Source organism: Ptychodera flava, chromosome 5, assembly GCF_041260155.1.
Source record: "Ptychodera flava strain L36383 chromosome 5, AS_Pfla_20210202, whole genome shotgun sequence".
Lineage (NCBI taxonomy): Eukaryota > Metazoa > Hemichordata > Enteropneusta > Ptychoderidae > Ptychodera > Ptychodera flava.
Genome location: NC_091932.1, coordinates 45,289,278 through 45,400,348, shown reverse-complemented (window position 1 = coordinate 45,400,348; position 111,071 = coordinate 45,289,278). Strand labels below are relative to the sequence as shown.

Sequence of the window (111,071 nt, the reverse complement as noted above, 5' to 3'; positions counted from 1 at the left end):
CTGAACAACAGTGATTACTCTATAAGACCAATCAAAATACTTGCTTTTTCTGAAGGATCTGAAATCTGTCTCAACCCTATGTAATTCAAACCTTACAACATTTATTCATTTAGGAAATAGTCTTTCCTTTCAGCGGTCAATTTTATTCCTATTTGCCAAACTTGTTATTTTTTTGTAGGGCAAGATGCACAACATTTCAATGTAATCGTAGTGATATGTAAAAAATCTTGGATTGTGAAAATGTTGTTTATGTAAATGATCTAAAAAAATGCCTTGTAAAATCATAGATTATCTGTTGTGATATAGTTGTTGTCATTTGTAAATGCAAGTTGCTTGCCCCAATTGAAACAGGAAATTAATTGATTCTATTATTTTACAGCAGGTTCAGAAATTATAATGGATTCTCACACAAAGTTTTCAATTCATTCATTGATACCAATGACCTTTGACAATTGTTAGTAAATTGCTGTGACCTCTTGGTTCTTTTTGAGTATACTTTACTCTTACAAACAATTAAGGGACATTACCTTTGGTATGATTTAGATGATTTAGAAAAAAGAGCGTGATTTAAATGAATACAGCAGGAAGGTAGCAACTTTAATCAAAATGATACAACGTTAAACTGGTCCAATAATCATTTCCATTCAAGGTAACACAGTACCAGGTTTATGGGACATTTGTGATTTACAAATTTAAGTAGGACCATCAAAGTTCATAATTCAACCATATCTACCTACTGGTATATATAGAAATTAAATCATACCGCATTAATTACAGCATATTGCAATTGTGGGCTTACATAGTTTAACTGAAAGATTTAACCAGGAAGGGTGGTTGAAAATATTCACTAACTTCCAACAACAATATTTCCATAGGAACAATCTCTGTTATTATAGTGACAGCGTTTATCTGTCCTGTGTATTTTCTTTAGAAGGTGCGTCATGTTTTGTCAGATAATGCCCAGGTACAGCATCTAGTCAGATACTGCCCAGATGCAGCATCTAGTCAGATACTGCCAAGATGCAGTATCTACAGATACTGCCCAGATGTAACATCTACAGATACTGCCCAGATGCAGCATCTAGTCAGATACTGCCCAGATGCAGCATCTAGTCAGATACTACCCAGATGCAGTATCTACAGATACTGCCCAGATACAGCATCTGGTCAGATACTGCCCAGATGCAGCATCTAGTCAGATACTGCCATGATGCAGCATCTAGTCAGATACTGCCTAGATGCAGTATCTACAGATACTGCCCAGATGTAACATCTAGTCAGATACTGCCCAGATACGGTACAGCATCTAGTCAGATACTGCCCAGATGCAGCATCTAGTCAGATACTGCCCAGATGCAGCATCTAGTCAGATACTGCCCAGATGTAACATCTAGTCAGATACTGCCCAGATGCAGCATCTAGTCAGATACTACCCAGATGCAGCATCTAGTCAGATACTACCCAGATGCAGTATCTACAGATACTGCCCAGATACAGCATCTACAGATACTGCCCAGATGCAGCATCTAGTCAGATACTACCCAGATGCAGTATCTACAGATACTGCCCAGATACAGCATCTACAGATACTGCCCAGATGCAGCATCTAGTCAGATACTGCCCAGATACGGTACAGCATCTAGTCAGATACTGCCCAGATGCAGCATCTAGTCAGATACTTCTCAGATGCAGCATCTATGAATAATTCTCAACTACTTTATCAATTGATTTCATGATTCACTTCAGAATTCATTTCATAGTTTTTTAAATGCTGAACAATACTAACATTAATAATGAATAAATTAATACTGACATCAATGCATATGATTCAGTACTTGCTCAATGTAATATGTCAGTCTAGGACCTTGTGCATTTCTGACTAGATTTGGCAGTAGGTGAAAGTAGATGAAATAAACTGGGCGGTATATTTTTAATTTTGTAGCTTTGCACTGTGAAACCCTCACAAAGATGCATATTCTTTGCATTTAACCTGTATTGAGACCAGTGTTTAATGATATTGTACAACCAAAACCAGCTCTTATGTCCGTGCCAGCCGTTGTGAAATGTTTCTTTGGAAAGGCTTGGATGTACATAAATCAATATGGCTTTTGGTGTTCCACTATGTTATTCCACCACTATGTCAAAGAGTAAAATTAGAGTTGGTCAGATTACAACAAACAGCTCTGCTTTGCTATATGACAGCATCAAATGGTACAGGCACTGCCTTCTTATCAACTGTCAGAACTTAGTATTATCCTTGAGATGTAACAAATTAAAGCATAAAGAGATTTGACACTCTTGCGTAAAATGCAAGTTGTTAAAGATCTTTGATGATTGAGTGATGAGATAACACACACTGCATACAATGCTGAGATAGTATCACAAAAACACCCACAATTCCATTGGGCACACTGATTGCACAGCTGATATAGAAGTACCAGGGAAGGAAATCATGCATAAAAGATTGAGTATTTCAAATGGCTGACTGCTGAGCTCGTAAATAATTACCTGGATTTTCTGCACCAGTGGTTTAATGGCCTAGAAGCCTTGTCAGTTTTAATGAAATTTTAGTTCCAGTGTCTTGCAACATGACTGGAGTACTCTACAAGAAGAACACTGCTAGAACAAACTATTTAAAGAAAAACCTGTAAATGTGTGGGAATACTATATACAGGAATGTACATTTAACTTTTTTCTGTGCAGTGATATGTAATAGCTCAGACACATGTACATGAAATGAGTCAGAGGCAATTAATTTGAATAAAAACACTTTTTGTTGAAAATGAACATCAACAGAAAAACTGAAAAAATATATATTTGTTGGTACGTTTTCATAATATCAACAATGGCTCATATGGTAGTTTGTTGACAAGCCATACAGATGTTGCACTGTAGATTTGCTTTGTGTTAAAGGTTTGAGAGAATGTGATCATGCTCATTGTATTTTTTTCTTTCCACACTGGAAAGTATCTGCTGACTGTAATGTGATGGGTGGCCATTTGTCTAAAGTAAAACTAGGTGCCAAAAGACCATGACATACTGAAACCTTAATGGCATCACTTTTAGTCTGTACCAGAAATTGCATCATAAAACATATGTTGTGACAACTTCACAAGCAGATGGCATCCACAAGACATGGCTGATAAAGATTCCAACTTCAGTGGGCAGAATAGAGAAAACCAGAACTTAATGTCTAATGTCAGAAGGAGTGAGCATTGTCTCTTTCACATGGTTCATGTTGATTCACTTTTAAATTTCCCATTATATCACACATCACTATTTATTTTATTATTTCATTTGTTAACCAATACAGCTTCACACGGAAATGCGGTTGATTCTTAAAAATTGTGTTTCTTTTCAGTCTACAATTTGGCACTGCCAAACTGGGGACATTCTACCAAACCAGCTTATATCAATATTGTCATATAAGTGAATGCCCTTCTCATTGTAATTTAAGAGAAAATGTTGCTATTTCTGTTCAAACTGTACAAATACACTACATGTCTGTCCTTCAATTCAAATTAAGTCGACAAGACATTGACTAGAATGGTATTCAAGATGATTCCATGGCAATTTTCAGATTCCCCAGTGGATGGGTGTGATGATTGCTACAGTTGTGCCATTTGTAATGTTCTTTAAAGTAGAACGTAATGTAAGGAGACTATTTCCAAATTTTAATCATATATGATGTGATATATCTTAGTCCCCACGGACACCGTCAGGGGGCACTTATAGGTTTGGTCATGTCCATGCGTCCATGTGTCCGTCCGTCCGTTCACGCAGATATCTCAGAAATGCCTGGAGTGATTTCATTCAAATTGGTACAAGGATTACTTCATATGTCATACATATGCACGTCGATTTGTTTTGTGATACGATCCAATATGGCCGCCGTGCGGCCATTTTGTTACGATTTTTTCATGTACAGAGCTATAACTCAGGCACATCTCAACCTATTTTATTCAAAGTTTGTACAAGGACATAGACCTATATCATACATATGCATGTCAATTTGTTTCACGATATGATCCAATATGGCTGCATGGCGGCCATTTTGTTACAATTTTTTCATGTCCTGAGCCATAACTCAGTCATGTCTCAACCAATATATTTCAAAGTAGGTACAAGGACATTGACCTATGTCATACATATGCACATTGATTTTTTTTTGGTGATATGATCCAATATGGCCGCATGGCGGCCATTTTGTTACGATTTTTTCGTGTATGGAGCCATAACTCAGGCATATGTCAACTGATTTTATTCAAAGTCGGTACAAGGACATTGACTTATGTCATACATATGCACGTCAATTTGTTTCATGATATGATCCAATATGGCCGCATGGCGGCCATTTTGTTACAATTTTTTCATGTCCTTAGCCATAACTCAGGCATGTCTCAACCGATTTTATTCAAAGTTGGTACAAGGACATTGACCTATGTCATGCATATGCACGTCAATTTGTTTCACGATATGATCCAATATGGCCGCATGGCAGCCATTTTGTTACAATTTTCATGTCCTTAGCCATAACTCAGGCACGTCTCAATGGATTTATTCAAAGTTGGTACAAGGATGTTGACCTATGTCATGCATATGCACATTGATTTTTTAGCTACTATAGACTATAGTCTATAGAAGCTATTGGGATGGGTATCCGTCCGGCGTCCGTCGTCAGTCTGTATGTATGTATGTATGTATGTCCGTTTGTGAGGCGTCCGTCCACTCAAATATCTTGAGAACCGCAGTACTTACTGATTTGATATTTGTTGTGTAGATGAAAAATATGATTTTGAGAAACTGGTTTTTTTTTATTTTTTGATATTGTTGAAAATAGGCAAATTAATGCCAAAAAAGGCGTTTTTGGTAAAAAATCTTCTTCTCCATAACCGCTGGTCAGACAGCTTTGTTATTTGGTATACAGGTCCCTAGGGACAACCAAACTTAGATTTGTTCAAATTGTGATGAAATATGCAAATCTGTATTTTTAAGGAATTTTTTGTCATTTTTGATCAAAATTTGACTTACATTGTGTGTAATTCTTGTACTGTATAAACCTATCAATTCACCCAGAAAAAAATAATTAATATGATTTTAAATAATTGAATTAATTAGGAAATCATCAAAGCCAAACTAATTTTAGTGTAGAATTATCAGAAAATTCAACTTTTTTTGACAGTTCATAGTGAAATGCTTACCATCTTGGAGGATTAAAACATGTAAAGGCAACTTTCCTGAATCCCAACTTTGACATATTCTGAACCGTCATTTATTGTGCCCTGTATGTTATCTAAAAGAAATTGCTCAAAATAGTTTGTCATGATAGGGTGGTCAAATAAATAGAGAAAGAGAAAGTTCTAATTTCAGATTTGCATATTTCATCACAATTTGAACAAATCTAAGTTGGTGGTCTAATATACACGTTAGAGGGCGCCATAAAAACTGCTGATCTCGACGACTGGAAGAAAAATGCTGTCATTCACCCAGTTTCCGTTTTCAGTTTAGACTGAAACTTTGCAAACAGCTTTATGAAGATCCCTAGGTGCCGCTCAGGTGATTTTTGCTCATCTTTTTCATACGTTGGCAGAAAACCCAATCAATTTCAGTTTATGTTGAAGAGCTCTGCCTACGAACTTTTCATGGCCTTTGTTTGCTTCACTCACTACCATCGCATTCAATTGTGAAGTCCAGCTTCCATCACATACTTCTCAGTAATATATTCAGTGTTAACCATGCCTGGTAAATGTAGTGAGTGTGGATCCAATAAAAATGTGACCTCCACACCTGACGAATCGCCATTATGCAGGAAAATGCAGAGCAACGCGAAAGGAGGTCTCATCACCAGTTGATGATTCGAGTGTAGAGGAGCAGCTCCAGAAAATCGCCTCGCAAGTCAAATGTTTACCAAAGCTCTCAGAAACCATGCATGAAGTCAAGGCATCTCAAGATAACGTCACCAAGTCGCTGGAATACTTCAATTCCATGTTTGAAGAAATGCGTACCCGTATAGATGTTATCGAACGTGAGAACAAAGAACTGAAAGCAGAAAACAGCATGCTGCTGAAGAGACTAACCCAGGTAGAAAGAGAGCAGGAAGAACAGAACCAGTATAGTCGACGAGAAAATATTGAGATACATGGTATTCCGGAGATGGCAAACGAAAAGACGGACGAAATAGCAGTAAAAGTGATAAAGATAGTCAATGCGGACATAAAAGCTGACGACATTGAAGTGACACACAGAATAGGGAATCCTTCGAAGACAAACAGACCAATTATCGTCAAATTTAGCGGCAGAAAGAAACGTGACACGGTCTATCGGGACAGAAAGAAGATCCACTCAACTAAAACAGACGCGCTCGGATACAAGAACAGTAACTTTATTTATATCAATGAGAATTTAACGCCGTTCAAACGCAACCTGATGGGGAAAGCTAACGAAAAACGAAAGTCACTGAAGTACAGATTCCTGTGGACATTTAACGGACGAATATATGTGCGGAAGCAAGAAGGATCGTCTCCTGTTGTCATCAATAATGAAGACGACTTGCAGAAAATTGTGTAGTGAACATTATTTATGAATTGCCTTCTTTTTCCTTCTGTACCCCTGTATCTGCCACATTCGAAACCAGTCCAGTTCATAACAGTAAGCTTTTCTATTTTTAATGATCTTTGACCGTGACGAAAATGATGCAGATGATATATTCGCAATTAATAATTATGCTTTAGAACCCTCCGCCTTAAATGATAAATTCAGCTCTACATTCGGCCGCTCCTTTTCTGTATCGCATGTAAATGCTCGATCTCTTGGTAATAGCATAGATGATGTACGTCTGTTGTATAATCACTGTATTTCTGGTACGTTCGATGTTATTGGTGTGTCAGAAACTTGGAGAATTGATAACCAAGTTTATTCATATGCCAAATTATTCTCTTGAGCTTAAGTGTAGAAACACAGGTCGGGGCGGTGGAGTAGGTGCGTATGTGCACTCCTCCCTCGATTATAAATTGTTGAATTACAATGTAATGCATTCGGAATCAGTATGGCTTGAAATCTGTGGTACTAAAAATCGTATCATTGTTGGTGTACTGTATCGCAAACCAGGTACTAATATTGAGGAATTTGAAAACAGCCTTTCTGATGTTCTTTGTACTGTTAAATTAGACAAAAAGTATTGTATCCTTATGGGCGATTTTAATCTCGATGTTACAAAATCAGACCACAATGTTAGAAGCTTCATATCTAGAATGCAATGTTTTCACCTTGAGCAGTTAATTTCACTACCTACTCGGCTTACAAGTACATCTAGGTCAACAATTGACCACATCTATACAAATATTAGCTCTTGTCAGATAAATGCTGGTACAATTATTGCAGATATCTCAGACCATCTCCCAGTATTCTGTATTTTTGATAATTTTCACATTCATTCACCAATTGTAAAGTCATTTTATAAGAGAGATTTCAGGCGTTATAATCGTGACAGTTTTGTTTCTGACCTACGTAATGTTGACTGGGATAGCGTTTTTAACACCAGTGATAGCAGTGTCGACATTTCTTTTGATTTGTTTAACAATCTTTTTACTCAGGTATGCGATCGCCATGCTCCTTGAAAGTCAGAACTGTTAAAACAAAAAAGAAAAATAATCCTTGGATCACTAAGGCTATAAAGAAATCTATTAACACCAAGCGTAAATTGTACGCCCAAGTTATCTCCAGTCACCATGATCCCAGGGCAGTTTCTCGTTTTAAATCGTACAGAAATATTCTCACAAGCGTTCTAAGGAATGCAAAAAAGAATTACTATGCTAATTTATTCAGCGTAAATAATGGTAACAATATGTGGAGTGTTGTTAATGAATTGCTTGGTAAGAAAACCAGCCCTGATAAAATACCAGACCGCCTACAGGTTGAGGCAAATGGTGTTGAACACATTTTGACTGACCCAGCTGATATTGTACGGGGTTTTAACCACTTTTTTGTAAATGTTGGTGAAAATTTGGCAAAAAATATTCCACATTCTGCAAACGATTTTAGGAATTACCTAAGTAAGCCAATGACACACTCTTTTTTTCTCAAACCAGTAACACAGTATGAGGTTCACCAACTTTTAGTAAATTTAGATGGCAAAAAGCGAGTGGATGGGACAATTTGCCCCGAGACTTCTCATTGATGCAGCCATTGTCATTTCAAAACCTCTGGCCCATATTATAAATGATTCCTTTTCAACAGGTGTGTTCCCCACCGCTTTGAAAATTGCCAAAGTTACGCCCATCTTTAAAAAGGGAGAACGAGAACTTGTTGGGAATTACAGACCAGTGTCTATTCTATCATTGTTCAGTAAAGTCATCGAAAAAGTAGTTAACAAGCAGCTTACCTCATACCTTAATAAGTTAACATACTGTACAAACATCAGTATGGTTTTAGAAAGAAGCACAGCACAAAGTTATCTTTGATTAACTTAGTAAATTATTTGTTGCATGAAATTGACGAAGGAAATTCTACTTTAGGGGTATTTATCGACTTTAGTAAAGCTTTCGACACCATAAACCATGACATTTTGTTGTCAAAACTTGAGCATTATGGGTTTAGGGGCCCCTGCCTACACTGGATACAAAGTTATTTATCAAACCGTTCTCAATTTGTTCAATTAAATGACAATGTGTCAGAGAAATTTAGCATTCATCATGGTGTACCCAAGGATCAGTGTTGGGTCCGACTTTATTTTTAATATATATAAATGATCTTCCAAATGCTTGTCCTTTTTTTGATTTCCGTTTATTTGCTGATGACTCCAATCTTTTCCATACTTACTCTGGTTCAGATTTTATAGATCTTACTGCTGTATCATCTTACTTAAACGATATACAATTGTGGTGTGATTCCAACAAACTGACAATAAATAGGAGTAAGACAAATTTTATTATATTTAGAGGCCGACGTAAGAAACTGAATGTCTCGGGTTCTGTTTACATCCGTGACGAGCAAATCAGAGAGGTTGATGTTGCCCCTTTTGTGGGTATTTTGTTGGATAAGCATCTCTCTTGGTCTGAACATATTGATAAGATAAATAAGATTATTCGGAAGAAATGTGGAATTTTGTACAGACTCAGATCCATTTTACCTTTACACATTTTGTTACTTTTGTACAATGCATTTATACTTCCCCACATCAGCTACGGCCTAGAAGTCTGGGGAAGTACGTACTCTACACGCTTAAACTGTATCTTAGCAGCCCAGAAAATGATTGTTCGCACGATGATGTTCAAATCAACCACAGACCACTCAGCTCCTTGTTTCACTCAACTTAATATTCTTGATGTTTTTAAACTCCATAAATTCCTTCTAGGTACCTTCGTGTACAGCTTGATTCACAAGCATTCACCACATATATTATCAGATTACTTCAGTGTCAGTTGCCATGACTATAATACTAGAAATTGTCAACTTCAAAACCTACGTCCATATCATGCAATGACAAATTCAGGCCAGTTTGCTGTTTCTTTTTCTGGAGCAAGAGTTTGGAATGACATACCTTTCCATATAAAGTCCACAAACTCTCTCCATAACTTCAAACACACTTTTAGACAATATTTGATCAATCAGTAACAGATTTCACCTTTGCCATGTAGTAATTTAGTGATCTTCTACGATATTGTAATTATTTCAGCACTTTTTTTTTATTTACTTAAAGAACTATTTGTTATTGTTATCATGAGCCCCTTTGCTAACTGTTTTTTTCAGACAAGCTACCATGACGGGTTTGGGCTAGACTAGCTGTAAGCTATTTCCCGACTCCCCATTTACCCTCTACATTGTTATTTTCTCCCTCTCGAGTTCATGTGTCATGTAATTGACTTTTCAAATCGGGTAAATAAACCAATTATTATAATTTCCATTTATGGTTGACTTGGTAAGGATAAAATTACTTTTTTTGGGAAAAAATAGAGTGGTCAATTAAAGAGTGGTCAAAGTGATAGGGTTTTTATGGTAAAGCTTGGCTGTAAGATTCCTATTTATAGCAATTATGCAATCTGTGTAAACAGTGCAATGAAAGTGTTACATGATGCTTCTGATGACCTTGAGCTTCTTAAGTTAAGTTAAGTTAAGTTCTTAAGTTTCAAACATTTGTCTCTTCAATGTGCTTTGTCTGAGTACGTACAGTCTCAACTTATTCAACAGAACTTACTTACAATGTTAATTTGAAAGTTAAAATGTGCTTGGTTAATAGGATGAAAATACTGATAAAAGGATAACCAGCTTAAGATTCTTTATAACCTGATAGATATGCTGTTTTTTATGACAAAAATCTTGATTTAAGCAAGTCTTGTTTACTTAAATTAGAATGTAATTAACTCTCGTTTATCAGCTACTATAGACTAATATAGTATAGAAGCTATTGGAATGGGTGTCTGTCCGGCGTGCTCTGTCAGTATGTATGTATGTATGTATGTATGTATGTATGTATGTATGTCCATTTGTGAGGCGTCTGTCCACTCAAATATCTTGAGAACTGCAGTACTTACTGATTTGATATTTGTTGTGTGGATAAAATATATGATTTTGAGAAACTGTTTTTATTAATTTTTGATATTGTTAAAAATATGCAAATTAGCACCAAAAAGGCGTTTTTGGTAAAAAATCTTCTTCTTCATAACCACTGGTCAGACAGCTTTGTTATTTGGTATACAGGTCCCTAGGGATAACCCAACTTAGATTTTTAAATTGTGATGAAATATGCAAATCTGTATTTTACGGAATTTTTTTTGTATTTTTGGTCAGGCCATCCTGAAATGAGCTATCAAAGATATCCACCTTCCTCATCAAAACATGTGTCACAAAGGTTATTCTCTACATAACACAGCAGAGCTCTGTCAACTGTTGAGTCGCTTGTCTTTTCAAAACCGCTGGTCAACAGCTTTAATATTTGGTTTACATGTCCCTAGGATGACCTTAGTGAGATAATTTCATACAGTCAGGAAATACTTAGTTTTGTATCCATGTCTGTAGTAGCTTCAGGGACTTTGGCCCTATGTTTTTACGATAGGATTGAATATGGCTGCATTGCGACCATTTTGTTACGATTTTTTCATGTCTGGAACCATAATTCAGACATGTATCAAGCGATTTTATTCAAAGTTGGTACAAGGACTTTCACGACATGATCCAATATGGCCACATGCCAGGTGGCCATTTTGTTATGGATTTTTTCATGTCGAGAGCCATAACTCTGGCAAGTGTCAACCGATTTCATTCAAAGTTGGTACATGGACATTGACTTATGTCTACATATGCATGTTGGTTTTTTAGACAGTAAGATCAAATATGGCTGCGTGGTGGCCATTTTGTCACGATTTTTTCATGTACAGAGCCATAAATCAGACATATTTCCACCAGTATCATTCAAAGTTGGTACAAGGACATTGACCTGTGTCATACATATGCACATCAATTTGTTTCATGGCATGTAGCAATATCATGTCAATTACTGAATTTTCGTAATAAGGCTGATATGTCAAGAAATACAGCATCAAATTTCATGAAACTTGGTACAGATGTTAAGCTCACATTGCTTTAGCAGTGTAAAAGACAATTATCAGAGTCATGTTAATTATATTGAAATTTCATATGTAATGAACTTTCCTATTTAGAGTGATATATCCGCAAATACTGCATCAAATTTGATGAAACTTGGTACAGATGTTGATCTCATAATGTTGTAAATACAATTCAATGACACTTAGCGGTATCATTTAAATTAATTGCTAGTTTGCATTTACATAATGAATTTTTGTTTTTAGGGTGAATGTCCAGAAGCACTGCATCAAACTTTATGAAATATGGTACCAGTGACAATCTGTCAGTGTTAGGATAGGATGCAAATATGTTTGGCAATTTCCTGTGGATTAATTACTAATTGACTCATTTAATGACCTTTTGTAATTAGGATGGCGCCCTGCATTGGTTTTATGTTTTCACCATCATGGAATATGACATAAAACTGGTCCAATAATCATTTTCATTCAAGGTAATTCATTACCAGGTCAACTCATTCTTGGCTATAGAGCCCTATCTGTATTGCAGTATTTTTATCACAGACCTAATTAATGAAGAGGACTCCAGCCTCTCTGAGGACTTGTAATTAAAGTACCCATTAACAAGTGGGGACTGTGTCATCAACGATGACTTTTCTGTAATGCATTATGAGTGAAAGGCACAAATACTGTTACAGTAAAAATTAGTATAATAATTTCCTAATGCCATGGAATAAATGCAATTACCAACCAGGAAATTATAGAAGGCAACCCTGGAAACAATCATGAAATGTAAAGAGCAGGTGGTTACTGATATGTACGGCTCAAGTGTTTTGAACTTTGACCTGTGTAATACTATGAAAATGTACTATTCATGTACTGCTTAGCATTTATTCTACAAGTAGTAAATGTCTTTTTGTAACATTTAAATGAAAGTCTGATAAGTTCATTGAAAGAAAAACTTTGCTTTTTCTATTGTTATGTAAATTAGTGGCATTTTAACTGCTTGGTTTATAAGGTGCGGTTGTTCCCAAAGTGTGTTTTCAAGTCAACTGTACAACAAGATAAGGTGTTCATAACAAGTGTTTTCAAATCAAATAAAAGCAAGGATCAGCTTAAAAGGGATAATCATTAACAATGGGCAAAGCACACAAAGAAAAGTGGCAATTATGGCAGTATAAGCATTCAAAGATTAAAAAAGTACCAGTATTGCGTAAACTGAAGCTTACATCTGACTTTGAACAGGTATATCAATTTTATAATACAACACCAAGTTGTACCAAACTGCTACTAAAACTTGGCATTTAGAAAAAATATGAAAAACATTAAAATGACACATTTGACTACTCCATAAAATGCATGTTGCTTACAATACTACATTCTCATTTCTAGCTGCAATCACATCAAAACAATGACAGATAAGTATTTATGTATTTATGTCTACTTTAGTTAGTCTTTATAACCAAGGTAACACAGGAGGCACATTTCAGTTGTTAAATGAGAGTCCCACATCTTATCTCATAAACCATTAACCATACAAATAGAAAAAGCTACTCTGTACAGTATGCCTACAATCTATAGTGTTAACTGTACATGGTTCATGTCTGGTTCAGACAAACCTGGAATGTATATATACCGTTTAATTTCCAAAAAGCTGTTTGCATGTTTTTCTCAAGTCTTTTTCTGCTCCTCCTGTTGGGTTCAATCCATTTTAATTTGATGTTGTCATTTGCCATGATTTAAAATGCCAATGCAAGCACTCTTTGCCGGAGATGTAAAAACCTTCAGAGTGCATTATCACCAAGATTGAAATATATCCTCCTCTATAGAAAAATATGAATCAATGTTAATGTCCAAATAGTATTTTACCCAGGTTGGTTTGATTTTGCTCCTGTGTGACTAACATTTGTAATTTGCTCATGAGAGTTTTGTTCACTATTTTGGCACACTTTGAAAAGTCAACAATGCTTAAGTCTAAGAAGCTACTTTGACCTTATTAATAAAAGTGAAAAATGAAAATATCTGGTTTTCAAAAAAATAATTTTGTAATATTTCAATGAAGGTATTGCATTTAGGCACTTTACAGTACTATGATATGTAGATAAGTTTATCAGTTTAGTTAAACATATCCATATTAAAGATTTCTTATAAACAGAATTAGTAAGTTTTGAAGGCATATCATGCAATGTGCTCATGGTAGATCTGCTTTCCACAAGTTCCTGGTCTCTTTGCTATAAAGTTACTTGTAAACTATAAACTGTTGAAGTTTCATGATTCAGTTTATTAATTCCTTGTGATTGGTCAAGGATAACTCATGATACAAAGTTTCATGTGATCTTTGTTATTGTTTTGGTGATGAATGCTTCAGGAATAAAGTTGGTGTGACATGTACATGTATCAAAATGGTTTGAAACAAATTGGAGCAGAAAGTTAGCTTTCATCCTTCAAACATGCACAGCTTGGAAATTAACCATTTCATTTACACTAATCCCAGCTACTCTATCTACATTGTTTACAGAACCATGACATTTTATGAGGAGTACATCTATCAGCTAGCCAACAAATGGCCAAACTCAAAACAAAGTGCAGACATTGACTAAAGATTTCTCTTTGTGTTGATGTTTGCTGCATATCATCAGCATTTTCCTGGAAGCAATAATCGATACATGTAAGCCAAAGAAGAAAATGACATCAGACCTTTTGAAAAAATAACAGGTCTAGTGTAATGGTCTTCAAGGTTGTGAATCACACGGTTGCGGTCAAAAAGTATGTTGTAAAGTACAAAGAAATAAAAGTGAAAGAAATCTTTTCCTTTGCAAATAGGCTTTCTGATGTGCCACAGTAGTCACATAAATAATTCACTGTATTTGTATGTGAATAAAGAACTTTTTTGTGTAAATTTCAATCTGGGTGTATCCAAAAGCTTACAGAAAGTAGCCCTAGGCTGTAACATTTGAAAAACATTAAATTATAAAGCAGCTATATTAAGTCATTCGAATGGTAACATCACAGAGCAAGGATGACTTTTAGAGTTCTAGGGACCTTTTCACTCTACTGCAAGGGGGATTATAAAATGCTTCCCTCAGATTGGGTTATTTTCCTAAGTTCAGTCTTCTACAACAAGTAATCACGAAACATGAAATGAACATTAATGATTTCAAATATTAATCATATCTGAAAGAAGCCAGACAGAAAGGCTTTAACAATCAAAAACTCTGTACATCTTAATGATATGTGATGGTCTTAAAAATTGTTTTCCAAATATATTATTGCACCAGAGTTATTTAGCCACGGATATGGTGGGATTCCTTCCACTGGTGTAAAAGAAAATATAAAATGATATTTTATCTTTAAATAACTAAATTCTGTGTAACCTAGCTATTATGTGTATGCTGTAAAAGTTGGTCTTTCTCAAAACATCTTTGTGACCTACATTTGAAGAAGTGGTTTGCGTGATAATAAAATAAGTCTTTGTTCTAAAGTCTTTGGCTATGATCTTTAGAAGGAATTTATTGAGTCATTAGACCCTAGTTTGTATACATCACTTGGGAAGAGCGTATACCATCCCACGGTGTGCTTGCAAAGTTCTAGCTCATCCAAGGTGATCTGTACCTCCCCAAGGCAGTGATTATGTTGAAGTGTCCCCAGTCTTTCCCAAACCATGATTTGCAAATTTCTGCCGTACACATCACAGGCTGAATACCTTATCATCTGACGGTAGGCAGGATCCAGAGATTGCTTCACAACCCGTGTCTTCTTCTTCTGTATCCTTCGATTGCCTTCAACTAAATAAGTCTTTACATAGGTATCTGCAATGGATGATGGTATTGCTAGTCAATGAAAAGTACATTGTCCTATAAAGACAAACAAATTCACAGAATTACTGTGTTAATTTGAGGAAAACCAAATAAAGAGTGTTCAAACTTCTCAGAGCTTCCATGAAAAGTAGTGAAACTAGCATCAATGATGCTGTCATTGTATTTGACTTTGACCGCAGTAAATTTGAGACAAGAACCTTCTTTGATAAAAATATTTAGACCAAAGAGGAGAAATTTGACTGCTGATGTGCAGTGTGCTCAGAGGGTTATAGCTGATTGGTCACTTGTTACTATTCTCAGCAACTTAGGGAGTCTGTTTATATTATTGAATTATAACGGTGAGATTCAGCCAACCAATTGGATAACAGCTTCCGAGATACTGTACATTAGCCCAAAGTTGAACCAGAAAGTGTACAAATGTAAATTTCACAATTATCTCAATCACCTAAGGCACACAGAAACAAGTTACTTTTGGAGAAAGTTTTTTCCAAATAACTAGAATTTTAGCCTCAAAATCCATGTGCAAATTTTATTATTGTTTGCACAACTTTTAAATGAGGTCATCTGTAGGGATCTACTAACTATACGTAAAATATATAGAACAAGTTTGTTTGGACCAAAACAAAATATGTTTCCATTATTAACATATGCAAATTACATCACAATTTGAGCAACCTGTTGAACTTAAAAATAAAATTTCAAAGCTGTCAGACATGCTGTTAGTTTAGGCAAATGACAAAAATATTTTCAAATATTTATATCTGCAAATTTTATGCTATGTTGAGCAAACCTGAGTGTGGACATCCTCAAGGATCTGTTTGTGAAACACGAATAGTATCTTGTGAGTTGTTCTGAAAAAATAATCTTATAGTTTTCACATTTTACAGCTATTTTGCATCTTTTTTAAAGCTCAAAAGCTCAAACACCAAATACAACTTTGAAATAGTAGTACCTGTTCTGCTTTAAATAATGAATATTAAAGTGACTGCAGGAAGAGTGCTCAGTGTTATTAAAAGGATATGTAGACAGCATTCAAGAGGTTGAATCCATCACTACTAAATGTTCTTCAGATGAATGGTGTATTTACTTAGGCTTACCAAGAATGCTGTATTGTGTTGTAAACATTTGACACTCTCAAACATTAAGTATACCAGTGCATATACAGTGAAAAAATAGAATACAGCCATTTTGTCACAGCTGTCCAATTCAAATTATGATGTTTGATATGATACAGAAGGGTGGCAATGATCAAATCATGCATGTTTTGATGTAATCCTGAAAAGTAAATGCTCTGTAAATTAGCATTTGGGCATTCAAATAATAATAGCAGTCAAAAAGTTGATCATTTCGGTTGCTACCAAAGTGACGTCATTTTGAAAAGCATTCTTCGTTGAAAAAGATTAAAGCTCTTACTGAAGAGCAACACTTCAAAATCCATTCCCTGTTGATTAATATGAAACTACTTTCATTTATATTTTATCTGAAATTTAAGTTAATAAAAGCCGCATTTGTAAGTCTTTTGATTGGAATATCTTTTTGTGATTTTATAATATTTGTATTAGTGAAAATGTTTTTGTTTGGTAAAAAACATTGCAATCCTTTTATATGCCTGTTTCTATGTACTTTAGAATTGCTTGAACCTACTGAAATTTAATTGTGCCAATCCATTGGCACTTGGTGAAGAGTCAGTTGTTTCAGTGTTCATCTAGTCCATTGAATACGTTAGTAAGTTTACTCACCTGGTAGTTGGTCATTATCTTGTTTTGGGAGACCTTTGGCTGAGATAACTTCCACCTCCAAGTGACCTTTAGTCATAACAACCCCTATCTTCATTGTACCAACAGGTTTCACTGAGTTGTCTAACCAGAAGAAGTGGGAAAAATCAGATTATCAGATCTAGGTATTAACCGTCTTTGAGTTATTAAAGCATCAATGTAGATTTTTCTAAGTAACTCTTATAGTTAAAATTGGTGCTTGTTATGGATTTCTGTATCACCGACTTAAGAAATAATTTAAGAGCTTAACTATCACATATGAATGCATTCCCAAGATAGTATCACTTCTAGGACACTAAATTCTCTCTAACTCTTTTAAGTCTGCAAGTTTCTTTTAGTCCCTTGAAAGGACTATCTGCTTTATGCATGAAGAGAGCGTGCCATAAATTTCAATAATCTCTCTCAAATCAAGTAGGGCTAAGTTAAATAAATCAGTGTCGTAGTCATCATTTAAGTTTGACATCTATTTGACAAGTTGCACAGGCTTTTAAGCCTAATATCAAGATTAAAATGTAATTTGTAACCATTACGCACATTCCATCTTTCATTTTCCTTCCACTCATTGTCTACAATCTATCTACTATCACATACGACTATTTTGTGCACATTTTATGAAATTGCAAATAAAAGATGTCTTGTAATTCTTATTCAGGAAGGATGCATGATATGACGAACAGTGTGAATAAATGAGTTTCTGTACAGATATAGTCACATGTGAAAGTTCAGAGATGCGTAGCATGTCTTGCATATTAATGCTAAGCCATTATAACAAGATGAGTGATCACATCCATCCAATTTCCCAAAGTTTGGATGAATATTTCCTGCTCAAGTAAACACAAACAAATTTGACAAAAATCAGATCAGTCACAGGACAAGGCGATAGCATGAAACAACTTCAATTGAGTAATCAACAAAAGTGTTAAGATCTAACAATGGAAAAGTGTGTCCAAACTTTGCCTTGACAGTCAAATCCAAAATGACACAGGAAATGATGCTTGTCTTAGGAAAAGAATCCCATTCTTGCAAGCCTTTGGTGTTTCTAAATCGAAGAGCAAACACTACACAATTTATGACGCAAGGAGCCCTCACTTGGCGTATCAAGGTTGCAATGGTTGAGAACGGCTGGAGTTTTCATTCAAACTTATTAAGGTAGGTATCAGACTTAGTATGTTTGTGAAAAGGTAAAATGGCAAAAATGTTTCGCTTTTAGAATATGGCTGCTGCCTATTACAACATACACACTTCAGTGTGGGGAAGAATATGTGCTCACACCAAATATCAGATACAAGTTTCAGATTTTCCTTAAGATGTGTACATGGATCTCTCATATTTATATGATTCTGCCTCGTCTGCAAAAGATACTGATTAACATGCCTCCTGACTGTTTTCCAAAAAAGACATTTTTAGAAGCAGAATGGACAAAAAATTTACTGGCGACAACATCCAAACCTCTTAAAGGTTGTACATATGTTTCCAAGGTGGTAGAGTGCTGTTGTAGATTCACTAAATTTTAAATTGTTTATCCATCTCTGAAGTCTGTTGCAAACTTTTGTTGCGTTTTGTCAAGTGTGGTCACTCATAAACTCACAGTCCTTGTCATTGCTTCCACAAGGATTATTGTGAAATTAAGAAAACGATGCCAGGAATGTTGGAAGGAGTAGGAACCTTGACCTTTATGTGGACATTACAATAATACATGTGTATGACTCTACAACATGTTGTAACATTCTAAAGGCAGAGCCTTTTACAGACTTTTCCCCTACGTACTTGTATCGTATTATAATCTACAACACGCTTATTTATTAGAAATGCTTTCTGCATGCTATGGCATGGCATGTAATGTTCATGATATTAAATCAAACACTCCTACTCCAATCATCCAAGCCATCACGTCTATTATCTCATAGCTATGATAATATATTGGGGGCGGGTCTTCAAAATGCCAGGCTCAGATGAAAATACTAGATTCCATTTTCTTAAATTTCAACAAATATAGAAAAGAGATACTAATTCATCGAGTTTTCTCAGATACCCCCGAAGTAAATGTCATAACTTTCTGACATTTTTTCGAAAATGTTGATTTGTTATTCGATAATGAGATGAGTATATTAATATCAAATGATGGGTAATTGCAGCTTTTAATTGATTTTCATATCAGTAGCATTTGCCAGTGATGAGACCCGTGTAACTCTGGGAAGTAACAGAAATAGGATACATGAATATCTTCAAAGAAATGCAGCTTATAATTTAAAGGAAGGATTTGGAATCATAATTGGAAGGCTTTTAAGGAAATACTTGCTCTTATTGTTATCTGTGTCATATCCAAATGTTCAGCATAAGACAGGGAATAAGAGGGCAAACTTAGTCGAGATATTTTCCATGATACATAATTGTTATGTTTTCTTCTGTTGTACAAATACAAATGAAGGTTTGGCCGATAATTACAATGTGGAAACTGTTAGTATCTCTAACCTATTGAATTCTGACTAATGAACTGTTTGGCAAGACTCAAACCGTGTTGAAATTCATGTTGAGTAATTACCCAGTTATCCACTTTAACAGATCTACAGAGGCAAGTCCTTCAAAGGTTTCGATGCTAAATTGGAAAAAGCAGTTTGGAAACGCTGAACTTACTATTCTTCCTGTCATTGAGGATCGGTTTGATCAGGGGAAGCAAACAAAAATAGCCCCAAGCTACATACATTTGAGAGAAATCGGTTCAGACGTGGATGAATTATAGTGGTTGACATTTCACAAAGTAGCCTTCTCCATTTCATGCATAGTGGACATTGTGATGAATTGAATCGAAGTGCTCACATGCACAGTGTTTTGTTGTATCGCAGTGGAAATTTTAGTGATGGTATACATTGTGCTCGCAAATTAAAGCGAGCGAAAATGAAACCACTTCGTCTATGGGAATGAAAAGACTTTTTGAAAATTGACAAACCGCACGACTTTCTCGATAGTACTTTGAGTATACAAAGCTTAACTGAACTCATTAGGCTTTGTGGTCACAGCGATAAGTAATCTAGCATTGCCACTGTAGATATTTGTCTTACCAAAACTAATATTCATTTGCATTACATTTGGTAATAGGGAAAAGTTGAGTCATACTTTTATGTACAAACGTCTGTGGCGCTGACTCTGTCAAATGTTTTCATCCGGAGAGCCGGTATATGAAGATACCTTTCGAGACATTTCACCAAAAATCAGCTTTTGCAAAATGTAAAATCTCTGTCGCACACGGTCGCATTGCACTCACATTTCGCCTGTGCTCAGCCTATAACAGACACCTTTCAGTAGCACAAGTGACGGGTTCAGTTACACAACCATAAAAACTCAACCATACAGCGAGTCAGACTTTCTCTTTACTGCAAGAGTAGAGAAGCTTTCAAAGCTTTCATCAATTACATTGTATATCTTACTAAACGCCTAAAAGGGTTGCAAGCAAACATGATGCAAAAGACTGAAATGCGAGTCTTTTATAGCGTATTATATATCATATCATACAAATGTCCTGATGGTGTAAATGCAGCGATCAGTTAGGTCGAGACGTGAAAATACCCATGCCATATTGGAGATACAGCACGGTTGGAACACACGTGAACTATTAGCTGGAAAAATCCTTTTCATACGTTTCGACATTACTGTACATCATTTTCCTGTTTTTTACTGAATGGAACAACTAAAGAATTTGCGATAAGAAATTTAAACGGTAATTCCAATGCTAACTATTGCATAAAATCATCGTAGTAACCTTATGTATTTCTTCCGTTTTGCAAACAAACATATCAAATTGAAGCCAACGCAGCATGTACTTGTACATAGTTGTTTTCTTTTCATTTTGAATTCAGTTTTGATTTTTTTCGCATCCAATTATACAAAGCAGTATTCCTTACCTATCAACGACACAACATCGTACTGCCCTGGACCAAGCGAGCCGACTTCATTTGCAGATCTCACAGATGCAACGTCATCCCCCTCGGGTGCCGGCCTTTTCACAGAAAAGGAATAAATTCAGTGAGTCAAAGGAGATCACACGATTTTTCCCTCATAATCTTGATTCCTGCAGGCTGAACTTTGTTTAGAATTGCAGCTGAAGTAAAACATGTCAGGAAGATCATTAAAACTTCCCTTTAGGCACAAATAATGTTTTTTTACTACCATACCGCTCTTCAAAACAGCCTCTGAATCCTGCCAGGGTCGACACTCAAATCCATCATAACAAATTGCGAAAGGCTCAAAATGAGAAAATTGTATTTCATATCTTCTATCATATTGTCTCCTTAAACTCGTACACGATTAAACATCACACGAGCAGCAATCATATCGTTACATGGAATATATTTTATTTCCTTAGATTCAACATAGTCTCCGGAATAAAACACAGTCGTTTTTTCATGATTTAAAGAGCATGGCCTTCACAGCTCTTCACAGCCGTATACAAAATGTTTCAATCCAAACCATAGTAACTTCAACAATGAGAATACAGTTGTTCTTCGTGCGTTATCTTTCAGTAATAAGGTCAGTTTTGGCATTTGAATAAAGTGTAATTGCATATGGCGGTGTAAACATCGGATATATGATCAGTTTCAGTGTCCATACCTGAAAGAATCTGGCTCAGTGCTAGCAATGCTGTTTGTGTCGCTAGTGTCATCAAGGCTACATGAACTGAGTAGTCGACCACGGCAAGCAGCACGATCTTCTGGACTCACTGTAAGGCAAGCACGTCGAATTACTCACTCCAGTGGTATATGTACATTGTAAAACTCAAATATCGTTTATTTTGTGATAGAAAAGGTTGTATTAATACAAGTGTTAGCATGTTCCTATAGCCCTATGTATAAGCTTAGATAGCAATCTTAAATAATGTATACTGATGTTTTATGTGCTTATCATACAGAGCAGGCAGGTACACTCTACTGCAGGGTACTCCAGCTTAGAGCCGTGACTTTGTGACATATCCTATTCTTCGATACCTCTATGATGCTTTAGTCGCACAGGTACGCGACGAATATTGTACAGGTGGGCAGTACAGTATATAAACTGATGTTCATTGACTGAATTGGCCCAAGTATGGCGTTTTCAATCCATTAAAGTCAGCTCGTCATGTCCATTAACATATAAATGTGAACAGCGCACAAATAAACAAACAGGCTATACTTTGAGCTGGAGTAACCTGCATGTGTATGTGAGCTTTACGCAATAAAACAACGATAGAGGTGAACTACAAGTGGCGGTTATAAAGCGTGCAAATACAATTAAAAGTGACCGCTTAACATTTCTACAACCAGACGGGACCCAGTTGCTTTCTTTCCTACTGTGCAGTTTACATATCGCAAAAGATATGATTAAATTACCCTTAATTTACACAAAGCCTTTTACCTTTAAATTGGTACAGTTTAGGGGGAAATTTCTGTACGAGGTATGACGGACAGGGAGGGATGTGAAACAAACACAGATAGTTGAACCATTTTTAACTTACTCCAAGAATATCTACGCGTATGGAGTGCGAGCCAGTTGTCACTGATAGCTTTTGGAAGATTGCTGCCTAGTTCATTCTGGCTCATACTTCGTTGGGTCTTAAGTTTAATTTGTTTCTCATTTAGCTTAAAGTAGCTATCTGTGTGGAATGAGAGAAACAAAAATCTTCATCTCATTATGACTTTGAAAGTGGTAATAAAATGTTGATAGAGGGAAATGAAGAATGCCAAAAACAGTATGTCAGAAGGATTGGATGACAAAGAAGTGGATGCACCTCTGTAACTTTGAATGTATCATTGAGCGAAAAACTCTCTTCTAAAGAGAAATGATTGATGTGATAGCTCAGTTAAATTAATCGAGAAATTGGTCCAGTACGGTTACTAGGAAAATGAGATTATAAGGCTCTTAATGTATTCCTTAAAAACCGTGCTGGTATATTCCATCATTTCGTCAGGAAAACAAAAGTAGGAATCGCGTCTTATCCAAAATAGAAAGGTTACTGTGAAAATCGGGAAAGAGAAGTACACCTCAACCACCGGTAAGCATAATAGCTGTTAAATTGCTGCAATTGAGATGCAGGGCAGCTGAAACCCTTGGTGTGTTAAAAGTCAACAGCTCATTAGGTGCAAATTGTATCCGTTAATCTCGTAGTAATGGTCCTTAAGATCGATTCCCGAGCAGAGGTGCACCTGTGACTGGATCTATGTGGCCGCTATTACTGGCTGTGTAATAGTTTCTAGGAATCGGTTTTAGTTCGTAGTAACAATGTTTACTATGTGATGTCCTTCCTCATCAAATCCGGGGTCAAAGCGTAAAGCGTATTTTCTTTACTTATTGTAAGAGGTGTCTAAATAATCGCTTTACACTTTGCCTTTTGTGTGAAGAGAAACCTCTCGTGGATTGATTGACAAAGTCACCGGATTAACCTTGATCAGTTTGTAAGTGCCATGGCATGGCATTATGGTCTGAACTTGCAACATGGGACCAAATTAGATCAAAGTCATTGCATTAATAAAACATCAGATGGAAACAACTTCAATAACCAATCAATAGCCGAGAATGACAGAATAGCAGTAACATTCATTATTACTTCATGTTAGTACAGACATATTCTGAATGTCAATATGTACCTCTGAACGGTGTCTTTTTAAATATAGTATGCACCTGAAAAGTGAAAGAGTTAGCTTTTGCTCAAACTTTCCTTGAGGAATCTTGCATCCATTCTCTTTCAAGATCATGAATTAAAATCGGGGTCACTGTGCAAATTTTGGTGCTAGAGAAAGAAACAACCCAAGATTTACCGATATTTAAAATTCAAAATGGCCGCCATCCCTGTGTCAACTCTTGGGCAAAAATTACATTTTCGAATTCGAAAAGCTAAGCCGGTGAAAAGTTTTCTTACGCCAAGAGCTTTAAAATGAACCCCCACAAGCGATACATCATAAAAAGAATTGTAAAGTTTTAGAGTCCGAATATCTGTCCCCGAGGTGCGTTCTGCCTTAAATAACGTCGGCCTGTATTATATTTTGATGATTATAGATATCGAGATCATTTAGTATCATTGCCGTCATGATTTTCAATGCTTAGGTACTATGCACGATGAGAGTGAAAGCAATAGCTATATCATCGTAAGTCCTAAACTCATGATAGACGTACATCGTCAAGCAACATGCAAGCAACATATTCCGCCGATTTGCAAACAAAACAGCTCACCTACAACATTAACTAAAGATACATGAACCGCTAAATTAAATCTGAAGAAATGAAAGGTGATGATGAGTCATTGAGATAAATTTCTTTCACACTTCAACACAACATAAAGAGTCCTAGGAAAAACGTTTCACATTGTATGGTTTGTTTGATCTTTACAAAGTTAGGAGAGGTGGTCAATAAATTATGAATCTGGAGACAACTTTGCTCTAAATTAAATCTTCACTCACAACTGTGAACCTATGTTACGATATTTGGGGAAAAATCGTAAATGTGTATGTCTGACATCAGCCTGTCAGTGTGTGTGTGTGTGTGTGTGTATGTATGTATGTATGTATGTATGTATGTATGTATGTATGTATGTATGTATGTATGTATGTATGTATGTATGTGTGTATGCGATCGTTGCGATCACTGCGATCATTGACGCTGATGATGAAGGAAATTGCCCTCAGCATTCTCAACATTTCAAAAATCAGATTGAAGTCTAACAATGGCGTCATTTCTTGTTAATTGATTTTGCATACTTAATATGAATACTTACCCAGATTGTGACTGCTTACAGATCTCTTCTTGACATCACCCTTCACCGATAACTTCCTTTTCAGCCGCTCCCTTAAACTCCCTCTTAAACCTAGTGGTAAAAGATTGCATGCAGGCTGAAATTGTGATCAGGTATACTTTTGTAATACAGAAACTGTGATAATGAAGCATATAATCATACAAAAATCAAAATATTCAATACCATCATGCACAGGTTTGCATACATGCACTGAAACGAAAATCCTATAAGCGCCATATTATTCCTATTATTTCTGATACATGCTGAAACAAATGCAAATGACTGCATTACGAAACGTCACCATTACGGATGTAAATTGCAGCTAGGCTTAACGAACTACGCTCGTCACCACAAAGTCTGCATACAAACCGTCGGTCTGCGAAAATCCATATATGTTTTATTCAATGATAATAAAGTAAGTAAAATCAGCTGACGTTTATGTGTATGTTCGTTATAATCTTCTCAATGACCCGTCAGTCCAATGTCATTAGTAGTGTTCACAAAAGAATAACATGTTCAAGTGACATAACACCACACGAGACATTGACCGATGCAAAATGTCATGAAGCAGGCATGGCCAGCGTATACCTAAACGCTATCTCACATTAAACAAGCCAGAACTAAAAGTGACCAATGGAAATGTAGGAGGAAATAGACACAAAGCACGGAACACCGCCTATTCACTACTGTGTATAGGGTCTTGCGGACAATCCACATGTAGTGATGTAAGATTAACAGGAAGCAGTGAGCACATCCACTCAGCTTTCAAATTGAGCGCACTGGACATGACAAAAACACTATAGAATTTAAGCATGCTTTAGTATTTTCCATGCAACAAGAGATATGTACAATGAAGGCTTGACTTGAGTGACATGACTATGACATAGAAAATTACCTCTGTCTTTCCGAGTATCACTTGGTGATGCTGGGGGAGTAAGATTAGGGCTATTTGTGTCTATAAATAAGAAAAATTGCGTGCCCATTAATTTCAAACGTTAACTGTGACCGTTGTATAGCAACAACATGATGAGCTACATATGCTTAGCAGCATCTTTGTGGACTCTTGCATGATGGGTAAAAAATGTCTTGTCCAGTAGGCAAGTATCATAGCTGCCAATTGTCACATATTAATACAGAAAATGACTTTGCAAAAGTGAGTTTACATCTTTAAAGCGTGAAGTAGAAAAAGTTGTAGTGATAAAGTGATACTTAATTTATGACAAGTGGGAGCCTTTATTTTGTGACATCGCATCGAACAGCGACGATAGATTTGATCATAACAAGTAACAGGAACGTTAAGGCTATTGGACTTTGGCATGTTTTGATACCTCTCAATACTTTAATAGCTGGTTCCTTAACCCGAAAGGTCGATTGGTGCTGTGGTATTTCCGACCCGTATACGCCCTATACAACTGACATACTTAGCATTGATTCTACGAACTAGTAAACATATATGTTTAAAATATATCGGCGTCAGTCAAATACACTGTATGCGATTCTACTAAGTCAAACTACTGTAAGTACTGTGTCTTTTAGCTCGGCTACATAAGATAAGTAGTGTTTTTTTGGGAAATAACATGTCATTAGTAATTAAGCACTTGCAATAAACGGCAGACCTAGTTCTTCTTTTTTGCCATGAAAGGCACTTTTTAACAGTGACTTTAATCTTAGCGAAAAACGTTTGTGATGTGTAATAACAACAAACTTGAACAGACGGCAACTGGAAGTCTCATTATGGTGGAAAGACGGGCAATTGTGTGTGGATATTGTACTGAGGAAACAAAATTACGGAAGGTCTTTATGTTACAACTTGTCCGCGGGAGATCAAAAGGAATGCTGCAGTGACGTGGGAAGTCCCTCCCTTGATAACAATGCCCCAGGTCGCATTGCGATGGCTATTATCAATGCTTTGGGGTGGTCTATCCACGACCACAATGTTATAATCTCCACGTGTCAGTGAATAACGCTCGATATCAAGACTGTAATCAAGGTTGTCGCCTTGGAAACAACGCATTAAATCTTAGAAAATGTTATCATATCAATGGTATCTTTCTTGACTACGAGAATCGGAAAGTAAACGACTTAATGAATCCAGGGGTTGAAAGCATGAATAATGTTAAGCTGGTCAAGACTATTCCCAAGGCTATTGAAGAATCCAAGAAAGAGAGAGAGATAGAGATATCACTTCACTGCATTTTTTGCAAAAGAATCGAACAACATGCAAAAAGCTCTGCCGATCGTTACTCTGCTAAACCTGGCACGTACAAACCCTAGATGCAAAGTTTACGTGTTCTAAGAAATCAATCGCTGTGCTAGTCGAATAAAAGTTTTGCTCACAGCAGATGCGATAAAGCTATTGTTAAAGTAATACCCTATCAAAAACGTAAAACGTGAGGGTTTGCACGAAGAGAAGAGAAACAAGCACAAACGGTTTACGAATTCTCTGAAGGGATTGTATACTGCTATAGGATTATGCGCTGACATACATTCTGTTTTACATTACTCCACATTATGTTTCTACTGCTGTAAGGTGTACTTTTGCCCACACTGCTCCTCACATTTAAAGTACGCAGTGGAACAGTTATATAATCGTGACAAAACTGACGTGTAGTACAGAGTCACTTGCCAAATACAATGTTCATGAAATCTTAGGTCCTTTTCATCGTACCGTGTTTTTCGCTGAAGAACACACTGCGAGTCTGTGTTAGTATGACATCAGAACCAGTCCAATAATTATAGCCATTCAAAGTAAAACATTACCAGGTCCGTGAGACGTTTTGTTCACAGCATTGAATCTATCCTGGACTGATAGTAAGTGATGGAACTCCGTATGGAATGGAACTCCGAGAATATTCCCTTTAAAGCTCCATAAGCTGTATCTTTTGGCTATTTCTTCAGTACTTTTGTTTTGTGGTTTCCCGATACTTCTGCATTGAATCCCTAAAAACTGCAATTTAATGCCAAGTATTTAGCATATCAATAAAACCTATATGAGTATAATCTCCATCGTTAACGTTGAAAATTGTATTCAAGTCAGGACTAGAATTCCTTTGTAAACAATAAACAATGATCACTACACACATACAAGCTGTGTTGACAAAAAGAATACTCGAAATTTCAGCATGACAAACGGATTAGGGTCAGACACGGTAGTTGATATACAGAAGCAGAATACTGAAACACTTGCCACAAGTTACAGCTTATGTCCCTTTACGGTGAGCTTTTATGCTAAGAACTAGGGTTCTATGTCGTTCAATCAAGAATATTCTTCTAAACATGAATCTTCTTCTAACATGAGGTGTTTTACAGTCATTGCACGAAGACTCCCTCCACAGTCCCTTACTACTGTAGGGAAGAAGTGTGAGATTGCGAAGTTGCAGAGCAGTTTACAATTTGATAGGCCTTGATTACTTTTTAATGTCGACATTGTTATGTAGGTCATTTCCCCCACACTCATCATGACCTGAGTTCAATTAGTCTAGAACATTCTCAAGGTCACTGCCCTTAATGACCTCACAACCTTGAATTCAATTAGTCATGTTTGGAATGTTCTGGAAAGTTGATTAGTTGTGTAAGAGAGATAATTTTAGAACAGTAATTAGCATGTCAATAAAAGTTCTAGATTGTTCTTATATGCCTTTATAAAAGGGACGTGCACAGCTTCTAGTCAGACTTTTGGGATCGTGTCTCTTGTGTGTTACTAAACTCCAGCAGTAGTCATTCTCAAGACTTTTCAAGACCTTCACTGCCAACGCTGGATTTATACTGTGGACTTTGTGCAAATTCAAGCCTGCAAGCCAAAGGACTGTTCATTCATCCGACTGACTGTTACAACTCTGAGACTGGAGCTTTGCCGTCCCAGCTGAGATAAGTAGTCTGTACACTTTTAAAGCTTGTACTCTGTCCCTGACTTAGCAATTAGTTTTGTTTTCGTAATAAATTTTGTTTAAACGTAAACTGCTGAGTTCACCCTTTTGTTCGTTTTCTCTGCACGTAACAAATTGGGGGCTCGTCCGGGAGACGAATATTTTGAGCCGTTTGACAACATTTTGCCTACCTTTTCAAAACTACTGTATACTGTGAACTCAGCGAAATTCAATCATGGCGGAATTCAAGCCAGACGAATTTATGGATGACCTTGATCAGGACACATTTAATTCCCTCAGAAAAGACAACCTCATAGCACTGGCCAATTTCCTTAAAGTAGATGTCAAAAGATCTATGCGCAAGCGAGAAATACAGTTCAAGATTGCAAAACATTTAGTTAATTCTGGCCATTTTGGGGAGTCTGCCTTAAAAGATTATGAGCCTGAGTCTTCCTTCGAACTCAAAAAATTAGAATTGGAAATACAGGCAGATTTCGAGCTAAAAAAATTGGCATTAGAAAAAGAAAAAGAATTACAAATGAAAGAAAAAGAATTACAAATGGAAAAGGAGAGACAGGCATTAGAAAAAGAAAAAATACAAATGCAGTTAGAAATGGAAGAAAGACAGAAAGAGAGGGAATTGGAAATGAAAGAAAAAGAATTGCAAATGGAAGAAAGACAAAGGGATAAAGAAAGAGAGGAAAAAGAAAAGGAAAGAGAATTAGCAGAACACCGACTGCAGTTAGAAATGAGACGTTTAGAGCTTGGAAAGTCAGGAAAATTCTTCCCTTCAGACGGTTTTGACATCACTAAGCATTTCAGGTTAGTTCCCCCTTTCCAAGAAAAGGATGTTGACAAATATTTTCTCCATTTTGAGAAACTTGCTCAGAGTCTGAATTGGCCTAAGGAGTCCTGGTCTATGCTTTTGCAGAGTGCTTTGGTGGGTAAAGCCAGAGAAATTTACATTCAGTTGTCAGTAGAGCAGGCTTCAAATTATGATTCTGTGAAGGAATTAATTCTCAAGGGTTATGAGTTGGTGCCTGAAGCTTACCGTCAGAAATTTAGGGATTGTGAGAAGGTGAAGGATCAAACTTATGTTGAATTTGCTCGAACAAAAGAACAACTGTTTGACCGTTGGTGCTCTTCTGAAAAGGTCAGTCAGAATTATGACAAATTACGACAGCTTGTTTTGATTGAGGAATTTAAAAGGTGCATCCGGAGTGACATCAAGACGTTTATCAATGAACAAAAGGCAGATACATTAGAGGTTGCTGCACGTTTGGCCGATGATTATTCATTGACCCACAAATCTTCATTTCTCAGCAAACCATCCCAGTCTTTTTCATACAGAAACAATGCAGGTAAATTTAACTCCTCCTTTTCATCCAAGAATTTCTCAAAGGAGAGTAGGAAATCAAATGACAGCAGTTCACACAGTTCAAGTAGCACTCCCACATCATCAGATCCCAAGTCTCAATCTCCTTCTGACAAACAGTTTGGTACACTTTCTTGTAATTATTGTAAGAAAGACGGCCATTTAATGTCAGAGTGTTTCAAATTGAAAAGAAAACGTGAAGGTCAAAGTGGTCAAAGTGGATCTAAGCCCACCGGCTTTATTTCTTCATCAACTCAATTAGAGTCTAATAATGTGTGCAACACATTTTCTGAGGTTAAACCCCTCTCATCCCCAATTAATGAGGTCAAGGTCAATTCTTCTCAAGATAGCATTATGGGTATTTTCGAACCATTTATTCATGATGGTTTTATATCACTTTCTAGTGATTTTTCTTCCGCTACCCCTGTCAAAATTTTAAGAGATACCGGGGCTTCCCAGTCTCTTTTGTTGGCAGATACCCTGCCATTTTCTGAAAAGTCATTTTCAGGTTCTAAAGTTCTTATTAAGGGGGTAGATTGCAATGACTACATTCCTGTTCCTCTCCATAATGTCTATTTGTCTTCGGACTTTGTTTCTGGACCTGTGACTTTAGGTATTAGGCCTTTTTTGCCTTTTGAAGGGATTCACCTTCTTCTTGGAAACGACCTTGCTGGGGACAAGGTCATTACTAATCCACTTGTGACTGATAATCCTAGTTTAGATCAGGATCCAGAGCCAATTGAACAAGAGATACCCGATTTATTTCCTTCATGTGCCATTACTCGAGCCATGTCAAAGAAAACTTCCGAGAATCAAAATACTCTCAAAATAATGTCACAGATGTTGACTTAAATGACACCTTTCTCAGTCAGGTGTTTGACACGGATCATTCCGTTATCCCTCGTGGATTTGAAACTTCCAGTAAAACTTCTGCTGACCAAAGTCAGACATTTTCTAGATCAAATCTCATTGCAGAACAACACAAAGACCCAGATATTTTGTCTTTGTTTGACAGGGTAGATGATGAAGGTAAAACTTCAGATAGCTCTGTTTCCTATTATACAAGTCTGGTATTCTCATGCGTAAATGGAGACCTCCAGATGTTTTGGTTGATGACGATTGGGCTATAAAACATCAAATTGTGGTTCCAAAGCCCTACCGTGCTGAAATATTGCGCCTGGCCCATGAAACTCCCTGGGCTGGTCACTTAGGAGTCAGGAAAACGTATCATAAATTCTCAGTCACTTTTATTGGCCTAATCTCAGGCAGGATGTAGCACATTTCTGTAAAACTTGTCACACATGTCAAATGGTAGGAAAGCCAAATCAGACCATTCCAAAGGCCCCTTTACAGCCAATTCCTGCATTTCAAGAACCATTTAGTAGGATACTAATAGACTGTGTTGGGCCCCTACCAAAAACAAGATCAGGAAATGAGTACATGTTGACAATTATGTGTACATCAACTCGGTTCCCCGAAGCCATACCACTGAGAAATATAAAGACAAAGACTATAGTGAAAGCTTTAGTCAAATTTTCACTTTATTTGGCCTCCCTAAATGTGTCCAGTCCGATCAAGGCTCCAACTTTATGTCTGGTATTTTCAACAAGTAATGGATCAGCTAGGCATTAAACAGTATAGGTCGTCAGCCTATCATCCAGAAAGTCAGGGTGCTCTTGAGCGATTTCATCAAACTTTGAAAAACATGATTAGGACCTACTGTTTTGACACAGAGAAACAGTGGGATGAAGGAATTCATTTTCTGCTCTTTGCTGTTAGAGAGTCAATTCAAGAGTCTCTTGGTTTTAGCCCATTTGAGCTTGTATTTGGACATACAGTCCGTGGCCCACTTAAGCTCGTTAAAGAGAAATTCCTGTCTGACGACGATGATTGTCTGAATATTTTGCAATATGTGTCAGATTTTCGTACAAAACTCTCTAAAGCATGTGAATTAGCCAGAGAAAATCTTGAGTCATCTCAGCAGTCAATGAAAACCAGATATGATAAAAACACCTCAAAACGGAAGTTTGAACCAGGTCAAAAAGTTCTTGTTCTACTTCCGGTTCCTGGCAAACCACTCCATGCTCGTTACTTTGGACCATACCTAATTGATAAGAAATTGAGTGATTTAAATTACATCATAATAACACCTGACAGGCGAAAACAAAAACAGCTATGTCACATAAATATGCTTAAGCCATATTTGGATAGGGATAATCCTACTATAACTCAGCCTGTCAGTGCAGTCAGTTCAAACCATTATGAAGATAGTGATACTGAAACTGACTTGAGTGAAAATACTCTAAACTCAAAGCTGGGCTCGGTCAAGCTTCAGAACTCAGAAATCCTGGAGAAGCTGGAGTCTACAAAGTTGGCACACCTCCAGCCAGAACAACAACAACAGCTGAAAGAACCAATCCATGAACATTTGTTCCAAGATGTTCCAACGAGGACAAACATCATCTACCACAACGAAGATGTCTGCGACAGTAATCCAGTGGAACAACATCCAGACGGACTGAATCCTGCGAAAGCGGAATATCTCCAGGAGGAAGCCAAGTATTTGCCGAACAATGACTTTATCGAACTCAGTAAAAATAACCGGACTTTGCCGTGCATACTTTATGCCAAATTCAGTGCCATTTCAAGTTTTCCAACAACAAATTGCAAGAAGATAGTCATGGGACATCCTGTTTGCTACTTTTCACGCAAATTTAACAAATCCCAGAGAAACTACTCTACAATTGAAAAAGAGTGTTTATCTTTGATATTAGCTTTACAGCATTTGAAGTTTATGTACTTCTTCAAATCAGCCAATAGTGGTTTATATTGATCACAACCCTCTTGTTTTTCTGCAGAAATTTAAAGGCAAAAATCAGAGATTGCTAAGATGGAGTTTAATGTTACAGGAGTTTAATCTTGACATTAGACATATCCAAGGCAGAGACAATTTAATTGCAGACTGTCTCTCTCGTATTTAGAGTTTATTTTTGAGTTTATTGTTGTTCACTTTCAAGAAATTTTACTTTAGAGTAAAAAAAAAATTTTGAGTACTTAAATCCTTTTCAAGATTACATTTGTAAAAGAAAGATTTTTCTTTGAAAAATTTTCTTTTTGAAGAGGGGGTGTGTTATGTAGGTCATTTCCCCCACACTCATCATGACCTGAGTTCAATTAGTCTAGAACATTCTCAAGGTCACTGCCCTTAATGACCTCACAACCTTGAATTCAATTAGTCATGTTTGGAATGTTCTGGAAAGTTGATTAGTTGTGTAAGAGAGATAATTTTAGAACAGTAATTAGCATGTCAATAAAAGTTCTAGATTGTTCTTATATGCCTTTATAAAAGGGACGTGCACAGCTTCTAGTCAGACTTTTGGGATCGTGTCTCTTGTGTGTTACTAAACTCCAGCAGTAGTCATTCTCAAGACTTTTCAAGACCTTCACTGCCAACGCTGGATTTATACTGTGGACTTTGTGCAAATTCAAGCCTGCAAGCCAAAGGACTGTTCATTCATCCGACTGACTGTTACAACTCTGAGACTGGAGCTTTGCCGTCCCAGCTGAGATAAGTAGTCTGTACACTTTTAAAGCTTGTACTCTGTCCCTGACTTAGCAATTAGTTTGTTTTCGTAATAAATTTTGTTTAAACGTAAACTGCTGAGTTCACCCTTTTGTTCGTTTTCTCTGCACGTAACAACATGTCGTCCGCGTAATCCACAAATGAGTTATGAACTACAGATACTTGACTTCAAATTGCAATCCTCTGTTTAGGTATAAGATATCGGAGGGTCGTAGGCAGTTAAGGTATCAATCGCCGATACCATTAATGACGAAGATAATAGAATTTCTGTGTAGAACACTGATATATTTTCATCTAGCATGAGACTACCCGCACTTAATCAACCTGATAACATCGCTGTACATTACAAAGTAATATCAGAGTGTCACACACATAGCTTATGTGCATAAAGGCTTTCGGCCAATTTATAACAGTCTTAGGGGGCATCGTGTTGCAAATGTTCAAAAGTGTTGAGTTACAAAATTCAAACACGATCTTCCAAGTCCTTATTGGCCGAGTCACACATTAGCTATTTAAACAGCTTATATGTACGTCTCGCTCTTACAATCGTTATCGTACAGTATTTCAGACGATGATCAGTATGTCGATCTCCTTGCATAAAGAACATCATGTTTAGTGTAAATAATCCGTATTTTGCATGAATCGTTTAAACTTCGAGAATAACTTTACTTTCGGCAGGCTCTATTCCCTCTTTTTTCCCTTTACAAGGACATTGCTCTGTCCACGATGACTCTGAGCTGGGACAAATATACAATGCAAGATCCGAGGTACATGAATATTCCACATTGATTAAGGGTAATTGGCATAGAATTTAAATACCGAAACAATGCTCATTAATGTAATCTGCATATTTGAATATCATTATACCTCGCATCTTGCACTAATAGCTGGGACAAAAGCATAAAATACAGCAATAATGATAATATAAGTTTTACTCTAGGTGTACAGCCAGCATCTCTCGTGTACTCTTATATATTATTGCCTGAATACATGGGTTTATGTGCCCGAGAGCAGGTGACAATTTGCCCGACGCCAGGAGGGCAAATTGTCTCCTGCTGCGAGGGCCACAAAAACCCAAGTATTCAGGCAATTATATTTTATTACATGCCTCGTGGTCTACAACATGAATCCTTTCGCAAGTACAAAGATTCTAAACGTGAATTTAGGAGAGAATTAAGAAAACAACAACGCCAAGCTGAAAGGGAAAAGTATGACTTTATTGAAAACTGTTTAGAACTTGATCAGTCTCTCTTTTGGCGTAGCATCAACCTTCGCAGAAAAAAATCTGACGCTTTCCCAGTTCTGAAAGTTAATGGCGTGAAAATTTCTGATCCCGACTGTGTTGTAAATGCATTCGCACACCACTTCAAGCAACTTTACGAACCGTCAGAAGATGAAGTGTTCTCAGCTCGTTTTAAATACCAGATCGATAACGAAATTCGTAAATTGGTTAAAGACAGTCAACGTAATACTGACACCATTCTTTGTAAACCTTTGTCAGCTGATGAAATCACGCGTGCTATAGGGAAACTAAAACGTAATAAAGCAGGTGGCCCTGATAATTTAACGTATGAGCATATTATCTTCGGAGGGCCTTCACTCGTGAATTCTTTGTTACACCTGTTCAATTCAATCATCACCGTTGAATATGTTCCCTTCTCGTTCAAAACTGCTTTCCTTGTTCCAATTTTCAAGGGTGGTGACAAAAATCGTTTCGATGCTTCAAATTATAGAGGCATTTCCTTGCTTTCTTCACTGCAGAAACTTTTTGAACTTTGCATTTCACAGCGTTTACAGCCCTGGCTTGCAGAAAAACAAATTCCGCATCCCTTACAAGCCGGTTATCAACCGGGTCAAAGCAATATCACGACAGCTTTCTGCATACTAGAAACAATTTATTACCATGTAGAAAGACGCAGCAAAATTTTTTCTTTGTAGTTTAGATGTTCATAAAGCATTCGATTCAGTATGGTGGAACGGACTTTTTCATAAATTGTATTCTGATGGCCTTAACTCAAAAGTTTGGAGGATTCTGCGAACCATGTTCTATGGCCAAGAATGTCAAATTGCCTTGGGAATGTATGTTTCACATAAATACCCTATTTTCCAAGGTGTGCGTCAGGGAAGTGTTCTCTCCACTTCTTTATTCCTACTTTATGTAAATGACCTTTCAAAGAACTGGAAAACAGTAATGTGGGTTGTTATATTGGCTCCTCGTTTGTAGGCTCGCCCTCCTTAGCGGATGATATTTCAATTTTAGCGCCAACTCGCTCTACTTGCCAGAAATTACTTGATATAGTTTGTGCTTATTGTTCAAATTGGAGACTGCAACTTTCTCCATCAAAGAGTAAACTTTTAGTTTTCGGAGAAACAAAGCGAGAACGCCACCACCAACGCAATCTTTCGTTACATAATTCTCCTGTCACAGAAGTCGACTCTATCACTATTGTTGGCATGCAAATTACCAATACACTATCTTCGATAGATCGCACATTATCTGCCTGTAAAAAAGCCAGGAGATTGATAAACTCGCTTCGCAGTGTGGGTATTGGACCGCATGGTCTAAATCCAATTCTTAGCTGTGAAGTCTGGAAACGTGTGTGCCTTCCAGCTGCTTTTCATGGATGTGAGCTTTGGTCTCTCACAAAAACTGAGCTGATTATGCTTGAGAAAAGTCAGCGTTATGCTGCTAAAATCATACAGGGTTTCCCCATCAGAACTGCCACTGACTTCGCTTTAAGTGCTTTAGGTCTAATTTCAATTGAAGCCTATATTGACAAATGTAAACTGTTATTTTTTGGAAATCTTTGCAACTGTAATATTCTTTCAACAAGAAAATGTATTTTTTTACATCGTCTTTTTGAATTCAAACTGTCTTCTACAGAGAAATCTTTAGGATTTATTGCTGATACTGTTAAGATAATTTCAAAATACGATCTGACATGCTTTTTGATGAATTTTGCGCCACTGGCTATTTCCCGCCAAAACCTATTTGGAAAACAATTGTGAATGATGCCATCCATGAGAATGAAAATAATTGCTGGAGACAAAGATTGGAAAGTAGAGATGATATGCTGGTTTACTCTCGATTGCACACTAAGTTGGCTCCATTTCACTTGTACACATATTTACGCAATTTTCCTGAGCGCCGTGAAACTGTTTACAGTATTATGAAACTTCTCACTTTTCCTAGAAATGAAGTCTGTTTTAAGTGTCAAAATACAGTTGATGATGTTTTGACTCATTTGTTAACTTCCTGTTGTCATACAACAATAGCAAGAGACTCTTTTTGGAACCGTCTTTTCGACAAAATGAGCATTACTGTTTCTGCAACACTTTACAACTTAAATGACCTTGACTTTATTAGTAATATTTTAGGAGATTGTATTTACATGATTAACTACCAGCAGTCAGATGAACAAGCAACTCTTCAAGAAATTGTGCTGGACTTTGTGCAAATGTGCCTTGAGAACTGAACTCAGTACCGTGTATTGCTTTCTGTCAGAAGCTTACTTGTATAATTTAGTGGGGGTTTTTTGGTTTTTTTTGAGTAACTTTTTCCCTTAATACCTCTGTAATTTAATGTGTTGATGTAACTCTTCTCATGTTTTGAGGAGGAATAAAGAAACAACAACAACAACAACAGATTTGCACTCACGCCGAGGCATGTAATAAACGCGCACATCTTCACACTCGAATGGGTCCGTTTTAGTGTGTAATATTGGCTACTGGCCGAGTAGATTCTTAATATGTTTTTGCTAAGCGGTAACAAGACATCAATCTCCCATGTGCCATCACCGACACTTCAATTCCCGTTTTCAATTTCAATATGGCGGTACGATTTTGCGCTGGCGCAATCGGGAAGCTGTTTTGCAGCGCGTGAGCTATGACAGTTCTATCACAGAAACTTCACTGAAATATCCTCAACAAATACTTTACAGTAAAAATATATATTGATGAATTCTTCCACTGCGACAAGGAATGAGCCAAATATTGTTTCACCAAAACACACAACACTTTGTAAGTTTCTGGTTTTGATACCGAAACCACCTTTCCTGGCACACTACTTTCACCATTGCTGATTTTGTCAATTATACTATTTAAATGACTGTGTTTATTGTTTTCACCTCTTAATTGGTGTGTTTGCATCTAAAGATTTGAAACGCCATAAGGCAAGAGCATCAAATTAGATGCTGATTGCGAGGCGGGTCATACTACCTCTTGCAAGTCTCAAAAGAATATGCACCCCGGCAAATTGTACAGCTTGCATCCCATTTGCCCACCGACGTGTACACTAATGGTGCGCTGACAATTCTGAAACGCCGCTGCAAGAAACATCAATTTTCAGGCCGTCAAATATTTTGGGGATAACATCCCAAATCACATTTGATTCTTCTTCGCTACCTTAGTTTATTGAGCAATAGCAATAATTGGGGTGTTACAACGACTAATCCGCTATATATTCTTAAATGTACAGTTGGATTTCTGTGACGTGTTCAGAAATATCTTGTTCAGGGTCGGGTTTAGTTGTCAAGAGAATATGATAGGTATTAATGTCTGGTACATTAGGGCAATGCTTCGTGATATTTGCCTGTGTCAGTGGTTAGCAAAATAACATTCTGCTTAACAAGCTATTGCTATTCTCGCTGGCTCTAGGGATTCACTGAAACTGAAAATGATCTGCGATACACCATTAATGAGAGGTAACCATGGAAACAAACCTATGATGGCATCTTCAGGGGCGGTGGAAGCTCGGTTTCTACCGGTCTGTACGCTGCTTCCAGTACTTGATGACACGGATCGCTCACCTATTTGGAGAAAGCACATATTGGTGACACATTTGAGTCTGTGTTTACAGATTGGTGCAGATTTAAGGGAGTTAACAACATCAATGAGATTCTGAATGACAAGAAGCGTGTTGACAAGCAGGCATTTTGATTACATTATAAACTGATTCTTCTTCCATTATTACATGCCTCGTATATCGAATGTCGCGCGCTCCATAGGATACGATGGTAACTAACTTGTTGATGGCATCGCAGGCTTCATAGCCATCATTAGACTGACAGTGAACCGGTTCTATTGTCAACTTGAACACTTCGGGATTTAAAAAATTATGAAAATACATGGTTTACATAGGAAATACTGTTTTTTACAGAATTATGCGCAAAAAATTCAATAAACCAGATAACAGTGATTCAAATATATCAATGCGCCGTTCGATGATGAAAATCGTTCTACTTCTTCAACAGATTTTCGACTGACATGGAAATAAAACATTTGATTGTCATTTGTGTGTAAACCAAAATATTTGGAGTGAAACTAAAGAGAGGCATGTAGTAAAAACATAGATCAAACAAGAGACTATGTACCCTCGGGGCAGGAGACCATTTGCCCGACGTAAGGAGGGCAAATGGTCTCCTGCCCCGAGGGTACATAGTCCCTTGTTTGGGCTATAATATATATTATTCATGCAATTTGCACAATCAGCAGATTTTTATTGTAACCAAGCATGGAACTGAAACTGTTTAAACAATACTGAGTATTAGAGTATACATATAAAATCGTAGCCAGTATTAGGGTTAGTCCTTTCTTGTCTGTGAAAACGAAAGTACGCAAATTATACTTTATTGTGGTGATGTAAAAACTTGAAGTAAAGCAATTACACTTGTGAGCCTTAGTGATACATTGCGTCGAAATTTATTTTGCTTAATGTCGAGTAGTTCCCGGGGAAAATGAAAGGATGAGTGATCACCATCAAGTATGCTAATCGAAAAACTAACGTTTGATCACTCACGACTATTCCTCAATGTATCTCAGCGCAGACAAGAACAAAATACTTCGGACTTTGTCTGTGTCTCTGGCAGCGTAGAATAATCGATTGAAACGTGTTTTAAAAAGTTTCAAGGTCAATGCACAAAGTTTAGATGTGCTGTATATCTAATATGGTACTTTGTTGAATAGTTGTTCTTTGTTATGGCATGGAAATATAAGCCCATTCCATTTTACTATTCCTAATACAATCATCTCTTGTTCAAGTGGAATTAACGCATGTCTCTCATCAAATAGGCGTATACATTATGAAACATATAATATATTATATATACATATAATTCAGCGATATTGTCTTCACAGTTGCTTTTCCACCCGTTAAATAATTTTAGTGATATTTTAATTCATTATGTTAAAGGTCGTTGACTTGCTCGTCATCAATTACGAATCTAACTTGCCATGGACAGTCGTCATCTTCTTCAGCAGCCAGCAGTTTTTGTATCAATGCCAAACAAAAATCTCCTCACCTTACTGAAAACGGATGACCGAGCTTTAGATCATCCATGGCAACATAAAGCTGAATACGTACAAAAATAAACTCTCTCTTCGTCTGTGTTAAAACTACCCTAGAACTTTCATTTTCTACTTCTTCAGAAGGAATCAAAAGATGGACATTGTTACTCTGTAAAAAGTACACCATTGCCATGTGTACTTAATACGACTTTGTACCATTTGGAAGTCACCGTGCGAAATTTCCTTACGTTTAAGGTCACGGTAAGAACCATTTTGCAAGCGATTAAAACTCAAATGAAAAGCTCGCAAAGAAGGATTTAACGAAACCATATGTAGACCGATATACATACTAAGTTTAAGATGCGCGTCTTTAAAATTGACCAATAACTCAAGGAATAAAGTGTCTGCAGTGACGTAAAGATTGTTGTTGTTTGACCTTTTGTTTTTCTTGACAAGCTTCATTAAAGAAGAATGCGTCTCGGGGACTGAGATATCCAGAGTCAAGCATTTACGATGCATTTTTGGGTCTACCACTTGTCGGGGTCATTTCGAAGTTCACAGAGTAAATAAAGTTTTCACCGGCTTATTTTTGTGAAAATTTTTGAAAATCCAAATTTTTAATTATCCCCAAAGTTAACAGAGAGTTAACAACAGGGATGACGGTCATTTTGAATTTCAAATAATCGGAAATATTGGGTAATTTTTTTTTCTGAAATACCAAATTTTGAACGGCGACCCTTAATTTTTATAATCTATTTCGAAAGGGAATGGTTTAAACTTATCTTACATAAAGTTTGTGCAAAAGTTTAAGTCATTCAATTTCGATAGGCGAACTGTCTACTTTAATATAACTCAGACTGAGACATGACTCTGAAACTTAATATTTACGTACCCACGTGACCTGACAATAGCTTCTGTTGAGAATAATTAAAAATTGAGACAATTTGACACGCCGAAAGGAAACTGTTGGACAAATGACAGATCTCAGCATTTCACTCATTAGTATAACGTATAACATTTCAACATACTTAGGTTGTCAGTTTCTTTGATTGAACTTTTGGACGATCTTCTTAAAGATGCGTCACTGTCGTCAACATTTAGCTCGTCCAGCTTCTTAAGTAGCGGTTTGATATTCTTGGCACCCGGAAACTCTTCCTCGTCACTGTTCTCCTCTGGTAGAGTGAGAGAAGAAAGTCTGTAATTACTCAAAACAATTGTGATTTGGCGAGGTAATGTTATCATAATTTTTACAGCTATATACCTTACTTGTCAAAAAATAAACCTTAAATCAATCCACTCATAAAATTCAGGATAGTTCAGTAAATTCTCAACATAACGCACGATACCTAGTCACTTAGCGAAGATATCACAGTCATATATGCGAATATGCTAAAAGGGTGTACAGAGGAGCCAAATCACGAAGTTATCCTTAAAAACTTCACATCTCAGTTCAAACTGTCAGTTTTCCAACGCGACAAAGTCACCTATATTGGTTTGAGCCTTGCCTTCATCTGCTATGGCATATGCATGAGAAAAGAATACAGCGGTGAATCTCCCACATGAAATCACTTAGAGACTATTGTGCGCTTGTTCGTAAGCAGCAATGACGGTTACTACGGCAACAACACGCAGTTACCAAGTCCAGTAACCAAGCGGTGTCTTCTCCACCCAGAGTAGAGCTTTATCACGTCATCGAGACATCTAACACTTTACAGAGTTCTCTATTTTCATAACGTCTCCATGTCTAAACTTTGACAGGTAAGCTTGGCATTTCTGTCACCAACTGTAGTGCGCTTAAGAACTTCTCCAGTTACATCGCACGATTTTGGTAGCAGCCTAGAGATTTGTTTCGATGAATCGCCAAGACTTAATGGATGACGGAGTTCATAACGTGTATATGTGTCGTATTCAAAACTCTAAAATGAGAAATATTTTGTTTCAAACACTTTGAGATGTACCTGTATGATTGTCACTGTCTACGCCATCACAGCACATGAATACATCAATTGTATTCATTTGACAAAAATATTCTATGTCGAATATACTACAGTCATACGACACCGAGATAGATTACAGATAGATCTGCTCATATAACCAACAGGATAAAGATTGTACCTCCCCTGGTCTCCTGTCATCATCCAATACACACATATATCGTTGTTTACCGTGGAACAGAGGTACTATAGGTACTCGCATTTGGCACTGGAGTTCTATAAAATGGAGGCACAAGGTTCTCGCATTTAACACTTAAGTTAACTAAAATGATTTGACAGACTGCCAGATCAAATATTTGCCAGCACACTCGTAGAAAACGAGTTTATCGCATTCTTAATAATGTCAATAACCTTTATCGCGGAGATAAAACCTATGAACCTGGAACAAACTGCAACTTTAGTAGGCCGCTATATCACACAGTTTCTCTCAGAACACGATTCGTCGGACATTATGAGGGAAACTTTAGCGTGACATTTTCTCCTTGTTCAAAGTCGAAAAGTGAAAATCTTTGAGATCTTGCCAAAGAGATCAGCCCGTGTAAATGATTCTAGTCTCGTCCGATCAATAGTGCGAGGTGTAGTCATTGCTTGTGCGACACAATTACTCTTAATTCCAAAAGTGGAGAATGCTGGCCAAGAGGTTACCTTTCCTGTACATTTGATTTATGACTTTAACTCGACAATTTTAATTAATGTAAGAAAGCATGAGATATCTAAGCTACGGTTTCGTTGCCATCGTGACTCCATTAGGAGACATCCACACAATATCAGCCAACTCGTCACAATCATTCACAAGGAAACTTCAAAGTTGTTGTAATTTTTAACAAATCACAAAAAATGGACCCCATCGATGTACAAACCGATGTAGATAGATGATTGGGAAGTATATCCAATGAAATACTGCACACTTCGTTCCCAAATGGTCTTGATATCGAAGACACACCATTGGTGAAAGTACTCTTTATCAACACACTAAACCTTTTCAACCTCAAAATATCGTGGCAGTGCGCTGTTTTACAACTCTTCAATTATCCAATATGAACACGATTGGAACAAATTTGGGAGGATTTGATCTTCATATTTTTCAAATTTATCAAAATTACTAGGTGCCCTATAGCTGAATGTTGCAATATTACAAATTACTCATAAAAACAAGTGTATTTCTTAAAAGGAAAAGCAGATGAGCTTACATTTGCAGATTAAACCGACATTACTTCACTATCGAATTATCTCAAATTTGTTCCAATCGTGTTTATGCCATACGCAAATTCACCTAACTGCTCATTATTCAAACCTTTTTACCCGTATTCCGTGTATCTCATCTACGGTGGTTTGTGATCGAGACGAATGCTTGTAATCAGTCACCGTTAGAAAATGAAAATTGTGTTTTGTTGAGATTATCCAGACCCTTGTTCTAACAATCAACTCTGTTACTGTTATTAACTTGAATACCGCGGTGGCAGTGTTTTAAGAAATTTAAATGTATCCTCCAGACCACACCCTTTGAATTGTTGGTATTTTAACGAAAATAATCACGGCTTTCTATTTTTATGTACAATGTGAGAAGTATATGCAGGGATTTGCAAGCAGTTAATAATGCTTGTCTTCGATATACGATATGTTTAGTGTAAAAGCGCGCCACGTAACAATTCTATTGGCAACGTATTACCAAACAAATCTGCCCCATACTGTTTTTGCGATTCTCATTTAGGCTGTGGACAAGAAAGCGTCGATAATAAAAGTAAATGGATGCATTAGTCTTTGATTCACAGCCCCCTTCCCAAACATAAAACACCCAAGAAAGTGTAAAACACGCAAAGAAATTATGAATTGAACGTTTCCAATTAAGCTGGTGTACATCAGTACACAAAAGAGGCGCATTCACTAAATACAGACTAAAGGTAAGCGAACTAGAATATAGGGAAACATTGCGTACAATAAATTTATGGTTAAATCAGTTAAATAGCTAAAAATAGCCGTTTATCTATTACACATTTGCAGGCACCATAATTAATTTTAAAAATGTGATTTTCGCAATGTATTCAAATTCGTGCTGAACCCTTTTCGCATTAAACGAAGCTATAATATTTGTCTTACACACACGGAGCCTGGAGACTAACAGCGACTGCTTACCTGGTGGAGCTTCACTGATAGACATTGACCTCTGCAATCGTTCACGCATCTTTGCATGGTACATTACGGCCTGCATCGTCTGTTCCGGTTTAAGGCATGGCGATACCTTTCTGACAGACTTCGGGGACGGTTTAGGTAAAGGAGGGCTGTTCTCGTCATGCTCGGCTAAGTCGTACCATCTAGGCTCACTGGCAGAGTCCCGCAGGTCGATAAGAACCTGAATAGGATGCGATAATAGAAAAAAACGAGCTGAGATCAAAAATGCCGATTTGTCAAACTGACGTAGAGATCGACTTGAAAATAAGAAGTACCTGCTTGCTTGTTGTTGTTGAGAATCACATTTTACCGACGTAAATTATTGTGCACATGGAGTGTCAACAAAATACCTCTACTCCTTTACGGTTTGAATCCGCAAGGCGTTCACCAAGTGCGTTATTGGAGTATACATTTGACAATAAGAAATAGCAGCTTGTCGGTATTATTACCTTGAACATAAAAAAAAAACCCGTTTGCAGCAATACTGCTCTGTGTAGTATATACAGAAGTGGAAGACGGTTATTGGCGATTGAATAATATTATATTGTATCTTTGTCAATACCAGTGAATTTCGTGACGTCATACCCGGCATACCGTCAGATTATTACTGATAATGTATTCGATTATCCAGCATTGTTACCCAAGATGTTTTCTACGTACTGGCATTGCCAAGACTATAAAATAATGGCAATAATGTATCCTCTCACAGTCTATAATGGACTCAAGCAAACTTTGCACTCCATAATGTACTCAGCTTCGCCTCGTACATGATGTCAGGCAAATTTTGCTTTCGTCTATTATGGGCTGAGGGGGGTACGTTATTGCTTAAATATTACTACTAATTGGTTCATCAGAAATGCACTAATGAAAATTACATGAATTATTATTATCATTATTGTTGTTGGTGGTGGTGTTATTTTTATTGTTCTTATTATTATCATCATCATAATTGATACTATGATTTTCGTTGGTTGTTGTTTTATTGTTGTTGTTGTTGTTGTTGTTGTTGTTGTGAGAACTCACCTCGCCCATGAATTCACTCAATGCATTCGGTACGTCATCCCAGACTGTTAGTTCTAGGGAATGATTTTCAAGCTGTAATGAGACATTTGCATTTGTTATAACTTGTAACTTCATTTGCCACTGTAAGTAGGCAGGGCGCTTGCACAATACTGCGTACCATTGAGACTCAGTTTTAGAGTGTTTGAACGCACAAACCCGGTAAGTCTTGATAAAATCGTGCCAAGCCAACGAATGTCCTTGCAGGCTATTAAGGGAAGACCTTGTTCATTATTCCATTGACTATATGTGTCTTTTATACTCTAATACAATTTATATGCGGTACGTGAGTTTTAAATCTCGCTTCCTTTCCTCGTAGACTGCCTTTTTTCACAATGGCCTGCAGCAATAGACATTTTAAATTGTCAGCTGTCGTTTACAAGAAGAGGTGTTTTCTTTCCATCGCTATTGTCTTGTAAACGTCAGTTAGGATAACCCTTCCAAAGTTTCGTCCTGTCAATTTTACAGTCTCACATGCAAGTCACTATAAGTATGGAGTCTCACACACCTGAGCGTTCTTGTGTTACTTCTCACGTTCATCCGTCATTTGAGTGAAAATAAATCATAGCTATTCCATACTGTCACACTGATTGCGTAAGCATAATCAGACAAACAGAGCAAAGAAAAAGCAAAGCCGACAATTTAATAATCCGGGCTATGATGATGAATAAAGAGTTCCATCACACTTATTAAACGTTACATACCTCCAATTTTGATATGTTCGGATAGACGAAAGTTTTATTCCATACAGGATTACTGGAAGAATTTGACGTGTCCGTACGAAAACGCAGCAACTCTCTGTAATGGATCGGAATGGGCAGATAATCAGCTTATACTGTCGGAAATGTTCACTTCGATAACAACAAATCTGTCAGTACAAGCGACGCCGTCATTACGAATAGCTGTGGATGCATTAACAAATTTACGAATCCAAGCACTAGTGAAATACTAATGTAATTACGGTGTTTTGAAAACCTAGAAACTAACCAAGGCAATATCGCAAATTTTCTTCGTAAAAGCTCAATGAAACTATTCCACATGATTAGAAATGCTCAATACTTTGAATGGTCTTTTGAGATCATCAGAATAGTTATTATTTAGAATACTCTATGAATGTTTAAATATACGAAAACGTTGACAAATAATTTCAGAATGTCTGTCTGTCTGTCTGTCTGTATCTCTCTCTATCTATCTATCTATCTATCTATCTATCTATCTATCTATCTATCTATCTACCTATGTATCTGTGTATGTACGGGCAAATATGTGGGTTTATTCATCATCATCATCATTGTTGTCGTCATCGTCCACATTATTATTCTTAATATAAGCATCGTCATCATATTGACTTGCAATTCGACAAACTCATGAACGTAAGTGCTTTGCAGTTGCTAAAACCCCTTTCAATAAATCTATAAACACATAATTATGCAATCACTTCATCATAAACAGAACATAGTAAGAATATAAGATAAAATCCCTTTAAAACTGTTAGGTACAATATCACAACTGAAAACATCTCACAACACCAAAATTCATCTATACTATGGCAGTTTTGAACTTTTTTATTCAAAATGGGTAATAACAGATGTCCAATATTTGAAAACTGTAAAGGTTTCTATGACGGAAGGTGTTCGAAAACGAGCTGCGGAGAGTTATATCATTGATGACTTCGTTAGATTTAAGAACTAGGCGAGCGGCGTAAAGAGAAAGATCGATATAACTTCCAGCAGCTATTCTAGAAGCTACTTTAACTATTCTTAGAAGACTGATTCAGTCTTTCTGAATAGCCTTGCCGTACCATACCATGAAGTAATTGAAAATGTAAAGATAATCTCGATCGTTGCTCTGTAAAAGCTAATGATAATATGTTGGCCTATATCCACAACCTGAATTGTACATGTGTGCATTCATGTATGTGCACATGTATCTCTGTATGTATCGCTATCATCTATACATGTATTTATGCATTTTATGTATTCTGCGTTTGTTGTGCACAAGGATATATAAGAAGTAGATGTGCATCGGATAGGTACGTACTTTTTCACTTGAAGGGAGTCATATACATTTCTGGACTGATCTGTTTAACCATATGTACAATTAATTCAACAAGTCTAGAGTAACTCACCTTCTATGCGGAAGGAGATAGATTTTCACGTAGGGATTAGAGAGGTGATCCCCTGTCGTCCTTCTCACTGGTAGATTTTCTGCCTGGAAAACTGTGATAATTAACTCTTCGTCATCTTCATTGTGTAAGATTGAAATGTTGAGACGTCCGGAGACCTTGGTCTGCTCCGCTTTGATATCCACCTGAGAAAATCATGCGGGGATAATTAGTAACCTACAATCACGTTTCACGACACGAGTGCCTATCACCAACCTTTTGAAATATCTTTGTATTCATTCTAGCATTGAATTTATCACGTATTAGAATGCGCCTCGGGGACAGATATTCGGACTCTCAAATTTTAACAATTCTTTTCTGGCCTACCACTTATTGGGGCTAATTCAAAAGCTCGTGGAGTTAGAAATATTTAACGAATTACGGTCTTAATTTCCGAAAATCGAAAATTTTATATTTCCTCATAGAGTTAACACAGGGATGGCGGCCATTTTAAATTTCTAATATCGGTAAATGTTATTTGGTCTGTTTATCTAGTGCAACACTTTGCACTGTGACCTCTGCTTTTTATTCTATATTTGGTGAGAGAATGTTTGAAAATTTCATCGGGGAAAGTTTGAGCAAAAGTCTTTCACTTTCGAGGCGAATACTACCTTATGCTCAGTGTTTGTATTATTACTCCATTTTTCAATTTTCATTAATTAAGTTTCAAACAAATATTCTCTATGTTTAATATTCTGCTAGACAAAAGTAGTCGTATATGTTTGTTATTTCTCTATGTTTAATATTCTGCTAGACAAAAGTAGTCGTATATGTTTGTTATTTCAATTGCAATTGATACATATGGACCAAAGTGAAGCAGCTACAAAAATTGTAGCCTGTGATTATTTGCAGCAATATGAGGAGTCTTTAACTAGGGCTATTGTGCACCTTTGAGGCTGTTTCGAAATGATTGAATAATAACATATTGAGCAAGCCAATGGGCTATTAACTTCCGAGACGCTACAAATTGTCAGGCAACATTACAGTGAATTTGATTGGACAGAAAGTATCAGGTAAATATAGCAATGAATTTGATTGGACAGAACGTATTAGGTAAATATAGCAATGAATTTGATTGGACAGAACGTATCAGGTAAATATAGCAATGAGTTGATTGGACAGAAAGTATCAGGTAAATATAGCAATGAGTTTGATTTGACAGAAAGTATCAGGTAAATATAGCAATGAATTTGATTGGACAGAACGTATTAGGTAAATATAGCAATGAATTTGATTGGACAGAAAGTATCAGGTAAATATAGCCAGATATGATTGGACAGAACGTATCAGGTAAATATAGCAATGAATTTGATTGGACAGAACGTATCAGGTAAATATAGCAATGAATTTGATTGGACAGAAAGTATCAGGTAAATATAGCAATGAATTTGATTGGACAGAAAGTATCAGGTAAATATAGCAATGAATTTGATTGGACAGAACGTATCAGGTAATATAGCAATGAATTTGATTGGACAGAAAGTATCAGGTAAATATAGAAATGAATTTGATTGGACAGAAGTATCAGGTAAATTTACAGTGAATTTGATTGGACAGAAAGTATCAGGTAAATATAGCAATGAATTTGATTGGACAGAACGTATTAGGTAAATATAGCAATGAATTTGATTGGACAGAAAGTATCAGGTAAATATAGCAATGAATTTGATTGGACAGAACGTATTAGGTAAATATAGCAATGAATTTGATTGGACAGAAAGTATCAGGTAAATATAGCCAGATATGAAAACACCGAACGTTGTTTGTATGCAGTGCGCAGACAATACAAATGAGATACAGCAAAGAGATCTTCTCTATCAAATGACAATTACGATGAAAAGTTCAGTTTTAAAAGCTTTTAACAGTGCAGAAGCATAATATTTTCGAAAACAACTTTCCCAATCATAATAAAATTTGACACCGGCCCGAAACATGTTGTATATACTGATACGTTACTTTGGGATTTCAAATAGACTCCGAAAAAGGCTCTTTTGTTTAAAATAAAAGGTGGTGCTGTATTTAGAGAGTGGAGGACGTCTTGAGAAAATTAAACAGCAAGAAAGCTGCAGCTACCAGGCAGTTAACGCGGGATCTTTCAGGAAATAGAAACAAATTAATATCCAAAATGTTTAATTTACTGTAGCGTACTATCTGTATTCAAAAGTGTTCAAAAGGGAGTACTGACAATCATGACAATATGTTACGTTTTCATGACAACTTTAAATGACGTCATTCCATACTAATCTGACGAAGTGCAACCTGATGTGCGCGTAAAAGTATTCGCTGCTGCTTTACCGCAACCGACGATTGCCGATCAAGATCATGACAGTCCACGAATACGGTCGATGCGCTTCTGCGTTTAAAACGTCCGAGTGTACGGTTGACTCGGAGTCGTACAGGAACAAAAATAATATAATTGATAGCGTTTTGCTTCTATAAAAAATCGGATTTCAATGTCTTGACGGTAATTTGCCATGGGGACAGTTTCCACTTCCTCTTAGCATCCTGCCGCCCACCCACGCATGAATTCAAAATATACCACCATTACGCAAAAACGACGTTTTCAAAGACAACAGATAATCTTTCCAATGTCGTCGCTTCTCCCCTCGGCATTTTACAGTATAATACTGCCTTTCACTGGAGGCGGTCAATTATTCAGGGACGTACTTGAAATGTTCTTATTTTCCGCTAGATACTTACTGGCGATTTAGGAAGCTTTCTCCTTGGCGTGCTTGGCGTGTTTAAGAGTTCTTTGTATTGATCTTCGCTCACCTGACTGGCTAACCCTGTGAATGACAAGGCAATTGTACATTCAGCCAATTACGTTCATACAAGTGCCAACTATAGATCTCTTACACACTAAAGGTTTGTCGCTTGTGCTACTTCTTCATTTTAGAAATTATTTTAATGTCGTGATTTTTCAAGGAAATTGTAGCCATATTTAGCTTGCTAAGGAACAATACCAATTACCTGTTCCTTGCACTCCTTGAATTTATTCAAGAAAGGAAAAATTGTCATAAGAATAACAAGTGACCTTGCAAAATATTTATGATTATGTGTCATCCGTGTTCTTATATTTTTGGCAATACTATATCTATTCCAGTGAACAATAGAGCTATATTTTGAGAAGTTGTATCCTAAATGGAGTGCCAATACATGGCCTTCGTTTTTATTCTTCAATTTAGCGATGTTCAAAACCCCCTTCTAATGTCTAACTTACTAGTACGTGTTAAGTCGATTGCTTTCTGCATGGTTTGATTCGAACTTTCACAGTTGTCACTCAGTCGTCGGCCAAGCTTAGTGTGACTCACTCTGTGGTAAAGATAAAGCGGGATGACCAGGATTACAAATCAACTGTCAACATATTAAAGCACTGTGACTGCACATCCAGTAGAAATAATAGCAGGCTCAACCGGCAAAGATTTCACGAAAAATAGTGTGTAATTATCCATATGATCAATCTTGAAGTGACAGAAAGGAAGGTCGTTCTGTTTGACACTGTTACTGCGTAATGAATACTTGCTTGCTGACTTGTCTGCATGTACAAGTGATTTTTTATCTATCCCAAACTCATTTCAGCGTCATATGACAGAGTACCTTCAATTGGATTTCTCACCTTCGTTTATGGGCCACTAGGATATTAACCTCCTCCCTTGATTGATCCAGGATGTCCTTCACTTCTTCAAATGTCTTGTTTATAAGTGAAAAGTAATTCCATTCCAGAATTTGATCTCCTATGTGGCGAAAAGATATCGAAATAGCGTCGGAAAAAAAAACGGAGTAGAGATGCAGAAGAGAAAACCGCCTTTATTATCGTGGAAATCTTATAGCCATAAAAAGGGAACGTTCAAAGCTCTTAGCTCATGTCTTGCGTATCTTTATTACCCATGGTTGTGGCGTATTTTGCCACGGCGAATTTCGTTTCTTGTTTGCAATCTCTTTCTAATATCCTGTGATCTGAATGTGAGCGATAATAGGGATGTAAAATTAGAGGAGGAATCTCTCGGTATTGATTCAAAACACCCATCTCCCAGTAATATGCTTCAGAGCTAATAAAATGTCGAAACACAGGCGCCAGTAGAGACTTTGTAATGCTTAAGTAAAGGTACCGAGGTATAAGTCTTAAGAAGAGACCGTGGCCTGGTAAAGGGATTGCCGTAGCAACATATATTGGAGGAGTATATTAATGGCCACATACAGGAATCGATGGGAATTAAAATGAAACCTGCGGCAGGCGACACTCAACACAAGGATTACCTTCTTTGATGTCGCCCTCAACCATAGCAGGGCCACCCTCCGTTACCATGGTGACGAAAGCTCCGAGAGTGCTGTTCGCGCCGACTTTACCACCGACTACGTGCATCCCGAATCCATTGGCTAAAGAAAGCAAACGTCAAAGTTACTTCAAAGTAAAAACAACTTTCGTTTACGTCACATCGCAATAACTAGAAAAACTGCATAACATCATCAAAATATATATGACTAATTACAGATAATTATGCAAAACTGGAGTTTAGGGAGTATGGTGTTTTAGAAATTAGTTGCCTGGATACATAGTTTGACAGTGTCAAGATTTACTAATGCTCACATTTTAGTTAAAACTTTAACACACTTCTATATTTAACTCTTCTATCTGAGGATTGCATGATGCATGAAACTTAAGTAATAGATTTCATTACTTTGTACTTGAAATAATCTGTTTATTTATAACGCTCTGCTTAAGCATTGAGCACTGTAATTTCCCACGAGGACATCTGGACATCTGTATACTTCGATATATATATATATATATATATATATATATATATATATATATATATATATATATATATATATATATATATATATATATATATATATATATACGCCTCTCTGTGAGCGATGTCGTATGTAGGGTGGCAATACCTTCGATTTTTGCGATGACTGGCTTACAGTTTAACACAGCCGCTTTCATGAAAAGTGTAAGCATAATCTTTACAGCAAATTAGACGACCGTAATTTAATTCGGTGCATGGTAAGGTTAAGTGGGACAAAAATAGAAATGACAGTGCGCCAACATAGTTTGACTGACGAACTTGAAGAGAACACTGGATCCTTAACCACTGTAAAGTAGCAATGATTGTCAAACAATACGCACGTCTCCGTATTCAGTGACACATGTTTTTTCGGAGAGAGGTGACAATAGGTTCAGATATTTTATCCAGTTTTGTTGTAACATCGTGTCTTAAATTCTGCAAAAAGTCGAATGGGAGTCTTCGTTCAATCAAGGATTTCACGACTCATGCCTGTGCAAGGTGCACACGCAGATAATGCACCGTTACATCCATTAAAGATCCACCCACAGTGCGATAAAGCTACAACGAACACGAATATTTCTGTTGTATTTGACGTCCCACGGCCCATCGCATTGGATTGCTCTTATCATGTTTTTGCTAGCCCAGGCTTACTTTATCTTGAAATACACAGTCTATGCTATAGATAACACGACTCAGGACTGCTACGCTCTACCTGAAAGGCGGATTCAACTATTGCTGTTATCGACGAGATGTACTTTGTTCTCTTCCTTTACATGGGAAAGGCATTGAATTCAGTCATTGAACCTTTAGCAAGAAAATATGTACCTTTGTAATCAAGGCTATGAGGAGTATGAATACAAAAATAAACGAAACCAATTTTCTCAATTGCGTAGAGTTTTTCTACAAATACCACAAAGATGAATTGTGCAATTTTCCGTTAATGGTATATAACTCAAGGCTGTTCATGCCAAGGCTTTGCCCCAGGCTTATCGCCCCTTCTAACGAACTCAACAAATCAAACAGAATATACAACAACAACCGGACGTTCAATTTCAGGTCCACATTTTCATATTCAGCGTGGTGAACGGATTTGTATTACAATTACTTGAAGGAAGGACCGATTAAGAATATGAAATACCGCGGCACAGATAATTGTTGCTTTCTTGTTAAAAAACACAAACCTGTATTCTTGACAATGTTCGAAAATGAAGAATCTTAAAACCGACCATTTTGCTTGAAGGTCAGCAATACTAGAGTGAAAATGGTCAATGTGTGTATTTTATTCAGAAGTAAGCAACGCAAGAAAATTATTTCATCCAATTTCAACTCACTGAGAAGACTGAACATGTCCAATAACAATGATGTGCTGAAAAAACTACGAAACCGTAGTCTATTGCACAACCGATGAAGATAGTAGGACGTTGAGTAACATAGTTTCAGGTCATGGATCGATGAGCGTAAAATATGAGACATTCAGAGGAAGTTTGTTCACACTTGTTACAGCAACAGCCCCTCCCCTCTATAGTTTTCAATCCGACGAGAGAAAACACTGCACTCAGTTTGTGTTGGACTGAATGAGCACAATGGTTTTTTTTTCATTCTCAGCAGAGTTTCCAAACTAAATGTTTGACCTAGTGGTTTACCAAGAATATGCTACTTAAGTATTGCTCAAATTTAATGTATTTGTTTAATTTTTGTGTTGAAATTAATACATGCTGTGTAGTCGTGTTTCATCAGTACAATGCTGTTTAAATGGCTCATTTACGGTCCTCTCGAGTCTAGTCTTCTCACAAGAAACAAAATATTAATGATCATCCTAGTAATAACAACTTATCATGATCCAATAAGTCAAAACATGTACTAGAAGGTGGAATCTATTATAGCGAAAATCTGGTATCATAATCTTCAATAGCTAGTCCCTGAAAATGTAGTACCGTTGAAGGTCATATCGCTGGTGAAAGAAATTTCTTTATGACTAGACCCATCTCTTCATTCAAAGCAACTTTTCCAGATATCACGTGATTGTACATATTAAAGACAGTGTTTTTGCTATACAGATGATACATTACAGTGTAATACCATTTGTCTTGAAAATGAGATCTCCTAAAGTGCTAACACACATACATATGGCAACTGGCAAATGCATGCCAGGATGTGCTCATTCTTTTCGAAACCTGAAAACACTTCCTGGTTCTAATTCCGTATATCCTTCTTTTTCGATTTGTCTCTTTTTTTAATTTCGGAATGTGTAAATACGTGGCCGTGACAAAGATTGTAGGGCTTCAAATCTCTGTAAGTTATTTTCCTTCCATAACGTAGAGTTCTAGGTTCTGGTAAAGTTTTAGTCTCTTAAACAACAATAGGAGAAGAACGAGAACATGAACGTGACCAAATGCCGTGTGCTATAAAGAAATTGAAAATGACGATTCTAACATCTGTGCTGTGAAATGGCTGCGGACTAGTTTATATATTTCCTCTGGTTTAGCATTGGTGCGTTAATGGAAACAGTGGGGTAAAGAAAAAACGTGCTATTTCGGAAAGCATTTTTAACCTTACAACCAACATTTTGCCAGTTCGCTTGTAAGCTACGTCTTGTAAAATGCAGGAATTTACAAATTTTGCAGATATCTTACATACATCCCAAACTAAGCTCCTTCTATAGTGCCATATTATCGGCAGTATGTCTATTTGGTCGACATGACAGGGTAAAAGCTTGTACGAAGACTGCATATACTACAGAGACTTTCCCGTAACCATTAAAACATTCAAGGGTTTATTATAACAGTGACAATAATACAAAACAGTTTCAACTGTCGAGCTGTTGGGCTCTCTAACTACGTTGAAATGTTCATGAAATAAAAGAGATTATGGTAATACTCACTCCGTGATGACGTATCGCCGAATTCCCGATGTAACGTAATCCGGCGGATTGGCTTATCCGGTGCACTTCTTGCTCTCTGTAAGAAGGTTTGTAATCAGATTAGACAGAAAGAAAGACTGTCTGAAATTCAACTTGACAGGCGTGCTATCTCTTCTTATCTGATGTTGCCGTAGGACGACTCTGACGAAAAGAAAAGTTAACCTGCTTGCCAAAGCCGACGTAGATAATACTGCGTTTTGCTCGATTAATTGTGCATGTGTAATGACTCTTCGTTTCGCTTAGAAATCTCTTCATCGAATGCTGAGGGGCAACCTTTCATTAACCTTCGATTACCAACTTCAATTGAATTTGGAACTTCTGATTGAAAACGGATAGCAAAATTGATTTGACATTTGGCTGGCACTGTATTGATAACAGAAGTACTATGACTCAGTCAACAAGTAACACTTTATTCGAGTATTTTAGATTAGTACGCACTTCCTCCATTTCTACGACACTTGTTTAAAGTTTCCATTTCAGTCATCGAACTGTTTTACGGCGTTTTACCTACATTTGCACACCAGTTTGGCCAGTCTTATATTTATTGTGTGTTGAAACATAGCGGAATTTCTATTTCAGCATCATGTGGTATTTTTGATTCACTACAGTCGGGCTTGTTTGTTTTCACTCTAATTGCAGTTGACCGTAAACTTTGAGTAAATATGTTTTACAGTATGACAGAGAAGTGTTTTATCAAATGCCTACAACAACTTATATTTCGTTTCAATTGTACTCTTGGCATCTCTGAATTGGATAATTGCTCTGATCGACTTTTCGTCTTATCAAACAGTCTCTACTATTCAAGAAACAAATTTAACCCTTTTCAAGAAATGTTTATTTAACCTTTCCAAATACAGCAATTCAAAATCAGCATTGCACAAGATCGCGATCACACAGACACAAACACTGCCCTGACACATCTGCCACTGTCAGTCAAGTTACAAAAAATCCTTATCTTTATTTAAAGATTATTTCACCGGTATGTATTAGCAAGTGAAGTTAATGAAAATCATCTTTACATCCTTAGAAGTCTTTAGATGGTCAACTTTGTTAGGATCCTCACTTGGAGCGCGTTAGACTTTATTGGCGTATTAACGAACTTCATCTGATATCAACAGAGGAACATAAATGGACAAAATATGAAAGCAGTTTGACTGTATTTTACAATTCACATCTTTTCATCATCCGAAAATGATGTGATGAGAGCATCTTTTCGCATTAATGAAGATGCATGACTTCATTATGAATATCAAAATACCCTTAGAACTGTTTCCACAAGTTGTTCCGACACACACCCCGACTGCAAAATACGAAATCTGCGAATCGTATTTATCTTCATGGAAGCCGCAAAACAAACCAAAGCTTGAGATTCCAAATCGATATGACGAGATTTGTATTACTTCGTCATTCTCGGGTGAACACACCTAAGTCTTTGATGTGACACTATCTGCATGTGAAATCGTTATCCATTAAACGACAGCGTATGATCACGATGTAGTTTGCAAAAGGCATGAGTAGATGTCTGTGTCTGACGTGTGTCGGATTGTGTTTGCATAATTGATGCCATGTGCAAAATAAGCTGGGAAAAGTCCGTATGTTTACAACTACTAAAAGTATGGGATTGCTTCAACCGCATGGTGCATACTGCTTGAGACTAAAATTCTTTGATTTAGTGCAGTACCCGAGAAAGTTTTTTTCTATAAAACATTCTCAGTTATCATTGCTTTAGTATATGTGAAATGTACTCGTACAATATTTCCCAGACGGTTGAGTAAAATGTAAGCACAAATGATCCTATAAACATATCACAAATATTATCAAATCGTCTGTAAATAGGTTATAACAACATAGCTGATAAATTTACATGTATGTAAAATACCTGAAAGGGTCTGTATTATTATTCACTATTCACACTTTTCAAGTTAAAAAGGGGAAGCTAAAATATGTAGACCCTTTAAAAGGAATTAGTGTACATGATGCGTCCTGACATTTTAAGCTGACTTTTTATATAGGCGGCACTTCATTACACGCATCAAAAAGAGTGCTTATAACTGTATCATGTCGAATTTCCCATGAATATGCAAATGATTAACAGTAAAAGCATATGCAATTTCAACAAAGTTTTGGGTTAGGCCCTTGCAACTTTTTGCTCTTCCAATACACATGATCTACTCGACCAAACTTGCTGACGCTTTCACGACTGAAAGTGGTGTATTACGGAGGCTCTTAAAAATGCCATTTTGAAATAGCATTACTTCTGCTAACGTCCGATATATGTTATCAATTATCTATATCAAGTGTTATCATGCGATATAAGATGATGGCCAGTTATCTATATTAGCACTTTTTAAGCATGCGACATATGATGACAAACACCTGTATCATTACTTCTGCTACCATGCAATGATGTATCTATATCTGATTCAGCACCTATTTACTGAATTTTCTATCCGAAGTTGATAGTTTGCTGGTGGACAGAATTGTTTTTGAGTCGACCTGAATCCCAGTTTAGCGAAGTATTCATTGCTTTGATTCACTTTGTGTCCGATACATGATATTGAGTATGCGTATGCGAATGTTTCATGCATTTTCACAGCGTGTGAAAGTGTCGCGGGCAGAAAATTGTAACAACATTAGCTTGGTCATTAAACCACTCGTTTTAAGGGTTGGGCTTTAGCAGAGTGGTTTTAACTGTGATTTCTTCGCTAGTTGACTATAGGCGCCGTACAGAGTTCGAATCCGATCGAGACTTTACTGAGCTACAATGCGATATACAAATGACCAAATATCTTTATCAGTACTTCCTTCTGCTACATGCGATATGTAACCAAATATCTAGATCGATGGAGTGTAAAGCTTGACCGTTTAGCAAGATGTGTGTCTATAATCGTCACATCCAGCCTTTGCTCCCTGCCACTCATACTCTTGTGCTATACGTGGTTTGAAGTGTTTCAGCATTCATAATTGTCAAGTTAGTATGATAACATTAACTTAAGAGTTTAAGTCTGTCATAACACGACAATTTGAGGGTTAAGTCAAACCATAGCCGATAAATAGAGTCCGACGTGATGTGTTTTAAGTGACATCCAATTACAAATCAGACGCATTGTTCGGAGATATTTATCTTCATGCTCACATTATTTTGCGTATCGTATGACAGAGAGGAACAAAAATGGGAAAACAAACATGGTTTGTGCACAAATGAGGAATGATTTTCGCAAGTTTTAGTGAAGAAAGAAGGCAAAGCGTGAAACTAAAGGAAGAAGCAAACCGTACAGCTTTTAGATATATTTTCATCTTTAACGTCGTCTGGTGTTGATGGTTATTTCACAACTATTCACATTCAAACACTGCTTTTGTCTCATTTTCAAGGAACCGCATTTTCTTTACAGGCGCAATTACCGTTGCCACCTGTAATGCATTATTTATTGTTCGTGACGCATCAATGGAGAGACATGAGTGAAAAATTTTGTAGAAGATCATGGTTTGCAACGACGCATCAAATTTGGGAATATTGTAAAAAAATTATCATCAGTTCAAAGAACAGCTATGACCCTTAACCTAAAATGCGACGACCAGAAAAGTAATCCGAGACTTCTTCCAAGGGTTACTGAGATACAAAAGAGGAAATGTCAGATACTTTGTATGAAAATGCATGATTAGACTGGCGAAATGTAAAAAAGGTTTACTCAGCCGACTTTTCCAACAGACAGACATAATAGAAAGTCCCATTAGGTGCAGAGTCACGGCTCAGTTCCAACCTTAAAACGATCAACTCCTCAAAGGATGTTTCGCATATCACGACGCATTTTACTACTTGTCTTAAAATAGATTGCTTGCAGGATTGTAAATAAGGGCATCATTTTACAAGTGGTATAGCCACAAACCGGTGACGTCAAATCGCCGTATACAAAACACAGACGCCTTGTAATTATGAACCCTGTGCAAAATGACATGAATATACTTGAAATGGCATGGAAGCTGTATCCCCTCAAGAATATTAGAATCACCTACAAGGAACTTTTAAAACACCCCCTAACGCACTACCCAGTAATAAAGCTCAAGATAAGCATGGTATCACTGCTGAGCACTTAAAGCCATAATGAACCAGAACTAATAGCTGCTTATCTTCTACCAATTATTATGGTCCTGAAACCCGTGAACATTTCATCAGTAAATGCAGTTACTTCGAAACCACAAGAAGCAAGTTCATGAACAAAATATCTACCCTAGACCTTCATACTATTGATTTTACTGATCCGGAAATTATTACCAAGATTGCACTTGATTGTACTATCCCTGAGATCGCCAACCAGCTATCAACACAATCTCTTCATAATCTTGAATGGATATGCAAACAATATTGTTATAAACTACAAGTGAAGAGGAACAGTCTACAAGACGATGACACTGCATTCAACCCTGCTACTGTGGACAGATTCGTCCCTGATTTTAATTTTGTTTGTTTGTTTGTTTGTTTGTTTGTTTGTTTGTTTGTGTTGTCTATAATTTATTTTCTATACAGCCGACATAAGCTTATAACGGCTTGACCTACCTTCTGAACTGAACTGAACGACGGCACTATTGTGTACAGCGATTTGACGTCACCTGTTTGTGGCTATACCACTTGTAAAATGATGCCCATGTAAGTGTGTATAGTGTATGTGTATGTGAGATATATATATATATATATATATATATATATATATATATATATATATATATATATATATATATATATATATATATGAGTGTACAGATGTATACTTTGATGCTTTGAGTATAGTATCCATATCATATATATATATATATATATATATATATATATATATATATATATATATATATATATATACATACATATTTTGTGTACATGTATTTTTTCATGTATGTATGTATGTATGTATGTATGTATATGTATGTATGTATGTATGTATGTAATTCCTTTTTAGAATGGCTATTGGCTATTTCAATAATTTGAATTGCACATAACAAACCTCTCACCATGACAATGATATATTCATATAAGCAAATCAACTTACCTCGACTGACTGCATTGCTGCTGTAGCTCTTTCGTCACCCTCAGACAAATCAATTTGACCCATCCGCCTAATCCTTGGTAAAGAACGTTCCTTTCTTGCCGATGATTTATCACAAAATTCACTTCCTGAGGAGTACGGCGATAGATAATTACTGTCCTTGCACCTGCCCATTTCGTCAGAAAAGCTTGTGTTGAAATAGTTCGTCGAGTCTTCCCGCATAACTATTTCTGGATTATTAAAATAAGGATGTGTCCGTCTGTTTTCCCTTGTGCTTTCTAACCCGTAGGCACTGTGGGACATACGGATTCTCTCATGAACTTCCTCGTATTGGCTAGCACCGTGGCCGTTCATGAATTCTGCCTCACTGTCCGATGTGCTCTCTTTTTTCGTCAGAGAGCGCCAGTGTTGCTGTGGCAACCGTCTCCGTTCCCTGCGAGACATCCTTCTCCGTCTTTCACTTGAAGCCGTTTCTCTCTGAGTTGTCACACTGTTGTCGTGTTTGTGTTTCACGCTGTGGGATCTAGTTTTAGGTCTGTCATGTGCCACGAAATGATCGCGCGTCCCAGAAGTGTAGTAGAATTCCTGATGGGAAGTCCTCCGTCTTGGAGGCCTCGAACACATACCTGTAGTCTGTTTATCAAATATGTGAAGAAAAGAACCGCAATTACGGAGTAAAAATCACAATGGGCCTTATGATTAAACCCCCTTCCTCAATCTAACAATTTTAGTGTAGATTACGCAGATAGTCTCAAATGCACTTTGCTATCCATTCTCATACATACATACATACATACATACATACATACATACATACATACATACATACATACATACATACATACATACATACATACATACATACATACATACATACATACATACATACGTGTCAAAACTGCGTTGACACAAATCCATATCTTGCAAGTTATTTCTTTTGATTTAATCTCACGGTCATTGCATTGACTTTTCCTTCATCCATTTCGTCTCAGCATTCTAGATATCTGCTTTTATACACCAAAGGGCGGGAATGAAGTAGACAAAACACTTGATTTGGCTTTGTCCTGTTTCCATGGTGAAGCTTCATCGTTGAATGGAGCCGGTAATTATGGCCTTGGGCGGTACTTGTGAAATGTTTGATGCCTCAAACATAATTTCTGACCTGTGCGAATTACGTATGTCCTACGTCACCTTGGGCAATTTTTCGGCACAACGTGTCACGTGGGACGCTACATTGTTCCTGATAATGACCTCAAAATATGTGTAATAAACAAATTTATAGATGGGCGCTGTCGCTTTTGATACAAAACATTAATCACAATACTTTGGCTCTTAAATATACCCGAGTTTGTTTCACCTGGAAAAGCATCAAAGACATGAATGTAAGGAGTAGCTTCAAGATCAAACTTTCGTCAGCCATTCGCGCTGATTACGTTTACAGAGTGGATCCATGCTACACAGCCAGGAAGCAAACACTGCACACAGCTCATATCATAGACATGAAAAGTAATCCACCTTTACATCTCAGCGTAAGCTTCACACCTAAGAAATTAGTTTTTCCGTCCTAAAGAATATTCCGCCTATCAAACGTGATCGCAGAAGCACGAATTCGCGGCTTATCAGTCGCTCTGACGAATCTGGAGCTCAGAATGGGGTTCCATTTTCGGGTCCTAATCACTCTGCGCCGACGGAAGGCGAATTAGATGCAACCCTTTCAGGTGCCGTTTACCGCCCTCGGGGCAAATCTTCCAAAGTTCCGAAATAAGGCTTCTCTCGCCCGGTTTTAATATGTCATGTTATCTTCCTGAAAAGAGTAGCGAATGGACGGGGAACATCAAAGGCCAATGAGAGACTAATTTCTCCGAGGATTAAAAAAGACACGGGTGCGTACATGTTACTGTTAGCAAGATGGTTTTTCCATTGAATTTAGTGATACGTAGACAAACAGGTATCACACTCTCACGTGAAGTGAAGTCAAACAAAGCAAATGCAGTGCAAAATTTTCATCTGTCGTCAAGCCCCCCCCCTCTCTCTCTCTCTCTCTCTCTCTCTCTCTCTCTCTCTCTCTCTCTCTCTCTCTCATGTCGTTTAATCATATCGTATCGAATCTTTTTGCCTCATTTCTTACATATGATATAATATCACATATCAAGACATCACGTGATACCGCTGTAAATGAAATGTTATTCCCTCTTCATAGATAATAAACGGCTCGTAGTAACATGGTCTACTTTGCTTCTGCGCATTTCGTTAGTTTGATATTGTAAGGTTCATAACTTTTAAGTTGACATTTTGCAGATTTCATTCTTGATATTCGATGCTTTGACATGGCTGAAGAGCTGCAAAATACTACACATACACTGATTTGAGAAATTTATGTCGTTTTCGAATCAAATATACCGTGAGTGTCGCCGACACAGGTCTAGCCTTTACAAGTTGACTTGATTTGTGTATAGTGTTCACACTGATGGGAAAGTCTTAAATTTAGTGGATGCTCCTACGTAAATTCCACTTATCTCGTATAAGCATGGTAATCTGTCAAGTAGGCATAGTTTCTATGGGATATCACTCTTGATAATTCTGTAAAATTGTATACTCCAAATAAGGATCAGACAGTGTCTTATAACCTGCCCAGTACCAGAATTCCAAAATGCCACCGGAAAGTGGTCAAAAAGCGCCACGAAATTTATGCACCTATCCTATGAAGCATTTGTAGCGACGATAGCAATTCGATTCCAAAGAAATAATTCAACTGATAAAATCTATAACATTTTAATCAAATATTGAAAGACACTCACAATATTCTATAACAGAAATGACAAAAACTCTTATATGGAACCGCCGTTATCAAATATATCTGCTTGGAAAAGCAAGCGCCAAAATATTGGCACTTCAGATATTTAAAGGCAAATCAAGATAACATTTATAATAATTCACTTACCGATTGAAAGTGGTAAAGTTTATGTTTGTTCATTTCAATTGCGCCATGGTTCAATCCCGAGTCATTAAATGCTGAACTAGCAACTATTCGGAAATTGGCCATGCGTGGCAGGATGCAGGCCTAACTAGATTTTGCCGAGCAAATACGATTTAATCTACTTCTCGAAAGAGTCATTCCTGAAACCCGCCAATGTTTTCATGTCGACAGATTTCCTAACCAGCGAGCAATATCAGTATTTGGTCATAATGATGTCCATTTTTGGCGCCAATTCAGTATTTTGACGTACTTTGGGATTCCCTTCTTGCGCGGGTGATTAAACAAAATCGGCCTGCTGTTTGTTAATTTGCGAAGTCTATACGATATCGTGATTACTGCAAGTGGAATGGAGCTGTAATTGTTAATCTATTCGAGTTCTCTTTCCATTCTCTCCTGCATTGACGTTATAAGAAATTTTACAATCATAAAATAATTGACAATTTACCCGAAAGGAAAAATGCTTTACATGTCCATAACATGAAATCCTGCCGTTATCGAATTTCAATTCTTAATTGTAAACAGGCCATATACCCAGTAGACTTAAGATTTCAATTTTCGTTTTACAATTATCAGCGTTCTCCTTCTTACATTAATGATCAGACCCATTTATTTGGTTAGGTGACTTGCTTTAAGTTTGGTGAGTTCGTAAAACGGACGAAACCATCAGCTTTGCCATTTGTAGCAAATCAGGAAATTATAAAATCGTCTAGTCACAAAACCTGTCTTTTCGTGTTGCATGGCAACCGACGTGACCTCTCGACAAGAAACATATACAAGTTTATCCTGTTGTTGACATTTCAAGCAGGGAAATTTGAAACGGAAATATTTGTATAATATTTGGCCAGACGGAGGAAATACGCCTAGAAAAGCCTTGCTAGGGGCATTAATCGAATGACGTATCTATGCACCTGATAGTCCTGTTATTTTATCATATTTTATATCCGCCTACTTAGAATATTATGCTTTAGTATAAAGTTCTCCCAAGGAATAAACGAGCATTCCGATTAAATCTCATGGCATTAAATTTCTTCATCAATAATTACACGATTCTAGGGTGCTTCAAGCTATCTTGAAAGAAGTTGGTTTTTTCATTTCGAAGACTCTCTAATTTACTGCTTGAATCGTTTTGTGGGACAGAAGCAGTAACTTTTGATGACAATGTCTGTTTTTCAACTTTAAGTTCTTGTTCTACTTCCCAAAGTACGTTGAAACACCAACCGTATAGCTTGTAAATACTATGTCTACATGTGTAATATGCACTAGTATCGTTTAAATTTGAATTTTGGTTCGGGAAAAAATTCACTGTGAACAATACCATTTCAGTCCATACATGTACAGGCTGAATTGACAATTAGAGTACTGGGTATCTCAACATGCTTTGGGAGAAGAGCCAAACTTTATAGTAAACATTAAAAACAAAAAATAGTGAAAATATCATCGAGCTTTCAGTTATTGGCCCTTTAATTAAATATTAATTATAAATCAAAAGAGTACACGGTCAATGTCAATAAACAAAGGACCTATGCAATATATTTTAGACGAATAAAAATAAAACACACACTGCATCCGTGACAAGAGTTCGTTATTACAACAAGCATTATTCTAAATGGGATCGATAACTATTGCTAAAGTCCATTTACGTCATTCAGTCCTACTAAGATAGTTTTGTAAGGTTTTGGCAGGAGTTCACCTAAGCGGTACTTTTTGAACTAACGAGCAATCTTTCTCAGTGATAATTCAACCATACACACATCAGGAACACCTGATCGAAGCTAACCTTGGTACAGGTCTGGCATTTGACAGGCTCTTCAAAATTTATTTGCAGTAATGTGTCACGATCATGTCGCCAGCACTTCGGGATACCCAAAGCGTTATTACTCTGCCAGTCTGTACCTGAAGGTTTTTAGCGCTATCAAATTTTTAGCTTCGCTTTGCTTAGGATCATGTGTCCCATTAAAAGAAAATTGCCTTTCTATCAAACAAGCCGTTCTCAGTATGAACATGATACTGACTATTTTCAAGATGAGTTTACGGATTGCGCATGAGCAGTTGAACCGAAACGGTTGTTATTATAACTATCCTTGCAAGCGATAAAACATTCTACGCGTGCGTATTTGGCATGCATAAATGGTACACTGTGGTATGTGTAGATTTTTCTCTGCAATTTCAAAAAATCAAAATTTCATAAAGATAAAATATAACAGTTTTGCGGTTACTACTTACGGGAGGCCCTGACACTGAATTTCTTGCAGTGTATCTCGGTTCTTTCCTTTCCAATTCTTGAATCTTTTCTTTCAACTCTTTAGCCTTGACGACTGGCTGTGCTTCGCCGCCATGGTACCACTGCCCTGTCTTGCAGAGTAACTGACGCCGTAATATGCACATCTTGCATCGCCATTTATTCTTCATTGGCTGAAATAACAAGATAATTATCTTCATAGTAGAGCTGCTTTATGCTTTGGTTAATGCAAAATAAATACACCCGGTGGGTTTTGACCGGTCAACACGGGTACAGAAATCAACATCACAACGCATAGTCTTTTTTTGTTTTTGGATCATCTCATGAGACAAGAGAGCTGGTTGGAGCAGATTCTTATAAAGCAGTTGATAGGTCTGCATAATGACATGCCAATTAACCTTCAATAAAAAAAAATTAAGGCCGACTTGCAGCGATTTGGAAGCTGTTATCCAATTGGTTGGCACAATCTCGCCGTTATAAGGCCAAAAAGAAATAAATTGTGCTGTTCCGATAACATGGTTTTCAAAGACAGGGTAGGTAGGTCGGCGGCGATTTTTTTTCCAAAATATTTTTATTTTTGAATATGCACTTTTCAGGGGTTCAGGGCGATCAAACACTAGCCACAACATTTCCAGAAAAACGTATTATACATATAAAAAGAATAAAAACATAAAAGACGTCCTCGTTCAAGCAAAAATCAAATGCCAGGTAACGAACACGTGGTTTTACGGTTTTTTTCTTTCTTTTTTTACTTCCGTGTTTTCGTAGCTCTAAAAAGTTTAGGGTCGGCAGGCCAAAAATAGGGTAGGTCGGGTTATCGGAACAGCACATTTTTTTTCTTTGGCCTAATTAAATAATAAAAAGAAACTCCATAATTGCTGTGAATAGTGACAATCGACCAATTAGATATAACTTTGCAGACACGCTGCAAGTCAGCCGGAAATTTTCGGTATCAGGCCTGTCAAAACCAACTGGCCATGCTTGGCATGACTAGTTTTTGTTGCATCAATACAGTTTTGGAAAACAGTTAATAAGCCTGGTCTTGCATTCTTATCTTTGATTTGCATTCCAGTCTAAGTTCAATACTGATCACATCATTGCGTTCACTTTGAAACAGCACAGAGGAACATGTAATTGTTGTGCACTCATGATAAAATGTCTTGAACATTTTGAACATTTTTATTGTATTTAAGGTAGTTTGCGCCTCGAAAATGAAAGACTCAAACTTTTGTTCAAACTTTCCTCCGGCAAACTTTCAACCATTTCTTTGAAAATCAAAAATAAAATTCGAGAGTCATCATGCCAATTTTGGTACTACAGAAATAAATTGTCCAATAATTACGGATATTTCACACAAAATGGCGGCCATCCCTATGTTATCTCTATGTGGGGGAAAATAAAATTCTTGATTAAAAGAAAACTAAGCAGGTGAAAAATTTATTCACTCCATAAAGTTCAAAATGAGTCCCCAAAAGTGGCAGGCCAAAAGAATATTGCAAAAGTTTGAGAGTCCGAATATCTGTCACCAAGCTGCGTTCTACCTTACTAAAGAAGGGGTCGTCGGAACTGCGCATGTGCGACTTTCTTGTTTACAAACAATGTATTTCATGTTTCATGCATGCATGTATTTCATGTTAACAAACATGTTTGAACTTTCACCAATCGCCAACGTACCCTAGATACAGTGTTTACATCGGTCGTAGCGGTTCCTGGCAACCTTTGACCAGAGTTCCGACGACGCCCTCCTTTTAAACACACTGTAGGTATTGGTCATGCGTCAACGGGAACCAAGGTTGTGTGATCAATCTATGAACGCGTACACGTACACCGTCACAAACATGAATCGGGTGAAATTGGAACATGTCTCCTAAAAGCATTACACGTGGGTAAGTGTTGACCTGTCCAATACTGCACTATAAAAAAGTGAAATGATCGATCGTACCAGATATGAGCTTTGATGAAGTGTACAGTGCAGCGACAGAGTAAACATCTTTACACATCTACTTGAGCATTGATGTTTGCACAGATCGAACACAATTTCCCATGTGGAGAAAAACAATCTCAGCGGCAAGATCTTAGACTCTGCTGAAACACTGCATTGCAATGTTAGCAATTCTGACTGTTCGAAATAAGGTTGAAAATATGGATTAACTGTCGACGACCTCGAACAAGAACAAAGTGTTATCTCCCGGGGAAACCGACATGTGATGATTGGGCGTTGTTTGTAATGAAGAAACTTTGCAAGCTAAGAAAACGTGATATCAGCCATGAAAGTTACCGTTGTCAATCGAACTGTGAGCTTATCATACAATATATAAATATGCATTTGGTCATTTCTTTTGTACGGTAACCGTTTCAGGCGTGTCGGATACCTGTAATTGAAATCATCGAACTCCAACCCCAAAAAGGAGAAAACAGATAGTCTTGATCGACATGAATAATTGAACTCGTACTTAAGGGTTCACAAACCAAAACGGTCATCATAGTCAAAGTCCATGTCCTTGAAGTACAAATTATGGATGATAAATTTCACCGCTTTTGCAACCTCTATCATCTACCAGATGATGCGACCTATGATATATTTATCGTGACTGTTCATCATTTCTATCCGCACCTGGATGTAGATTATTGATATCACTTACGGATTACTGGAAGACGAAATAGGCGTGGAGGTTATTGAGCAGGTCAACTTGGCAATTTTTTCGTGGTGATCAAAGTGGTCGAGGTAAATTATGAACAACAAACCGCCTGAAAATTGAGAACTGTGCTTTGGCGTCTTCCTTACTGAGTATATCATAAATCAATGCACATCGCCATCCAGACGACCTAATTTTCCATGATCACATTGAACTTTGCTTGCTTCCGCGTGTCTTTATGTATGTATGTATGTATGTATGTATGTATGTATGTATGTATGTATGTATGTATGTATGTATGTATGTATGTATGTATGTATGTATGTATGTATGTATGTATATACATATATATATATATATATATATATATATATATATATATATATATATATATATATATATATATATATATATTCATATCGAAGTATTCAGGTGTCCTCGTAGGAAATTACAATGCTCACTTACTTGTATTTAAGGTAGAAGTAAAAGGATTCAGGATGCTTAGCTCTACAAAGAATCCTTTTACTTCTGTCTGAAGATTGCAGGATGCATGAAACTTGAGTCACAGATATTATTGATTTGTATTTGAAGTAATTTGTTATATATATATATATATATGATAATTTGTACGCAATATCCCGTCTGCTTAGACGTGTGTCGCCGAAAATGGCAACAATACTTCCACTATTTAATTGCCAACTGCACACATAGAGAAAGCCTGAAGGCCGTTTTGCAATAGTATACACTTCCAATGATAATGCTAAACGTCTAGACCTGCAGGCCCTTGTTTAGAAAGTTTACCATCGAAAAATATCAGTTGTTGAACTCTGAAAATTATTTCAATATAAGTAATGTAAATCTCAAAGCTTGCCTGACGGCAAACAGACTATAACATTTTATGCAAAGAAAATAAATTGGTCGGCGTCTTGCCCGCTGGACTATTTGACTCGCAGCACGTCCTGGTTATTAATCATTACTTCAAATAGCATTGAAAATAGACACGGAGGCGTATATAATATATCTGTATCATCTGAGCTCATTTAATGAGTATGCCGCTCGAAAGACGACGAATGGTGGAGTATAATCCATTTGAACAATTGTAATTGGGCAGTGGTTCCCTGCTCTGGAAATACCGGCCTTGCGGTACCTTACCTACACGGAAATTGGGCAGAGTTGCCCGTCACACAATTATACTGCAAAATGTCAGAGTACCTGATAGACAGTAGTGTCCATACATCATTTTCATGTTGAGTAATATAATCATCTAGCATACAGCTATATAATTGTGATTAGCCATGTGGTCAAATGCAGTTTCAAGTTTCTCTACTTTGAGACATTCCGTTGTCAGGGGAAAAATGAGGTCAATGACCCGATAGTATTAGTCTGTTATTTCTCTAACTTCATAGAATTGATCATTTGTTAAAAAGAGGGAAAAATAAAATCGGCATTCCGTCCGAATCGCTGCTTCTACTTTTATCGAACATGCTTTTTTCCTATATAAGCGATTAAATCGCAAGTGTTTTCACATTACAATGTGTCTCAGTACTTAATGACGGTTATTCTTGTTTCACATACAAAAAATGGTACTAACGTAAAACCCATTAAAGGGTTTAAGGTACAAACAATATTTTATGTTATTTCTGTTAGATGCTCTATTGTGTTGTAGTGGCTCGGCTTTCAGATCTATAAATTATATGATAGCTTTACCACTACGTGAAAGCTGCAATAGCAGCAACATTGATACATTTTTCAAATGTATTCCTGCCTGTAAAATACACTTTCATGCACTATTCAAAAATCATGTCGACATTCCCAGGGTTAACTTGTCGACGCAGCCTGTATTTGCATAACGGCCAGTGTTGTTGTTTACCATTGAATTTCATTCAAGACAAGAATTTACCTTTCAACAATTGCATACATGCATTACAGATTTGGCTGTGCTGCCCAGACTAATACTTTGATTCAAACTGCTTTAGAGCGGAAAATAAGAAAACAGCCGTGTTCAATTACAGTCCAGGTTCAATGGATCAAAAAAATAACGAAAATGTATCAAATGTTACAGTTACTGCCCCGTTCGACAAAGTGGCATAAAATGTAATCATAGCCTCCAGTGTCCCGCAAGAAAGTCCCAGAAAATATTTTTCTACTTTATTTGGTTCAAAAAATCCATCAAATGTATCGTATTAGAATCGAATATGTCCATTGGGAAACAAATGAAACAAATGGATGAATCTGTTCATGTATCATCGTCACGTGATCAATCGTGAATTTCTCAGTAAGGTCAAGCCCTATTGAGGATATTCAAGAAATAGTTCCCGACACAATAACATATGTATGCCATTCAACTCGAGCAGTATCAGCATTTCTGTTTTCGCATTCATTCGATTAATGTACGGTATTTAAAAGTTCAAATCAATGGCATTCTACTTTCTTTTGCTTCCTTCAGGATGTCACGAGATTAAAACATTGATTGTTTTTACAAGGCGTGGTTTCGTCAGTTGTTTGAAACAAGTCAAGCTGTTACATTACTTACACATCGGGTTCTGCATCGTTCATTTTAATGTCAGTGACGTTTGTTTTATCCTGAATATAACGGTCTGTCCTGCATCACGAAAATAGAACAAGCATTGCATTACCATGGCTTTGCCCTGGTTAACCACTGTCACGCGATATCTCATGGAGTCTCGTGCATCACTGAAAGTATCTAAGTGATTATTTTTTAAACTCTGGAGTAAAGCACGAAGACTATAACTGTAATCTCACCTGGTCTCGTTCATTCTCGTCAAACGAGATGTTGAAGCAACCACACTGGATGCATACTCTTCGGTTGCAGTCACAGCATGAACGACCGACGCCGTCTGCAAACTTCTTTGAGTAGCAGAGACGACAGAGCCTTAGATCCACGGGGGCCAAACACCCTGTGCTTTTCTCCGATTCCTTGGAGATTACTACGTCTTCATACTGTTTAAGCTCTTTATCGAGATTTCTGTAGACATGATATTAAACAAACGAGCGGTTATTACATATCATATGTCACTCAATGACGTGTTCATACACATGAGTACAGCGATGTATCCGTCCATCTACATTTGCATGCACGCACACAATCATTCTCGCATAGATAGATAGACAGATAGATAGAAAGATAGAGAGATAGAGAGATAGATAGATAGATAGATAGTTTGATAGATAAATAGATAGATAGATAGATAGATAGATAGATAGATAGATAGATAGATAGATAGATAGATAGATAGATAGATGCATGTATGCAATCAGACAGACAGACGACAGACGCACATACTGTGATACACACATACATATATACACACTATCCAAATTATAAATCAAAGTGCGGCAAAGAATCCCATGACATGAAATCGATTTCCAAAATGAACAAAACACGTGAATGTCAAGGTATAGATATGTTATGAGGTACTTGAAAGGCGGTATTGTTGACCTCACATATCGTTTGATTGAATTTATATATTCACCACATGACCAACAGAAATCCTAAGTTATTCATTATCTTGTTGACGTAACAGAACTTGCCCTTGTTTTGTGCATTGTAGTGAATAGTCGTTGTTGTAGTTGACGTTCAAGGTTAATATTGCTTATGAGTTATGACGGCCGTTACAAAAGCAACGTTTAGCCAGTCCCTTACTCATTCATACCAGTTCATTACCGATATACAAGGACAACAAATCAGTGGAAAGGGAGTAAAATACTGTACATCGAACCATCTGGCACTGTGCTGCAGACTTATGAGCATAATCAAAATCATATACCATGTAAAAAGTCTGCAAATCCTAAGGTTTACAGGCTGTAAATTGTCGTCAGTTTTTACATTTTTACGTTTCTACGAGGCGTACACTCTCAGTCTCTATATCGTAGGTCAAAGGGTGTATAACGGATGATAATTGCGACAAGTTTTACGGCGAACAAACCAGTACTGGAATACCCAAAATGGTCATGAAAATTAACAATATTTGCAAATATTGTATTTTTCCTCTCACCTATCAATGGTCAGTAAGATTACATGATTATCGATATTGCCCATGAAGTGTCTGTCCGTACATCTGGCAAAACCGAGAAGTGCACTGCGGGTGTGCAAACACACTTGTTGTTCTACACCATCAAAGAACTCTTGATACGAGCAGAGACTCATAATAGCTGTGTCCGATGACGTCATAGACTTAGCGGCAATCTGATTTGCAGTGCTTGACATTTAAGGTAGAAACCATAAAACACATACTGTATCTCAAAAATCACATCTCCTGTTGTTATCTTGGACATGTTCCTTTTATGAAACACCGCAACAATCACGCAATAATAACGGGAATACCCATGCACCGTGCCGTTGTACAATTTTCATCCAGTCAAACTATAGTCTGTTGCACTGCTACTTTGCTTTTTTCGTTATATGTTCACATACACTAGTGATAGGCCTATAGTTTATCTTTCTTTCATTATTTCATGGGTGTCACATGAATGTCACGTTTTTGTACGAATAACATGGCATTGTCTCTATATTTCAACTGTGAGGAGACCTCGGAACCCCTCCCCCCTCTCTCTCTCTCTCTCTCTCTCTCTCTCTCTCTCTCTCTCTCTCTCTCTCTCTCTCTCTCTCTCTCTCTCAGCTTGTATTCTTTTTTCACGGCTATCGCGACATTCTTTAAAAATGCATTTGGTGCTTTGCGCTTTCTTCACTACCTATGTAGTTAGCAGTATCTTAACATTATGGCGTTGTTATTTCCAATATAAAGTTCTTGGAAACAATTTCTATTTAACTCTTACTTTTAAAATGAACCACGGATTTATTTTACGCCAATATAGGTTTTGACATACGCAATGATGTCAGTTGTTCATTTCGATCACAAAATTGCCAATTTGATCAAGAAATGAAGTTATTTAGACCAGGAACGTCCCAAGAGACATGTGTGGAAAATGTCAATTTTTGAACAATCTCAAGATAAGTGATAAACCATTGAATATACGATGACTCAGACACCATCATAACATAATGAATAAATCTGATTTGCATCAATAACCAATGACCATATTTCAAACAAAGCAAGTCATACACATGTGTATTTTTGGAGATAATTGAAAAATAAGACCCGAGTTTAAAATCATTCCTGATTTCATTCCGACGTAATTCTGATCGCTTCTTCCTTCCGAAATCGTGAGCGAACGAAAAGATCAATTATTTGATGCACAAAGAAAAGATATGCATGTATGAACCGTAATTAGCTTTGAGGTACTGTCAAATTGCATGACTTGGCGATCCTCACGCATGTGAAATTGGGGCAATTTTATTTTGAGTACAGGTTATATAAATATATATATAATATATATATATAATATATATATATATATATATATATATATATGTGTGTGTGTGTGTGTGTGTGTGTGTGTGTGTGTGTGTGTGTCCTCTAAGCACGATGGTTTATAACTTTAAATATACTTTCCTCTGCAGTTGTATTATTACATTTTATGTGAATTGTTATGAAATGTGTTTTACATAGTGCATCTGTAGAATGGTAACCGCAAATCCATCATCCGTAAAAAATTTGTCTCCTGGTCTTGTTTATCGAACAATCCACAAAATGCCGGGAATTTGCGTCATATCGCAAAAAAAAATGACAAGTCCTATTATTAGGTCTGCACAAACGCAGTCTCTGCACTCAAATTATGAAGTCTTTACCACACTCTCAACGTGGTTCTTGATGATTGAGTTTCTGTTACTGCCAAAAGCTCTGTAACAAAAGGTGAATTTTCATATCACGATCAGACAGAAATAAATTTGTATGAAAGGGAGGGTCTGTTGTCTTTCTTAATGTGACACTGTTTAATTGGTCAAACACTGATGCTTGACTTATGCTAAATCTAATTTGTTTTAAAAGAGTGTACTTGTCCTTCTGATTGGTGCATGATCAGTGAACGTTGGCTGTACAAGGCATCACGACAAATTTATGCGATAACGTAATTTCAATTCCCAAAGGGAACGATGAGTGATACATAATTTTGATGCTGACGTAAACGGGGTCGCAGCGCAAACGGAAATTCAGCGTATATGCGAGATTAACACTGCAAGTTAGTTCCAAGTGAAGCAAAACAAAACATATCAAGGACGCCCTTACGGCAATGTAAGCCCATGAGCGTCATTTGCAGGTGGCAAATATGTCTGAAGGGAGTCGACGTGATTTGATCATACCAAGCATCTATTTATATTTTTGCTACATTAATCCTTTGTTTATCTTCGTAAAATTGTAACATGCATCGGCTATATGTTCGGCGCATCATACCACCCACAAATGGCGATTGCAGCTAGAGATGTAAGTTGTTGCTATGTCATCGCTACGCTTTCTATAAAACATCTTTGGAGCCTTTAAAAGAAAGAAGGCATACAGCAATTGATTGTGTATAACATGAGTAAATTCTTTCATGTGCAAACTTTTAGAATATTTTATTAGAAATGATGATCATTTTTACGTTCAAACCAGATCATATGTGCAAGGAAGTGCAACAAACAAACAAACCTTACCACAAAAGTCAAATTACTGACAAATGAGGGCTACTCTGAGGGTAAATTGGTAAGTGCACTTCAAACAAATAACTTCGCATCATCAAAATAGTGGGAAACGCTTATTCTTCAATTGTGATAATTTCGTCCTCATATCTGCTCTTGCCAATTTACTCCCTAAATTGATTCGCAGATGATTCACCATCAGACATGAAGATAGGACTCGGAATAGCAATTCCAAACTGAGGGTAATAAGATAGACCTGTGAGAGCGGATGACCCGAAATGAGATTTGCAAAGGTGAGTGACAGAGCTCGTCTGATAATTTGCCAGTGTGGTGGAGGATTATTCCGTAGCGATTAGCGACTGAAAGAACTCGAGGAAGCCCCACTGACAAGAGTCGATGAACCAGACTATTAGCCACAGTAATGAGCTCTTTACCAGATATGCCAGCGCTTTGCGTAACACGTAGCAATGGATAATCGCAGTACGCATTAAAAAAATCGTGGCCACCTCGACGTTTGCTGATATTCTTTGGAAAGATTACTCATTGAGATCAATGATTAGCAGGACGCTGTCGATATCTCCTTTAGTTTATTACGATGTCGTGATTAGCTTTGTTAACCTAACACCCTGAGTCATCGAATTCATATCCTGTCGTTCCATACTTTTTTATGAAACGCATCACATTGAAAGAGTGAGCTTAGTACCAAATGATATACGAAGGCTATAAATTTTACACTCTGTCTGATACGGCAAAAGACATCACGCCCAAGAGGCACATTTCTCGCCATATCAAAACTATTTTACACCATGTACTACTCTTACTCTAAAAATCAATGATGGCAACCAAAGAGATAACACATAGAGGCTGTTACCAAGGAAACAAAGACATGCTGTTCGTTCGTCTTATTGATTTGTAAGACTTTCACACGTTGCTTCCTTGACAGAAGTATGAAGGCGCACTTATCAGACATACAAGTACACTGAGGCGGAAGTACTTCTAACATTTATGATTGCTGACTAATAAATGACAACATGTATTTCTGGGCAGAATGTGCGTCGGCGCAGTACTTCCGCAACATCTACTTGGCCAATTCTGTCTCAAGCCAAGGCACAGGCCGAGAGTGTTTTTTATATAATGTTGCAACTCGTTACTTATTCAAATTTATGCGGGCCAATCCATTTGTCTTTCTCAACTGTTAAAAAATATGAAAGATATATGGCAACGTATATTTGATGGGATTGCTCATAAGCCACTTCAAGCTTCTTTCTACCATAGACAGTTACAATGTTTCTACCAAGATTACGCACAGTGTTGATGACGCAAATGCGATAACTTGTATGATTTCTGCGATTTATAATTAGTAATGGTACAATGCATTTAATATATTTACCATTATCAAGAAAATGCTACTACTCTTTTTGGTAAGCTTTGAATTACCGAGTTTGTTTGTTTGTTTTTGCCCATCCAACTTTTTGTATTGTACTTGATTTGGTATATTAACAGTGACAACAAATATTGATTTTATTTTTGTAACCCGCACTGATTCATGCTTCAATAATTATTTGTTTGGTTTCGCGTTTGTTTGTTTAGTTTGTCGGTGCATGTCATTTTTCTTCTTCTATTTTGATAACTTGGTCTAAAAGAGCATTATTGTTGTAAGACTTCAGATTTATCAAATGAGAACAGTATCTATCTTTAATTACTGATTAATAATGTGTAGCAAAGTGATTTTGGGAATAACATAAATGTAAGAGGCGTTGGCGTACAAAGTCTGATCAGACTACAACTATTTTTTCTCCTTCGCTTTTGATTAAAATTGTCATCATGATGATAAAAATGCACCGTATTCTGCACCTCTTATTACAGTAGAAAATCTCAACCATTGAAACTAAGGAAATTTTCCATTTCCTGCAATCACAGGCACAGCTACTTTATACACATCAAAACAGAAAGCTACATTCCTACCTTATTCTCTCTTCTTCCGCTTTTTCAAATGCCTCCTGTTTTTCAAAGACCCTTTGCAGGATGGCCATTTCATCTGGTGTCAAATGGTCCAGTTTTAGGTCGGGCATTGAGGGATTCCGAAGGTTGCCGGGCCCTGTCGAATGACTGCCGACCTCGTGAGCTGACGACGATTTCACAATCTGAGAGACAAGAGAAATCAAACGCAGTGTAACCGACTTCGTCATTATCGTTTTTGCTTGTTTTTCCCCAAGCAGTTTGTTTCTAACCTTCTATACCTCATTTAACTCGACATACACAAGAGCAGGCGAGTGGCAAGCTTGTTAAATATGAACATCGTGTTCAGCTTACGGTTGTTGAAATCATGTTTCGTTATGGATTTCTGTGCGTGTAGATACATGCCTCAAAATCAAAGTCACAAAGATATATTAGGCCTGCATACTCTGGTATGTAATAGAATGGACTGTGCTCACAACGCTATTTGCATATAAAACGTACTCAGGAATTCACTTTTATGTAACGAAAAGGCAAATTCAAATAAAATAATGACTGTTTGTCTATTTTAAAAGATACATGTATTGACCGGAAAAAAAACAAAAGGAATTGCTGTTGGTTTGAATGACATACTTTATCTCGCTCCTATGCTCGGATGTTCAAATGCAAAAACAAGATGTGAACACATTCTATGAAATGCTGTTCAATACCATGTAAATCAATGAACAGCATTTTACGTATCTCAACATTACCTGTCCGCATTCAACTGTCAAGAAACGCGTATTTGGGGAGCTTCTCCTGCGCCCGGACCCTATTTGTACGATGAACATGACGTTTCTTTTCCGTTCCCGGCTAAACCTTGCGCGATGAAGCATTCAACTTGAATGGTGCGCAGTGTGTCTGATGCGCAGTGTGTCTGTCGCGACTCTGCCGCTGAAGAATGATCAGCTTTTTGATTGATATTCCGGCAACTGGCGATTGTGAGCCCTCATTGGTCGCTGCAGAACGACGCTGTTGCGAGCTTGTGCGCGAAAGTAAACTGATGCTTTAGAGTGGCGCATGCGTGTAAGTATTTATGTTACGACTTAGTATAGTTTCATGATTTGCATTGAGAGGTATATGACCCCCCCCCCCAATTTTACTTCCGATCTATCGATATTCAGTCTACATTCGACGCCATAGCATTACATAATTTGGTGCTTTGCGCTTTCTTCACTACCTGTCCTAGCTTAGCTCGCCTTATTAAATTAGCAAGGATCGCTACCGTTAATAGCAAAGGCCTAATCACTATCCAGGCACCCAATGTAGTATGTCATTGAAGCTGCCTCTTTTTTTTGTATTTGACCCAGGCAGACGAATATTGCAAAATATTTGTAATTTTTTTGCCTGTTTAATGGCCGGTGTAGTCTCTGCAATTCCGTCTTAGATTTACTAATGACAACGTGACAATGCAGATTTGTTTCAGTAAATATTTCTGAACAAATTTAGAGGTTAATCTTTCCAGGACATATGTAGCCAGCTAAAATGTAAACAAAGCAATATAAAATTCTTCGCACTGGACAACATAATATGAATAATGGCCTCTTTTACATTGAACACAATTAAGACGACAGTTTTTGTTGTCTGCAAACTGATTGGTGGCAAAATCCACAATATATTCCGTTTGTTCGGTTATAGAAATGGCGGGAAGGCCTAACAAGACGTCACTAGGTGCCAGTTGCTCATCATTTACGAAAACAACACTATCGAGAACAATAACGCAAAAGGGTCTGTTTGAATTACAATGTTATGTTAACCCTTAGTATATGACCTGATGGAACCTCACATCAAGAGATGATTGGCTAACTATCTCACTGTTTGTATTACCTTCACCGTGGATAATCAACTCCCTTATGACAGTGTGTATTACACTCAGTCTTGATAAACACCCTGGGAATTTCGGAGAAGACTTTGATTGGAATTTAAAGGAAGCATGGGGAATAATTAGGAGTGCGAGAAGGGATAAACAAAGCGTCTAGGCTTCAACGTCCGCCAGGCTAATTGTACGAGACTGATTGGTTTTAAAAACATTGAATACGGTTAAAGTTATCGCATTCACTACTTCAATAACGTATGTATGTATGTATGTATGTATGTATGTATGTATGTATGTATGTATGTATGTATGTATGTATGTATGTATGTATGTATGTATGTATGTATGTATGTATGTATGTATGTATGTATGTATGTATGTATGTATGTATGTATGTATGTGTGTATGTGTGTATGTATGTATGTGCATCTATCTACCTACCTACCTACCTACCTACCTACCTATCTATCTATCTATCTATCTATCTATCTATCTATCTATCTATCTATCTATCTATCTATCTATCTATCTATCTATCTATCTATCTATCTATCTATCTATCTATCTATCTATCTATCTATCTATCTATCTATCTATCTATCTATCTATCTATCTGTCTGTCTGTCTGTCTATCTATCTATCTATCTATCTATCTATCTATCTATCTATCTATCTATCTATCTATCTATCTATCTATCTATCTATCTATCTATCCATCCATGTTTGTATGTATCTATGTATTATCCATGCATTTATGCATCTATGTATCTAAGTGTACATGTATGTATTTCAGATACAGACGTGCATAGTATAACGAATTAACGAATTTTTCAAATGTCCCGACAAGATGTAACTCTAAAATATCAAATTCTAAACCATCGACTTCAATTCCACGGGGAGTGTCAAATAACTGCACAAACAAGTTTCCTATTTGGCGCGTTATGGTGACGTCATGGTAATTGAAAATCAGCTGGTCGATGAAACCATGGAGCATGACATTCACAAGACGCGACGTCGTGTCTGGCACTCTTGTTTGCATTTATCAGCAAGTAGTCGTGATACCGTGACGTATGATGAACTATGCTGGTTAAATCCCGAAAGCACCACGCCTTGGAAGGCGGACAAGTAATCAGTGAGAGGCTATTTGTCGTCTGTGAAAAGAAGTCTTTTTTGGTTCCAGAGGCTTAAATATTACGTTCCTGGAAAAGTGAATCAAATATCGATTCATGTCGTTCCATTCACATGCATTGCAACTTAAGGTAGTATGCACCTCGAAAGTGGAAGACTTAAACTTTTGCTCTAACTTTCCTCAAGGAATCTTTCAATCATTCTCTTTCAAAATCAAGAATAAAAATAGGGGGTCACCGTGCAAATTTTGGTACTAGAGAAACAAATTACCCAAGATTTACCGATATTTGAAATTCAAAATGGCCGCCATCCCTATGTTAACTCTATAGAGAAAAATAATAATTTTCGAATTTCGAAAAACTAAGCCGGTGAAAAGTTTTCTTTCACCGAGAGCTTTAAAATAAACCCCCACATGTGGTGTATCAGAAGAGAATTGTAAAAGTTTGAGAGTCCGAATGTCTGTCCCCGAGGCGCGTTCTACCTTAACATTGTCTTCTTGACCAACCCATTACTAACACCCGCTCATGTATTTTAGGTTTTGCTAATTTCGTTTTTGCGGAGTCATGTGAAGTTCAAAATTCGATGATTTGAGGACAAGAATAAAAGAATATGCACGGGTGTACCTATCAACAAGTCAAGCAAATATACCGTTAAGACGTTAGTTTACATTAATGTTCTTTAATCGTTCTTTAATGTTAAATGACTCCGCAAATACTACATACATGAGTGGGTGTTTACTGTGAACAAGGTATACCTTTTTTCCAAATTCTAGTTCGCCTATAAATCATGATACCAGGTTATCATTGTCAAAAAATGAGATATTATAAGAAATTTAGTGTCGATTTGTACAGTGGACCCCCCATCTTCCTGCGAAAATCATGCCTTTTTGTATTGTGAAAATTTAACGCTATCAGCCCGTCCTTCCTGACTAGCCTTAGCAAAGTAATATTTAACTAAACAAGGTAATTTGCATAAACCTTAAGATAGAGTGTGCCTTTGGAACGTATTTCGGACGCTCAAGTTTTCACAACAGTTTTTTTGTCTGCTGCTTGTGTGTACTCATTTTGTAGAGAACAGCTTTTTGCAGTCTTTTTCTGTGAAAGTCAAAAGTTTAACTTTACGATAGATCAGCCCAGGATGCAGTGGCCATTTTGAACAACAAATATCGGTAAATTTTATGTTCTTTGTTTCCCTAACTAAAGCTTTGCAAAATAACCATGATTTCGGTCTTTAGTATGAAAGGGTATGGTTTAAAATTTCCTTAAAGCCCCAATAGCTGCGAATGTGTAATAAACCGATCTCAAAATATTCTCAGTTTCTCAAGAGTTTTCTTTGAGTAAGACCTATTAAAGACTGGAAAAGTAAATGGCATCATGCTTGTTTCTTTTATGATCACGAATGTGCAGGAAATACTGCATTTTTTGTACTTTTCCATGGGGCGCCATTTTATTAGTGCGGCGCCCGTTTATTATTTAACTGTTAAAACGTGTAGGCGTGGTCCAAATCAGTGAGCAGTGATACTTCAATACACGTCTTTCAGTTAGCACATTTACATGAACTAACTTTGGTTTGAAAATAAAGTCATGAAAGTAATGCATAAAATTCGCAGCTATTTGGGCTTTAAGTAAAGTATGAGCAAAAATGTAAAACTTCCTGTTTCGAAGCGTGTACAGCTTTAAGCGGCTATAGCTTCATATATTTGTCCATCATTAGCGCTTTTTGCTGTTAAAGAGCTGCGCGGGTGGAAGGTTCATATTTAAAATTTCACTCAAAATGAGGGGTCTTGTGTTTGTTTTACAAGAATGCCTCCATTGAAAAGCCAAAACATCATAGATAATATTAGGAGACCCTTTCCTGCAATAATTCTCTTCTAAACTTACTTCAAGTTGCTCTAACACTTTAAATGTGGCTGTAAGTCCTGAATTACCGAGTTTGTTTTTGCCCATCCAACTTTTTTGGATTGTTCTTGGGATTTGGTATATTAACAGAGAGAATAAATATGTAAATTTGATTATTATAAGCTGCACCGAACAGGTCAACACTCAACATGGATGGCAAGAGCCTTGGCCCAAAGGATGGTGGCTAAAGGTTGAAACCCTTAAGATAATACTGTAAAAACATTAAAGGGCGTTATTAAACTTGAACATACGAGCATTTACAGTATTTAAGTATATTTTCGATTTATTTCTTCCAACAATCGTCGGACATAGTAAAGTTAGATCTAAACTACTTCAGTTGTAGGTATTTACTTCTTTTATCGCGACTTCAGCAGTGACTGTGTTTGTACTCATGAAAAGCTCGTACATTTAGTACAAGTGTTAACATTAAAGTAATATGCTTTCTAAAATAGTATATATGTATTACTCGTCCTCTTCCTTGCCGTTATTGTCATTGAAAACCACGCTGTAAGAGATTACACTTTCCAAGTTCTTTTACTGCAAATAATAAATCAAACGAGTCCCTTGCTCCGCATACAGAATGTAACAACCCTTCTCATCACCGAAGAATATTATAGCTATCAATCGAAGCCAGTCTGGCATACCTGTCCTATTAAAGGGATTGGCCGCAGTGTCTTGTTTCATTTAAAGACGAGTTGCACGTGTTATCCGTCTTATTGCAACATAATTTCAGATTATAGTGTAAAGAGTTATAATCATCTTGTAAATGGTAGAAAAGAACAAAAAGTCTGATAAGTCTGATATATACCAACACCGTACTTCTCTTGTAGACGGAGTAAGAACATTTATTGCAATGAGCAGTTCATTGTGGTAAGAATGTAGCACCAATGGTGAGATTTATGTACTATTGCAGCACTGTATGGATGGTTATTCACCTGGTAGATAAGACTGCTGTAATAAACATACTTGTCACACAAATGCTGGATTATATACTTATTAACATGTCATGCAAATTATTTATAAATTTATGCAAAGCATTGGGGTCTGTGGTGAACTTTTACAACGGCGCCCTCCTCGATGATCAGTTGGTAAAGCTTTGCCTTCCTTTTACAACTTGTGGCGAAGCTGTGTTCATATGGAGGCAATAATAGTTGTGAAATGTTTGGGACAATTCTCCGGATAACAGAAAAGGGCCATTCTATTTGGATTTCTTGTCTTGACCCTAAAATCTAACTATGCATGTTTTGGAATGTTTTTTTGACATTACACTAACTTCTACGATATCTTAAATTTTTACAACACATCACCCTCTGAAGGCATTCTGTTACAAAGAATATCAGGATAACATAAAAATGATAAATAAAAATGGTGATTTCTAATTTCTTTTTTACTCAATGAACACTAAGTAGTGGTACAGGAATACCTTTGAATTCACCAGTATGTTGAGAGTTTATCTACAGCTTCTGCACTCTGCATTGAGTAAATTTAAAACCCTTAATAAATGCTTAAGACCTACTGTTACAAAGCAGTTTGCAAAGTTCAACCGGGATATATCTGCTTGGATCTTGCCATCATATTTTATATGCGTTTTACTAGGATAATTTATGAAACCAAAATAGATATTGAGATAGAACAACTTTCAATGGATCACTGGATCTGTAAAGGTGTGCGAAAAGATGAATTCACACACAATAATAAATTGTCTTTTTTTGACAAAAGAAAGTTATAACATTCTACCATCAAATTCGAATGAATTTAAAGCGAATCGTTGTATTAGAAAATCTTGATCTTATCAAATACTAATGATATCATTTAATTTTGTGTTATATCATTATTCGTCATAACATGGTTCTTTATTCGTTAGTGCAAAATGAATAATTTTATGCTCGCATGATCAATGCCTAAAGCGTATTCCGTCATAGTGTTTTACCTTTACAATTTCTACTAGCTACGTCTCCGCAGAGTCGCCAACATCACGACATTCCAAGGTATTTAACACCGTTATTTCATCATGTATGTACACTGGAAGTCAGAATGACGTGCTTATGAGTGTGGTGTCCTTGAATAAATGAATATTGATTTCTGAAACTAGCCACTTGAAAAGAAGGAAATGAATCCAAAGCAGACATTGCAGAGAATAAAGACAAAAGAAAGATCTTTCAAGTTCTCCCGCTGAAGACATTTGACTATACAAGGGTCCTTGTACAAACATTACTTACGTCAAACAAAAGTACCCTCGGGACATTTCAGAAAGCATCTACGGTTGCCTGCAAGTCGAGAACTTATGACGTGAACGTCTGCGACATAACGATGTAACAAGACGCCATTTTTATTATCCAAACTTTAATACGATATTGTTTCAATACATTTTCTATGTTGTAGGCCCAATTTTACAGTTTTCGTTACACGCATGTACAAATTTGCTCATTAAGTGACGCAACAGTTTTCTTTTTTATCAACGCTCATGGATTTTCTTTCTCATTTTAAGTATTTCAAAAAGATAAAGAAGGTGATCAATGTCATCTTCACCATCCTCATAATAATGTGTGTGTTTCCTTTGTAGCTTTGAAAAGTCCATATTATATTATAGTCCAAACATTGGACTATGTACCCGAGGGTAGGTGACCATTTGCCAGACGTAAGGAGGGCAAATGGTCTCCTGCCCCGAGGGTACATAGTCCCTTGTTTGGGCTATAATGTTTTTATTACATGCCTCTCTTACACAGTTTTCACTCAAAATATTTAGGTTTATTGGCAAATGATAATTAAATGCTTTATTTCCATCTTAGATGAAAATCCGTAAAAAATGCAACGATTTTCATCATCGAATGGCGCAATGATATACTTAAACTACTGTTATGCGGTTTATCAATTTTTTCTGCAAAATTTTCCAACAACCGGATTTCCTATGCAAAACATGAAATTTCAACATTTTTACATCAAAAGGTTGTCAAGTTGAAAATAGTTCCGGTTCACTTTCAGTGCAATGATGGTTAGGCGGCCCACGACGTCATCGACGAGTTACCATTGAATCCTATGGATCGAGACGTTCGATATACGAGGCATGTAATATAAAATGTTATGGACTTATAACCTTGTTTTAAGATGTGTGTTTTTTCACCCAACATTCTGTCGTTAGGACCTCGATAAATCACACCGTTACAAATATTTGTGACGTATAAATGTATATTTATATATAATCCCCACGTATTCCGAACGAGTGTGGCTGCGTCGCGGACAAGTGATTCCCCGTGTAGCGGTCGTATCCCTCCGAGCCGTAGGCGAGGGGATACGGCCGCTACACGGGGAATCATGAGTCCGCGACGCAGACACACGAGTGAGGAATACGGGGGGATTATCACATGCATAGACCCAGTTTTCCGTGAATAAACCTTCCAGGAATGATAATTACTGGGAAAAAACGAGAGGGAGTATTTTACAAGAATTCATACGCTTGTGTTATGTGGTCGTGGCTGGGTCACAGCTGACTTTACTGCGGTCAGCTCAATATGTCGGGGCTGCTCCTATGGATAATTATCGTCTCTCGTAGGGCTATTTCTGTGCGAATCAAGCGGAAATAGGAAAGACTATGGATTTTTAATGCAAGGTATTTATTTGGTACTTACTATAACATCAATTTTAGTGAAAATTCATTCATAAAATTATTGGACGTACAAGCGGGACGTCGCGACACTCAGCCGCGGCTGGCGAGAACGGGTTATTTTTGTCAATATTCGAACATCATTCAAATAATTCTTCTTTGCAAAGTTTGTATGAAATTTTCAAAATTAACAATTATTATGTTTTACGAAATTATCAATTGCATGTTTAATATTTTACGAATAAAATGAGCGTGTTTAAATATAATGAAGGACAGTGTTCGGCTCTGACTCAATCGGTAAGACAACATACAAGCACAATCCCTCCATTTTGGAGGGACCGTGATACAAGCAACGAGTCTTTCTTAGCTCAGACGCGAGACGACGGAAGTTCAACAACAAGGTACAATACAGAAAACGTGATGCACAATATGCATGGACAAAACAATAGCTTGCACCTTTAAATGCACTGATAACATTGTGAACTCGTCGCTCTTGAAAAATGTAATAGCGTTTCTTCTGATGAGTCTCAAGTCCGGAGTATCGTCATTGCTGTCAGAAATAATGTACGCTCTTTGCTTCATCGGCTCGCCCGGGGGCTCGATTGGTTGACTGCCGCGGCAGCATTGATCGTGATGTTGAACTTGAAACCCGTCCATGTTGTTTCAGAAAACATTCTTACTGCTGTAGGGATGATTGGTACGTGTCTTGGGTTATCGGCTTTTGTTGTTTGATGGACATCGAGACGGGCAATTTTGACGAGGTAGACAACACAAAATGCCGGTAACATACCGTGAAAATGTCAGCGGTGTACAAATCAAACGTTTCAATCGAAATCAACGACGAAGAAACACAAATTCATAAAAATTCTAGTATCGACGGTATTTTGTGTTCTACACATATATTTTAATACTCCATATTTCCTTATGTTTCATTACCCTCCCACTTTTGCATTCAGGGATTTGAAAATAAGTTCTGAATTGAACAGCTGATTTTTTGTTTACGTTTTAAAGTAGTCCGGGTCCCATATCCACCACATGTGGAATATGGATTCATCGTAGTCATATACCTATAGTGTGACGTCATACTATAGGGATAACTGGGTCTATGTATGTAATTATGTATGTATCTATGTATCTGTGTACGTATCGAGGTATATATTTGCATGAATGGATAATGATATTCATAAGGATTTATATATTTATTCATTCATATTTTGTTTGGAAGATAAATATCATTTTGTATGGTTCGAACTTAATAGTTTCCTGGTTCGCTTTAATACTAAGTAGTACCTCTTGACTTCTGTCTGTGATCAAACCGTTTATACAAGATTACTGACGTCAGCAGAAGAACGAAGTCAGTGAGTTATTGCTATTCAATTTCAAAACCACGTCGTGATAAACCACGTGAGCGTTTCTCTTTGAAATATATCGAATAGTGTAGTATTCGCCTGAGGATGTAAAGAGCTGATGTGACCATTTCGCGCGCTGTATGAATTGTAGCGAACGTACTTTGTTTTCATCTATTTGCGTTTGTAAGAAGAGCAAGAGCGAAGGTTGTACCAATTTTACATGTGCAAGTATAATTTATGGAGTATGAGTCATAGTTAAAGGTCGGTAGTAGATCAGTAAATATATTTTAAGGTGTCTACTCTATGGGTGAGTAATAACCTACAGAAAGGTTATCTTGAAGACTTTCAAGTGAGACACAGCATTCTAACCTTAAAGCTAGCGACAGGGATTTTCAGAAAGTAGGTTGGCTGGATCATTTAAGAAGTTCTACGGTAGATATGGAGATCTTATATCAAAATATGACAAATCTGTTACTCAGATGATGAGAGACAATATTCCTGGCTTTGACTCACAGCAGTAATTTGGCAACTAGCTGAATTACCGTACAACTACTTTGTCACTTTAGTTCAATATTGATAGGTGTAGTATGCTAGCAGGGTACGCTTACCCATTCCAGACTCCTGGTACCACCACTTAACTAGTGGTTCGAGATTGCACTATTGATTTTGTCAGTGTTTGTTGTTGTTGTTGTTGTTTTCTTGTTTGTTTGTTTGTTGGACCTGGTGATTTACTTGCCATGAATGATAAATATTGCTCGAATTGATTTGATGTCATATTACCTGGCGTTGAGCTGAGAATCCCTAATCACATGACTTCAGATTTCCATTGTTATTTCAAGCAAAGTTGAATATGTTAAAAACGATAGAATTTCTGATCAATTTGCAAAACGTTTCTCCATATAGCTCTCGTAAAAACGTTTAGATAATGAAATCGACTTCTCTAGTGGTATTATGCTAGGATTTCCCAATTAGCAAACAACTAAAATCAGTTATTTATGTGCTCAATATTCTTATGAATTATTGCACGTTTATTGTTTGATAAATATTTTGATTTTACTGTCTGTCGTTGTTTCAGTGCTACCAGTAAACTATTAGTATTCATTTGTAATGTTCAAATAGCTCACGACATCGTTTATTACAATATCCATTCGACTCCTGTACGTTAATCTGCATGGGATTCCCTTGGTAAGGTAACAACAGATTTTTATAGATATTTGCCGTTTAGTTAAATAGTCAAATATGTTGACTTCAATACAACAGTGTCTTAAAACAGAATGACGTAAACACCTCCTCGCGTCGAAATACTAAAAACAGGGCGTTGATATCGCCTTTCGTATCAACGTACTTAGCGCTCAGACAAATAGTTTGCAAGCCCATTTTACAACTCAGTAGAACCACATAAACTGTTCATTTGAAATTATTCAACGAAGATGAGGCTGATTTATAAAAATGGCATTCATTAACAGAAAAAATAATAAAATAAATCATATGAAACAAACGCATTTTCCATCCTTTCTAGAAGAAAGCTAAGGTATATTTTAACAAAATATATGTTATCTTTCTTCTATTTTTCTAGCTTTCTTCAATTTTTTAAATATTTTTTGAGAATTTGACACTCCTTTTAGCAACCGTTGATTCGCAAAAGTATGACGTTTGAAAGTGCATCCTGTACATTGTCTGCCTAGAATAGCTTTATATGAAATGTCAACCACACACAAATGCGCTCGAAGATTTCTTACCTTCCAGAGAAACGACATTGCACCCAAAGACGGAGATCTCTACGCATGCGCATGCGTACTCCTGATTGGCCTTCTTTCATGGATAACCTTTGTCTTTAAGTGAATTATGTAGTATGGTTCCTCTCAAAACTCTGTGAACAGACGAGAGGAACAAAAAGTAATCAGGGTCAATAGTTCAAATAAATTGGATGTAAAGTCTGTCTATTTTATGACATTAGTTTGTATGAAATAAAAGACAACGTTTACCAAAGTATTGCTTCGTAATTAGCTTTGAACGCTAAATTGGCAGTACCATTTGATTTTTTTCCATTGTTTTTGTTTTTTTCATAAAAATAGCATATCACAAGACAATATCTGTTTGAACTCCTAAAATTATGTTGAAATGCTTGGAATCGATTAGAGTAAGCACAAGCGGAAAATATACATAATCTAAGATTTCTACACAGAGTATCAAAAGTAAGCTCACTCAAAACATGTTTTGTGAAGTAAATATAGAGACAAGACTTGGTGTCGGTTTCCTCTCTTTCTGGTCGACAGGGGGCGCTGCCTGGCTCGAGCTGGACAATTTACAATTGCTCACAGCTTAAGTGAGACGACACGCTGCTTTCAAAGACAGTTGAGTTCAGTCGACAAAAATAAAATGCAATCACTTCATCAAAAGTGTAAACATCCTTTGCCAGGGTAACCTGCGCCATGACGAAGTTATACCTTTTGACCAATTATATGCTAGAATCAAGTAAAACTGTTATATGCTGGAATCAAATTTGAAGTTGCCTCCTGTCTATGCCAAAGTTATAAGTCTTGCAAGTTATCGTTCAGTAATATTCGTCCTTTCATGTATTTTTCCTCCATCTGTCAGGCTGTCTCTCCGTCTGTATTTCTACATTTTTCTCTCTTTCTGGCGGTCTATCTGTGTTATTGCCAGTCTCAACCCTGTCTCTCGCTTTTTCTATCTCTCTGCGTCACTGTCTCTCAGTCTCTCTATGACTGTCTGTCTGTCCGTCTCCTCTCTCTTCTCTCTCTCTCTCTCTCTCTCTCTCTCTCTTCTCTCTCTCTCTCTCTCTCTCTCTCTCTCTCTCTCTCTCTCTCTCTCTCTCTCTCTCTCTCCTCTCTCTCTCTCTCTCTCCTCTCTCTCTCTCTTCTCCTCTCCTCCCTCTCTCTCTCTCTCTCTCCACCAGAAAAGAACGCAGACGCATAGCCTAGCGCACAGGTGGGATTTTCTTATTTACACCGTTCTTTCTTATATGCCTGTATTGACTGCCTTATTAAAATATCAGGTGCCATTGGGATTAAACAGCTGTCGGTGCAATGGCTTTAACGCTGAGGTCATTTCGCAGCATATTGCACAAGTTCAGGCAGTAGCGAGAAAACATGTTTTCGACAACATAACGAGCGTTGTCCTAGCTTGAGCCGATTACAGAGCATAAAATGTTAGACCTGATTCCATTATATGTCCCCTTGAGTGCATTAGTGATCCTTTTTATATGTTGATGTATCACGAACTGTACGTTTTATATATTTTTATTTAGAAATATAAGGCCGCCAGGACCTAATCTTCCGAGAACTTCGGGCGAGGCGTCACTATCTTTCTGACAAGAGTAATAAAAAAGCTGTCTGTGGATTCCTACGAGACATACTCACTAAAACAACAGTCTTTGTGAAACTAATTCCAAGCTTCTTCCTCAATGATATCACGTGGTTTCGTTTTCCCTGGTCGTCATAAATAAAATACATCTCTATGATGGGAGCAAAGCTAACTGAGGAAAACGATAATGTTAAAACTCGGTAGGTATCTCCAGGCGGATGAAATTTGATGATAAGCCTGTGCGTGTATGGCGGACAAGCCCAGCTCCACTCTTCAGTTTAATGTAAAATAAAAATTCCTAGTAATGTCGCAGTATCGCAAATCGCTATTAACATTTCAAATAAATACCCGGCTTTTTCAGCAATCCATCCGAGGAGATACCAAGAACGGATTTTTTTAGAAAGCCGTTTCAGAAATGACGTTCTGCAATCCATCGGAGGAGATACCAAGAACGGATTTTTTTAGAAAGCCGTTTCAGAAATGACGTTCTGCCGGGAGTGAATTAAGAATAATCCGAAGTAGACAAAATAGTCCGTGTAACTTTGAGCGTCGACGCATTGATACGGATTTGACCTCAATTAAATATTAAACTGAAATGAAACGATCCAAGCTTGGCTTCTTTCAACCGAGCAGAAGACGTCGATTATTCTTTACCAAATAACATCAGCTATTTGATGAATCCTTGTACAAAATTACACTAGTTTCTGTGTCATATTTTCTGCATCCTGTACACTTGTTGTCGTTGCGTTCGTCATTGACGTTTATGTTCGTCGATAAAAAGCCTTCTAGTCAATGTTTATGCAACTTGGAAATATGCTACCACCTGTTATCCTAAACTGCAGAATATATACGTCAAATGCTTAACAATCAATGTTTAGAATTGTAACTACTAGACAATGTACGTTTTATTTGCTGTTGTTTTTATTTTGTTTTTGTTTTACTTTTGCCTGTTGAGATCTGAACGATCAGAAATGACAGAACGTACGCCATTTTTCATTTAATCAATGCATGTGCACGTCTCTACATGTCAGTCAAATGAAAACGTATGTAGATGTGGATATGAACATGCAAGTTTTGGAAAGAAAATCATGTTACAATTTAATGTTAACGTCAGTATTCTGTGAACAACATATAAGAAAAATCATTTTGTGTGCCTCGCATAAATACATTTATCAGTAAAATGTAAGAAAGCTATTTACTCAGTTTGCCGTTGCAACATCTTAATTCCTTGCCTGGCTATTCTGCCTTAATAAGTGTATTAAATTTCAAATACAATTTTTAAGAAATAAAGCGAAATACTAAAATTTGGTCAGCTTGATGTTGTTCTATTTCGTACAATTATTGAAACACCTATCTCAAATAAAATAGCAATTGTTTTTCTTTAATTCTGCAGTCCGTTTCCAGTTGAAACATATCCTCTTTAAGTAAATCTCTCACTCAACAATCAAGTCATTAAGCTATCGAGGGCATTTTATAACAATGTCTGATCAATGTCTGTTGACTTAGTCGTGTACATTGTCGGGTTCTCAGTGCCACGAGGCGTTGAATGACTACAGCGGACGTATTGTAGATTGCGTGGGTGACTCTCATTCATGAATGGACCAGCCCCCGTCAGACAATATGTTGATTCGTGTAAACATAGCTGCACATGTGTGGTAAGTCCTTGTTCCCCGTTTGTCACGACACTGTCCCTCTCGGCCACGAGTAATTGCACACTCCCATGGTGCAAGTGTTTATATGTCAAAGGGTATAGTGCAATCTTAATCTAATAGACTCCGTGTTGCCACGCGTACCCACAGAAGAAGATCGGGAGAGAGCGTGCCTTATGCAATGCTCGTTCAAATGTAATTGGTAACTACATTGACGGAGACCGAATCACACTTGTTTCACCAGGACCAAAATATTCTCTCAAACTGAGAATATTCATGATGATCGAATGATAAACTAATCAAAAGTTCATTTGTTGAAATCACCTTTGGAACTATATCGTGCAAGCCAGAAAGGTCACGTGCTAAATCATATGATACCTGAACTATGCAATGAAGGCAACTGATCTGTAACATGTCTTCATATTTCAATTATTTTAAAAATAATTTTTTCGGTAATTGTTGTTTCAGTTGTTTCAAGGCAAGATTGTTTCCGAGTAATTATTACCATAGCTCTTTGAAGATCAAGGACACTCATTTTGAAGATCAAGGACACTCATTTTAAGAAATCTTCCATTTGTTTACGCGTGAAGGATCTTATGGCTATATTGTTGTAATGATGTGGCCACAGTCATACAAAAGACGGACTGACAAAGAGAAGAGTATAGCGGTAGTTATGTGAAAACGATAAGGATGCGAGAACCTAACGCTTTGGAAAAACGCCGACAAAGGAGAAGTACCGTCTGTGCTACAGTCAGCGAGAATCGTTGTGAAACCGAAACGTAATGCACAGTTTCCGAAGGCCACATCTTTCACAAAATATATCATCTCTCATCAGAAGCATAGACGCTATCATAGATTTAAATTTACATGTCGGACATTGGCAACTTGCATTCTCCGGCGGTTTCTATGTTATGTACTATGTTAAACGTATTCGTCTAAAAGGAAGGGGTCATTTGAACTGCGCGTGTGCGACTATCTTGTTTACAATCAATGTATTTCATGCATGATATCTAGATGCTTCACGTCAACATAGCTGCAACATTTAAATTTTACGATATTTATTGTTAACAAACATATTTTAACTTTCATCAATCGCCACCGTACCCTAGATACAGTGTTTACATCGGTCGTAGGGGTCCCTGGGAACCTTTGAGCAGAGTTCCGAAGACACACTCCCTTTAAATAAAGATCAGAACAAATATCCTACTTTGCATTTTGTATCGCTGCTTCTGACCCTCCTACAGAGGACAGAGGTTATCTTAAATTTGCAATGCAGACCAGACGAATATTAGATTAGGCCTAGTGTATTTACGTAAAGAAAGATGATTAGAGAAGACAACGAAAATGTCTTCCATCTGAGATTGGTTCTTTCATCTGGTTTCAAAACAAAATAAAATTATGTGTTATTATTTTACATGTTGCGTAAATACAATTATTGAAATGGACAAGATTTTAGAGAGTGCAAACATCAGCCTATATCGCCATATCCTCCGTTTTTTCATGCTTTCTGGATGAATTCTATTTATCAGGATATTTTCCTATACAACAGCAATCTGAAAATCGATTATTACAGACGCCATCTATGAAAGAGAGACCACTCTTTGGAGGAACAGAGTTGAAAACAATTCGGGGAGCTTTATTTCTTCTATAAATTGCATTCAAAAATTGAACCATTCTTTTTTTACTGCTTTGTAAAAACGTTTCCTCAGTTAAAAGAGGTACTTACGTTTATTCTAAAGGTCTTGTCAAACTTGGAGACAATACAATGTCCCCATTGTAACGAAGGTACAAGTAATATGCTAATTCACCTAGCTACTACGTGTATTGGTACAGAAACCGAGAGAAATCGCCTTCAGTCTTAAGTGGTTGATAGTGTACACCTTTACAATTTGGAAGATGAAAACTTTGTTTCAGCTCTGCTTGGAAATAAGCAAATCATAAATTATTTTCAGCCAGAAGAGAGAGAATGGCTTGTTAAAACTGTCTTTGATTTTTTTGCCTCCTGTCGAATTTAAATTTTTCCACTTTTTTCTGTTGAATGCCTTTTCCTTTTCACCATTCTATGAGTCTTTGTGATTTGTAAATGTTATGTTGCTGGAACTCTTTAAAAGTAGGAATAAAGAAACAACAACAACAACAACAACAACAAATCACATACTCACTCACTAACACACTAACTCAATCATTCGTCAAAATATGACAGCCTCGATTTGAAACTATGCAAATGTAACTCATTTGCGAGCTGCTACGTCTGTTTATACTACTCTAAAACTGCGAGAAACAGAAATATTTCTATGTCTTGAAAAAGACCAATTTCCAACATGCCAATGAACACAATCCTTTATCAATGAATAAAAGTCACGACTAACACATGAAATTCGAGTCGTAAGAATACATGATTAGAATTCAGAGAATACATGCAAGTTGCAAACATATCACCCCACTCTTGTAAGGCATCTGACGTTCACTTCATGTGTAATTGGTGAACCCGGTCTACTTTTTCTAGAATTTAGTACATCGGCGTCGGGACTAAATTAGCGGAGGACTAGGGAGGCTTGATTCCACAGAAGCCGTTGTAATGTCAACGAAATTCAATAAAAAGAAATCCCAGCTTTTCTATTTCACCGATGAAGTGACGTCATCGGATTACCTAGTTCTACCATGAAAGGTCAACGATACGGGCGTTGCCTGTCCTGTTACAATGAAACCACTGTCCGGCCATGAGTATGACAGAAAAACAAATCGAGGAGTCCTGATTGGTCAGTGAAAGTCACTTGACACTTGTTACAGCCAGGTAAGATAATAAAATAATCATTGAGTCATGATGGCTGCAGATATCTACTTGTTAGCGTGACGTTAGTCGCCCTCACCAACGTTGAATGCCCAAGGCGTGTGCAAGTACACCCACGTGTGCTCAGAAGCAAAAACGTTATGGCCTATTTTCGCGAACTTTCTTGATTTTCTAGATTGAAATGGATTCCGACCGGAATGAATATTTTAGTGCGGGCTATGGGAATTCCCAATTAATGGCTCAATTGCGCTGATACCTTTCTCATACAGCTCGGGGGCTTCCTCTCACCCTTTTGCAATAAATAAACATTAATGGTCAGACAGTTTGACCTTAATGCTTTTGTAAAGTTGTAAATCATGAATGGGTCTTGCCATTTCAGATCAGAGACAGCTGGTAATAGCGATACGTAATGGCAGTATACATCACGTACATTTCAGATCAGAGACAGCTGGTAATAGCGATATGTAATGGCAGTATACATCACGTACATCTACGAGAAAAAGGCATTAACATGATTATCATTATCAAACTCCTTTTTTAAGCATCGTTGCGGAAATGTTCATCTGTCTTACTCTCCAAGATTTGATCTCAAACGAGTTGAGCTGAACATCTTTACTCCCAGGTTGTATTTACGTTAAAAAAAATTATCCAGTGACAACATAACTCGCCGTAGTAATTGTTTTATGACAACAGCAAACAGTCGTGCTGATGAATTCATGTTTTATTGTGATCTAAAATTGGATCAAACGGCAGTGAAGCTTAATGTGGAAGGATCAAGTGGTGTCAAGCTCAAGAGTGTATCTTATTAACCTTATCAATTAAAGGTATACTGTCACCTGTTCCAATTTTGCCACAGTTACCATGGAAAGAGAAAATCTAACCAATCAAAGATTTTAAGCGGGTGGCCGCTTTTTAAAAACAGCGCCCTCACATGGGTATTTTGAATACCAAGGAACACCCCTCTGACCATATATGGGCATATTTAGATTACAGGTGACTGTATACCTTTAAATAAACGTTGTAAATGAATGAACAGGTGGCTGAACCGTTAATATGCAAATTAGACGACTCTTTTGTGCGAGTGATATCAATAGCAACCACTGAATTGTCTTTTGCCGTCTGTTAAGCAAGAAATATTTAAATAACTCAAATAAGATTCCAATATAATATTTTAAATTTGGAGTTCTCATCATGTACACCATTCATTATTTGCACAATTTCTTAAATGTAAAAACACTGGAACGTATCTCTTTTCGTTTTCTTTGCTAATTATGAAAAAGTGCTACGCGCCTCGAAATTGAAAGACTTGATCATTGTCTCAAAATTTCCTCAAGGAAACTTCAGACTATTCCCAAAAATCAATGATCACAAAAATTTGTACCATGGATATCTAATGCTCAGTTTCTCCCATAATGGATATACATTTATGCAAATTGTATTAATGGGCACTGTTTGAATATGCAAATCAACCAGTAATGAGTCATCGATGGAGAATATTCATCGGCCTGAAATTGTGCATTTATGTATCTAGAGAAACAAATTTCTGAATACTTAACGAGACCAGAAATTCAAAATGGCGGCCATCTTTATGTAACTCCACAGAAAAAATTGAATTCGCGATTTCAGAAAACATAAAATGGTGAAAACTTTATTTACTACATGAGCCCAAAATGAACCTACACAAACGGTACCCCAAAGTATTACAAAAAATGAGAGTCCAATTGATGTCTTGAAGCGCATTCTGTCTTAATGAGTGATATCGACGCGTCGTCTTTCGACAATGATGCTGATTTGTTTTCAGCGTTTAAGGTAGTATGCACCTCGAAAGTGAAAGACTTAAACTTTTGCTCTAACTTTCCTCAAGGAATCTGTCAATCATTCTCTTTCAAAATCAAGAATAAAAATAGGGGGTCACCGTGCAAATTTTGGTACTAGAGAAACAAATTACTCAAGATTTACCGATATTAGAAATTCAAAATGGCCGCCATCCCTGTGTTAACTCTATGGAGAAAATAAAATTTTTTGAATTTCGAAAAACTAGGCCGGTGAAAAGTTTTCTTTCACCAAGGGCTTTAAAATGAACCCCCACATGATGTATATCAAAAGAGAATTGTAAAAGTTTGATAGCCCGAATGTCTGTCCCCGAGGTGCGTTCTACCTTAAAGGGCCAGTAGCTGTAACTTTTAACGATATTTTTTCACTACCTTTTTGTTTTTAATGTCAACTACAATGTTTCGTTCTTCTCACCGAGGCATACTGAGATACAATCTTGAGCTTGTCAACTCAGCCTATGTACATGTACAGACTGCATTGTTATTGTTGACGGGTGCATTGCGGCCCGGACTAGAATTCAAGTGTAAACAATAACAGTGCATTTTACGCGCACAGATGCTGTGTTGACAAGATAAATAGTTGGTGTTTCAACATGCTTTGAGGAGTGGAACAAAAGTTTGCAGGTTACATACAAACTAAACCGTCGCTGGGTATGAAAACCGCTGTTCGTGGCTTGTAGTTCTGATGTAACAATTAATAGGTACAGAAATATTTTATTTACAGTGTTCGCCATCTGTCCATTAATATTACATACTTTTGCCCGCAGCCTGAGAAGAAAAAGTGTGTTTACACATCGTTGACTTCAAATAGTATCAGTAGGCATGGCAGACTTCAGTGACGTAGCGAAAGCTATCCATAAAACCGTAAAACGCTGTTACTGTCTCAGGCCCTGAAGCGCTCTCTTGATAAGATCTGTGTGCCGGCTTTGATTTCTGATCGAAAGAGGCATTTCGTGGTTTCGATATTAAGTGTCATGGTAACCAGATGAAACAAAGCCAATCGATTGTATGTATGTGTTATATATAGACACAACCATGGGGTAAGTTGGAAAACCAGTCATGAAATATATATTTCATGATAGAAATATATATTTCATGATAAAGTGCTCTGACCTAGAAAAGTTCTTTTAGTCCGTTATAATTCTATTCTTTCCGAAGAAGATAAATGAAAAGTGCCCCTTTTCACTTGTAAAATACTATGTGATGCAGTGTCGGTTTAATTGACAAGTTATCGTGAAAGAATCATTCGCGCGAACGTTTTCTGATGTCAAGAATGAACTCTGTCGACATGTCTCTCTTCTTTATTATTTCAAAGTGACAGTGCACATAATCTCATCCAAATCTGGCTAGTTCTGGTGTTGAATAATTTACAGACAACGAGAAATATTCACTGATATAAAGCAACAGGGTACCTGATCACTCCATAGCAAATGCACGAAAATTATTAGGATGGCTCTTTTGCGTCGGAAATCAATTTTCAGGACATTTGCAAAATCTACAAAAAAGAAACTTTGAACAAATTAATTAAAAACCCTAATTGCCCAATGGTCATTATTAAAATAAATCTGAACAAGGCCAGCCACAGGTACTAAAAATCCACTATGACACCAAGCAATCGGGCAAGTGACATTTAAGAAGTAATGGCTTGAATGGAACCTTCATCTTCAAAAATACGGCATTTCTCATTTCAAGATCATCCGTAAAGACCTAATCTCAGATACCAAAGCACCTGCAGGATATGAACCTCCATTTGATCACAGCGTAGAAAATTTGCACAAATCCAAATGAGGTTATTGCAAGGGACCCATGAACTAACTGAGCAGACAAAGAAATAAACTTAAATGTTTACATGAAAGAAGATGTCCGATGTCTTAATGGAAGGCAAGTATGTACATGCAAATACAGCCATGTTAAAATTTAAAGAAATCTAACTGATGACATCACTACTCGTTATAAAAGGACATTCTAAGTGGGTGGCGGTCGGACGCCATAGGCCGGCCATTCACCTCTTCTACAAACACTATGTCTTTAATAGCAGAGATAAAATTCTAAGTATGCTCAATATGATGGGTCGATGCCATGACGTTTTATTCGCTTGTCTCTGCTCCCAGCAATTTTTGCATTAAAAACGTCATAGAATGCTGCTTGCTTTTTTAAAGAGAGCAGATCTTCCATAATGTCCGTTAATGTGTTTGTCAGATATTTTGGTGTATCGTTCATTTCCGGATAAAATAATATCGAGCAAACACTGTGGATTGTGCCGTGAGTCGACAACGCGGAGTTCGAAGATCCAGGCAAACATGACGTCGACGGAAACATTAACAGCCTCGTTTTCAATCGTTGCAGCAAGTGATAATAATAAGAACTGTTATAATAAGAACCATGGAAGATGGCGTCGCGCCACGGGAGTCACTGAGGTACCATGGTCATCAATTCCTGTTGATTAATACCATGGTCAATATTCCGTCGGCGGGAGCCTCGGTACTTTTCAATAGTAGCATCAATATTGAAGTAGTGAACACGCTGCTTGCTAACTGTCAGTCTCACGCAATAGAAGGACTCTCAATTCAAGTCGATTAAATGTAAACGCACTACCTCATGAGGTATACGAACTTTGTAATGAGCATTCGAATGGTTTCCGTCAGCGACACGCTATTCAGTCAAGTCTTCATTTTATTGTTCCTAATGTCATGGCTGTGATCGCTACGTCCAATTTATTTCATATAGCCTGGAGATGCTCTAGACTTGTTATAAATCTCTTTGATATTTATTCTCAACGCTTAATGCAAGCCTTGGACGTAATAGGACAGTTATTGAAACAAACTTTGCAATGATTTGCCTTAGTGTGCAGTCTTCAAATTTCATCTCATGACGTCAAGTGATCAACCTCTACGACTGTCTCTGAAATATAGCCGAATACATTCGACAAATTGCAGGCATTTCATTCAGCAGTCAGCATTTCTGAGCTAACTCTCATGACACGTGCCGGGGTTCTGGGCAATTAGCCAAAGAAGATGTTCTGCATGTATATCTGGTCAATAATTCATTTTTTATTGACCGTAAAATATCAAAGTGCCCCAGGCACATGTTTCTTTCTTTGCATAGTGATAATAAAAACTAAAGCATCGCCATATTGGACACTACAAATATTTTTTTCTATAAAAATCTCCGTCGCCAAAACAATATTACATATTTAATGTGATCATGAAGATGATGTTTTGGTTTTCTAGTTTCATTGCGCATGCGTGCAAGTAATTGAATTCTGTGATTCAGAGAAAGGTCAACATGGATAAAACATACATACATACATACATACATACATACATACATACATACATACATACATACATACATACATACATACATACATACATACATACATACATACATACATACATACACACATACATACATACATACATACATACATGCATACATACATACACACATACATACACACATACATACATGCATACATATACACATACATACATACATACATACATACATACATACATACATACATACATACATACATACATACATACATACATACATACATACATACATACATACATACATACATACATACATACATACATACATACATACATACATACACACACACACATAAACACACACACACACATACATACATACATACATACATACATACATACATACATACATACATACATACATACATACATACATACATACATACATGTACATTCATACATACATACATACTTTTTTCCTTTAAATCTAACCATGGACAATTCGATATAGTCAGTGACAGCAGTAATATTTCCTTGTTTGCATGTGATATCTGTCAAAACCATGCTATTATTTTGTCAAAGGTATTAAAATGTATGAAATGCATCGCGTTTTTTAAGCTTGGTCATACAGACACAAGCACGACGGCGTTTTCTTCCCCTCTCAGTAGCATGACTTCCAAGAATTATTTCTAATGCAGAAGTTTGACAATACAGGTCATCTCTGTAACACGTGATAAACCAAGATTAACCTACGGGTTCACATTCGTTTTGTTCGTTTCCCCCGTAGCACAGTAAATCTCAGTAAGTGAAGTGTTTCCTTGCCTACCTACAAAGTTCATGAGTGACACTGCTACCCTGACGGTGTCTCTGAGCTCATGTCATGTTCCTTCTTCGCTGCAAGCAAAACAGAAAACATTGAACACTAATGAAAATATTGTTCAATATTCTCTTGAAAATATTCTTGGTCGTTAGGGCTGTATATTGTCAGTCTTCCTGGACTATCACAATTACTGAGTTCAAAATTTTGTATTCACTACTTTATCACATCTTGAAAACAAAAATGTTGTCATGGTTACGATATCTGACACTGGAACCATTGGGAAAAAAGGAAGATATTTAATCAATACTCGTTCTAATATTGTTCTATTTCGAATTTGGCGAAAGGACTAAGTTTGATTTCTTGCAGCTGATTCTTATTGCGAAGTCTTAACTTGAACTGTTAACCCTTTCTTGTCATATTCAACGTTCCATCTCATTGCTTTCAAACTGACCGAAGATTGTCTTTGAAGAAGTTCGCAAATTGTTCCTTTCGGAGGAGGGGACATTGCCGACAAAAAGAGGGGTTCATGTACGCCTTTGATCTTTGGTTTAAACCGACTGTTTGACATTCCAGCGATGCATGCACCGATGCGCAGAAGAAGCTGAGTAGGTGATGAAAAATGGTGTATTTTACCACATTCACCTAGTAACTCGTTCAACGCAGATGGCCATAAACCATTGCAGGCACGTGTAGCCTTTATTCCGGATTAGGGCAATGTTCTGCATGGCTACTTCACTAGGCAACCGGTAACGAGAATATGGAGATATAAGGAACTTAAGTACCTTAAAGAGATTTCTTATTGTGAAGGACGAATTTCGCGAGTCGCGACGCAGAATTAAAGCTACTCTCTGGCGTTTAAATTCATTTCATGTTTTTGGAGATACTTCCCATCAGACGTCAAAATGGCTGCCGGTCTGATGACACCTTTATCATCTTTTCATAAAATATTCCTTTTATCTCTTTAAAGGGCCAGTAGCTTTTGGCGATTTTCTCACCATTGTTTTAATGTCGATTACAGTTTCTTGTTCTATTCCCAAAAGCATATTGGGACGCAGAGTGCTTAGCTTTGCAGCTCGACATATACATAGGCTGCATTGTTACCGATGACAGTTGAATTCTGGACCAGATGTTGAAAAGCGAAGGACTAGAATTTAAATGTAAACGATAAACGTGCATTTTATAAACGCTTATTGACAAGCTATAAAGGACTTGTTTTAGTAATGACACGATTGGAACTAATTTTGGATCATTGGATCTTCATATTTTTCGAATTTCTCAAAAGTATTAAGTGCCCTACAATTGAATGTTGCAATATTACAAATTACTCATAAAAAACAAGTGTATAACTTAAAAGATGAGCCCACATTTGCAGATTAAACCGACATCACTTCACCATCCAATTATCCCACATTAGTTCCAATCGAGTTGATGGAAAAAAAAATTGCAATTGAAGTACAAAACAAAAATAGCAAAAAAGCATAAAAAATTACAGAGAAAATCTCTTTAAGACTTCTCTCGATTTATTAAATCATTTCATATTTACAGTTACACTTTATCTGCACTAAATAGAAGAAATACTAGGGACTGGTTAAATCGCACAATGTCCGACATATCGGCCGCTTGCAAGAGATAACAGAAACATTTTAAGGCTGACATTTGAATCTTCTCCAATGACCTTTATGGTCTGTGAGATCAGAGGGGGTTGTGACCTGTCAAATCAAAAGCCAATCAGAATCATGATTCTATATTATAATAAGAAATCGACCACTCGGAAATTTCCGTAATATAACAGTTGGTGTGCATCACAAATGAAAAGGTCTACTTAATTTCACAGATTTTGCATGGAAGTATTTCCAGTGTTGTACTACCTACTCCAGTTTACAAAAGTCACTTGTACAGATTCACACACGACTCAGCTGTGTTATTTTTTACACTTTGCCAGTTCAAAACCTGCCATCTTTTACGTCATGATCCTTCCCTCGATAGATTGTGTTACACAATAGTCGGGTGACGTCTTTACCTCTCTTCAGTTTCGCGCCCCTTAAGACGCTTAATATCGTCTAATAGCTTAGAAGGTCTGATTTGAATCGGATTTGCTACAAATATTTTTTCTTTGTCTGTTTTTCTCCGCATGTCTGTCTGTTCCAGCAGAATTGAAGTGCAGAAAACACCGAAAAGAAATGTCATGTAACTACACTTCACGCTTGAAAGCTTCCCGCCATAATGGGCGGTTCACAGACTACGTATAGATGTATTGACTGAGTAATATCGAATGGCCCTCGGTATTTTATCAAAGAAGCGAGAGAGGTGAGATCAGAGTATCATAAATAGATGGTTTAAATGGCTTGAATGAAGCTATCCTTACTCGAAATCTGTTTTGTGATATACATATGTCTACATATATATATATATATATATATATATATATATATAGAGAGAGAGAGAGAGAGAGAGAGAGAGAGAGAGAGAGAGAGAGTCAAAAGTAGTCATACAGTTTAAATTCATTCGAACGAAATAAGTACAGCAATGGTGTATAGTAACGTCATGCAAATGCAAAGAGTGGATCATTATATATTCTCTAAGATGGTGTCAGATGAATGATGAAAATACAACATCAGCAGGATTAGTTTATAACAATTATCATGTAGCAAAGAATGAACATCATCAAAAGCTCCATAAGTGTTCATCAGTTATTTACCAAGGCGACTGTTTCGGGGATTTGAAAATAATATAGTCAGCTGCCTTGGCTCCCCAAGCAGTACTGATCAGGTACCACCACACGGATGGAAAAACATGAATTACTTCACATACAAAGTAATAATGTCTGTTACTTAAGCGTCATGCATCCCGCAATCTTCAGACAGCTAAAAATCCTTTCACTCCCGTCTGATGATTGCAGGATGCATGAAACTTAAGAACAGATATTATTACTTTGTACTTGAAGTAACTTGTCTTATCATCTTAAGCGCTCTGCTTTTAGCATTGAGCACTGTAATTTCCCGGGGACATCTCATCTGTATACTTCGATATATATAAATATATATATATATATATATATATATATATATATATATATATATATATATATATATATATATATATATATATATATATATATATATATATATATATATATATATATATATATATATCAGCTGCATTATTTCCAGCTGCGATAAAGTACACAGTTTGCATCCTTTACTTATTGGAACGAAAACTCAAAATTATGTGTTTTTATAAGCCGGACTGAATTTTCTTTATGGTACTGTATTGTTTGTTTGTTTGTATTGTGGCTCCCCGAGTCTTGGACCGTGCAAGAACGAATAATTCAGAGGTCTATACAGGGTAATGAATAATTAAATAATTACTGTATTAAAGAAAGCATTGATATGTCAACCGCAGACAGTGACAAATCAACGTTTGTACATCTAAGCTATGTTGTTTCATATCATCTTATATTGTCATAAATTGGTCACGTGAATGATTCACTGACGATATTGTTCGCGCTTGCATTCCTTGGATATATTTTCCTTGCTTATCGTTATCATGTCACGACGTATGGGTACTTTTAAAAGATGGAATGTTTGCTACAAGTCAGCTTCTCGTCATCAAAGGAACTCATTTTCTCTTTACTGTGAGTCACAGTAAGGAGAAAATGCATGACCGCATCCTGTTATCCCTAATTTGCACTTATGCATATCACATCTTATGCACTATGATTTCGATGACTTCTGAAGAGTGTAAGTTGACACGAAGCAAAGGAAATCTGTGTTATTTTCACCAATGTCTATCTTTTCGATCGTCTGTAACGTTAACGTTTTGAGTTCTGTCATTTTCCCACCAAATTTTCGTACAACATTTTTATAAATTTCTCAGAATTTTTCTACAATTGTTTTCATATATATTTCGGCTCAAATGGACATGAATCCTTATCAGCTAGAGGTTTCGATCAAAATTCTGGAGATCATCTGAAAATTATAGTTTGGGTTATATTTTATAAAGGTGACAAAAATAAACTTTGGTATTCAATGGGTAAAATTTGATTTCCGGTGACCATACACTTGAGGTTCACATTCGAAGGTCTCTACCGAATATCAAAGACAGCAAATCATACAAAATTAGTCTTCAGTTTATTTATATAATATTGATGACATCAATTAAGTCACAACCAATACAGTCACCTTTAAGAATTACATGTCAACTCACTTTAAGAAAAACTGCGCATACTGCACTGTCTGGTGTGTGTCATAGGTACATACTACAGGAATTCTTGCAGTTCCATGTTTTGCCATGACATGCGTATCATTTTGTCTTGCATTTACGAAATATACTGCATCATGTCTCAGGAACAGTGCGCATACTTTTGTCGAACGCGATACGATATTTCTCACTTGCAGCGAGATCTCGGGGGTTTCGATTCAATGTACGAGTCGACTGCGCTATAGCTGGCAATGACAAACAGACTCGCACCTATTTTTACAGCAGTTAGATTTCTGTGTTGTACTTTTGAAATCGCTGAATCAGACTGTGGTTATTGACCTGTGCCAAGAGACAACATTTTGCAAACAGTGTGACCTCACAGGATCTCGGAAAATGTCTTGCCTTGACGGTCTCCAAATTTACTGTCATGATTCGCATTTTAGACACAAAGCATTGGTATCAGACATTTCAAGGTAGAGTCATAAAAAGTCAAAACTTCATATCAAAATAATCGTAAAAATGGTTCATGTTTTATTTCGTAATCTGGTATGCTATCAATATTTCTAAAATTTAATATTCTCAAGCGTTTTCCCCAATAAGCTCGCAAAAGACTTTATTAAAGGTGTGAAACAACATGTACCCTTCTTCTGCAATATGCTGTCGCTCTTCAATGGCGCCATTTAGTTGTTTAAACGATAAATTTCAAACGCATTAAATCAGGCCGAATTCGAGGGGCCGATTCGTCACTCCCAACGATCATGCAAGCGAACGTGCTGTCGGGTAATATTCTCCAGTGTAGAAGGAGAGAACACTTCATTTGCTCGCTACACGCTTGTTAACAATGCAATTTTTAGTGGTTACGGTGTCTTAAACGGAAATTTGGAAGGCAGGGAACAAGGCGGATTTAGCGAGCGGCTGTGCCAACGCAAATACTGCGTTAAAACAAACAAAAGTTGTCTCATGAATCTCATATATTGACATTTTAAAGAGTCAATATTGCCAGCGGAAAGAATTATTTTTGGACAAGTTTGCCTGGTTATTTTAGCAACATTAACTCATTGGCAAAGCGCTTACCAACTTTATTCGCGTTACTTTGAAGCATATTATTACATACCCTATTATAAAAATTTGCGTTGATTGTTGTCGTATGTTTTGGTAGGATTATGATTGGTAAGTAAAGCAGAGCACGGAATTGAGTATACATTTATTCCACTTACACCTACAGTTGTTACTTCTTATTCTGACATCTAAATGGCAGCTTACTTCATACAATGCCTAACAATGCGTAAGAATGAAAGCATAAATTGCAGTCATCTGACAGGATTCCGATAAAAACATGTGTTGAGGTTTCGTTTCGGGCGAATGACTGATATGGTCTGAAAAATTGATATTGAATACGAGCCTGATCGCAAATTCCCCAGAGAACATAAAGGACAGGGTTTAGCAGGAACCGCTCCGATTACAGGGCAAGTCGTTTGTACATAGCTGAGACAAACACAAAAAATTGTTAGAAAGTGGGGAAATATTTCAGCCAAAAAACGATGAACGCCATTTTGAGGTTTTTTTACTGAAGAGGTTTATTTCGGGAGAGGTCAGATGCTGGACCAGAAATACCAAAGGAATACGGCAATTATGAGTAAATGCAATATTAATAGGGTATTTGATATCGCCTTGATTTTTAAGTACAGGTCAATAAGAAAGGTCAAATTTCCTTGTGATGTTGTCAGTAAACCGACGATACGAACAGCGATTCAAAAGTACGCCGCGCACAAGATGTCGGTCTTTCCCGCCCTTTTTGCCGGTCGAACATTGCTTTGAAATTACGGCATGCAGCGAATCGAGATTTTGCATTGCAAATTTTTTGCCTCGTTTGAAATAGATAGGCAGAAACAAAACAAATTGTGCTGTTCCGACCCTAAATTTTTTAGAGCTATGTAAACACGGAAGTAAAAAAAAGAAAGAAAAAAACCGTAAAATCACGCGTTCGTTACTTGGCATTTCAGTTTTGCTTGAACGAGGATGTCTTTTATGTTTTGTTCTTTTATATGTATGATACATTTTTCTAGATATGCTGTGGCCAGTGTTTGACCGCCTTGAACCCCTGAAAAATCCATATTTAAAAATAAAAATATTTTGTAAAAAAAAATTCCTGCCGACCTAGCTACTCTATTTTTGAAAACAAACCATATTATCGGAACAGCACTATTTATTTATTTATTTATTTATTTATTTATTTATTTATTTATTTATTTATTTATTTGTTTGTTTGTTTATTTTTGCATATCTCATAAGGGCAAAATAAGAACAGTTTAGCAAAAATAAAATGACTCCTTATGAAAGAATAAATTGAGAATCAAAAAATTGTTAGAAATTTAAAAAAAGCATGATTCACCTAGTCGACTGTCTTTCTGAGGGATGTACACTGAGACAATTCTTAGATCTATCTGAGTTAGCTTAGCTTGTCTTTAAATTATGCATTTCCCGTTACGGTACCTTAAAAGGTTGCCTTTTCTGAGTTTATCAACCCCAGTTTATTAAGTGTATCACTTGCTTTTAAATGAATAGAGTGGAATTCTGGTGAGATTTGTGAAATCAAGGAAGCGGTATTTATGTGTTCGGATCATTGCAGGATTAACTGCATCCTTAATTAAATTAACTTTAACAGACAAAGCAAGCTGCACCACTATCCAGGGCTCTATTGTCTTCCAGTAGCAATTTATACATCTCTATTTTTAACCAATTGCGGCGTTTCCAGAGAAACGGTTTTCTGGTGGCGTCATCCTTGAATCAAATGGCGACTTTCAAACCAAAAGCACGTCGTATAATTGCCAACAATAAGAGTGATATATTTGTTACTGATGTTTTTGCAAACAGGGATTATTTTTCCGTATAGGTAGGTTATCGTTATAGGTGGAAAAACGCTGTAGAGTGAAAAATATTGTTCTGTCCTCGTAATGATGCAAAGTTTTGCTTGTCTAATAGATGTTGCATAGATTACGCTATACCCTAGGCTGGCATCTTCTGAACGTAGAGGCGCCAGTAAGTCGCACAGCTGATCTCTACATTTGTTACAAAAGGTGTCAAGGTGTTCATGTAACTCAAACAAAAAAGGTCAAAATTTAAACAAGGCCATACTGTATATAACAGAGCATTATTCAAAAATCGTTTGATCATTTTCAGGAGCGAAATAATTTATGTTAAATGTAGGGTTGTCATGGTTTCCTAGCCCTTAGTTTGTATCCTATGAAGGGCAGTCTACTTATTGTCTATTTCAGTGTATGCTATGGTTGTTGGAAAGGCTTAAGTGGATCGGTATTTTGCGCTCATGTTTTTCCACGAATTTTGTTAGGATCGGACCTTTTCCAAGCCTTCGAAAACAGACGATTGACAATTGTTAATAAAATAAAGACTTTAAACGTTCGAAATTTACGCGTGCAGTATCACCATTTGTTTTAATTGCATGCGAGGGAATAAAGTGCGTATTGAATTCACAGTGCAGGGCGTATTTCACACGTACTTTGCCCGCAGTTGTTGAAATTACTAGCGCATGTCCGCCCGCAGTATGCGACAATTGTGTTCATACATATATTTTTTGCTTTAGACTTGTGAAGGTCATATGCCAAGTGACTCGTCTTGTAGAATTGTGTTTGACTTGATTGCATGGTATTGCGTAAAACATAAACAAGAACTTACAACGCTCTAGAAATATAGAATAAAACTTGAAATAGTATACAACAGGATTTGAAACGTTTTCTCCAAGATATTTTGTCATTGACAATGGAAGTTAATATTATGACATAATTGTTAATTTTAATCTTCAGAAACGTTACATTTCATGGACGTCTGTTACCATAGAAACATGGTTACTGTTTACACAGTGTACTGATCGTTAAAGATGTCGCCCTAAATTTGTCAAACCCTCGTAAATTCCACAATTTGACCACAGATCCTGGTAGCTAGGGTAGACTGTATGATTTGACCACAATACACCAAAGATGGGAACTATAGCAATGGAATATCCAAAGGAAGATCAAAATGTACGATTAACGAAGAAAACTAAATTTTCCATGGTCTGCGGGTGAAAACAACTAAGACTATAAGAAATATTTTTGAAAATGAGATTTGCTGATTTTCACAAATTTTGAAGCAAAATAAATGAAAATCAAAGGAAAACCACTCATTTTCTTGTTTTTTCAGTGCAAAACTTTGAACTGTGCAGCCAACTCCACATTAATCGGCGTTTTTGATACATAAATATTTACAGTGTAGATTTGTTAACATCAGCTGCATAGTTAGATCTTGATTTTTCTCTCTTGCAAAATTGTGAACTATATGCTCGGTTGGCAATCATTTGTTATTTCCAATGAAAAAGGTCAAGAAAATGATGTTTGCTTGAAAAAGAAAGTATTTCATGCTAAAGTTGTAGTTTCTCTGGTAGAAAAATCAAATGCTATTCAGAGTACCAACATTGCATTGATTTGCTAGGAGAAATTTCTCTAAACTTGTCAGGGGTACTAATTCTCTGCTCCAGCTTTACCAGGGGTACTAGTTCTCTGCTCCAGCAAGTTCCAGGGGTACTAATTCTCTGCTCCAGCTTTACCAGGGGTACTAATTCTCTGCCCAGCAAGTGTAGGGGTACTAATTTTCTGCTCAAGCAATTCCCAGGGGTACTAATTCCCTGCTCCAGCAAGTGTCGGGCACTAATTCTCTGCTTCAACAGTTCCAGTGGTACTAATTCTCTGCCCGTTTAAGATGCAGGGGTACTAATTCTTTGCTCCAGCAGTTGTAGGGGTACTATTTCTCTGCCCCTGTAAGTTTCAGGGGTACTAATTCTCTTCTCCAGCAAGTGTCGGACACGAAATCCCTGTCTCACTAATTAAGTTTCCAGGGGTACCAATTCTCTGCCTCACCAAGTGTAGGGGTTCTAATTCTCTGTCAAACAGGTTCCAGGGGTGCTTATTCTCTGCCCCAGCAATTCAAGTCTACGTATAAATTCTCTCCTTGCAAGTGAACAAATTATCTATAAAAAAAATGGATAACCTGTGTTTTTTCGCAAACTCTGATTTTCATCAGAGGAAAAGAAATCATTTAGGTTATTTCGGTAGCCTGGGAGATTTTTTAGAAATTATGAGAAGTAAAGATTGAAATTATTTTGACTACCTCTATTTCTTCTGTTTTGTATGGGAAAACATGAAAAATAAGCAAATCTCATTTTTCAAAAATATTTCTCATAGTGTTAACTGCGCATGCCCACTGACGAAGAACACGGAAACGTGAACTAGGTAAGTGGTTGGAAGTGATGTGAACGCTGGAAGCAATACTCAGAGGCTACGAACACCATTGCCAGTTTTTCCCGCTTCCTAGCTCCTATCAACGTTTTTATTCCTCTTTGAAACGCTCCCCGTAGTCATCAACTACTAAACATGGAAGATGGATAAATGTCTTAAGAGAACGGCAGTAGCCAGAGTTTGTTCCACTCATCGCATTAATCGTTGTTTAATGTTGTAGATTACAAGGGGTCATGTGCGGTTATGGTATCCGCCAAAGCTGCTGACAAGATGACTCTTGATTCGCAATTACTGCAAGTGAACAATAAGTGATCGATAGCAAAGAGTGGCAAGACATTCTTAATTACCCGTCATGAAAAGAGAGAAGATAAGTGGTCGTAATCCGTTGAATACGAATTAAAATGGTTTTCCTAAGGGGTCTCAGTGCACTCTTTCTCTTCTCTTGGCTACCTAGGTTACTAGGGATGGTGCAAAACATCTGTGTCCACTTAAATTCAGTCTTGCTGTCGTTTGATAATTTGATGTAATTCTTCAGATTCTTTGTCAAGATATTTAAAGAAAGACTATAAATGCATTAACGTAGTTCATATCATCTTTGAAATATAGGCTTTTCAGTCAGGTTGGGTGATCCTTTTACCTGACGATAGTACAGAAACGAATATACACACGGCAATTTAGTTAGTCACGACGATTGATTTGGAACAATCCAACACTGATAAAGCATCGTAAACATCACGAATCGACGTGAATAATTAATTTGATACGCTCTCTACGACAGATGAGACCGAGCTTAGGAAAACGAGGCATTGTAAAATAAGTAGTGTAATGAGATGGTCGATGATATGCGTAGACAGACATAACGTCATTTTTCGTATTTCACAAAGCACAGAACCGATATCGAATAACGTTATCAACCTTTTGTGTAAAGAAATGAGAGAAATGGTAAACGAAAAAAAATACAGACAAGAATAAGAGAGGATCCATATCATAGAGTCCAGAGTTCGCTAGTGATGTTATTGAAACGCAATAAATTTAAGTTATCTACAAAAGCTGACTCTAGCCCTTTCACGTTTGCCGCCCAGTTAGAGTTTATTAGACAATTGTGCTTAAACAATACTCGTTACTTTCGCGCCAAGATAGATAAAAATCATTCTCCATTCGAATCCTATAATATTTAGTCTTGTTTCTGCAAAAGATGACTTTGCTTGGAGCATCTAGGCAAGAACAGTCACTAAAATGAGGTCGACCCTGAGAAGGTTGAAATGGATTATGAGTGGATAATTAAATAAATAAATAAACAAATAAATAAATTGCTCAATGAAATAGTCGATACACAAGTAAACCAAATAACTGACGAAACTCCTATAACTATCATACTGCACGAAAATACTATTTTTGCTGTCATTGCCCGAGGGCGATAAATAAGGAATATGTGAAAGAGCTATGCATATTTTGTCTCAAAATCAATATGTCGTAAAAATGGTGGACAGAACTGCAAGGCATCAATCGAAACATTAACGTTAACATAATATCGAACGATAGAGGAAAAACGTCCAGTGAGTCGAACCACCGATTTTTT

At 36.9% G+C, this 111,071-nt stretch overlaps 1 protein-coding gene across 5 annotated transcripts; it reads right to left on the bottom strand.

The window, feature by feature from the left end:
• Window positions 1-10,021: 10,021 nt before the first annotated feature.
• LOC139134092 (regulating synaptic membrane exocytosis protein 2-like) lies at window positions 10,022-88,181 on the bottom strand. Of its 5 annotated transcripts, none has more exons than XM_070700996.1 (23): window positions 88,050-88,181; window positions 76,489-76,667; window positions 70,752-70,974; window positions 65,337-65,525; window positions 60,140-60,769; window positions 55,059-55,134; window positions 51,639-51,758; window positions 50,998-51,115; window positions 50,602-50,693; window positions 50,082-50,167; window positions 47,346-47,527; window positions 45,922-46,015; window positions 45,182-45,253; window positions 44,123-44,339; window positions 41,024-41,167; window positions 38,432-38,518; window positions 25,782-25,841; window positions 24,869-24,958; window positions 22,616-22,753; window positions 21,736-21,844; window positions 21,030-21,124; window positions 17,095-17,214; window positions 10,022-15,346 (listed from the first exon to the last, which is right to left on the bottom strand). In XM_070700996.1, exons 1-23 carry the CDS (start codon window positions 88,065-88,067, stop codon window positions 15,036-15,038), a joined length of 3,450 nt encoding a protein of 1,149 aa, XP_070557097.1. In that variant the 5' UTR covers window positions 88,068-88,181; the 3' UTR covers window positions 10,022-15,035. The 5 variants fall into 5 exon arrangements, with proteins under 5 accessions (XP_070557097.1, XP_070557095.1, XP_070557099.1 ...); XM_070700994.1 differs by lacking the exon at window positions 88,050-88,181 and adding an exon at window positions 77,232-77,513; XM_070700998.1 differs by lacking the exons at window positions 22,616-22,753; window positions 88,050-88,181 and adding an exon at window positions 77,232-77,513.
• Between the last annotated feature and the right edge of the window lie 22,890 nt (window positions 88,182-111,071).

Coding starts and splice junctions, on each gene's coding strand:
- LOC139134092 (XM_070700994.1), bottom strand. CDS start 77,354: ATGCTTCATCGCGCAAGGTTTAGCCGGGAACGGAAAAGAAACGTCATG. Junction 76,668..77,231: donor TGACAGTTGAATGCGGACAG/GTAATGTTGAGA, acceptor CTTGTCTCTCAG/ATTGTGAAATCGTCGTCAGC. Junction 17,215..21,029: donor CGATGTTGTGTCGTTGATAG/GTAAGGAATACT, acceptor TCTTCTGGTTAG/ACAACTCAGTGAAACCTGTT.